Source organism: Malaclemys terrapin, chromosome 22 (genome assembly GCF_027887155.1).
Source record: "Malaclemys terrapin pileata isolate rMalTer1 chromosome 22, rMalTer1.hap1, whole genome shotgun sequence".
Classification (NCBI taxonomy): Eukaryota; Metazoa; Chordata; order Testudines; family Emydidae; genus Malaclemys; species Malaclemys terrapin.
This window is the reverse complement of record NC_071526.1, coordinates 7,638,446-7,743,677: the sequence shown is the minus strand read 5'-3', so window position 1 is coordinate 7,743,677 and position 105,232 is coordinate 7,638,446. Positions and strand designations below refer to the sequence as shown.

At 45.8% G+C, this 105,232-nt stretch overlaps 1 protein-coding gene across 3 annotated transcripts; it reads right to left on the bottom strand.

Moving 5' to 3' along the window:
- Positions 1 to 29,428: 29,428 nt before the first annotated feature.
- Positions 29,429 to 104,405, bottom strand: LOC128827819 (lethal(3)malignant brain tumor-like protein 4). Of its 3 annotated transcripts, XM_054011951.1 has the most exons (22): positions 104,354 to 104,405; positions 91,384 to 91,552; positions 86,356 to 86,518; positions 83,568 to 83,685; positions 82,300 to 82,471; positions 80,508 to 80,565; positions 78,773 to 78,861; positions 75,564 to 75,668; positions 73,556 to 73,691; positions 72,989 to 73,080; positions 71,647 to 71,798; positions 69,477 to 69,553; positions 68,061 to 68,146; positions 61,510 to 61,620; positions 57,926 to 58,040; positions 57,729 to 57,828; positions 56,098 to 56,262; positions 54,338 to 54,472; positions 53,857 to 53,918; positions 47,609 to 47,775; positions 38,906 to 38,968; positions 29,429 to 34,115 (listed from the first exon to the last, which is right to left on the bottom strand). In XM_054011951.1, the coding sequence occupies exons 2-22, from the start codon at positions 91,498 to 91,500 to the stop codon at positions 33,987 to 33,989; spliced, it is 2,412 nt and encodes an 803-aa protein (XP_053867926.1). In that variant the 5' UTR covers positions 91,501 to 91,552; positions 104,354 to 104,405; the 3' UTR covers positions 29,429 to 33,986. The 3 variants fall into 3 exon arrangements, with proteins under 3 accessions (XP_053867926.1, XP_053867929.1, XP_053867927.1); XM_054011952.1 differs by lacking the exons at positions 29,429 to 34,115; positions 38,906 to 38,968 and adding an exon at positions 46,637 to 46,730; XM_054011954.1 differs by lacking the exons at positions 86,356 to 86,518; positions 91,384 to 91,552 and having other exon boundaries at positions 104,354 to 104,398.
- Positions 104,406 to 105,232: the final 827 nt, after the last annotated feature.

Below are 105,232 nucleotides of genomic sequence, written 5' to 3'. Positions count from 1 at the left end.
AATGAGAAGAGAAGGGCATTTCGTGCTTGGCAGAATGACATAAATTGTAATATAAAGAGAGAAGCCCACGCAAGGGCGGAAGTACAACGTAAAACCAGAGAGCTTAAGAACAAATGGTGGACTGAGAAAGCGCAAGATCTCCAACATCTCGCGGACATCCACAATACATGAGGTTTCATTAGTGCCACCAAGGCTGTTTATGGGCCAATTTGTCATAGTATGAATCTTCTTCGCGCTAAGGATGGAACCACATGTCTGAAGGACAGCGAAGCCATCAATTCTCGCTGGAAAGAACATTTTGAAGATCTCCTTAACTGTAATTCTATGGTTGCAGATGAAGTCCTTGAGCAAGTCCCTCAAAGACCATTTAGAGACAAGCTTGGAGACCCTCCCAATTTGTATTAGGTACACGATGCCACCAGGCAGATGAAGAACAACAAGGCAGCAGGTCTAGATGGGATCTCTGCTGAAATCTTTAAAAACGGTGGACCAGAGCTAATTCGGCAGCTTTACCTGCTTATCCTTAAAATCTGGATAAAGGGGGAGATACCCAGTGAAATGAGGGATGCCCTGATTGTCACCCTCTTCAAGAAAGGGGATAAAGTGGATTGCAGAAATTATCATGGTATCTCCCTCCTAGCCATCACAGGCAAAGTTCTGGTGCAGATCCTTGCAACCCGCCTTCTGCCTCATTAGAAGAAATTTTACCGGAGTGGTTTCTGACCATGTCGTGGAACTGTGGATATGATCTTCACAGCATGGCAGCTGCAAGAAAAGCATCGGGAGCAAAGCCGACCACTGTACATGGCTTTTATTGATCTAACTAAAGCCTTTAACTCAGAGAATCGCCATGCCCTCTGGACTGGACTAAGATTGGATGTCCTGATAAATACATCTATGTCCTAAAATTGCTTCATGATAACATGAAAGCGACTGTTCTGAGCAGCACCGGCTCTCAGAGTGAACCTTTCGAAGTACAAACAGGAGTCAAACAGGGCTGTATCATCTCTCCAACCATGTTTGTGGTTTTTATTGCCGCCATTCTTTACCTAATTGCTGGGAAGTTTACAGCTGGCATTGAAATCACTTATAGAATGGATGGGAAGCTGTTCAGGTTTAGCAGGCTGAAAGCCAAGCGTAAGATCTCCACAATATCTATTGTGGAACTTCAGTATGCTGATGACAACGCAATCTTTGCCCACTCTGAGAAAGATCTTCAAACTATCTTGAATGTGTTTGCTGATGCTTACGCATGTCTTGGTCTCACTCCTAATATCAAGAAGACTAAAGTGCTCTATCAGCCCTCTCCAAATGACGTATTACATGTCCCATCTATCAAAATCAATGGAGTGGCACTGGAGAATGTCGATCATTTCCTCTACCTTGGAAGGAAGTCATCTTTCATCCAAGGCAGATATTGATGCAGAAATTCAACATCGCCTGAGCTGTGCCAGTGTAGCTTTTTTTCGTTTACGGCACAGGGTCTTTGAAGATTATGACATTCAAACAGACACAAAGCTTCTTGTTTATCAAGCCATTATTCTCCCAACACTGTTGTATGGGTCCAAAACCTGAGAGGCACCATCAACGCTGCCTTCGTAAGATTCTGAAGATCAAATGGGAAGACAGGCACACCAATATTAATGTTCTGGAAGAGGCAAAGACCACCAGTATCGAGGCAATGATCATCTGTCAGCAATTCCGCTGGACTGGTCATGTTGTCTGGTTGTCAGACCATCGCCTCCCAAAACGGGTCCTGTTCTTTGGGTACCGTAACGTGGGTGGACAACGAAAGCGTTATAAGGACTTGCTGAAGGACAACCTAAAAAAATGTCATATTGACATTGATACTTGGGAGACACGTGCCCAGGATCGCTTAAAATGGAGTGAAGTCCTACGTGATGGTCCCCTGCATTTTGAACTTGCTCACCAACCAGCCGAAGAGGACAAGAGGCGCAAGAGGAAGGAAAAACTGGTCTCCAGTCATGGCCAACAGCCTCCTGCTGAACCTGAAAACATCTGCCCTCATTGTAATAGAACTTGTGGTTCAAGGATTGGCCTTATCGGCCACCTGAGGACCCATAACTCCCATGGAAGATGATCACACTTGGTAACCAGTGATCGCCCATCATCATTATACAGACTGGGAACTGCGGCACAGAGAGATTAGCTGATTTGCCTAAGGTCGCACAGGGAAGAAGGAGAGAATAAACTCAAACACAAGAGACCAATGGCAGTCAGGAGCCTACATTCCTTTGAGGATCTGGGCTGGAGCCTATAGGAGTCTATAGAAGTTCCCCTTTCTGTAGCCATGTGGAACCATCGTACAGTTCGGGTATAGCATAACCCAGAAAGCTGGCTCCCAGCTCAATGCACTAGATCAAGTTTCCAATAAAACAAAGGTTCTTTGGGCCAGACCATCCTCCGCTTTCCTGGGCAGCAGGGGATGACAGTCTGGTGGGGCAGACACAGGGGTGGAAAGGAGGGCATGCTTCCTCCAGGGCATCGCACCCGCCTCCCAAGGACACCATAGAATCCCCCTTCCTCAGAGTTCTGGCTGTGGGGTCAAATGTGGAGCCAGGGTTGGGTAGAGCAGGGTAGCAGACACCGCATGCAGCATCATCCCCTGATACTGGCCCATCAGCTATCCAAGTAGTGTGAACTTCTGCTCCTGGGGCAGGGTAGCACAGCTCCCATGTGACACTGCCAGGCTGGGGGAGGGTATGAATCGACACCACCACTCAGAGAAGAGCATAGAACCCAGGAGTCCCAGCTCCCAGCCCCCTGGTCTAACGGCTATCCCCCCACTTCCCTCCCAGAGCCAGAGATAGAACCCAGGGGTCCCACCCGACTCCCAGCCACCTGCTCTGACCACAAGATGGGATTGTCTTATATCTTAGACCATCCTAAACACGCCCCAGTTCACGGAGCAGACCACAGGCCATTTTCTGCTCTCATGTACGTCAGCGTAACGCTGGAGCTACTCCCCGAGTTCGGCGGCCTCATTGCAGCTTTGCTGCAAGAGCAAAGTTTGGCCTCCCAGGAGTAAGCTGCACATTAGCGACAGCTAGGTTTGGCGGAGTTCAATTGATATTTCCTAGAGCAGCAATGTTTATTTTAGATTTGTCTCTTTCAATGTCCACAGCTGCACAAAATGATGCTGGGTCAGACAATAAGTAGCTCACAACAGCATTCCAACATTTTATACGCATTAAGGTGGGACTCTAATGTGTCCTCAAGCCACATTTCTTACTCCGCCTGTCTGTCAAGTTCACTTCTCATGGATGGAAATCTATTTTTGTCAGTTTGCGTGTACGGTGAAATCGACGTTTACCAATAAAATCTGCAACCACATGACGGGGCCAACCTTCCACGCCGGCTGAGGCCTTGTGTCTGCAGGGCACATTGGCCCGGAGCAGACAGACACCACTTGGAGCAGGAATACATCCTCGTTAGTACAAGAGCGGTGGAAGCGCCCTAAATGTGGGGGGATCCCCAGTGCCTGAACCAGTGCGGCCCCACTTCCACACGCAGCGCCACCGCTTCTCCCTGAGCCCCCCCCACGAGCCGCCTCTTCCCCCAAGGCCACACCCCCCACTCACTCCTCTCCGTCCCTTCTCGCCCCTACGGCTGGTAAAAGGAGATGGGGCCATGGTCCCCGCCCCCCGTTCCGGCGCCCGTGTTAGTACACTTAATAAGTGAAGTGGAGGGAGCTCGTTCAGTGGAGCTACGCAACAGGCTGCTGTTTTCTCAGGAGCAGAGATTAAATCTCTGTGGCCCCTCCAGCGAGCACCAGAGGGCAGCCAGCCCCAGCGATGAGCCTGCCCTGCAATGGGATTAGCGTGACTCTGTGCTGACCAGGATGCCACTCCTGCCTGTTGGAACTGCTCTTTCTTCTAGCCCAAACAGACCTGCTGCTCCCCCCCACCCTGATTAGTACAAGGACATTTAGTCCTATTGCAACACCACAGCTCTGGCAATCAGAGCCCTCTCTCTGCAGCACAGGCAGCAACAGAACAAATTTTGCCAACACGCTACCCTGCCAGCCTGCCACAGTCCTGACCTGCAGAGGGGAGAGGGGAGTTCAGATGCCATGACCAGCTTAGTCTTTAAAGGCAGTCCGGTCTAGTCCCCAGAGCGCTGGACCGAGGCTCAGGAGACCCTAGTTTTATTCCCAGCTCTCACACTGGCCTGTTGAATGACCTCACTGCCTCTCTGTGCCTCAGTTTTTCCATCTGTAAAGTGGGGATAACAATACTGACCTGCTTTGCGAAGTGCTTTGAGACCTACTGATGAAAAGTGCTGTTATTGGCTGTCTCTGCTGAGACAGCCAACAAGGGACAAGGTAAGACCTCCAGCAATAGGGATTTTGTGCCATGGGCACCCAGCCTGCTGGGAACAGAGCTGGAACCAGTGGGCACACACATCGTCTGGTAATGGCTGTCACTCCCTGCTGATGCGGGCTAGATTGGCACAGGGGTGCTAGAGGTGAAGCACTCTGCATCTCCTAACCTATCCTGCCCCCCTCCCCAGTTCCTCTTCTTACTATCAGTTGACATTGGAGTGACCAAATCAAGAAACAGCCTTCTGTACAAACCAGTTACTTTTCTAGAATGCATCTATTGTCACGTGATTTACACGTGATGTCCAGTGGGAGCTGCGATCGGCCAAACCTGCAGACGCTGCAGGTAAACAAACCGGCCCGCTTCCTTTCCAGATTGTGATTTCTCTGAAAGGCGGAGCTATCTAACTCACAGCACCCCTCGCCACGCAGGATTCCCTTCACACCTAGCACTCACTCCACTCCGGACCGAGCATTCCACAGAGCGTGCCGAGGATTCGGCGTGAACAGGCACGTCGGCTCCACGCGCAGTCGGCTCCCGAGCATTCCCAGTGTAGCTATAGTTATTTCAAAGAGAGGGGAAAGGAAGAGGGGGGAAAAGCATCTGCCTAAAGAGGGGGTAGGGCAGGGGCGTGTGCAGAACTGAGCCGCACAGCCAGAGGAGGGGGAAGTGGTACACAGGGATCCTTCTGTTCATTTCTCAGCCTGCCTCTGGCACAAGCAATGGTGGAGCCGCTGGTTGATGGAAACCTGCCAGTGGCCTCTGCTGGAAGCCTGTTAACATTTTTCCATGATGCAGGCAGAGGGCGGGAGGGGGGCTGATCTGGTCCCAAACTGAGTCAAGGGCTGTTTTTTGCCTTCAGAGCCCTGGTAAGTGGCTGAGGAAGGAGAGCTGTGAAAATGCAGCAGGCAGGCGGGAAAGTGGAGACACAGGCTGGGTGCAGCCGCCCAGTGTCAAGGCTGCCCCTGCGCTCCCATTGGGCAGGCGGGAGCAGAGAGTTGCTCACTGACCCCGCCTGACTGTGGTGCAGGGTTACTGGACTCTGGTCCCAAGTCAGCCTCGGGCCCAGGAGAATGGCACAGGGAGCCTCTGCTAGCTCAGGTCAGCAATGCAATGGGAGCTCAAGGCCCGGGCCTTGCAGGGGACAGCGAGAAACAACAGTGAAGAGCCATGGGGAGGAGAGGCCAGGCGGTGCTCATGGAGCCTGTCCACAGCCCAGTCCCATTCACATCTTCTTACAGGGCCATGACCCCACCTGCTTCTGTCTCCCTCTGCCCGCTGCCTCGGACACATTCTCACCCACCTTTCCCTGGGTGCCTCGTCCTTCTCCCAGACACTTTCTCCCCCAGCCTTTGTCTACAGAGCCCATTGGCACACACCCATTTAAGCGGCCCAGGGAGATGCCCCCAAGCTGTCAGGGACAGGGTCCAACTAAGAACGTGGCCCATTTGGTCCATGGTTCCTAGCCTCACTTAACCAGTCTAGTGCTGGCCAGTATTGTGGTGGCCCTGAGTGCAGCGTGGCCTGATACCTCGCATACTCTGTGTCATCCTAACCCTCGGAGAGCAAAGAGAAAACAGCCAGCCATAGGAACCCACTTCACTGAACATGAGCAAGAGGTGCTGCCTGTCCTTACTGGTATGGATATGGGGTGGGGTGGGGGGAAAGGGTTTGTGCTAAATAAAGGAGGGACATTCAGCACCAGCTGCAGACTGGAAAGGAGCATGGTCCTCGCACCCGGCTCATCCCCAGCCCATCATTGCCAACTCTGGCCCTTTCCAGTCGTTTCAGGGAATTTTGGTGTTTTTCTCAAAGCCCCAGCTCCTGGATTCAAGTGATTACATGAAAATCTCAGTTTCCATTTAAATGAACAAACAACAAAAAGTGATGATCTGCCTCTTGTGGTTGCAGAGACACCTAAAGCTGTGATCCAAGTGGCCCCTAATGGCTCAAAAACTGAAAGGCAAATAAAGAAACACTGCCCCCCCCCAGCATTTTTTAAAGTCAGTCTCACGATTTTTGAATGCGTGGGGCTGGCAGTGCTGTAGTCCTAGCCTGCAGCCCCTCTGCTAGTCCAATCCTGGGCCCCACACACTTGGGTGGTGGAGAAGAGAAGAGCTATCCACTGTGCCACTTGGCCATTCAAAGTCCTCGGCTTCTGTGCCTGCAGCTTCCCATGATCCTGGCTCCCAGCCAGCCATTTGGATGTCCCCCCCATTGCAATGATTAGCTTTCCCCTATTAATCTCTAATGTACAGGGGGCTTTAATTCTTCACTTTCAGCCCAAGACACGAGCCCCCTGACATGGACCATCACCTATTTAACCACCAAGCCAGCTACAGCGAGGGGTTCTGGATTTGTTTAACTCTCCTATGGACTCAGGGATTGGGATAGTCTCAAAGTAGAGAGGTTCTGGCTAATGCACCACTTTATTTACTAGCAATGGAGGCAATGGCTTTTCATGGGATTCCCCCCGAGACAATGAGATGATGTACTTTGGTCTCAGTTGAAACACCCTTTAGTAGATGGTATGTAGCATCTTCATTGTATCCTCTTAGAAAAATAGTCAAGATGGCCAGATTCACAGCAGGCATGGTGCGGAAAAATCACACGATCTGTCTGAATTAGGTGGTGCATTGAAGAAAGTACCTTTGAAACAGGTTTCCACACAGCTTGAATTCCAGCTGCTTCTCCTTTGTTTACCAGGAAGAACACCCAGCCTGGAACTCTATACAGCACATAGCAACATCTAGTGGCTGAATAATTTACTGCAAGTAAACATTTTACAGCAGCCTACAGCAAGATTCATGTTCCATATGTGCATCCTCTAGCCAGTTTCACCCAGCCAGCAGGTAGACACACAGGTCCTGGATGGAGAGGGGAGCCTTGCTTTGTTCCACGGAGACACCTTGTCATGCTGTCTGGAGTGGCACACAACTGAGTGCCTACCTCAGGGCAGGCTGTCAAAAACAGGGCAGACACCCCAGAGCAGGGCCAGCTCTAACTTTTTTGCTGCCCCAAGCAGCAAAAAAAAGGGCCGCCCCCCGCCGAGTGCCGTGCCCCCCCCGCCGAGCGCCGTGCCGCCGGAGCCCGCCCCCCCCACCGCCAAGCGCCGCCGGAACCCCCCCCCGAGCGCCGCCGGAACACCCCCCCCATGAGCGCCGCGCCCCCCGCTGCCCCCCCGCCGAGCGCCGCCGGAACCCCCCCCCGAGCCCCAAGCCGCCCCCCCCGCCAAGCGCCGCGCCGCCGGAGCCCGCGCCCCCTCCCGCCGCCGAGCACCGTGCCGCCGGAGCGCCCCCCCCGCGGAATGCCACGCCGCGCTCCCCCCGCCGCCCCTTACCAGGTGCCGCCCCAAGCATGTGCTTGGTTGCCTGGTGCCTGGAGCCGGCCCTGCCCCAGAGGGTGGCACGTTCTATAATGAGATTTCACCAAGCCAGTAACAAATGTGAGTTCCTGGATCACTATAACTGTCTTACCACGGAGTCAAACAGTCCTCTTAGACTCTCCAGTCTATGCTTTCACCCAAACTGGACTTAGTGATAAATGGTCTTTTATCCCGAAAAAATCATACCATACTAAGGTTGCTTCCAGTCCCAAGAGTCCAGTCACTTACCCAGATCAATTGGTACTGGAGATTCTACACCAACGACAACTCCTGGAGCCAATCCTATAATAAACAACCTAAAGGTTTATTAACTAGGAAAAAGAAATAAGAGTGATTTACTGGTTAAAGCAAGCAAACAGACACACCAATGAATTACCAGCTAAATCCTAAGAGTGACAGAGTTGTAGGGAGCTGTCTATTCAAAGTGTCTTTCAGGGCAGCCCCTGGGGATCTCTGGCCTCAGTTTACAGTCTCTGACCCTTCAGAGTTCAAACAGCCAAAAAGAAGCAGTTTCTTCTTGCCAGGGATTTTTATTCTCTTCCCCCAGAGTTCAAGATGATGGGACGTCTCCTCTTCATAAGAGTGTGTGTGTGTGTGTGTGTGTGTGTGTGTGAGCAATCAACAAAGTCTGTCTTCTGATGTTCCACAATGATTTATCTGGTACAGTCTAGGGACCTTCTTTTGTTGGGCAAGAGATCACAAATATTTCACACACATAATGCAGCGCTCCTGACTGCGGGGCTTCCCAATTGCAGAGCAAACACTTCACTATTACCCTAGAACATGGGACATAGATAGGATATGTGAGATTAGCGCAGGCAGTAACATACAAGCATTTCATAGAGTCTAAACACTAACCACATGCTTATAAGGCTAATACCTTCTTCAGCTAGGAGACGGTCAGTTCTCAGCTAATGCCTGCAGTCTGAGCAAGGGCTGGCACCTGGCCTGCCAGTGTCACACAAGATGGTCAACAAGAAACCGCAGCAACTAAGCATAAAGGAGCTTGGGGAAGCCCTGGCCAACTGGAGTTGTGGACGCAAAGAATAAAAATCAGATGCTTTTGTGTGCTGAGGAGGCGGGGGCGAGGGTGTCTGGTAGATCTACAAGCCCTGGGTGGGGTGAGCTCCAAGGAGGAAGAGGAATTGCTCAAAGTGGCTCAGACAGGTCTAATTAAACGGAATGGGAAGAAACTGAGCTAAAGTCAGACTAGCATCAGGAAAAGCCACCCTGACAAGTGAGACTGTTGGACTGAGCTGTCCCTTAGCCTCCAAAGGAAAACTGTGGAAACTCCAGCCCTGAAGGCATTAAAACCAGCTGGACAAAGCACAGCAGTGCGCACCTCCGTACAGGCAGATGCAGGGATGGTCTTTTCCTTCTAACTTCTCTGCAGCAGACAACAGAAAGATGAGCAGGGGAGAGGCAAAACCAGAGAACCTTCCCTCACAAGCATTTAGACCCACAAGGAAGGACTCATCCCATTTCCACACATTTATGCTACCATCCTGCTCTCCCTTCTTTAGCGATAGCCCGTTCTGCTCTCCGCCCAGACCGCTCCCACCCTGCTAATGTCCCCAGGCAAAGATGATGAGGCTCGTCATGACTATGTGGCCATCGTTTTTCCCTACAGCCTGAGCTGATTATCTGGCACTCCCCCACCAAAATGTAAGGGAATTGTTGATTGCCAAGACCGCCTCGTCTGTTACTTGTTGCTCTCGTTGTCTGCTTTTCTGGCCAACCAGGACATTATGGGCTCACTCCATTATGTCTCATTAAGAAGATGGAATTTTTGAATAACCACACGCGCATTTACAAAAGTGCAATCCTCGCCCCTCCTAGCAAAGCCCCGATAATAAAACAGACAGGCTGGAGCCTGCCCAGGTAAAACTGCCAATGCGATGGGACTCCAGGGCCTGGGGAACAGCTTGGGATAGGGCCTGAGATTCTACCAGCCCTGTCGTAAATAGTCCATATTCAGCGTTACTCATGTGCCCGAGATTTGCTAGGATCAGGCCTTGGATTTCCCTTCGTGAGCTTTCTCCCTGGCAGCAGCCCCAGAAAGACAATGCAACAGGAGAACGCTGAGCGCAGTTGGCCCTCTGTTGCGTATCGCACTGTACGTTTCAACCTTAATCATCGGCAGCCCTCTCCGAGTGCATTAGCGTGACTTACTTCTCCCACTGCCTGGGTTTGCTCTCACACTCCAGGGACCAACTGACTCTTATTCTCCACGGTTGCTGTGAATAGGATGGCCACGTACTCACAGAGACGGTCTGTGAGAAGCAGATGATTAATGGCCCAAAGAAGACCAACGCTATGGCACCAAGATGGTAAATCACTCCACCAGCCAATGAGCTACTCACCCTCTGGGACGTGTAGAAGTTGGTTTTAAAACGGTTCTAGTTTAAGGTGTATTTAAAAAAACAAGACAAAACAAAAAGAGTCTCTTTAAAACTTGACGAGTGCCCCAGACTAGGCCTTTTGGATAGTTACACCCCACTCCCTCTACAACTCTCCTCTCATTTAGCACTCTAGAAAGGAAGACAGAGTGGCCCCGATCTCCACATGTGTTCCGCACCCCCTGGGGTCCCATCCATGTTGGGACTGGTGCAAGAGGCAGCACGAACACTTATTTCTGTTTAGATCAGGCTTATTTCAGTCTAGCTTAATTAGGAACAGGGTTAAACTGAGACAAACTGCTCTCAAGTGAAACAAGAGTGTCCAGTCCACACAGGGGTTCCCAGCAGCTTAACTAAACCAGTGCAAGTCTGGGGGTAGACAAGGCCTCAGAGGTTTCTTTTAGAGTGAGATAGCTGCATAGCTTTATGGCGTCTATATTAAACTTCCCCCTGCTTAGCATCTTCACGCAGAGCAGTTCCAATAATGCTGGCAATGGCTGGTTTACAGTCATGCTCCCACCAATGCCGTCTGAACCACGCAGAGCTGGGCCCCGCGGTGAGGAGACGGCTGGCAGAACACAGTCTCGCTAGCACTTCGTTGCTATCGCCAATGCTGCGTCTCAGAAGGGCGGGGGAAGAGAGCGGTCAGTGCGGATAAGGCAGAAAGAGATCCGCTGGAATCTGCCGATCGGCGTCCACTGTAAAATAGACACATCTTGTGTGTTTCACACTCCCTACATCTCCAGCTGATCCTGAACGTTACATTTCAGAGAGAGGTTTCAAGCAGGTTGCACAGGTATGTCAGATGTTAGGGAGTAAGGGGTAATTTATTTGTATGTTTCACCGTGAATGGGAAACACTGAATGAATATCACCGAGGGTCTGTGTATTCACACACATGCAAACACTTTGTGGTGTAACCCCCTGTTGTTACAGCCCCGCCCCTTGTTTTCCTTCTCCTGGCAGAGAACTGTCGCAGCCACACTGGGGGGAGGAGGGGGGGGACTGAAGCAGTTTCCAGCTGGCTCTGGGGCTTATATGGCTCAGCCCTCCAGCCAGGCCATTGCAGTAGCCCATCCCCTTTCTGAGGTAGCCGAGTCCAAAGTCACAGGTGAAAATCCAGCACCGAATAAAGGAGTCTTTGTCCCAGCTGTGCCTCCACCCTTTGGGTTAAGCTCTCAGTCCCGCTCAGGTGAGGCACCCATTGCCACAGCCTCATCTAACCAGCATTAACAGGCCCCAGGTATCTCCAGCTAGTCCCATGTCAGGCCTACTTCCCCCCCGGGTGGGGAGGCTCGGAGAGGCTGCAATCTCACTCAGGCCCTGGCTCTCTCTCAGCCACTGGACTGTCATCCTTCCCAGTCAGCTGAGCAGGTGCCAGGCTCTCCCCCAGATCTTTCTTCAGGCCTGACCCACTACAGATGTAGGGGGTGAGGGGTGGGGGGGCTAACTGAGCTTTCAGCAGTTCGTTAACCCTAGGTCCGTGTCACGTATGTAAACCCCATCTCGCTCGCCCCTGGAGAAGTACCGTACCCATTGCGTGCAAATCAAAGCTTTCATGGACTCAGCCATCTCATCCCATGTGGCAATAATTACTCTGCTGTTTGCAAAGACTGGAATAGTCTGTACCAATGGCCCTAGTTTGTGCCTAATGAAGCACATATGCAGAACCCAATGAGCAGGCGTGCCAGTCAAACCTGCAGAGAACACCAGCGTGGACACAAACCCAGCCTCAAAATTTGCCTTGAAGGGACCATAAAACACAGGAACAGATGATACAAGAATTCCAGAGGTGGGGGAATTTTCCGAACTGCTATTGATTATAAATAGCTCCTGCCAGTAGGGATCAGGACAGAGGTAGACGTGCCAGCTGCATACGAGGCCAGGTTCTGCCATTCTTACCTGTGCACGGCTCCTTGCAGCCTCACCCAACCTGACCCAAAGTCTGCTCCATGCAGGAGTCAGCACCCAGCACCTCGAAAGTGGAGCAATCCAGAGGAACAGGGAGGGGGAGAGGATGGATTTGCAGTATTTGCCACCGCAAAGCTCCCATTACTGAACAAGCCATTTAATTCATAGTCGCTTGCCTGGGAGATTTCAGATTTTTAGGATCTGAATGTGCTGGATATTTTGTTCCTTAACAGTCAAAAACACTAAAATCCAAACCTCCCCCACTAGTTCCAAAGAACATTAGCTATAAATCCATAATCCCTTGAAGGGACTGAGATGCTGTGGTAATGGGGCCACACACACACACACACACACACACACACACACACACACACACACACAACCACACACGTATTTTTGAGTCTTCATCAGAAGTGCAATTGTAGGCAGATCCAGCAGCATCATCTAAAATTAAGGTGAGCTGACACTTTCCATTATAAGACCCTGTTTTCAATTGCTTATAAAACTTTCCCATACTTTAAGTCTTAAGGCTGAAATGTCTCATGCCGGGTGTCTGCCTTGGGCTGATTTTTAAACTTTCAGCAAAAGCTGTCCAGCCATTTAGGAGAATGAGATTACATTAGGGGAAGATGTGTTTTGCCCGTGTTAAAAAAATGCATAGAGCTGTTTTGTTGAGAAGCTTTAGCTCCTCCATGCTTTGGCGCAAGGACTTGACATTTGGCAGAGGGTGAGGTTCGCTCTGGCATCATGGATGGGCTTTTGACATCTCCATGAAAATCTGCCCAAATTTGGCTAAGTTATGAGCTTCTGAGAAAAAAAAATAGATCTCAGTGCAGCTCAGAATTTGGCAGCTAAATTCTTCAGAGATTCCATCTTCACTGAGCACTCTCCAGCCCCTCACAGCTCCTGTATGTGACCAGACTGAATGTGCACCATCCCCACAGAGCAAATGAGCATGCTTCGTCCTGGGGTTGGCACCTGAGCAGGACTTCCCCTGCAATTCCTCTTCACGGCAGCCAGGGGCCACTGCGGTGCTAGGCAAAGAAGCAGAGAGACTGTTGCCCCAGGCACTCAACGCCACCCCCTGCTGGTGCCCAGGTAGAGAAGGAGGATGCTGCGTGACCACCAAGGGGACAAAAACTAAACCTGGTGGGTGGGGGATGAAGGGATGAAATTGACTCCAGGAACCTGGAGTGCTGCCTGAGAGTTGGAGGCAGGGGTCCTGTGGAAAAAGAAATAGTATGTGATCATGTCGTTAAAGACTGCATCATAAGGCATAGCCTCAAGGGGGCTGATTAAAGTTATGCAGGAAACCTTAACTCTGACATTTCCTACTTCTGAGTGCCTGACTTCGCCACGTCAAAAAAACATCGAGGTAGTTTCCGGGTGTCATTTGCATTTACACACACACCTCCAGGTAAGCTTCTTATGAAAATTCAGAGGCCAAATTTTGTGCTGGTGTAAAGAGGCCCTTCTGACTTCAGAGGAGCCCTCCCCCAGTGCCAGTAACGGATCTGCCCTCCCTCAGTACGCTGGCCCAAGAGAATGACTAGTGAGACATCGTACCAGGCTAGATCATGGAAAGCAGGTAATTCACCGGAAGTGGCAAATGATTCAGAGGACCAAGCTTTGTCTGGCACATAGGCAGCACATGGGGAGTTCCTATGGTTGGCATCAGATTACGCTAGGAGCTTGAACTCCATCAAGCTGGGGGCATCATGTCCCCCCCACATTAATGAATTGATCCTGAGCACATCCCTGTTAAGTAGGGAATTATCATCCCAAGTTTTCAGATGAGAAACTGTAAGCAAATCTCTTCATCTCACTGTGCCTCCATCACAGAAAGAGTCTGCAGCAGAGACGGGAACAGAGCCAAGATCTCTCAAGTTCTAGTCCAATGCTTGAGCCAGCCTTCCACAAGAGAAGGAAGCAAGCAACTCAGCTGGAGAAGAAAACCCCAGCCGGACTGGGACATCTACTGCAGAGGAAGCCCCAAGTTCCCCTCCATGGAGTTGACCAGATTGGCTCCCACAGCAGAACGGATCTCCAGGAACACCAAGGGAGGCGGCAGGTCTACTCGTTCGAGCAGGGGTCTCGGATAGAACTCCTGGGTTCTATCCCCCAGCTCTGCAAGGGCTTAATCTTGGGCAAGTCACTTGACTCCACAGTTGCTCACTCTGTGAGACTAGGGGACAGAACACCCAGCTTCATCAAGCCCTCCAGATTGTTTGGTAGAAGGCGCTGTATAAACGCAAAGGCTCATTCACCCACTGCAAACCATGCTGGAGGGGATCACAGCAAGCATCCTTCAGCCTCCTGGGTGCAAAGGCAACAGCCACCATGAATAACGTTAGTAATTATCAGTATGGAGAAGACTAAGCCGGGCTCAGTTCAGAAACCAAGGAGTTTTATGGAGCCCTGGAGACCGAGCAGGAGGGGGGAAATGGCAAGGAAGAACCTGCCCATTAGAAACTGGTATTTCAAACGCAAAAGGCGATTATGTTTACGAGGCAGGGGGACGAGCCTATAGGATGGTGTCAGGCCTTGATAAAACAGTTAATAAGCCAGATTTATGCCTGGTATGACTGTAGCTTCCACACAGCTAGACCAGGGATCAGTGTGGTCGACTGTGTATAATGCAGTTCCAACAAGCAGGGAAGCGGAGGGTGACCTGATTCTAGCCAGTAGGGAGCAGATCTGCTCAACTGTGTCTCACAGACGCTAGTAGCTAGTGAACATCCTCCTTAGAACAAGTGGTAGAGACTTGCGGTGAGATCCACAAAGGTATTTGGGCACCTAACTCCCATTGAAATCAATCGGGGACAGGTACCTAAATACCTTTGTGAATCCCATACCTGGAGGGCCTGAGTCCTGTCCTCTTTGGCCACTGCTGGGAAGTTCCTAGGGGCCATGATGCACGAGGAGGTCCCAGATTTGTTACAACAGATCGATGACTGGGTGGCGCAGGGGACTAATAATGGAATAGGAAGGCAAACACCTCTAGGCCATTGGTTTGAATCCACCCCAGCTCAGCTGAAGTCAGAGTCCACTTTACTGTCTGAGGGTGTGTCTGAAGGGTGTTGATGGGTCACAGTCCAGTTCCTAGTGAACAGGATCTCACAAGCCAAAAGCCACGCTTTGCCCTGACTTCCTCCTAGGAGACAATCTCAGCTGAGAAGCCATGGACATGGGGAGCTGCTACCCTCTCACCTCTGCAGACAGGGCTGAGGCACATGGTGGGGCAGCGAATAGGGAAGCTTGCTCTGCCACCGTCATGCTGTGACCGGGTGGAGAGCTTCATTCACCAGGGCGGCCACTATGATCCGGAGCACCAAAGTGAGAGGAAGTGAATCTCACCCACGCGCCCACACCCTGCAGGGAGAGTAGCAGCAGCAGTAACTCTCTGAGGCTGGTCTACACTTCCAGTGTTGCACTGGTTGAGCTGTGCCACCGTAGTGCTTTCAGGAAGACGCTATGACACAGAGCGTCTCCTGTCAGTGTGGTTAACCCACCTCCGGGAGAGGCGGGAGCTATGTTGGCGGGAGATGCTCTCCTGTCGACGTAGCGCTGTCTACACCAGGGGTAGGTCAGTATAACTGCATCACTCGGGGGGAGTGGATATTTCCAACTCAAATCATTTGGGGGTGGGGGTGGGGGTGGAGGGAGGGGAAAATCTAGGCCCACAAGGAAAACAGTGTGCTGCTCCCAGTTAAACAGACTGTCAGAGACCAGAAACAAGAGATGGAATCTAGCCCGAGGTGGGAAGAACATGGACTTGTGGGAAGAGGCTGGCAGAGGAAATGCAATGGACACCTGATGGGAGCAATCAATGGGACACAGTCCAAGGCACCACCTCTTAAGGGATGGGGAGGGAATTGTTAGCCAATGGGAGTGGCCTGGTTGAAATCCAAGAGAGGGATTGGCGGGACAGTGATGGATTGTGTTCAAAGAGCAGCTGATGTTACACCCCATGGAAGACAATAGCAGGGAGAGAGGCTAGTCCAGCTGAGGGTCTCAACCAACTTTAGAAGCGTTAATTATGCCTCACAATGCACCTGTACAGTGTAGCTGTATCATTTCCCCCTTTAACAGAGAGGGGAAACTGAGGCACAGCGCGGCAGTGACTTGGCCAAGGCCCGCAGAGTGAATCAGTGGCGGAGCAGGGAATAGCAATTAAAGACCCCATAGTGATGGCAGTGGTAATTTATTCCTGAAGGGTCGGCAGAGGTAGAGGGTGGGTTATTCAGAAAGGCCTAAGCAGGCAAGGTGACTAACCCCCATAGAAACCAATGGGAGTTAGGCACCTAGACACCTTGGAGGATCTGGGCTTATGTGGTTGGCGGTGGTGGCACTGGCTCAACAAGAGTGAAAACAGAGGGGCAATTAGGAGTTGGAATGGGCAGGTTATAAAACAATACGAACAACAAGGCCTCAGACGATCGCTGGGGAACGGAACAAAGTTGGGATCCCCCAGCGTATCCTCCCCATCCTCGCTTCAACCCTGCAATCCGATCCGAGTGAGTGGATACTTACAGCCACTGGGATCTGTGCCAGCATCTGCCTGAGGTACGTCACCACTTAACATGCTACGGCAGCGCAGCTGCACCACTTCAGTGTCGACGCGCCCGCCGCCAACGGGAGAGGTTCCCCCACCTCGATGAGAGGCAGGAGCGAGGTCGATGGGAGAATTCTTCTGTCGACGTAGCGCTGTCCACAGCAGGGCTTAGGGTGGTGGATCTACGTCTCTCGGGAGCCCGGAGTTCGCATCCCTGAGACATGTCGTTATATCGATGTCAAATCCTAGAGTAGACCAGGCCTGAGTGGATCCGATGGCAGGATTAGAGCCCATAAGAGTAATGAAAAAAATAACAATTATAACAATAATAAAAAGAAGGGTTAAAAAGCAGCAGTCAGTAATAATACACCCGCTTGGCTTGGATGCTTTCATTTAAGGAAACCGATGCTGCTTTCCACGGGCAGTTTTCAATTATATAATGGCTTACGGAAAATACTGTAATATAATTATGTCAGCATTGTAATTCTATGGAAAAAGCTGTAATGCGATTATGTATGCAGGGCATTCTTATAGAAAAGAGTGTAACAAAAGCGCGCACACCACCTCAGCTAGCCGGCCCTCCAGCCTGTCTGGCTGGCTGTTGGCAGATGTTCCGGTATTTTGGGGGGTTTTTTTGTTCTGGCTTTTTGTTTTCCATTTTTTTCATGTTTCGGGGTAAACGTTATGAGAGGGGAGGAAGGAGAGGCCCTGGCCAAGGAACAGCACTGGAAGTCAGGACGCTGGCTGGGTTCCAGTCCCAGCTCCCTGACGGTCCTGGGTGAGCTTTGGCAAGTCACGTCTCGTCTCTGTGCCTCAGTTTCCTCATCTGTAAAATGGGGACAGTGATCCTTATCCACCTCGCCGGGGGTAGATAATGAAGCTAAGTTAACTAAGGGTTGCACAGTGCCCTGAGACCAAGGAAAGGCACATACTATAGGATGGTAAATGAAGGGTCAGACTCTAGCTAGTGCCCGGGCTCTAGGACCCTGAGAGGTGGGAGGGTCCCAGTCCAGAGCTTGGACTGCAGCCCGAGCCCAGATGTCTACACAGCAATGAAACAGTCCCATGAGTGAGTCAGGCCAGTGGCAAGTGTCTGCTGTGTGATACCCCCAGAGTCCAGGCCCTTAAGGGTAGTCTCCAGTGGAGCTGGGAGCAAGCAGCCCAGCCCAGGTAGACAGACTTGCACTAGCTTGAAAAACAGCAGTGTGGACGTGGCTTCTCCAGTGGTGACTGGGACTAACCCCTGGGCTAATGCCCACCCGACCCCCTAGGCTTGAGCTCTGCCGAGCCGCACCGTCCCCGGTGCTATTGTTAGCACCCTGGTGCGAGCCCTGCTAGCGCACCTCTGCCCACCCGGGCTGGGAAACCGACCCGCAGGGTGAATTTCGCAGAACGGGGAAGTTCTTGTTTTTCAAAAAGTAGGAGCTGCTCTCGTCCAGCCGGACGGGGAGACTTGGTGCGGCCAGGGCAGGACTCTGCATCCGCTGCCTGAGGTGTGCAAGGACCATGGCGAGGGCAGGGCTGCCATGCACATAACCACGAGGCCTGTGTCCTTTGGCCATACCATTGATGCTCTGGAAGAGCAGTGTTACCAGGACGTCCCTGGGGATTTAGGATGGGGGAACTGACGCTGTCTGCCCTGCCCTGCAGTCACACAGGAATTGCCAGGCCAGATCAGTCCAGTGGTCCATCTAGGTTAGCCTCCCAAAGTGGGAAGTTCCTACCCCACAGGGGAACTTCTTAACCCCTTATCCCTGGAAACAGGAACATTTATAGTTCCTCCACATTTTTTTTGTTCACTTGCCTTTTTAACCTCTCGAATGTAGCTGTGGGCATTCTAATTAACCCTCCAAATGCCCAGTCCTTTTTTTTTTTTTGAAATCCTGCTAAGCTCTTGGCCTCATGCTTCCTTGTGGCAGTGAGTTCCACAGGCTAGCTCTGCACTGTGTAAAACAGCATTTCCTTTTCTCCATTTTAAAGTTTGCAGCCTTTCAATGTCACTGACTAAACAGAAGCCCCCCAAACTACCTTTCTATCCCCTTAGCGAGACAAGGGGGCTGAGGGAATATTTTTTATTGGACCAACTACTGTTGGTGAGAGAGACCAGCTTTCGAGCCACACAGAGCTCTTTCTTAGGTCTGGGAAATGCACTCAGGGTATCACAGCTAAACACAAGGTGGAACAGAATTGTTTAGCATAATTAGTTAACACATATTTCAAGGGACCATTCAAGGGTGAAGTCATCTTTTAATGTCTCTCCAGTTACAGGGGAGAAAGGAAAAGAAAAAACGGAGGAGAGATTTTTAGGCTATGTCTACGCTGTGCCACTACAGCCATGCCACTAAAAGGCGTGTCGTGTAGCCGCTGTTTGTCGTCAGGCGAGAGCTCTCCCGCCGACCAAAACTTCCACCCCCAACGAGCGGCAGTAGTGTTGTCGGCAGGAGAGTGCTTCTGCCAACAAAGCGCTGTTCACACTGGCACTTGTCGACAAAACTTTTGTCTTTTGGAAGTGTGTGAGAGAGTGTTTTTAACACCTCGAAACGACAAAAGTTTGGTCTTTCACTTGCTAGTGTAGTGGGTTATAGATTGTTGTAATAAGCCATATCCCAGTCACTCTTTCACATACTTTCATCATGTTGCCTCTTATCCGTCTGCTCTCTAAACAGTTCCAACTTTTCCATCTCTGCCCACATGGAAATCTCTTTACGCCTCTGATCATTTTCAGATTCATAATCTCCTTTAATAGTTTCCCCATAGCTACTTATGCCTCGTTCCTTGTTGATTTCCATGTCCCTCTGAATATTGCATGTGCTACCCTTCCCTAAGGACCCATGCTTAACAGAAAGCAGATTCTTCGCAAACCTTTCTGGAGCTGCTAAATGGTACCTTTTCTCTTCACTGGCATTATTATATCTGTGCAATCACCATGGATAAGATTTTCAAGCACACTTAAGTGTTATTAACGAAGTTATTATCTGAAAACTGCCAATGATTAAATCTTGGCTGTACGCGCCTCTCCAGGGCTTGCGATTAGAAAACAAAAGTGGACTCTCTTCTTTTGAATGTGGCCCATTGTCAGAGACTTGACGGATTTCCGGCGTCGCAGCTCTGAGGCCGTCTGATGCCATGAGCTGGGATTCATTCCCATCTCCTCCCTATCAGGCAGAGGCATAATTTAGCCAGTGGGGAGCTACGGAGCAAAAAAACTGGCTTCAGCCCCAGGTTCGCTATGGAGAGGCTGGACGAGATTATTATGCCACAAAGACGTATGGGGCTTCAAAGTGAAGCACAGGGCCAGATTGTGACCCCAGGTACACTGGTGTCGATCCAGAGTGACTCCGCTGGTGTCAGTGGAGTCACTCTGGATTTACCAGCTGTGTCAGTGAGGTCAGAATTTGGCCTGTGATCCCTGCCCCAAAGACTTTACAATCCAAGGGCCAGATTCTCACCCCAGTTACACCGCTGTAAATCCAGAGTGACTCCGCTGGCGTCAGTGGAGTAACCTTAGTGCAAATGAGATCAGAATCTGATTCTAGTCAGAGACGGTGACCAGATGAGTTATTATTACAGACCCCAAGGGGTAGGGGAGATGATCCAAGAGGTCCCTCCCAATCCCATCAGGAGTGACCCTAATGCCTAAATGGTAGTTCTCACGTGTGAGTGCGAGGAACAATAGACACCCTGACAAGAAAGAAATCCAGGCAAAAAGGGGTTCCCTCCCCTCCAATGTATTCTGGGGGTGTCTTTTGTCTCCTTCCTCTGCCACAGCTAAAGATGGAACAGGGAGGGCCAGGACTCTCAAGGGGCACTGAGCATTCTCTCTCTCAGGTGCTTGGCAGCTGGTTCTTGTTCATGTGCTCAGGGTCTGACTGATCGCTGTATGTGGGGTCGGGCAGGAATTTCCCCCAGCTCAGACTGGCACGAACCTTGGGGGGGTTCCACCTTTCTCTACAGCAGGGGTCTCAAACACACGGCCTGCAGGCCACATGCCACCTGCAGAGTTATTTCCTGCAGCCCACCATAGGCGCCAACTCCACTGGCAGCCATGCTCCCCTCACCGCCAGCCCCTCCTCCTCCCTGCCCCCCCGGGCGAGCCGCGTCCCCGCTCCTCCGCCTACCTCCCAGCGCTTCCCGCTGCCAAACAGCTGTTTGGCGGCATTTAGGACTTTCCTAGAGGGAGGGGAGAGGAGGAGGGACGCGGCACGCTCAGGGGAGGCGGCGGGGCTGGGGCCCGGATTCGGGGAAGGGGTTGGAATAGGGGCAGGGAGGGGGTGGAGTTGGAGCAGGGATTTGGGGAAGGGGTTGGAATGGGGGCTGGGAAGGGGTGGGGAGACGGGGCAGGGCTTCATGGAAGCGGTGGAGTGGGGGTGGGGTGGGGGCTTTAACCGAAGTAATTCTAAAAGTAAATGCGTGTTTTGTCATTTGAGTGAGGTGCATTAGTGAGTGTTTATATTTTATTAAAACCCCTCTGTAGTGGGGGCAAAAGACATATCTGGCTTCAAGACTAAGCATGATAAGTTTATGGAGGGGATGGTATGACGGGATAGTCTAATTTTGGCAATTAATTGATCTTTGATTATTAGCAGGTAAATATGTCCAATGGCCTGTGATGAGATGTTAGATGGGGTGGGATCTGAGTTACAACAGAGAATTCACTCCTGGGTGCTGGCTGGTGAGTCTTGCCCACATGCTCAGGGTTTAGCTGATCGCCATATTTGGGGTTGGGAAGGAATTTTCCTCCAGGGCAGATTGGCAGAGGCCCAGGAGGTTTTTCGCCTTCCTCTGCAGCGTGGGGCACGGGTCACTTGCTGGAGGATTCTCTGCACCTTGAGGTCTTTAAACCACGATTTGAGGACTTCAATAACTCAGACATAAGTTAGGGGGTTGTTACAGGAGTGGGTGGGTGAGATTCTGTGGCCTGCGTTGTGCAGGAGGTCAGACTAGATGATCATAATGGTCCCTTCTGACCTTAAAGTCTATGAGTCTATAAGTCTTCGCATTACAGTTTTAAAAAAGTTACTACATTGACTTCTAATAGCATATACTATAATACTCTTCATTTTTGACTATACTTTTGTATCGTTGTATGAAAAGGTTTCAGTGATGCGGCCCTCGGGCCAATATACTAGTCCTCATGTAGCCCTCATGGTGATTTGAGTTTGAGATCCCTGCTCTACAGAGTGGGGGTGTGGGTCACTTGCCAGGATTATCTGGGTATAGTTCACATCATCTTTTCCCTGCCACTGCGGGGGCCTCAGGCCCTGGTGCACCTCAGTGCCCTTGTTCTCTGCCTGAGGCACTGCAGTGGTCCCTCACTCTCTGCCTCACTACTTATAGGGGAAAAGCTCCACCCCCCTGGGTGGGGGAAAGCACAACTTTCTTTAGCCCACAGCCACAGAGTGGGGTAGACAACAACAAACAAACAGTCTCTAGAGAGGCTCTGGCCCCTGGGCAGAACAGAGCCACAGTCTTTAGCTGCCGCCGCCTGGCTGGGGCAGACTACAAGCGGCACACAAGCTTTCTGGCCTAGGGGTTAATAGGCCACCATCCCAAGGGTGGGGTCGATGGCAGGAGGTAGGGGGACCCAGGCCCACCCTACGCCAACGGGTCCCAGCCCAGGGAATCCAGCTGCAACCCACTGACTCACATTCCAGCATCGGAACCAGACTACAGCCATCTGCTCCCTGGAAGAGACGTCCGCTCTCTCCCGTGGCTCAGCAGCAACTGAGCTCCAGGGCTCTCCTTTTCTACTTCCTGTCCCACCCTGGTACTTCTGGTGAGGGGGGCGGGAAATATTTGGCCCCGCCCACCCAGGGGAGTGTAGTGGACCCCTCACACTCCAGTTCGGAGGGAGGCCACTCCGCCTCACTACAGGCACAAAATAGTCTCATCCCCTGTGGGCTGTAATACTTTGGTCTAATTTCGGTTGTTGGGTTTAGTGTGCGGGTGGGCTGTGATACACAGGTCAGACTGGATGATCTGGTGGGCTCTTCCGCCATCAACTTTATCACTCTAGGGCTGTAAAAGCAGATCACAGCCAGGGCTGGATTAAAGCAGTCCAGGCCCCAATCACACCATGACACAGGGCCCCCCCACTTTGTGGTGGCAGGAGGCTCCGTGCCCTTCCTGAAAAGCAGGAGCAGCAGTGTGGGGTCAGCATGGGCCCCATCTTCCCACCTTAGGAGCAGGGCTGGCTGCAGGGTCACCGCAGCCGCTGGGGTGGACCTGGGATGAGCGATCTGTGTCCACTGCACTACACACAGCGCCCTCTGCTGGAGTGGTGTTGGCAGGGCCCCCGAGCACTGGGTGTTGAAGCGATCACCGTAATGAGATGCATGGGTCAATCACACTCCTCAAAGCTCGTTATAGGCTCTCTGAAGACTCAGGCAGCTACCGCTACTTTGGTTACAGTTGGGCCACAGTTTCAAGCTTTTCTATGCAACTATCAGGGCAAGAAACTGACTTTTGTTAAGAAAAAATGAAATCCTACAGTCTGATATAATCACAACGACTTCAGGAGCTGGTGCCCTAGGCCTGGGATTATGATGTCTATGCTTTAATCCGCCCTTAGTCGTGCCGTCTTATTTAGAGTTTAGTTCAATGTAACTTGAATTTAAATAAACATGAACAAGAACAGGCTTCAGGGCTCTAGAATAGCTTCAGTAGGACCTTGGTCGGAGATGATCACTTTCTGCAATATTGATAGATCACGTCTGCTTTCCGCTCCCTGTCCTGGTTACATAATGTTCTCATGCAAATTTTATAAGAGAAAATATAAAATTGCCTATGCATAAAAAATGACTCACTGGAAAACTGATCACATTGAACTTAACTATGTTTTGATCCACATCCAAACTGCTTCATTTATTTGAAGTGTAAATTATTCCTTTATCTAACGCCCAGTTCACGGGGAGTTCAAGGCCATTTGCTTTTAATGGGTCCCTAATCAGAAAGTTTTACAAAGTATTGGGGGGCAAGGTAAAGAAAGCATTTGGGAGGAAACTTGAAATCCTCTTTTGTCAATTTATAGATGCAAGGTTTCTAATCCCCACACCCCCACCTCGGTTCAACCACCAACTCCTCTGCATTGCTGGAGGGCACTTCTCAGAGCTGTTTTCTCTGGTGAATTCGCTTTCAAATGGCACAATTTCAGACAAAGAATGGGTACTGTTTAGAAACTCTCAAACCTCACATCCAGGCCGCGTTTGTCCGTATGATCCAGCCTGAAATCTTTAATGCAACGGGCAGGTCTATATTACAGTAGCACAAGACTCCCTAGGCCCCAGTGTGATGCTTCTTGGGGTATCCTGGATGGGGACTTACCTGGCTAGCCCCTGCCTCTAGACAGAGGGAGTTTTGCTTGTGGTAACGGGATGTCATCTCCCTAACACCACCAGCCACTCAAGCACTCCTCTCCGGACTATGCCAACCCTTGCGCTTTGCCTTGCAGGTTAACAAGAGGAGCACCCAGGCCCTGACACTGGCTCCTTGGCTTCTCTTTAAAGAAAACAAAACCCAGATCCAAACTTCACAGGGGTTTGAAATCCAAACTCCCATCCAAAGCAGGGAGTTGAGCCCAAACCCTAGGCTAGACCCCTAATCGCTGGGCAATCCTTCCTCTCTAATGGGGGAGATCAAATGCAGAAAAGAGCACCTGTTTCTACATTGGCTTATGGAAGTGTGGGAAGATACTGAAGGTTAGGAAGATACTGGTAACTTTCATATCAAAGCACAAGCGTAAATTCTGGGCCCAAGTACTTCTGGGAAAACAAACACCTAAACAATGGAGAACACCCAACCCGTACTCAGAAAGCAATGCTTGAACTTAGTCTGAGTACAGGTCATGTGAAAGATACAAATGAGACACTTTTACATAGGATATAGTCAAATAATGAATCATAAACAAATGCAGGCATTTCTAAGGTGCTAATCACTGTGATTTCTAAGTGCTGTGGAATTTGACTCGTTGACTCTAAGGCCTGGTCCACACTAACCCCCCACTTTGAACTAAGATACGCAACTTCAGCTACGTGAATAACGTAGCTGAAGTCGAAGTATCTTAGTTTGAACTTACCGCGGGTCCACACGCGGCAGGCAGGCTCCCCCGTGGAGCAGGAGTACCGGCGTCGACGGCGAGCACTTCCGGGATCGATTTATCGTGTCTAGACAAGACGCGATAAATCAATCCCAGAAGATCGATTGCTTACCGCCGGACCCGGAGATAAGTATAGACGTACTCTAAGTGTATTTCTCTAGGAAACAGCTGGAGATATTCCAGTAATAAATGTACCTATCTCCAAAGGGAGGGAAAAAATCTCATTTACATTAACAGTACCTGGATGGAGATCAAATGAATACATCCGAGAACAGAATGTATCCTCTAAAAAGTTTAAGTCAGACTTAGACTGGAGCCTTACCCTGTCCCCAGTACTAAGTATATAAGAATCAAACTATTAGAGGATGCTACCCATGAGTATACAAGGTTGTAGAAAAATTGCATATGCAATTTCCCAAGTAACACAATGAAGTCACGCTATTATACTCTTCACTCTCACCCCGTCGAGGCATTAAAAAGTCCAAAGATAAAAGGAAACTAAGAACTCAAAATGGAGTCATCCATTAAGTGTAGGAGCCCATCCTACTCTTCAAACTACCCATCCTTTGGTTGGTCGCCAAGGGTCCGGTCATCCCACCCGTTGAGTGGCTCATCCAACCCGCAAGCTGTCTCAGTCTCTCCCAGGAGAAGCAGAGCTCTGCCCTCCCTCTTCGCTAGCCCCCAACTCAGGTGAGCCTTCTCCGCACCTGATATCTGCTGCAGGTGTAGTGGGGCGGGGCTAACGGGGTCCACAGGCCCTCACTAACCCCCTCCCGTCACAGTCCCAGGGGTCACCCAGGAACCAGAGAGTCCAAACTCCACTTTCAAGAATGAGCCCCTCCACATCAGGCTTAACTCACCTTGGCAAAGGAGCGCGGGGACACTTGCACCACAGCTACCTGTTTGTGGAGAGGCAGAAGAATTCACGCTCTAGGGCTGAGCGTGCAGCAATTGCCGCCAGCAGTGAATTCCCTATTAAGAGAAAAAGAGAGGGGCAGATTCTTGGCTGGTGTAAACTGACTTCAATAGAGTGATGCTGGCCCAGAGTCTTAAAACCTAGACCTCCTTCCAGAGCTGAAATAAGGACTTTTGTGTAACTGAGTGCAAATAACAACTGGGTTGTCCAAGGGCAGTTTTGAGAGTTTTAAAATGATGTGCCTGCTTTCTTTTTGATCTTGCAGCAACAGATGGATTTTTGCAGGATCCCCTCCCTCAGCAATGACTAGAAAAATCAAAATGAAAGAGACCAGGACAGTAGTTCCACCAGCCCCGAGAGCTCATTTTGGAAACTTTAAAGAAGAGGAGCATGGTGAGAGGATTGGATTCCATGTCATGCCCTGAATTTGCTAACTGGCGGAATGTGTGTACACATTCCCAACTAAGCCAATGTTAGCTAGACACAGCTCTTCCACTCTTGGACTGGTCTTAAGCAACTGTAGCCACGTCAGGCCTTTAGGGCAGAATTCTGACAGATTCCATCTCTCTGCTGCTTCAGCTCTCAAAGGCTCAGTAAAACCATTCCCAAGGGGGAGGGATAGCTCAGTGGTTTGAGCATTGGCCTGCTAAACCCAGGGTTGTGAGTTCAATCCTTGAGGGGGGCCACTTAGGGATCTAGGGCAAAATCAGTACTTGGTCCTGAAGGCAGAGGGCTGGACTTGATGACCTTACAAGGTCCCTTCCAGTTCTAGGAGATAGGATATCTCCATTTAAAAAAAAAAAGGGTAAAGTAGTGACCACAGGCTGCTGGTGCCTTAATACAATACTTTGCATAGTCTATAGTGTCTTTCCTAGGAGGATCTCAAAGCACTTTACAAACTAGTCTCCCAATGCCCTTGTGAGATAGGTAGGTATCCTCCCTTGTACTGATGAGGAAAGTGACACACCGAGAGGTGAAGGGAGTTAACGGCAGGGCTCAGAGCAGAACCAAGGAAATGTTTCCCTGTTCTAACCACTAGAGAACACTGCCCTCCTAGAAGTTGCAATACAGAAGTACCAAATATGTAGATTTATTTTTATCACTTTATTTAAGAAGCTTTAACAGGTTTACAAATCACTGTTTTAAACACCCAGGTGAGTACATAAACAGGAACCATGCAGGGAAAAAAAAAAAAAAACAGCAGGGAAAAGAGAAGATTGTGCTTCCACCAACCGTGGCCTGAAACTGTCCAAGAATATCCAGATGTCTAACACCTCAGGCTTTGTCTACACTGGACTTTCGTCGGCAAAATTTTGTCGTTCAGAGGTGTGGAAAAAAAACACGCATACCCCTGAATGACAAAAGTTTTAGCGACGTAAAGCACCGATGTGAACAGCGCTTTGTTGGCGGGAGAGCTCTCCTGCCGACAAAGAGCAGCTACACTGCGCATCTTTTAGCAGCATGGCTGTAGCAGCACAGCTGTGTTGCTAAAAGGTGCGTAATGTAGACATAGCCTAAGTGAGGTTAGAAAAAGGAGGATTCAACCAGCAAAGCGGGCAATTCAAAGGCTGGCGCAGAGGAGGCACACAGTAACAGCTATGTATTGCTGCTACCAAGATGTGAGGCTCAGCCAGCATCATGCATCTGGGATACCAGCACATTACTCACCAATTCAGCAGGGTCCATCAAAGTCAGGCGAGGCTCCACAAAATGGCACATTCCAAGAGCGCATGTTTCCAGTTAAGAGCAGCACCAAAGCCGGCTCTTTCTACACATAACTCCCAGCCGGAATTCTGAGTCAACGAGTCATCAACTCGTGTCCCCACTCCCGGCTGTTTCAGTGAATAGAGTGCATTTCATTTGGTCTCTGGATAGGATTCCTTTAAAGAAGGGTGTTCTCTCCAGGCCCCCAGAGATGGAGGCTAGTGGGTAGTAATCTGGGTATTATTTTCTCTCATAACCAGCTGTATCCCTCCTTTCATGCAATCTACTATTTCACAGCAGGGTCAGCTCAGGGCTGCCAAAACGAAGCATAAATACTGCACTGCTTGGCAGAAGTCTGGGGACAGGCAGAATGTCTAAATTTTTTTAGTCAGAGACAGAAGGTTTGTCTACCACTTCACTAGCTGTGATCTGTAAAGCAGTGAGGAAGTATGGTGCTGGACATGAAGTTCAAAAGAGCAGTAATATTATATACGAAAGGATAACTAGATGACGTCGCATAGGGCCAGATCACCCACATTGCTGTTTTATCTTCAGCTTAAAACAAGAGGACTCCTCATGCACTGGGGCTGCAATTCAAAACACTGCCAGAGGCACACAGAATCCTTACTGTAGATTGATTAGTGATCAACCAATCCAACACAAGCTTGTTAAAATCCAAACACAAAGCTTGTTTCATTTAGTAGGCACAAACTAAGCTATGTGCATACATCTGTATAAGAAGAGATACTCAGAGTTTGAATGGGACAAAAAATTCCATGTGCGCTTGAATTGAACAGTCTGCATTTGGGTGAATGGGAGTAAAGCTTGTCTACAGCACCGGAGGAAAAGGTATTCGCAAAGATTTTGATGAAGGTGTTTGATGGAATGAGATACATTAAGGTTATAGCACAACATATTGATACCAAGCTCATTGTGCTGACAAAAATACATGCAGCATGTAAAATTCCAAGAGCATAAAAGAGCATAGAAATACAAGAGAACTGCGAAATAACGCAAAAGCTCAATTTGACCCGGGGGTCAAAATGAGATGTTACTGGACAGACACCAGACACTGACTGACTGATCTAGATGCTCTAATAAAAAAAAAAGCCAAGTTACTGCAGATCAAAATATCTGAATAAAGTCATTGAATGCGAACACTATGACTCCTTACCCCAATAGGAACAGTTCTGGAAGTTACGTCTAGACTTCAAAATGCCAGTGTTTTTAGTTTTGGGTGCATGACAAGGGTTTTGGCAGGTCCAGCTTCAGCTGAGAAAGTCAAAAGTCTGCACTTTCAACTCTCCCCTTTTAGTAGGTATAAGTTTAAATGACTTCCCTTTGGGCTTGTCTCCGCACCTGAGCTACATTAAAGCATCTTCTACAAGAATTGACTATCTGGATGGGTGGAACTAATTGTTGATCTGCTAATTTGGGAAGACAGTGAACACCACCACGCTGCATAATGTTTGCAACATATCAAAAGAAGAGAACTTCAAACTCAACAGGAACGAATGCCAGGCTGGGCTGACTGAAACCAGTTATGTGAGACACATAAGTGACCAGAGTCCAGCCAGACCCCAAGGAAGCAGAAACAACTGTACAAATAGAAAGATCCTCAAATGAAGAGGCCTTGCACAGATTCATGCTGATGTTAACATGTCATCTCTAATTTGTTACGAATTAGGTACTTCAATCACAGCGCTTTTTGAGGATAGTACAGAATGGCATTGGGATGGGTGGCAAGAAAAGAAACTTTAGGGGTTGAAGTTCTCACAAGAACAAAAATTCCGAAATATTCTGAGATTAAGAGCCTAAAATCTCAGCTGATACAAGTTCCCATTTGTATGGAGCTGACCTGTGTGACGATCACCTGGAGCACTAATACACAACTGAACTACACTCAGATTGGAAGCGAAAATACTGGAACTTGTCTTTGGCTCTAAGCAGTTTCATGGGTATGGTTATGGACACAAAACATTCCTCAAGTCAGCAGATTCTCACCTGTGTCCCCCTCACCCAGTTCATATGACTGGAGGCAAGAAATGAAGCCCACTTCCTTACCAACACCCATGTGTGTCAGATCCTTATTACAGCAAACTCAGGAAGAATCAGACACACTGAAACAAGAATTATATTAATTTTATTCACATTTCCAGAAGAAAGCATCAGTGGTAGCTCAATGTCAAACATGGGGCAACTAGCATAAAAGGTTCAAGTATTAAATAGCAAACAACTTTCAAACACTGAAATGAAAACCTCACTGTGAATTCCCCCATTTTGCTCATATTTCCAGTTCAAGTCATAGAAGTTTGAAAATAAACTAGCTCATCACATGATGGAGAGAATGTCAAAAAATTTAAAGCTTTCTGTGGTATCATTCCCTTAACAGGGCATAAAAGTAGCAGGCAGGAAATCTTCTACAGCGGAACTGGCTTATCCCCTGGGCTGAATTCTTTTTCTTTGGTTGTATGATTTTGCTGTTAGTGGCGCCGACTGATTCTGTCCAACTCTAATGCGATTAATTACCCAGAGCAGAAATTTGCTACCATCAGTTTACAAGGATGTTCATTTGTGATGACACAGAAATGTGAAAACAAGACTCCCTGCTAAGAGGGATTAAAAAGAAAAGACCTGAACATTTTGGATTTCTAAAAAGGGGATGGGACTGCAACATACTGTACAAATATAACAAAAATAATTTAGAACTGCTACTTTCCAATTGCCTTGCTGATCCATGTCTAATAGTTGTCATGCTTTCTATTGCTGTGTTGATAAATAATAGATTTATCCTTTGATTGTTTTTTTTAAATGGCTGTTGTCTTTTAAGACTGAAATTCAGCCAGGCAGACTGCTGTTTTCTTGCTTATGTTACTGGTCCATTCATGAAAACCCTCAAACCAAGTGACAAGAGCCAAATTTTTTTGCTTTCTACTTTTAAGGAAATTAAAGAGCAGGTTTCAAACTAACAAAAGAAATATAATTCAAACATGTGCTTTCAGACCTCTTGCTTAAAGACACAAATATTGACTAGCATTTACAAAAGATATGTTTGCATTGCAGCTGGAAGCGTGCGTCCCAGCTTGGGCAGACAGACACGCACTAACGCCACCTGAGCTAGTGAGCTAAAAACAGCAGGGGAGCAGGGGGCTAACCACCCAAGTTTGTACCCTGAGGTCTGGGCGGGTTTGTATTTAGGGGGCCTACGCCAAGCTGCTGCTTGTACTACCCCGGGCTACGCTGCTATTTGAAGCGTGCTAGATTGAGCAGAGCTAGTGTGTGTCCATCTACCCGGGCTGGGAAGCACGCCGAAGTAAAACTTCAGTGTTTTATTTTTTTAGCTTTCCAATGAAATTATTGGAAATGTGATGGGAAAAAGATTTGAAATCGTGAATCGTTATTGTAAAGTTGTTTGTTTTTATTAAAAATAGATATATCTGTGGAAGGAAGAGAGCTAATAACAGATGCACATGTTCTTGCTTATTCTGTGAAGAAAGTTACCAGATTAGAAAAATAGGCACAAGAAGCATATTCCTCCTCCTTCTATCCCTAAACGGTTCCCTTCCTTCTTCCTGTCTGGAAGCTACCGCTACTGTTCTGCTTGAATAAACTCCAGGCAAGTACAAATTCTCTTCTTTGATGCAGCTGGCTGGGAAGCCCCTAAATTAAAGATCTCACTTCTCTCTGAATAATTCCAGTGACTGCAATCCTCATGGCTTGTTTCACCAATGTTCATTCTTTCTCTCTTTTTTGCCAGGAGCCAATCTGCTGTTCCCACTGAGGGTCCCAATTTAGGGAAGGAAGGAAAACAGGAAACTCAGTAGGACCTGCTTATTGGGAACAGAGATATAGTAAAACACTGCACTCCCATAGCACAATTCATCAGACAATGTCAAAGCACTTTACACAGATGGGTAAGTTGCATCCTGGTTTTACAGATCCTGGTGAGGCACGGTGATGAAGTGACTCGCTGAAGATCACACAAGCAAGTCCGTGGAATAACTAGGACCTGAACCCAAGATGCCTTCTACTCCTCTGCTCTAATCACTAAGTAATTGTGCCTCAGTTAGAATGGGAAGTGTATCAGTGCATGAGATGTGCTACTTGTGATTCCTATGATAGGGACCCTTTGCTTAGGGTGAAGTTTACCATAAAATGAAAAGCTTCACCATAAAAAAGGAGCCCACCGTATTCTAAGTCACCCCACAGCATTTCTTTATATAGTACCAGTATGCTTAGACTATGATAATGAAATCGTGCTCTTTGGTGATTATCCCGTTATCACATTGGAAATGTACTTATTTTATAAAGTGCATATCTGACCCAGCACCATAAAGCTGCATTAAATTACTAAACTTTACTGCAGTGGTATATGCAGCACATCATCTGTTATTTAATATTTCAGATTAATCACAGCGACTCCCTCCCACCACTCACTTTCAGTAACTCTTCGGTGTGGAAGGCTTAAACTCCTTAACTCCTTATACAAAAATAGAAAGCTGGGAGACGTATTGCTCCTCAAATTAATCCTACACTGACTGATTCAGCAGCCTGGATTCTGCTCTATTTACAATTTTAAAGGACTTTTTACTTGACAAAGATGATGGAGACCTTGCGATCAGAAGCTGAAAGGTAAAGTTGGAACGTGGATGTGGCTGGAAGACCAACAGTTGCCCTTATAACTGTGTCACACAGTTGTGTACGAAGCCTTTAAATAGAGGTTGGTAGTTCATAACTTAGCTGTTGCGGTAGGTGTGGGACTAGGACAAAGGCAGCGACACTGGTGATATAGACTCCAAGTACAACAGCTGGAGGTTTTTGGCGGTGTCTGAGGGTGGTTCATCTCGTCCCACCGTACAGTCCCCTGGGAAATTCATCCAGCATTGGTCTTGACTGTCCAACCTCCTGAGGATCCCTCTGACCACCCCCTTCTCCCACATGCACACAAAATCCCCAAGCGGATTTCCGATATACAACTACCCAGTGAACAGGTTGGCCAGGGATGAAGCCACAATGGTCCAAGGCATGGGAGGACACAGAAGAGAGCTCTTGGGGATGGAAGAAGTGATCACTTCCCCCAGGTGTTGTTATATTGAAAGGAGTTTTCAGTGTATTAATAATTGTGTGTAATTGTCACATATTGGGCATCACACAAGGGGCCTTCTCCCTGTAAAAATGACACTGTGACTTTTGGAAGAGCAGGAAATATTGCCAGTACTTTATTGGTACCAAAGTGTGTGGATTGTTATGTATTGCACAAGGACATAGCTACACACTTTGTCCCCCCCCCGATACGATTGCTACCTGTCTCATTTTGGACAAACTAGTTCCCTTATTTGAACCTCTGCCTTCCCCAAATATGCTCAGAATGTCTGGTGCCATTGGCAAGTTGGGGGTAGGGAATTTTAAGCAGAGGTGGCTGCCTCGCTCTGTTCCCATTCTCTCTCGGCAGAAGCCTCTTCTCACCCCTGCATGCAAAAGGCACTTTTCCCTTTCCATTCAAATCCTCAGCCTCATCCAAGGAGCCCTCTCTGCCAATTCTGCCTGCAGCGATGCTGGAACGCTCCGAGGAACTCTGACATGACAGTGTCATGACAAGCTTTAGTCATTCAACACAGTGCCTGCTGTTTAAAAACTAAAGCAAATGTTTTTAGGGGGTCCTGTTCACAATGGGAGGAGAACCATGCTAGCTACAACTGGGTTTAAATATGATTGTTTAAACATGGTGCTGCTCTTAAGGTGGTGAGGGTCTTAATGAGACCACCAAATTCATGAATGCTCTTTACCATGTCATTTCTCAGTAAGTTCTCCATGGTATAGAGATGACAATAGTCCAAACTATCCCTCGTGGGAATGCATGAGTTAGGATCATTCTTCTAAATACCTTTAGTGTGTCCACTCCTTCAGTGGAGATCTCTGCCCAACCACTGCCTGTCTTAAAAGAGAACTTCTTCCAATCACTGGCCTATCTTAGAGCTCTCTCCAAAAATAACGTAAACCATCTCTGGGATGGAGCCGTTTTGACCCCCAATGCTGCGGTTCTGTTGATCTGCAGGCATCTCATTAGCTGAGAGTACTTAACAGCCAAGACCAAAAAGACGGACTGTGGGATTTTAAAACCAGTCTAGAAAAGGCCAGCAGTTGATTCCTAGTGGTGAGGAATTCAAGTGCATTGCTTTGAAGTGCAACCCGCCCCCCTTTGTTCTCCTACTGTCCCCCTCAAGTTTTAAACACCCAGAACATATTGAACACGCTGGTGATCATTCAGACTCTTTCAGGCACTATCGTTAGGCAGAACAGTCATTTTGCTCAGAGGGATTTGCTTGAGATAGCAGCTCCTCTAATAATATCACCCTGGATTCCCCTTATAATGGGAGGTTTCTTGTAGATCTTAAAAAGAGATCAATATACCAAAACCAAATTCAATTAGAAAATAGAATCATCTCCTCTTCCTGGAAGTGACAGCACCCCCATCCCAGGCTGGGGCAGGATTTTTACATCTTCGATATCCTTTCAACGGGTTTCACTTTAAGTCAGTCTGAAACGTGATCAGGCCCTGCTTACAAATGTTCCGGTCAGTCTATCCAGCACTGTGTAAAGCAGGCACTAAGCACTTGGTTGCTAATGCGTTCCCCCTGTTCCTCTTTGTCCCCTCTCGGCCTGCATCAGAGGGATCTCCTCAGTCTTCTTCTGCGGATTTGAACATGAGGATGGCATTGTAGATTTTCAGTGCAGGGCCCAGCTTAATGCTCAGTATTTTAACTATATCCGCCTGGTTCAGGAGGAGGAAGGCTTCACCGTCTATCTGCTGTAGGATGGAGAAACAGTACGAAATGAAGATTACTGCCAGGAAACTTCCATGATTCCCTCCCCAGCTCCCGGCTTTCAACTAGCATAAAAATAATGTATTAGGTGCTGAAGAAGGAAAGCAGAGTGACAGGCCTTGAGCCTTGAACTCCTGTATTTATCCACAGATAGACATGCATAAGGTAAGCTTCCCGCACATGCTGCCCTTTTCAACATGACTCAATCCTAATGTAGAGGGACCATCTCTGGAAGTGAAAGCGCCTATGCTGAGACTACTGACAAGGGTGCAGTTAGTGGCTGTTAAGATGGTGGGTTATGTCCGTTAGGAACTATATTGTGGCCTAAGGATTACTTCTATTTTAAAATTCAGATGCAATCAAGGATCCTATAAACTAGTCAGAAAGTAAAATCATACACCCGACTCTCTAAAAAATCCGGAAAAATCATGGAAAGCAAATCTCCAGTAGGATGTTATTCAGAAACCACACAAATCATGGGCTGGAGTAATACAACACTCTGCTACTTGATACAGAGCCTCTTGGAGTCCCATTAAAACTGCTCAGGACAAAACTTAAAGGCGAGGGATCTTTGACCTGCAGATTTGCATGAATGCTTTGGTCACAGATGCTGAAATCTCATAGCTGAGAAACAGTTTCCTGTGATTTAAAAGTTTGATTATTTTCAGAACTACAATTCTGCCCACGTAAGCAGAAAACAAAATAGGTTCATGAAAAATCAGTTTCAAAGGCACAAAATGAGATTGTTTTGTTTAGGAAGGAGAAACGAGAGAGGTATATAAAACAGTGCATGGTACTGTGAAGATAAAAGTGTCTGCTCCTATTTACCCTCCTTCGTAATACAAGTGCAAGGGAACATCCAGTTAAACTGAAAGGAAGCACATTTAAAACTGATTACGGTAACCCTCTTCTTATGTTTTTACAAAATACATATTTAAGCTGTGGAACTCACTGCCACCAGGTATCTCTGAGTCTCAGACCTTAGCAATTTTTTTTTTAAAAAGGGAGTAGACATTTACATGGATTAACAAGAACATTCACAGTTACCCTAGAAAGGATAAAGTTATAATTCCTATAGACCCCTAGTGCTTCAAGGCATAAGCCAACTATTAACTGATAGAGGCTAGAAAGGCATTTCCGTTATAGGCAAGTGTGACAAGGTGTGCTGAGTCTAACAACATCCTGTCACTCTGATACCCACCGGTATTATATTATTTGGTATTAACTGGGACCTAATTGGACGACAAGTAGTTGACAGAGGGTGTCAATTAACTGAGTAGAGCTACAGCTGAAGGGCTAATGGAAAGGGAAGCAGCCCTAGCAGGTGGGACTGTACACACTGATAGGAAGGAAGTGCAAGAGAGAAGGGAGTCTGAAGGAAGGCAGGACTGTCTGCAAGGAAGCTGGCTATGGAATGCAAATAGACCTCTACTCTGATATAAGGCGACCCGATATAACACAAATTCGGATATAACGCGGTAAAGCAGCCCTCCGGTGGATCAAAGCAAGTTCCATATAACGCAGTTTCACCTATAATGCAGTAAGATTTTTTGGCTCCCGAGGACACGTTCTATCGGGGTAGAGGTGTACATGTAAATAAAACACTCTAGGCTGTAGCCTGCTGACAGAACATGATAAAGCACAGTGGTGAAGGAAACCTGGAGTGGTTGTGCTCTGTGATTAAGGCCTGAAAGGACTCTCTGGGGGACCACCCCGCGACAGCAAACTACTCCACAGATGTCCATTACAGGGTTCTGCAGCATCTGGCATTGGCCAATGTCAGAAATAGGGTCCTGGACTAGGGATGGCACGTTTCTGATCCAGGATGACAATTCTTACATCCCTGGGATTTTTTTCTAACTGGAAATCTATTGATTTTAACAATTGGCTGAATAGTGTGGGTCTGTCTAATTACACTGAACAGTCATGTGGGCAAGGCAAAGAACTGGGGATTTTAAGTTCAGGCTTGACAAAGCCCTGCCTGGGATGATTTAGTTGGGGATTGGTCCTGCTTTGAGCAGGGGGTTGGACTAGATGACCTCCTGAGGTCCCTTCCAACCCTGAGATTCTAGGACTCTATGAACTGGGAGCCAGATCTTATTTCTATTCCTCTATTCATAAAAACACTGCGCGATCTTATGCGAGTCACTTAACCTCTCTGTGCCTCAGTATCTGCAACTGTAACATGGGAATGTCAGCAATGCTCCCTAACTCCTAGGGGGTCGCACAACTTAATTCATGAATGTTTGTAAGATGCTCAGGTACAGGACTGCTGTGATGAGATTCCTAGAAATAAACAGAGAGCTGCTTAAATAAAACCAAATGGATCTAAAAAGTGTGCTGCAAAGCGGTCGTATATTTCAGCATGATATTTTGGGTCTGATACAATTATTACAGCTTCACACTGATCCTGTTACTTTCTAAGTCATTTTATTTTAGAGAGACCACTGCTGAAATAGTCCCAGACGCAAATGTAATAACAATGCCTATGATATACTATGTGTCACTTTGTTCCATCCTGCTTGGCTTCTTTCTAAAATTCTTTGCACGATTCGTTCTCTTTCGTGCTAAGATAGCTCAATAAGAAAATAAAGCATCAACTTCCTCTCCTCCCCAAAGCCTGCACGGGGTTTATTTACCTAAACAGAATGCAGTTACAGGCCTGATTACAGCTAACGGACTATTCTAGTGGAGTTCAGAGGTTCTGTCAGTCACACCTGAATACTTGCCAGATTCTGGCTTAAGCTCAGCCCTTTATTAAAAGGGTTTTAATTTCGACCTGACAATTTAGTTTGAATACAAGTCTGAAAATACATGAACCCCTTCATGCCAAGGTTAGGGACTGGTGCTTAGCAGGGCTCTGGACTGCTGGAGGCAAGAGGTGAAATAGGAAGTGGCTATGCTGGGAATGAAATTAGCTCTAACTACACGATATCAAAAGTTTGAATGGTGGATTTATTAGTAGATTTACCAGGAGAATCTCATTTATCTACATACTTTGTCAGGAATCGGGTTATTTCCCTGTGCTCAGTTACATTGGAAAGTCCCCCATTTCTCTCCATGTCCCCCACTCTATTTAGTTAAACAGTGTTCCACTGTAATATTACCTTCGGTACAGTACTTTCTGAAAGCCTCAAACTGTTTTACAGAATGAAAATATGGACCAATATACAGAACTATGAGCATGACTTCCATTTGCCTGCCACTGAAATGCAGCCATCTCAGGGGTGCAATCATTTATGTATTTCTGGATTTATTAAAAATATGCCCATTACAATGAGCGCTATGTACTATTATTTATTCGGAACCCAAGAACATGCTAAGTGCCTTGCAGAACATAGAGAAGATATAGTCCCTATCCTCAAGAAGGTACAATTGAAATAGACAACACACTGATGGCACAAAAGGGAAGCACGAATAAGCAAGCTGATCAAAGGAGTGTTAAGTACACCCTGAGTTGCACCTGGAAATGTAATTGGAAGCCAGTAGAGTCCAGAGAGCAAAGATATGATTCATTAGAGAAAATGTGCTAAGTAAGCAGACAGCCAGGGTCTGCAGTAGCTGAGGTTTCTGAGTGGTGTTCAAAGGCCAGGTAGAGTGCAGTGCAGTAATCCAACTTGGGAGTGACAAAGGCAGGGAAAATTGTGGCCAGATTTGCATCCAAGAGGAAAGCCTACAACTTCCTAAACAGCTGCAGATTCAAAAAAGTCTCATCCGTTGTTGCTGCCTAGGAATCCAGGAAGAGCCTGCGATCCCTAAGAGAATCCCCAGGTTGCCAACCTCACTAACAAAAGCAGACATACCTAAGGCTGCATGTCTATCATGGAGGTCACGGACGCCACAGATTCCGTGACTTTCCGTGACTTCTGCAGTGGCTGGTATAGCTGGCCCAGGGTCTGCCTGAGCCGGGCAGCCCCTGGATTAGCAGCAGCAGCAGTTTGGATGGGGGAGGGGGCTCAGGACTGAGATAGGGGAAGCACTTACCTCGGGGAGCCTGGGGGAGGAGGATCTCCCGGGAGCAGCCAGCATGTCCCTGCAGCTCCTAAGCAAAGGGGCCAGGGGGCTCTGCGCACTGCCCCTGCCTGCAGGCACCACCCCCGCAGCTCCCATTGGCTGTGCTTCCCGGCCAATGGGAGCTGTGGAGATGGCGCATGTGGCGGGGGTGGCGTGCGGAGTCCCCCTGGCCTTCCCTCCCCCTAGGAGCTGCAGGGACATGCCGGCTGCTTCCAGGGAGCTGTGTGGAGCCAGGTAGGGAGTCTGCCAGCCCCGGGGTCCCGGGCTGTGCACCACCCACCTCCCCCTCAGTATCAGAGATCCTGGGACACCCCCCAGCACTCACGGTGCCTCTGGACCAGCCCCCCAGAGAGCAACCCTGGCCCAAGTCTTAGGTCACAGGCTGTAAATTTTTGTTTATTGCCCATGACTTGTCCATGACTTTTACTAAAAATATCCATAACTAAAATGTAGCCGTAGGCATATCCCATCACTTGAAGGAGCAGATGAGATCTCCATTGCATTGCAGTGCACTACACTACATAACAGTCCAAGACAAGACCTGAAAAATAAACTTTGCAAGTTTAAATTCACCCTCCAGTTTTAAAGTTTTACTCATGCTGGAATTTGACTAGGATGCTGCAGCTCCCCAGAAGTGCCACATTCTCTTTCATAAGCAGAAATCATAGCTTAGCTAGGCACCATGACTCCAAATCACTAGAAATGCAAGAGCACACAGCTGGCAGTGCTACAGAATAACACTTAATCAGGCTTTTCTTACCTCTTCCCTGAATACTGAAGCTTGTTCCTTACAGCCAGGTAAACGCTGGACAAAGCTAGCCACCTAAAATAAACAGTGGAAATAATGCAGTTAACACAGAGAGATTAATGGGACACCATTGACTCAGAAACCATATTTCCATCTTAATATGTTCTACCTATTCTAGTTACAAAAGATATCTGAAATGTCTATAGCTGAAAGTGAGGAGAACAAAAGTCTCTTTTTCAGTTTGTCTCCTCTGTGCATCTGACAGCATGGTGCTCATAGTAATTCCACGCTCTCCCATGGAGAGTCAGCCAGTTTCTCCCCTGCTGAAAAAGCCCTTACAAACATTGACATTATTTTTAAGGATTTACAAATTAATCAATCAATGAACCAGGAGGTACGATTTAAAGGGAGCGCTGTCAGAAAATGGAACTTTTGGAAATTAAGCTAATTTAAATGAGTTGACAGCGTCCCTTTAAGAGGCAAGATTTAGACTACTAAATATGTCTGGCTTGCCTGAGGAAGGGGAACAATAGTTGACACACACGTGAAAAGTGGAAGCACTAGCGAGAGAAAGGAACTACCATTTGGTTATGGTGAAGCAAGGGAGTATAACTAGGACCAATGGGATTAAATGAGGAAAAGTGTATTGTGCGTTGAGTAGCAGGCAGGGCCGGCTCCAGGTCTTTTGCCGCCCCAAGCAGCAGGAAAAAAAAAAAAAAGAAAAAAGCCGCGATCGTGATCGGCGGCAGCTCCACCGTGCCGCTTTCTTCTTCAGCGGCAATTCGGCAGCAGGTCCTTCCCTCTGAGAGGGATCGAGGGACCCACCGCCGAATTGCCCGAGGTGCCGCCCCTTCCCCTTGGCCGCCCCAAGCACTTGCTTGCTGGGCTGGTGCCTGGAGCCGGCCCTGGTAGCAGGAAAAACTTTCTAATGGTGAGATGTGTTCGACTGTGGAATAGTCTCCCCAGGGATGTGGTGAAAGCCCCGTGAGTTAGGTTATTTAAAACTGGACTACACAGTGCACTATATCGGGGATGACAGAGAAGAAGAAATAGACTAGATGACTTTATGTGTGTTGTTTCAGTCTCTAACTTCCATGGTTCATGGAAGATTTGTATATCAAAGCATAATCTGTTCAAACAGCTCTTCCTAATTGGATGTTTCCTGCAGGGAATAGCTCTATTTCAGAAGGCATGTTCACTTGAGTTGGTATAGATGTGATATTTCTCCCACCAATACAAATGGACAAGCCTTAAAAGGGACACTGTCAAATCCTATTTCCTCTCTCCTTTTTAACTCCTGATTGTCCAACCTCATCCTCTCCTAAAAAAAAAAAAAAAAAAAGAGATACAAAATGCCTTCTCCTACTGATTCTACTGTTTCTGAATTTAGCAAACATTAATTCTTCTCTCTCACTCCCATGAAACTATAAAGAAACGAAGCAAACAGGGTTCCTTCTGTTTACAGAAAACTCCCATTGATTTCATTGGAACTGTAGGGGCCCAGCCCCATTTAGGATCAGGCCCAGGGTTTAACTACTATTGCCGGGCCAGCAGGGAGAGCTCTGTTTCAGAGGATCCACACAAAAAATGGTAACTTTATACAAATCGGAAATCTGGGGTTTCTGAATGGTGAGATGTGAATCCAGCAGCCTAGGTTGTTTGCAGAGGTAATTTCTCCTTGGTTTCCCCCATGGAAAAGTCCTGTAGAATTTAAACAAAAATGAAGACCTTTCTATAGGTTTCTGAATTGTGCTACAGAATTTAATAGAAAAATGTCTCTTACATGTTCTAGTACACGTAACAGGGTGGTCTGTCTCCTGCTTTAAAGGGCAGTGGGGGCCAGAGCCAGCCAACCCTGTTCCATGACATGGGCCCTTTAAGAAAACAGATGTTTAAGGGGCTAGCAGACAAACTGGGAACAGGAGCTAGGGTTAATCAAGTGGCTACTCCTGAACATAATAAAAGTCAGCTGTTAGGTGACTGTCAGGGGGCAGAGAAGAACTGCAAGAGAGCAGCTCCCTGGAACGGGAACCAGATCCTGGATACTGGTGGGGTAGGGAAACCAGCCTGAATCACATGCTGTGAGATCTGTTAGAATACAGTAATAGGAGGTTCAAAGGCTCTCATTGTCTAAGATCCTACGCCTGGTCATGCATTAGCACTCCAGCCACATATGGATGGGGATCCTCCTCAGTAGATCTCTCCACCTCCAAGAGGAAGAAGGGCCCAGGTGCTTCCTGCCAACATCGTTCCCCAACCTCTGGCCCATCAGAGGGTGCTCTGCACTGTCCGCGGCTGCATGGGAGTAGGGAGCAAGGGAAGCAATGATGTATGGCCAAGAATGAGACTGGGGGGAAGCTACGGTGCCAGGGACCCAGTGGGGGCTGCCAGTGACCAGAGTTGATTTGGAGATAGAGGATACCTCTGGCCTCCTGCAGATCTCCAGGGATCATCAGATTTGTGGGTGGGCTTTAGGGCTTTTCCTGTGGGATGGTAAACCACAACCTGCCCTTCCCACAGGGAAAGCCACAGAGCCCCCCATATGCTGTGTGGTGATCTCTGCGAGGACATGACAGAGATGCCCAGGGGAAAAGTCCCCACCTGTGGCTCTGCATGCTGGGGAGGGAAACAGGAGATCTGATCCATAGGTTTTAGAGTAATTTCTAGAGAACATCCTGTGATGCTCTGTACCTCGGGGGAACACCCTGCACCCCCATGTTCATCCTTATAATATGATTGTGTGGTGTCCAGTGCAAAGTTTGTCATGTTGGGTGTCTTCGGAAGGCTCTTGATGCACTGAGCTCTGGTCAAGTGAAAAAATTCTCTATGTTATAGGTTGTAATTTCATGTATATAGTTATGAGGCTGAAAAATGTGTCCTCATGGCTTAAAACAAGCCCAGGCAAAAACTCTTCAGGAGCAGAGGGGCAGTTCACACCTCATCAGGGCATGGATGGGAGAAACCCAGCCCAGCCTCACAGGAACAAAGGACACTGGCCTAGGCAGCAACAAAGGATCTGCTGGACTCTCGAGTGAGTCACCCCCCTTCCCTTGGGGCTTGTCTACACTACCAAGTTTTGTTGACAAAACTTATGTCGCCCCCCCAAAAGTCGACAAAACAAAAATCACCAAAGGGAGTTCACACTTGCTCCCTCTGTCGACAGATCATGTCCACACTGGGGACACCATCGTCGACAGGGTGAGCAATGCACCGTGGGGACGTATCCCACAGTGCAGCGTTGTGGGAAGGACGAGCTGATCGCTGCATGAGTTCTCCCAGAGCCCCCTCAGCTGCCGAAAGCAGCTCTGTGAGCTCTCCGTGCTGAGGAATGGCAAAGCAGCCTGTCCCCCTCCCCCATGACAGCAGTCTGCCTGCTGCTGTGTTCCTAGTGCCGGGCAGAACAGGAGCATTCCAATGATTTGCTCTGTTTGTTCCCCAAAGGGAGCTGCGCACAGATCCTTCCCGGAGCTTTGAAAGGGGAGGGGCGCATGCCTGCAGGGCAGCAGAAATCAAAACACTGAGCAAGGCAATCAGGGCAGGCATTGTGGGATACTGGTGGAAGCCAGTTCTGTGGACGAAACCATCAGCAGTGTTTACACTGGCTCTGTGTCGACAATAAAGGGAGGGGAAAAAACAAAAGGCTCTCGTGGGGTGGAAGTTTTTTGTCGCCAAAACTGGGCATTTTTCGAGACAAAAGTCCCATCATAGTGTGTACGCTTTTGCTGTTTTGTCGCCAAAAGGCAGTTTTTACCTCCCGCTCGCGGCTGCGGCTCCTTCCCAGTGGGACGCGCCTCCTGCCGCCCCGGCCACATGCGGTGCGTGTCCCCCCCGCATAGTCTCCCTCCTGCCGGGAAGGAGCCGCTGGACGCGCGCCGCATGTGCCTGGGGGGCGCGTCCCGCCGGAAAGGAGCCGCAGCCGCCAGCGGGATGGAGAGGCGCAGGGCTCCCCGGCAGCAGCGGGGATTCGGCCCATGCCCCCGCGCCGCCCACCCAGCCCCTGCCCGCTCCGCACTGCCCCCGCCCGGACCCACCACGCTGCCCCATTGTCTGCAGGGCTGGAGCAGCCTCTAGGCTGCGCTCCCGGCCCCGGTGTGCAGCAGCCCGGGCAGGAGCCCTCTGGCACGGCGGGGAGCTCAAAGCTGAGCCCCCGTCTCTCTCCCTTGCCAGCCCCCCTTTGCCTGCCTGGTGCCTGGGTGCCGGAGCTGACTCACCAGCTCCAGGATCCAGGCGCCGCTACCCCCTCCCTCCAGGCTTGCGCCGCCATGCAGCTGCAAGCCTGGGAGGGAGGAGGAAAGGTGCGTGCTTGGGGAAGAGGCGGGGCCAGGGTGGGGATTTGGGGAGGGAGCCAAGGGGGAAGGAGGGGGCGGAGGGCCGCGAGTGCCAGAGCGGAGGGCAAAATTTCTTGTTTGTCCAGTGTGGTGGGGACACGGGACAAAGAAGCAAATATCGAGAGAGTCCCGATAAAATCGGGATGTCTGGTCACCCTACAAGTGACTGAAGCATTGATCAAAGGGGAGAGCCTGGCTGAAGGGTAACCAGCCTGCCTGTGGTCGGAAACATGTAAGTTTGTAAGGGCAATGAAAGTGTTAAGGTCAGCTTAGAATGCGTTTTGCTTTTATTTCATTTGACCAAATCTGACTTGTTGTGCTTTGACTTATCACTTAAAATCTATCGTTTGTAGTTAATAAATTTGTTTGTTTATTCTACCTGAAGCAGTGCGTTTTGTTTGAAGTGTGTCAGAGACTCCCCTTGGGATAACAAGCCTGGTACAAATTTCTTTGTTAAATTGATGAACTCATATAGGCTTGTAGCGTCCAGTGGGCATAACTGGACACTGCAAGATGGAGATTCCTAAGGTTGTGTCTGGGACGGGAGATATTGGCTGGTGTCGTTCGGTTGCACAATCCAAGCAGCTGCTTGCCAAAAGTGCCCACTCACGTAGCTGGGAGCAGCTTACATGCCAGAGGCTGTGCGTGAACAGCCCGGGAGTGGGGGTTCTCACAGCAGAGCAGGGTAAGGCTGGCTCCCAGAGTTGAGGACTGGAGTGGCCTACCAGATCACTGGTCCAGAGAACACCAGGGGAATGTCACACATCCTCAATATCATGAAATTCTATAGGGCTTCTTCCATAAGGGTTGCAATGAGGTCTTAGATTTGAGGTAGGATATTGAAGTCTCCATAATTCTGGCATCTTAAGTACCCCTTTCCTTTGATTGATACTCCCTCTTGCATAGATTCTATTCTTACACCTGGTAACAATTTTGAAGGTAGTGGGATGCTGGAGTCTAAGCCAGCATGCGGCCTCCCTGTAATAACGTATCAAAGTAGGAGTGACAAGACCATGTGAAAATATGCAAATAGGAGCTAGTATTAACAAGAGCTGTATAATCCACATACAGCTTGCACAAGGACAATCTCCCACAGCCTTCTGTATTAACATCTCATATGGGATTAATTAATGAGCAATTCAAGCTCTGTTATATATTAATATATCCCTGGGACTCGACCCTCCCAACCCTACCATCTAACTACTCTTTGAAAACATGACAGGAAGCTTTCAATAAATAACAAGCCCTCATTCAAATGACAGCTCTTTTTGACTGGTCAGTATTATTGACAGCAAGCCTTTACTTGGGTGTCTCAGATTACTGCTGGTCATTCATTTCAGCTGCTCTCAGACCTTAGAGATTAAAATAAATTATTTTTCTTTAACGTGGGTTTTGTAAATTAAACAGATCTTTAGTTTCAGACTAAAGGAGAATTTTCAGAGTTCAGAGGCACCTAGCACCAACCACTGACCAACGACTGCCTGGCAGGAAGGTGTTACAAGTCCAGGTTTCAAGAGACCAGCTCTAGTTCGTGCCCACTAAAACCCAGGAAGTCCTGCTGTCTTTACCTTCTTCACAGGCCTATATTACATTGTCCATCCTGGTTCTCCAAGTGCTTCTTTCATGGGCATCTCATTGACTCCAGGGGAATTCTGGAAGATTGGATCCTTTTACTGATACTTAGGACAAAAGCTGATATGCCCTGGTGTAACAATTAAGGCCAAGTAGGCCTATTGTAATTGTTAGCCCTACTGGTGAAAAGTGGGTCAACGTTCATGAAGTGTCACAATGAGCTGTTATATAAAACTGTTTAGGAAAAGCTGTGAGAAGGAGGCAGACAGACGGCATTCATTTAAACAGAAAGGATCCACTGACACCACTCCAAGGATTGTGTTAAGAGGAGCAGAGGAGCAGAAATCAATTAACCAAAATTGGAGTGTCAGAAACAAGGCCTAATTGGTGGACAAAATAATGAGAGGATGGATTACTACACCCGCTATCTTTTTGGAGCTGTTAAAAGAGACTTTTTAGGGGGGTAGGGTGTGTGTGTGTGGGGGAAACAAAAGCAAATTTTTTTTTTTTTTTTTTTTTTTTTTTTTTTTACTATCAGTGCAGTTGCAGCAGCAGGATTGTTGCCGGGACTCTCGACCTAGATACTCCAGTGGGGAGGCCTGTTTATCATTACTGCACCAGCGAGGATCCCAACCTGATACAGGTGACATCCTGATCGGTCTTTCCCTCCCTTACGTGCTCCCTTTCTGCCCCCATCTCTCTCCCTCTAAGCTTTTCACCTGATCCTGAAATGAACCGTACTGCACAGCACCCGCACAGGGAGATGAGCCAGCCATTGCAGCTCTGCTCAGCCGGAGAAGGGCCAGTGAAGGAGAGGGACCAGACCAGACCAACCAGACTTTGGTCCTGACTGGCGTGCTGAGCCAGGTCCAGAACAACGGCTGTTATGACCAACCTTCCAGCCCAAAATATCTGTCTGTGACTGACCAGGCGCCCGTACCCTGAGAACAGCAACAGCAGCTGCATTTCCCCCATCCCCACTATCCTCTCCCTTCTGTGTCTGCCTCTTTTGTCTGAAGAAGGAAAGCAACTATCATTCCCAATTCAGAATTAAATAGCAGAACTAACTTCATTTCCTCACCCAGAAGGACTGGTTAACTGAATACGAGACTAACCAATATTCACTATCTCCAAAAACGGACTTTGATAGGTTTTGATTAAGTTTGTTTTGCATAAATAATCAATTTCTGTTTCAGGGCTCTTTACCTCGTTTTGATTCTTTTCCTTTTGTGTGGTTCAATCAATACATTTCTAACACCATTTAATGTTGGATAGTGACTGGTTTATGTTAACACCTTTAACTCTCTGGGCCCATATATTCTATCAAAATGAATACAATAGCCCTTAGAAAGTCTCTGGTGTTGCTGTAACTGACCTCCTCCTCCAAATCCCTGGTGGTCCCTGTCATAACATGTAGCAAAGACTGTAGCACAGACAAGCATAGTTTAGTGTATTCTGATGTTCAGTGCTCAGCATCTATACTGCCCCTGCCTCACCCCTGTCCTCACAAAGGACACAGTTTTTGGCTTGTGCCCCACTCTGCTCTTTTATGAAACAGCCTCAACATTTTGTCCAACAGAAAAATCACATTCCACTTGTTCTATTCACATTAGCAGTATCAGGTATTAGAATTTTTGTCCTCCCTGGTTTTGCCGGATGATCTACTGGAAAACTGAAGTGGAAGCTTTCTCAGCTCTGAAAAGCAGGACACAGGGATGGTGAATCTTCTACAGAGAGATTTGTCTCTTGAAAGTTAGTTGTGAATTGAATTCAAACAAGTTTTCACAAAACCAAAAGAGAACCCCTCAGTTTTAAACAATCGGACTAAGGAACCCACCCTGTCACAACTGCTCAGGTTACAGACTCTTGTGATGTCCTAATCCCTCTAGTCTCCAGTCTTCTGACGAATCCACCAGCATAAAGAGACAAGTTGAGATCTGATTTTCACAGTGTAAAAGGCAGGAGGGAAAAAACACTTGTTTGAAAATCTGTGAAGCCTCTCTATGAATCATAAAGAAGCAAAAAAGGTCACCAACTTTATTTTTTCTTTGCAAGACTTTTTCACCTCACAACCCACATTACCACAGGTTTCCTCCTGCATGAGCAGGCCAGCCATCACGCTCCAGGAGTCAAGCCTCTGACACTTCAGAGCTGGTGGTGCAATTCTAACCAATGCCCCAGGCGTCCAAGCAAGGAGAGCGACTCAGTACACAGCAGCAGACATGCTTTATCAGAGACCACCTAACTGCAGGGGACACATCTTATTTACAAGCACTGCATCTCGTAAGCTAGGACTGCAAAAATGCATCTCTGACAGCACGACTGCTGCCTCTCAGAAATCAGGTCTTACTGTGGCCGGTTTGGTTCTGCATGTGAGACAGGCAGGGAGAGGAAGGAAGGAGGCCTCCAAGCATGCACAGCACAATTTTACTCTTATCTGCAATGTAAAGTGAGTCAACAGCAGAGTCAGGGGAGGAACAGAGCAGAGGAAGCCAGCGTCCACTGTCAGCATTTTGTTTCAGGCCTGAGAACGAAAAGGGTCAGGACTAAGCGGCGGGAAACATCCATAATCAGGGAAATACACATGGTTGGACAGTAGGGGGTTAATACAGAATTTTTTCAGGGGCTCAAGGTAAAAACTTTTGACTGAGTCAGGAATTTCCCTGCATGAGCCATCACTGCAAAGTAAACAGTTAAACCACTGCCTACAGAGGGGAGGAAAAAAGATGTCTTCCAATCAGCACTAGAGAAAAAAGGAGTGACCCGAGATTCCATCAAGCAGAACAAGCAGAAAAGGCAGATGCACGGCACTCACCTCTTCCACGGTCCATTTGGCCACGCTCCTGGCAGTGAGGCCCGAAACCTCCGGCAGCAGCCTGCAGTGCTGCTCCCAGCAGAGATGGAGGCGGTGGGTCGGGCTGGAGGACAGGGAGGGCATGAAGACAGACTGATGGAGGGCCTGCTGCAGAGTGAATTCTGTGTCTGGAAACAGAAACAAGAGGAGTCAGAGTCAGTAGTCAGTCCTCAATTTGAAGCAATACCAAAAAAAAAGAAAAAAGTGTGTGTGTGTGTGTGTGTGTGTGTGTGTGTGTGTGGTAACACTTTGAAAGGGGAGAAAGGTGGGGCAGGAGCACAGACTGCTATTCCATGGCACACTGCACTCTGAGCATGCCCCCAAAGAAGGGAAGGAAAAAACCAAAAGCAAGGCTGCCAGGCTGGCGACGTGATCGTTAGCTGTTTCTAGGCAAAATGACGTCCTGCTGCTAACACAGACGATGTTTGCAGCGTTTTATTGACAAGGTGGAGGAGTTCTGGTAACAGCATCTTTGGCTGGAAATAAATGGCACCATTCCAGTTCACAGCCCGTAACAGTGCGACGCATGCCAGATGATGGCCTGGACCAACTCCCTCCCCCACAAGAGACTCCAAAGCCAGTAATGCTCTAGGTTACCTCCAGACACCAATATTGCGCTCCATTTGTCAAATGAGAGTGAGGCTTAAAAAAAAAAAAAAAAAATCACTCCCCCGCCTTCCCCCCCCCCATGAGCTCACTTGATAAGTGCAGAGTCATGGTCCTAAAGGGATTTGTCTGGTTATACAATGGGAACTGATGCAAAGGATGGAACAACATAGAACACGTTCCTCTGGGTTATGATGGTTAATGTTTACTGTCCCCTCTCCTCCCCCCACCGATACAAAAGGGAAGCATTTCTAAACCTTGGAATACTTCATGTAAGATTATGGTCAAGGTTAATGGTGCCACCATGTGGCAACAAAGAATTATGCTTTGCTACTTTACTGGCAAAAAATAAACGCATGTAGCAAAGATACAGTTTCTTCCCTTGTCACCCCTCTAGGGCCACTGAAAAGTGCTGGGATGGCTCTTGGGATTAAAGTCCTGCAGACTTTATCCAGAGAAGAGGTGCAGCTTGCCCCACATTGCCCTGGTAATGTACTTCACCCTTATTCTGGAGGGCCACCCATAGGGGTGAGAAAGAACTGCAGACTCCATGGGCCATTTAGGTACAGTATTGGCCTTTCTACTGAGACTACGGATTGGTGCTCGTTGTGGTGGCGGTTGGTGATGTTCCCGTAGAAAACGGACGGAGGGTACGTCTACACTGCAGTCAGAGGGAAGCGTACCCAAGCTAGCTTTGATCTAGCTAGCTCCAATAACAATAGCAGTGAAGCTGGGTAGCACCAGCACAGCTAGCGGCTCAAGTACGTCCCAGAGCAGGGCTGTACAAGTGCAGGTTACCTAGGGAGTTTGCGGAATCCCCATCCTTGGAGGATTATAAGAACAAGTCAGACCAGGGGTGCGCAAACTTTTTGGCCCAAGGGCCACATCTGGGTTTGGAAATTGTATGGCAGGCCATGAATGCTCATGAAATTGGGGGTTGGGGTGTGGGAGGGGCTGAGGGCTCTGGGGTGGGGCAAGAAATTAGGAGTTCAGGGTGTGGGAAGGGGCTCCGGACTGGGCCAGGAGGTTGGGGGAGGAGGCGAGGGCTCCAGCTGGGGGTGTGGGCTCTGGGGTGAGGCTGAGGGGCTCAGAGGGCAGGAGGGAGATCAGGGCTAGGGCAGGGGGTTGGGACTGAGGAGGTGGTCAGGGGTGCAGGCTCCGGGCGGTGCTTACCTCAGGCAGCTCCCGGAAGCAGCGGCATGTCCCCTCTCTGGCTCCTACGCGTAGGGGCAGCCAGGGGGCTCCGCACGCTGCCCTGTCCAAATGCGCCGCGGTTCCTGGCCAATGGGAGCTGCGGGGGCGGCACTTGGGGCGGGGGCAGCATGTGGAGCCCCCTGGCTGCCCCTACGTAGGAGCCAGCGGGGAAGACATGCTGCTGCTTCTGGAAGCCACAGCACGGAGCCAGGCAAGCCCTGGCCCCCACTCCCTGGTGGAAGCTCGAGGACTGGATTAAAACATCTGAATGGCCAGATGTGGCCCCCGGGCCGTAGTTTGCCCACCCCTGGGTTTGACAAACACCAACTAAAGTTGGTCTAGGTATGTTTAATCTGGCCTCACTGGGGGGGGGGGGGGGGGGAGGTGGAGTAGATCAGGGGTTCTCAATCCCCCCCCCCCCCCCGAGCCCTCTACAACATGCTATAAAAATTCCACAGCCCACAACAACTGTTTTTCGGCATCTAAAAGCCAGGGCTGGCAATCGGGGGTAGCAAGCAGGGCCACAGGAAGCCCCACAAAGCTAAGTTGCTCAGGCTTCGGCTTCAGCCCTGGGTGGCGGGGCTCGGGGCACCAAGCTTCAGCACCGCACAGAGCAGCTTCGACTTTCTGTCCTGGGCTCCAGCAAGTCTAATGCCAGCCCTGCTTGGAGGACCCCCTGAAACCTACTTGGGGCTCCACAGGGGGTCCAACACCCCTGGTTGAGAATCGCTGGACTAGATGACCTCTTGAGGACCCTTTCAGCCCTACATTTCCACGATTCTATGAAATCCACTGGGGGGGACGGGGGCAAGAAAATAAAACCACTAAAAGATGCACCGGAAGAAAAGCTTCAATGGAAAAAAACAAAGTTGCAAAGAAGAAAAGGCAAGTTTCCAAGACCGGCAGTATCCTCATCAGACCATGGGAAAGCGGCACAGGAAGTAGACCTTAGTCCAGCAGAGCGTCAATGCACTCTTCATTATTAGATACAGAAATCAAAAGGGGAAAGAGACAAAAATAAAGTCAGGTCAGGCAGTGCTTAGAATCTCTCTCCATATATGAGAAAATAATAAAAGTAAAAAAACCACCCCACAAGACAGAATATGCTACAGGAAGCAACCATCCCAAAATATAAAACAGGAGCTGGTTTATGTCCTTTTTGGGGTGTGGAGGGAGGAAACTATAAATAGTCACAACTATTCCTCCCTCAAGGGACTGTGGGATAACATCCTAAAAGGGAGACATAGTGAAAGCACTATATTTTGGATTATTTTAAAACTAGACAGGGCAAAGCAGAGGCTATATTTAGGGAGAAATCCTGTATTGGCCACCAGGGGGTTTACCCCTTCTGCCCGCACCATCTCTGACTTCCATGACTGTAAGATACATGTCATGTGTCAAGCTATATATATTTTAAAAGGCAGAAAATTACCTATTCAGAGTTTAAAAACCCCTCCTCACTCAAATGCTCATAAAAGATTTGGAAGTTCCTCAGATTTATTCACAATACTCGATTTTACTGACATTTTTTCTTGTTTGGTCTTCTTTCAGTGTTGTTCATCACTGTTATTTCATGTGGCCCATTTGGTTCCCTTCTTGTCCCTTTTCTCCTTCAGTCCCCTCCATTCCTCTAATTTGGGTGGTTTTGCCCCAGTGTTCACCAGTGTTTATCCTTCATACAATACCTTTTGTTTATCTTTGGAGCAGGGGAGGGTAAGGTAAATGTGTGTGTGTGTCTGCTAAAATGTCTGCATGTGTATGTGAGGTGTTATAAATACCACTGAGGGATGGGCTAATAACTAGGAATAATCAGAATGAAGATTTCTGTGTTTTAAGTGAACATTGTGGGGAAAATTCCTAACTGTGGTGGAGGGAGGTTATTTCACATTTGAAGAGGAAGTGGCAGAAGCCCCTCTGCTGGATGAGAAGCTGTCAATCTAGGAATCCTGATACACAATAATAGGATGAACATTGTAAGTGACGTGGTCAATGAGATATAACTGACATGTGATCAGACTGTCCTGTGTGAATGTAGTGATCTAACTAAGGCTTTGTCTACGTTACCGCTTTTGTTGGTAAAACTTCTGTCAGTCAGGGGTGTGAAAAAACACCCTCCCGCCCCCAAATGACATAAGTTTCACTGGCAAAAGTGCTGGTGAGGCCAGCACTGTGTCAGTGGGAGAGGCTCCCCTGCCGACATATTGGGGGTGGTTTAATTATGCCAGCAGGGAGAGCTCTCTCCTGCCTCTGTAAGTCAGTAGTGTAGACACAGCCTAAAATAGGAGGCTGTAGAAAGAGCAAACAGGAAAGCCACAACACAGATGTTGGTAAGCAGCCTCAAGCACACACTTGGAAGACAATAGGGCGAGCTATTAGCGTCAAGGACCTTGTAATCTGTCTCTAACACACTGCAAGTCTTGTTTTGGCCAAAGCTAGGAGGGTGGAGATCAAAAGAACACTAAACAGTTAAAAACAAAATTTCAGGAGGAGAAGAGGGAGGGGCTACGTGTCAGCAGCTCAGACAGGGAGACAAGCTGAGGAGGGGGGGGCGGGGAGGGGGGACTCTGTGGAAGAGCCACAATGGGAGCTGGTCCTACCTGGGTCCCCATGCCATGAGGAAGATGGTTAGACAAGGTGTCAGTTAGACATGCGTACAGTCTGAAAGGCTTTTGTTCTAAATAAACAGTACTTTGCTTTAAGGAGGCCAGGAGGTCACTGTATTAACCAGGGTTATTGCTCCCTGAGGGAACAGAATGGCAGGGTCGGAGCTTAAGTCGGACATAATGAGATAATCATGGTTAATACACAGGGCCTTGCAACCCAGGATCTGGTCTGAGAGCGAGAGAATTGTATGAGTCCACCTGGAGCCAAGTGATGGTTGAAGGCCCGAGAAAAGATGCACAAGACCAGACCGGGGGGGGGGGGGGGGTTTGCAGGTGCAGTTTGCCTAGTGACTGTGACAGACAGCTCCATTGTTTTAAAGTCAGACAGAACAAAGCCCTGAATAAGACACTATCAGGCACCGGTAGGTCAATGCATGACAGTAAATAACTTAATAGCGCTGTCCATCTCTGTCTATGATTCTGTCTAAGCAGGAGCGGCGCCAGGGTTTTTGCCGCCTTAGGCGGCAGCCCTCCTCCTCTGAGGATTCGGCGGCGGGTCCCGGAGCGAGTGAAGGACCCGCCGCCGAATTTCCGCCAAAGACCCGGAACAGAAGAACCCCCGCCGCTGAATTTCTGCCGAGGGTGGCAAAATGCCGCCCCCCAAATCCTGCCGCCCTAGGCAACCGCCTAGGGTCGCCTAGTGGAAGTGCCGGTCCTGTGTCTAAGCTGAACTTAACTGGAAGTTCAGTTCAGATGGCTGTTCCCTAGACAGCCAGAGTCACTTCTGGCTGGCAGGGGCATATACGACTGATCATAGTGACGAGCACCAGGTAAAAATAAGAAATAGTAAGGCATCTGCCTGTTTAGTGATTTTTTACTGGGACCTTACTACAGTGTTAAATCCTGCTGAACGCTAGGTCTGCGTGGCTATCTGAACTGGCTTTTTATAGGAGATATCCCATCTCCTAGAACTGGAAGGGACCTTGAAAGGTCATAGAGTCCAGCCCCCTGCCTTCACTAGCAGGACCAAGTACTGATTTTGCCCCAGACCCCTAAGTAGCCCCCTCAAGGATTGAACTCACAACCCTGGGTTTAGCAGGCCAATGCTCAAACCAGCTCAGTGGCTTTTTATAGGAAATCTGTAAGTTAAACATGCCGTTTGTGGAAGTACAACCAGTAAGAACCTTTTCTTTAAAAACTGATCCACAACTTGCCAGAGGAAAAACTCCATATTCCCTCCCTTGCTCTGTTGTGGCCTCTCTCTTATTTTCTGAAAACTAGAAAAATTTTAAAAGCCTAAAGAAAAAAAAAATCAGGATTCAAAACTGCTACCATGTGATGCCTGTCTGATGGGATCCATGGGAAAGCAGACAGTGACTCTTAGTCCAGCTTCTAGTGGACACGTGTTTACCATAAAGCCATCTCCGCAGAGAGGTCCAGGAGTGAATGGAGAATGAAACCCCCCTCACCCTTAGAAACTAGTTTCTCCATAAGAGGGGTGAGGGTCCATCAGTGGGACAGTGTCAGAGGTCCGGCTAACTTGCCTTCCTGCTTCTTGGGCAGCAGCTGTGAAGAAGGGTGTAACTCTAGGGCATTGAATCTGATACCTCTAAGAGCCCTTAACATTTGCTTTAATACATTTGTGTGAGGAGGGGAGTGATTTGGACTGTAGCACACACATGAGATAAGTGCTTGCAGCTAAAATGCAGCAGTCACCAGGGTGAAGTACTAAAGATTCAAAAGCTGTGAAGTACCAAATAGTTTGATGGTTTCTTTACCTAAAACACACACACAAAATCAACCAACCTTTCCCTTCGTATTCCTGTTTCACTAGCTGGAGCTTTCTATAGGCATGCGAGCACCCAACCCTGAAAGCATAAATCAGTTATGTAAAAGTAACAAAACAAACAATAGAGACAAATTGTTTTTCTGCAATGAGTGTTAATGGGATTTTTACAAAAACCAAGAACTTTCCTCCTTAGAACTGGCAATCACATCCCCTATTCTCCCTCCACCCATCACCAGACATCTCTTGGGTAGTGCCAGGCTGCTAAATTCACAGGAGGAGATGCAGATTTGGATCCATTGCAGACAAAGGAAAGAAATCCTCCCCCAAATGTGGAGAAATTTAAATGGGACCTCACCATCTCACTATACAAACTGCAAACCTCTGGACAAACTGGCTGCTCCACAGAGCAACTGCTTCCCTTCCCCATTTCAGGTATAGCTGCTGTTGTGGGAAACTTACCCACTAGTGCACTGAAACATGCTGCGAAGTCTCACTTACTTTTTTGGTTTGGTGAGGGTATCTGCAGATGATTCCTCTTCAATCCAATGCTTCTCTTGACTGTTTTCAGACTGCTCTGACAGACTGTGGACGCTGCTTCGACCCGATCTTTCGCTATCTTGCGTGGAAGATTTTCTAGCGAGACAATAATTGAAGCTAATTAACTCATACATTCCACTCCTCCGGGAATGCTGGATGTTGTTTGACTTGTACGTGAAAATAACTTCTAAGCACCATTTCGTGGTTTAAACCTTACACTCCCACCTCCTGGTTAGTGATGCACAGCACTTTTCTTCTTAGCACTGATGCAAGGAGATGATGTGAGAGAAATCATCCCTCGCTAGCCCAGGCTCTGATCTCAACAGCAGGAAGGGACCATGGAAGCATCAGTTCTGGTGCATCAAGAGCTTTAAACCTTGATACCTTTGGATAATATTTAAATAAGTTTTCACGGCTAAGTTTGGTGCATAAACGGAGCTGCAGCAGAAATGCAAGGCAAGGGAGAAGCAGAAGCAAGGGAGAAGATTTGCACTAGGAAACTCAAACAGAAGGAGGGCTGTGTGGACAGGAAAAACAGCAATAATTACTGCGGGGGCTGTAAGTCGACCTATGTTAGCATTCTGTAGCATAGACATGGCCTAGGCAATTAATCCCTTAGTTCCCAGCTCTAACCAGTAATATGTTTCGGTTGACTCTTGCAGCCACGGGGTTGATACACAGATTTTCCTGAATGATACTCAACTCCCACAGCAACTGCATTCATAAAGCACCGTCATAAAGGCTCCCAAAGCACTTCATGATGATGAGAAATCATTTCTCCTGCCCCTGAAATGCAGCCACCTCCAGGGTGGAATGCTGCAGTGGTTTAACAGCACACAGCAACCCTGCTTGAGCGTTTCAGGACAAGTAGTAAAGAAAAAGCCTATATCCAGTTGAAAAGGCAAGGGAAATATTTATGGCACTAGCATAGAATGTAATTTCCTTACTGGAATTTGACCAGGGCAACAGTGGTCAAAGGAGGAAAGAAACCTATTTAGAGCATGTAAAGAGTGTACAAGTGCAGTGTCCCATATTGGGACTGTGCAGGGTGAGGGTTAATGGTACTGTGGCAAGACACCTGCTTCACCTCACAGAGCTCAGCATTCCCCTCTCTGGTGGTGGGAGGCCTGGAGTAAATCAGTCCCGCTCCAGAGAGCTTTTACTCTTCAGTATTTACAAGGTGAGCCTCAGGATAGGCCCCAGGAGTGCTTTTCAGCCAAACAAAAAGGAACAACTTCATAACACAAAAAGGGAATCTCTCCCCCTGCCTCCTCTTGGGGGTGTTGCCTTGTTATGTTAGGTGCCAGCCCTTCCCCAAACAGTCCATTGGGGGGTTGCTTCCCCTGCAGGGAGGAGAGGAGCCTTCCATCCAGGAGAAGCCTTTTCTCATTGCTGCAGCTTGTCTCCCATCTCTCCTCACCCTCTCACCAGAAAAGAGGTTTTTTAAAGGTCATCAGCAGCCTTTACTCGAGCCTAGTTGACCTGAGGTAACCTCATTTCAGCTCATGGGGAAAAGGGCCTTTACCATTCTAGGGCTGATACATCTGCCTTCCACACTGCTGTCTGGTGGCTCCTGCTCTTTGTCACAGGTATAAAGAGGAGAGATGAATCCAGTGCTTTAACTGCTATCCTGTTAACGCCCGTCTTTCAGTCTTGTGAGATAATGAAGACACTGGGTATCAGCAGAGCAGAGCTCTGGTCAACAATACAGCCAGCCTCACCTGGGCTGTGGAGAGTCCTCCTGTGGGTCTATGAATGGAGCAGGAGTCTCTGGTCTCTTGGGCTTCTGGACACTGTTGCTGGGTGAAGGCCTCTCCCCACTGAGGCGATCCTGTAATGAGCTTTCTCTGTTGAGGTTAACTTCGGAATACGGGCAGCCAACTAACCTGTGTTGAAAACAAAGACATTCTACTACAGCCTCATCTAGCCCTTCCATGCCCACCCTGCCCAAATCAGGGATGCATGCACCAACAAGCCCAGGAGAGTGCAGCCGTTTGGGGGAATAGAGCAAGGGAAAGCATGTGGGCAGAAGACCCCTGAGGAGCAGACAGTCTGTTTAGCAGCTGCTTGCCAGACATGTGCAATTGGCAGTAGGGGCGTGCAGGGGGGCATGGAAGAGGGAAGGTAGACCAGAGGAGGACCTGCCAAGGGGGTTCTGCTCTGAGTTGCACAGGTGACTTCAACGGGCTGACACCAATGTAAATGAGAGCAGAATCTGGCCCAGAGCAGAGGTCAGTGATGGACAACTAGACAAAAGGAGAGTTTTGAGGAAGGATTTGAAAGAGGAGAGTAAGGCTGCATGGCGCACAGGGTCAAGAGAGGGTGTTTCAGGCACAGAGCAGCACAAACCCAGGCACCAGATCTCTTGTGGGAGGAGGAGACAAAGGGAGCATCAAGGTGAGCTGATCTGACAAGCAAAGTGAAACTGCAATGTCAAAAGTACAAAAGAGTGAGTTTCCTCACAAGAAAAGTTAAAGTGAAAGTACAGGGTAAGCCCTCCATTGGCACTCCCTCTCCACTATGGCGTATGCCCACTCTACTGCTCTGTCGGGAACAGCTTTACAAATAATAATAAATGAAGGCTCAAAACTTCTCTGGGATCTAGGTATTATTAGCCCAATTTTAGACATATAGAAACTAAGTTACAGAGTGCCCGTGACAGAGCCAAGATTAGAAACCAAGATCACATGATTCACAGTGCTGGGCTCTATCTACTAGACAGCGCCGACTGCTTAACAATAGCTGTTCTCCATTAGCCTCCTGGCTTGTGCAGAAATTCACGCAATGTTTTGCACCTCTATTGCCCATTCTATCTGAGAATTTTAGAGCACTTTACTCCACATAAAAATGAGGTATTATTATTATAGACAATAAGTATCTAAACTTTGCAACCCTTATGTGAGGTAGGCAAGTATGATCCCATTTTACAGAGGAAGAAAATTAAGACAACAGAGAGTTTGATTCCTCCAAGGTCCCCCAAGAAAGCAGTAGCCGAGCAAAACACTAACAACTCCACCATGCTCCCTCTCCCTTAAATCTTGGGTGTTGCTTTCAGGCATGTTATTTTATAAAAAGGAACAACGTTAATGGCAGTGGGTGGTAGAAATCATCGTCCCACTGAAATACAATCTAGTTTCCGATACCAATAGTGCAAGCTGAACGGATAGTCAAGCAGTCCATTTAGACACAAGAGGGAGCTGCAACCAAAGACATGACAGTATCTACAGAATAACAAGACCCATGCAGTGCAAGGGGATAGAGTTGTACTGTTCCCATGGACAATAAGAGTCAGGTAGCTAAAACGCTTGTGTCAAGCTTTGAAAATTATCCCTTACAGCCCAGGTGCACGTACGTATAATGTGTTCCATATCGGGGTCCCCTGACATGACCAATACCCTGGCAGCCGGGGGTAGGACACCCCTGCCCTGCTACTCCCATCATATCAGCAGCACCTAGTAATGAAAATAGTTAAACAATATATTTTTTGCACTTGAAGATTAGGCAAGAGAAGAAAAATGTAACGCAATGGCATGACATCATCCCCCTCACCTAGCGGGAGCTGCAGGGTGTGTCCGGTTTTTGCACACCAGCCCACAGGGTGAATGTCAGGGCTGCCTGCGTCGACCCAGAAATCATAGCTGTGGTCCCAACCATCAAAATGTATCTAAAAGGGAAGCCAAACAAGTACAGACCACACCAGCAGTGAGGGACAGAGTTAAGGTTAGGACTCAGTTTACATTTTAGCCCCTCCCCTGGCTGTTTTAACTTGCTCAATTTTTCATAAAAATTTCCTTGGGGGTGGCAACTTTCCATGCTGTATGTCACACAATCCTCCCTCTGACCTGGTCAGTGTAACTACTGTTTTCCGGAGCCCTGCATCTGTAGTTACAAAGAACAAAGATTCTGGTGACACAGTCAAACCTTCGGGCCCTCAACAACGCACAGGACACGTGGCTATTTAGTCCCATCTTATCTTCGGGCTTAATATTTGCAAGCTCAATTGCTTATTTAATTGGTTTGCATTCTAGGAATCCAAAAATGCTGTTATGGAAAATGAGTTAGTACAGTTTTTGCACTGAATAACTAGAACTTTCTGTTTGCAGCGTTGGTGTAGCCATGTTGGTCTCAGGATATTAGAAAGACCAGATGGGTTAGGTAATATCTTTTACTGGGCCAACTTCTGTTGGTGAAAGAGACGAGCTTTTAAGCTACACAGAGCTCTTCTCCAGATCTGGGCAAGGTACTCAGAGAGCCTGTCTACACTTATAGCGTTGCAGCGGCACAGCTGTACCAGTGGAGCTGTGCTGCAATAGGGCTTAGTGAAGACAGGAGGCATAGATACTCTACCTCCCCGAGAGGCAGTAGCTATATCAATAGGAGAAGTCCTCCCATCAACATAGTGTTGTCTACACTGCAGATTAGTCGGTATGGTTACATTGCTCAGGGTGTGGAAAATCTACACCCTTGAGTGATGTAGTTATACCGACATAAATTGATAGTGTAAGCTAAGCCAGAGCATCACAGCTAAATACAAAGTGGAACAGATTGTTTAGCATAAGTAGTTAACACATATTATAAGAGACCATTCAAGGTGAAGAGGCCCATTAAAACCTCTTCAGTCATAGGACCAAAAAAAAAAAAAAAGGGTTAGTGGGTCACAGATCATTGGGATCTAGGGATCCTAGTTTTCTGTGATGCTCCCCACCATATTCTCCAATAAGAAACCATAAAAATCCATGTTTTTCCATGATTAAAGTGAAATGCTGAACTGTAGTTTCCCTAGACACAATACGTGTAGGCTGAACACAATATTTTATTGATATATTTACAATTTTTAAGCTGACAGCTCAAGCCCCGCCCATTCTCCGATTATCTGAATTTTTGATTATGCAATCTGGCTCCAGTCCCAATTTGATCAGATAACAGGGGTTCCACTGTGTATGTTTTTATTTTTTTCACAAAATGTAAAAACTCAAGTTTCTCTGAAAAAACACAAATTCCAACATTCTTCTGTGGCAAACAGATTTCTAGCATCCCTGGTAACAAGACATAAATCTAGTGTCTTTATAAGATTGTGATTTTTAGTTTCTAGCAACATTTCAAATTTAAGTTCCTAGGCTTGTCTTCTGAAGACATTGTGCAAGTTTCCTTTGGGGACTGATCATCACAGCAGTGGAGCAATGTCTGCAGGTTTTGCATCTATTGTTATGGCAGGATCTGGTGCCACTCGGAGCTGGTGTGTGCTGGTCTTTGGGGAGCTTCCTTCTGACGAGCTTGGCGTGGTTGGGGAGTTGTTTGAAGGCCAGAAGAGGGGATTCAGGAAAGATTTCTTTCAGCATGTCGTCCCCATCAAGTATGGGTTGTAATCTACTTCTCATAGAATGCGCCACCCAAATACCCCACAAGAACTGCTTCAAGACCAAAAAAAAAAAAAAAACCCTAACCCAAAAAGCCCTCTGACTGCACACTCCTAGTTGTTACCTACCAACCCACATGGGAACCCATACACTGTATCACCAAACAATTACAACCCATACTTGATGAGGACAACACTGAAAGAAATCTTTCCTGAACCCCCTTTTCTGACCTTCAAACAACTGCCTGCCAAGCTCATCAGAAGCAGGCTCCCCACAGATCAGCACGCACCAAGTCAAAGCAGCCCCAGACCGTGCCACAACAACAAATGCAAAACCTGCAGCCATAGCTCCACTTCTACAATGATTAGCACCCCCACACAACACACCTTTCGAGATCCATGGGTCCTACACATGCCTATCACAACATGTGGGGTACCTCATCCAGTGCACTAAATGTCCCAATAACAACTATGTGGATGAAACCAGACAATGAACTCAATTGCTCTCAAATGAACTCACACAGGAAAAGGATAAAAGACAGAAACCCCACATCACCTGTGGGTGAACACTTTTCACAAAGCGATCATTCTATATCTGACCTATCAGTCCTCTGCACAACACTTTCAAAGGATGCGCCCGGGAGCTTAAATGCATAACTTTGCTAGATACTAAAAAACAAGGATTGAAGAGAGACACTGGATTAATGGTTTACTACAACAATCCCAGTAACAAACCCACTAACAACCCCCATCCAGCTGCCTCCAGCCCCTTACATTCCCTCTGACTGCAGGGGTGTTAACAGGCCACTTCACCTTGAGTTGTCCCTTGAAATGTGTGTTAATATAGGCTAAACAATCTATTCCACCTTGTATTTAACTGTGACACTCTGGGTACCTTTCCCAGACCTGAAGAAGAGCTCTGAGTAAGCTCGAAAGCTTGTCTCTCTCACCAACAGCAGCTGGTCCAATAAAAGAGGTTTCCATCTAATGGTTGTTTGGTGGTTTAGATTATATGAGTTGATGTTCTTGATCGTTTCCAATGAACATGTGGCCACAATGCTAATTACAGCACCATAACTGGTAAAACTTGACTCTCATTAGTGATCTCAGGAGAGAGACCAAGAATTGAATGGGCCATGGATAGAACTCCACTCTCATCCGAATGGTGGTCCCCTCCATGTCAATACAGAGCATATTGCTGAGGGAGCTCACCTGGTTACTCCCCCCCGTTTTGTGGATTGACATTCGGTCTCTGTGACTGGCAAACCAGCACCTTTCACCAGCAGTATATTTACATGAAATCAAAAGGCAAATAAAAATGCATTTATGTGCCGATTACACGACAGGGAGTGGAGCCGCTCACCACATAAACCTGGGCTCATCTTGACTATGGGTTTCCTTTTTCAGTTCGCTGTTAAGGGGAGCTCAGAAGTTGCCGATGAACTTCTCGTCAGTAGTATATCAACGTTCCATTCATTCACATAGATCATGCAGACATTGCTCACGGGAAGGCAAAACCATTTCAGCAAAGGTCATTCCAAAATAAGTTAAATTAAACTAGTATCTGACAATAGTGAGCAGGAACAGGACGACTCACACGGGACAAACAAGCGAAACATCATTTTTAGACTGGAGTGCTTTGCTTTCCAGATCTGTTATTTGTAAGGTGTTCCTGCTTGTCGTCATAACAAGGAGGAGCCAATCTACGCACATTCTGTACCTCAAATCATCCGTATTCCTGGACAGAAGGGCACAGTGCTTTTCTTGAAAGGCATACCTTGATACGATGGTCCTCCTTCTCAGCTATTGTTGCCACTCTTATTAACATGGGATTTCTCCTGTCCACAGCCTCTAGCTTTGTGTTAACCTGGAACCCATGGGCTGGACGCTGTAAGAGAAGATTGCAAGTGGACCTGTGAAAAGGCCATCATTTCAAGCTGTATAGTACTAGTTATCTTTTCTGGATAAATAGGTAAGTTCCTCCACATACCACAAACAATCCTTTGTAACTTTGAGCCCCACTCCTGCAAGCCACTGACTGCTTTTGAGACCAAATTCAGGATTTCCTGATGGGTTACGTTGGCAATTTGCCAACAGCCAAAGACCACAAATGGGACAATCTGAGCAACAGAGAGGAACTTTTCGTACTTCTTACTGGTGACAGATTTTATTTCCTTCTTAAAGGTTACATTTTTTTTTTAATTCTCAGGATGACCTTGACACCATAGATTTAAAGACACAGGGCTATTAACCACCCTATGTCTGCATGCAGAACTCCTACTGGGGTCCAGGGTATGATCCATTCACTCCTCAGGTATTTTAGAAGGACACTTGACAGCTAACTACCATGTAACTGAGTTAAATGCAGCCTAGGAGGGTAGTGACTGAAAGACACCATCATCTGACAGCTCTCTTCCATAATTTAGGTGATGTGATTTGGCAGATCTCATTTCAGTCATTTGTGGACATGTGTTCACATCACATAAACCCCTGTCAAAATTGGCAACAAACGGTCCTACTGCAGGTAGTCTCAGCATAGGCCATTAATTTAATGGGCATGGAGACCCTGCTACCATTTCATCCTAGATATAGTCCCTCCGTCTCAGGGTTGATGTACACTGCATGCGGAAGATGGCCTTGCTGTTACCAGTGCTGTTCCTTTTCTGCAGATAAGCAGAGAGAGCAAGTATCCCAGGCTGTCAATCTGGCACATTTTACCAGCAAGAAAATCACTGAACGTTTTGAAGATTTCCTGGTAATGTAGCCTCCTTGGCTTTAGGATGCAGCAATCTCTAGTTAACCCTTTGGATACTACACAAAGTCACATCCTCTCTCCATGGCAACTGGATGCAGGGCAGATCGCTGCTCTGACCCTGGGCTTAGAACAATTTCCAAAGCTGAAAAGTACTACCTGTAAGAAACATTTACAAGTGCTACTCAATTCAAACCATTTGCAGCAGAGCTGGGACATGACATCCTGGAAGAACACCCTATTCCTTTTCAAACTATTTAACAAGTAAACAACAGTCAGAAAAAAACCCTGCGCATAATACAATCCTCTGAGGGAGGGTCAGACTGACTGACACGGAGGGTCCTCGAATGAAAATTCATAGGTAAGACAAAATTTTCCCTTTCTCTGTCCCCTCCATATCAGACAGCCTTCACAGTAGGATGTAGAAAACAGTAAATCATCCCTATGGTGGGAGGAAGGATTCAGCTTATCCATGTAGAACTGAAAAGGAACTTAAGGGCTACAGGGGCATCCTGTCCTGTAACATCCTTCTACCAAACACTGCACCAGCAGAGGTGAGGATGTTGACTCTATAGTATCTGAGAAAGTGTTTGAGAATGACGGACCTCCTCAGAACAGGTGTGTGATCTCTCCACCCACAAAAACCGCTGCTCTTTTCACAGACTGGATAGTAACAAGAGGAGTTGTACCTAAGGCTTTGACTACCTTTGCTATATTTATTGTGTTCACATCGAACCTGCATTTCTACTTCCTTAGGATGTTTGGATTCAACCAGAAGAGCAATGTACCACTTCCTATTGTGCGAGGCAGACTTTAGTAACTTTGGGGATGCGGAGCTGGTTAGTTCTCTGATATACCATGTTTGATAGTGTGTGTAACCGCGCTTTCATTGACAGCAAGCTCCAAAACCCCCTTGGACCAGGAGGCAGCGAACAGGCAAGATACTTTCAGTGAGAAAAGGAAGAGACCTACCAGCTATGAAATTGAGAGGTGGCTTTATTAGGACTTGTAGCCCACAGACTAAGATCACAGCAGGGGACTGCACATTGCAAGAGGACTGATAAGAGTAGTGGTCCTCTGACGTGTGTTATGGGACTGTGATGAGATTATCATGGGTTTCTTACAGTGCAATATGCCTGCAGTCATTGACTTATCTTTCCAAAAAGTGCTGGTCTTCAGCCCCCTGGTAAGGTCATCTTGTAAAACCAAGAGTGTTCTTTGTTTCAGCTGACTTTGCCTTGATGTGTCCGTTGTAACCCCAACATCTAAACCTCAAGTGACACAGACATAATTAGTGCATTTCTTCCAAGACAGGAGGGTGTTTATCACTTTCTTAGAATGAGTGACTATAAGTACATCTTCTCACCTTCCCAGTTGATGGGTTAGGCAGCATTGGATTTTGATTCAGGATAAGTCCCTGTTGAAGAGAGTGTGTGTGTGTTTATATATATCATTTGAGAGGAGGTTCCAGTTACGTCTAACTCAGGTTTGAGAACCAAGACCTAAAGGTGGTTATAATCACAATCTTTACCATCTTTACTTTCAGTGGCTGAAGGGGGAGGCATAAGGGAGAGTCTTTCAGCACACGTCTGAGATAATAGGACCACGGCCTCTACTTTTGAGTCTCTCTTCCTCATATAGCACCTCTTTTGGTTTTCCCACTGAACTTGGATGCAAACAGGTTCCTCAACAGGCTGCCCACCTGGCCTGTGATGCACTGCAAGGCGAGCTGATCGAGACAGCATTCCCTCAGTTCTGAGAGTGTCTTGCTGAGCTGACCGACCCTGACTTTCCTTCTTGGCATTGAACCCTGAGGAAAAGAGCTTCTGTCCAGGACAAAGACAAGGTTACTTCTCTAAGCAGAGCTGAAGGTTTTCTGCATTCTGAGCAGTTATATATACACTGGATTTCTGAAGAATCATCCGTTGTAAATGGAGGAGTGTCTGATGGCCCAAAGCATGAGACCGGTTATACTCCATGACTCCTCCTTGGACCACTCCCTTCTCCCTCAAGTCATATAGGAGTCCAGATGTGTTCCCGCTACATGGGATCTGGTATCTATACCGAGGATCAGCTTCTCCGGACCCAACAGGAGGTAGCTGTTAAATATAAAGAATTACTTTCTGGGTAAATTCCATTAATTTGAAGAAATTTGGACCAAATCTCTAGATATATTTGGATAAAAAAATATTGAGATGGCTTGAAGAAAGCCAGTCCTCCATTCTTCCTAACTCCTCATCTTTTTCCTTCCCCCACCCCTTCTCCCTATTCACATACGTTTTCTCCTGTTTTCTTACCATTATTCTCCTCCTAACATGTTACGTCTGTGTAGTATTGCCTGGTTTTGTATTGTCAAGGCTGCAAGACCAGACAAGTTGTAACTTTGCATAATTCTACTGGAGATCCCATAAAGCATGTGGTATTTGAAACATAAACACGCTGCAGGTCATTTACCTTTTTGTACTTTCCATTGTCTGGTTCTTTATGGAAATCAATACAGAATTAATCACGCACACAAAAAGGAATTCATCAAGAGATGCTAGTACTGGATCTGGACCAAGATCTTTATATACTCATTTGCTGCAATTACTGGCTGGAAGCAAAGCAAGAATTATGCCAGGTCTCCACACATGAACCCTACTAGCCCAGGAGTTGAGTCAGAGATTTTAATCTCAGCTGATGTGTGCTAACGTTGGACAAATCAGACACTATCTTTTTCCATCTCTCTTCTGAAATAAAGAATGCCTTGGACAATAACTTATATGCTAGAGTTTTATGAGGGCGGCAATTGGCCCTTCCACTTGTTTGCTCAAAGCCATGCTGCTGAAGAGTTTTGGCAATGGCTGCTGGACCCTGCAGAACATGACGAGAAGGTCATTGGACAAGGGTAGACACATATTCCTTTCACTTGAAGGGAGGGATGACATTGGCATTTGTGCCTTCCTGTGTAGAAGTCACAACTCTACACTGAGATGCTTCTATTGCAGCAGGAAGCTAAAGTATCTCTGGGCGACTCGCCCCGATTGTATCTCCAGGAGGATTATTTTCATATTTCTAATACTTTGGGTTGACAATGACGTAATGATGGATTTCAGTATTTCTACCTGGAATATTGATCTCCTTATGGACTTGTTGAGAGAACTGAGATGTAAAAGAGGCTGCAGGCCATTGTTTCTCTTTGAATCACAAAGAATCTTGCCCTCTTTCCAAAATATCTGTCTCTCCATGGAACTCGTTCTATAGTTCCAACATGGAGGAGATGGACTATTGCACCATTAGTCTTCTGATGCTGTGAAGGGTCTTTAGATAGTGTTTTATTTTAATAAACTCTGTGGAAAGCATGAACTTGTCCCTGGGATAACGAGTGACTTCTATTGAGCATCCTTCCCTGATTGCCTCAAGTATCCATTTTCTGAGAGCCCATCTTGAAGCAAGCCTCATAAAAGGGGGGAGTGGTTCAGACTTGAGAAACCCAAAACCAAGAGAAGCTTTTGGGACTGGATGGTTTGGAATCCCAAACATGGTCTTCCAACAGCAATGGCCTCTTCCTCATGTGTAATCTCTATGCTAGGACCTGAAGGAGCAGTGACTTCAAAGGGAGCACTTGTTGGGATAAGATAGTTTGAAGTTTCTCTCACTGGAAAGAGGGAGGGATTTATTCTCTTGTCTAAAGCCGCAGGGGCTACTTTGTCTCCACACTCCCCAAAGAGTTTACCAATAAAATATTTCAAGTGAAGCCACGGTTACCTCTGGGACACACCTCCGGAAGTTTTGAATTACTACAAATGTAACCAGCTGAAGCACCAATGCCGAAAAAGCCACTAGGGAAATCTAGTTTTAAGTAGATTTTATTCAGTGGTTTTTCCGGGACTTTTTTGCCCACTCACAATGACTCCCCAGTTGCGCACAGACCTCCATGATAAAAAACTTCAGCCAATAACCTCAGCGCTGAGGCTGCTGTATCCAAGTTTAGTCTGAGTGATGATCTTATTCTCTTGTCCGTGTGTTTGGCAGAAATACTCCCTCAGCTGGTATGATTATGCCCATTAATAAGGAGGCTGCAGCAGGCTTAACTTTAGGCAGAGTAATGAAGACCCTTTTAATCGTTAGGTACAAGTAAGCCTTGAAAGTGAATTCCCACTCCACCTTCATCAGACCCTCTTAAACCAGGTGAGGAAGAATTACACAGCTCCTGGTCAACTCTGCCAGTTTTTCTAAGGATTTTTTTTTTTTTTTTGCTGTTTCATTTTCTAACAACACAAGCACCTGTGAAGTTAGTCCTCTATTCAATCTTAATTCTGAAAAGCTAGCTGAAAGTCTGGGGTATCTCGCTCATAGCCCTAGCTTTACAAATTTCTCCTCTTAGGAGGCTCTAGTGGGGAGATTCTCTTGTTGGAGGTGCTAAGACTTTGTGCTGATTGTGAGCTGATTGTGAACAATGTCCTTCAGGTCCTGGGCCAAATCCCTTTGCCAAAGTGAGGGAGGGGCAAAGGCAGGGGGAGAGTGCATTACCAAGGAGATCGAAAGGACAGTCTGTAGGCATGTATCCTGCATGTCTCCTGAAGGAAAATTACTAGTAGTCACTCCCTCTTGTGGGACTCCTGGAGACTTGAAGGGGAGAGGAGGTAGGTCCATCTCCCACAGAAGGGGATCACTTCATCGGCTGCTGGCTCCAGGCTCAGTGAGCCCTGACCACACAGCATGAGGAGTAAGCTGGAATCAGTGGAGACTGGCTCTGGTATCAGAAAGGTTGCAGCCACTGACACCTTTTATGGCAACTGAGCTCCTGCAAGGAGGGTGGAATCTTTGCGGTCTTCTCAACCATCTGAGCATGGACCTTGCTTACAGGCTGGCTGGGAGCAGGGCTTTGCTCCTCTGGGTTGTTGCTGTGGGACTTCAACTTCCCTGATATTCAGGAGACTCCAACAAACATTTCCTCCTTGGCAAGCTGTGGGAATAGGGGTCGCATGCCTAAGAGGTATGAGGGGAGAGGGCTTTGGAAACAAAAACAAAAACAAAGCTACCTTCTGATTCCATGCAAATGATTCTAGCCTGTTCTCAGTGAAGGAAGCTGTCATGTGGCCTCTTGACAGTCTCAGCATGGACCTCTCACTCACTGGCTGAGAGCTTCCCCTTGGTCCCAGGAGCCGCCTGATGAGTGTGCCAGGAGATTGCTGTCTGTATCTGCTATTTCTATGGGTTAGGGGAGGTGCGGCTCTTCATACCCTCCTCACAAAGCCAAAAGATTTTTTTTTTTTTTTTTAGTTTAGCAGTTTTGAGGAGAAAAACTTCAAAGCCAATGAAGAAACAGAGACATTCAGTTAAAAATCTTTTACGAATTGCGCAAAAGCTTCTCTCCAAAGGGAGCCCTGGAGTCTGGGGCTTGGATACAGGATTCCGGAGAGTCCTCCTGAGGGGCCAGGTTAAACCCAGGCTCAGAGCAAAGATCCGGGGTGCCTCAGTGTTGTGGAGATGGGGAACACCCCACTCTGAAGCCTGCCTGACATGGATGGGACTGAGAATGGCACAATCTATAGTAATATGCTGACCCAGTCAGACAAAAGAACTTCACCAACCAGTTTAAATGCTCTTGCTGGGGCTGCCTGGGAACTGGTTTCTTCCAAATATTTCTCCCATGAGAAGCTTTTGGAATCCTTGTATTCTGGAAAAGATGAAGGACTATCTTAAGCGTTAAATTATAAAAAACCCCAATCAACTACAAAACCACCACCACCACCACAGGAGCACAGCTATGGAATACGTGGCTATTCTGTGAACTGAGCTCTCACAAAAGATGGCAGATTGACATCCTTGCAGAATTAAGCCACTTCTTTATTCACACAGAAAATGTACAGTACAGGCAGTAGCAGTGCAAACTTCCAGCACACCGACCATGAGCCTCAACCCACATTTAAAGAAACGAGGGTAGTTCATTTCTTTATTGCTCCATCAATTCTTGGTCTCTTGAGTAAGTTGCCAAATAGAGCCAGTCATGGGTTTTTGTGATATGAACGGAGATCACCAAATTAATTTCCTATATTGCAGGCTTCTGAACAGCTGTCAGATGGTAGAGACTTTCCATCACTTCCTACTTATCCATAGGCTGGATGCAAATTAGGAGCCTGGAGGGGAAAGGCTCCATCTCTCCCATTAACTTCCTGAGATTATGGTAAACTAATTTCCTGTATTTCAACAGCAGTGGGATATGCTCTCCTTAGCAGCACACTGCAAACTACATTTTAAAAAACTGTTCACGTCTTTTTTTCTATCCCTGCTATTTATCACCATCTTAGTAGCCTGAAGTTGTGAGTCTTGGTGTTGTTCCCATTGGACAGCCGTGCACATCACAAAACTACACAACTGGCAAATTGGGGACTCCCAGAGAAGTCAAGAACTGAACAGAGACTAGCTTTCCATTGTGAAGGAAGCTCACACTCCCACCGATGCTGCTAAACCTAGTAAGCAAATAAAGAACTTCATGCTACAAGGCTGTCAATCCAGCACCAAGTGGACATGATTTCTTTTGAGAAAACAAAAACAAAACAAAAAAACCTGCTAAAGCCTGAAAACAACACGATTTTCTTGCAGATTTTATCCTTTCCATTTGCTAATATCTCAATTTCAATTCAGAAGAAACATACAGGACTCCAATCTTTCCTCCTCTTTTTCCAGGAATTCCATACCCCCATCTTCGTTGGCATGAGACTGATCCTCTTTTTTCCAACTTGCCTTCAAGGAAATACTGCATCTACCTCCAAAGGCCTCCCCCCAAAAAATTCAATTCCAAATGACCAAGCCCTAACTCAGTGGCTTGAAAGAGCTATCGAAATCAAATATAGTTGCACTTCAGTGTGCATTAATAATAACCCTGTTCGGGCAATAAAAGAAGGGTATTGAATAGAGCTCATAACTTGCAAATTTATAATTATGCAGGAGATAGAGCTTGCAGGTCTTCTGACTGAAGAAGAAACACAATCCTTCTTTTAACATACCAGGTGGTGTTGTCAGTGGGGTGCCAGTTTCTTGGCAGTAACCAACAGGACGAATATACGGGCTGCTAGCATCGCACCTGGATCAAAAGGAAAGAATTGGCTCCAGTCAACTTTAATGTGAGAAGAAACACAGCAGATCAAATCCCATCTGATGTTTCTTTGCTGGGGCAGCAGATGCTTTTAGCGTGTGTGATCATGATGTACAGCACAAGTGCTTCCTGGTTGGAATTCACAAAAGCTACATTTTTAAGAACTGACATTCAAGTTGCCCCAGCAAGACAGGTGAATACTAAAGAGCCAAAGTATGTGTTTGTGTAGCTAACGCATATTTTCTAAGCGCTGTTCTTTGAAAACTGAGCCCACTGAATTAGTCTGGGCACGGATTTTCAAAACTAACACACAAAACAAGCAAACAAAAAAATGTCAAAACGCATACCATAAAAAGCCTATGCAAGAAATAAAAGCTATGGTGGGGGAGGGGGATGATTTGAAGACTTGAGCTTAGAACTGTGTACGTATTTCATTCATTGAACCTGAAGCCAAGTGGAACTTGCCTGGCTTCGGATTTTGTTACAAATCCAAAACTTGGTCCAAGTACTTGAACTCCTGAGAGAACATGGCCCAAGTTCTGAGAAAGCCCCTTCCTTCCCATGGGTTCTGGGGAAGGGACTGATGATTTCATGCCAAACCAGGCAAACCAATGCAGCGTTAGCCAAATTTTGCTTTGAAGGTTTTTTTGTTTGTATTTAAGTTTGCCTTCCTGGAGTAAGAAACAACTGGGGAAAGAGTGTAATAATAAAGAAACCACCACCACACACGGAGCTAAGGGGCGCAAATCTAAATGCTTTGTATTGCTTTCACAGATCAACAGCTAAGGTTTTTTAGAAATTAAACTAAAGACTAAAGTGTAGACTGGGACACGTGAAATGGAGAGGAAAGGTGTTTCCTTTACAGATATTCAATATGGTCTCTTGGTTAGCTGGGACCAGGACTCAGGAGACCCTCACATGGAATGCGGCATGAACATAAGAACATCAGAACATCAAAATGCCCAGACTGGGTCAGATCAAAGATCCAGTATCCTGTCTTCCGACAGTGGCCAATGCCAGGTGGAATGAACAGAACAGGTAATCATCAAATGAGCCATTCCTTGTTGCCCATTCCCAGCTTCTGGCAAACAGAGGCTAGGGACACCTTCCCTGCCCGTCCTGGCTAATAGCCATTGATGGACCTTTCCTCCATGAATTTATCTAGTTCTTTTTTGAACCCTGTTATAGTCTTGGCCTTCACAACATCTTCTGACAAGGAATTCCACAGGTTAACTGTGCATTGTGTGGAAAAAATACTTCCCTTTGTTTTAAACCTGCTGCCTATTAATTTCATTTGGTGACCCCTGGTTCTTGTGTTATAAGAAGGAGTAAATGTCACTTCCTTATTTACTTTCTCCGCACCAGTCATGATTTTATAGACCTCAATCATATCCCCCCTTACTCGTCTCTTTTCCAAGCCAAAAAGTCCCAGTCTTTTTAATCTCTCCTCATACGGAAGCCGTTCCATACCTCTAATAATTTTTGTTGCCCTTTTCTGAATCTTTTCCAATTCCAATATCTTTTTTTTAAGATGGGGTGACCACATCTGCAAGCACTATTCAAGATGTGGATGTACCATGGATTTATATAGAGGCAATATGATGTTTTCTGTCTTAAATTATTAAAATTAAGTATTCACCATCTAAAAAAAAAAAAAAAGCACCCTGAGATTCTCAGATGAAAAGTGCAATAGAAGAACAGGACATAATTTTCAAAAAATGAGTAAGTTCCTGTTCTAAATCCATTGAATTGAAGGGAAAGACTTCCATTGACTTCAATATATTCACAGAAGGCAGTGAGACACGGGTCTCCACCCAAGAGAGGTGACAGCTGGAAGCCAGAAACCTTTAAGAGGATGGCCCTTGAAGGACCATGAAGAGAAAAATACAGGTGCAGTTACCTCAAAACTGTGACAAGGCCACTTATTTAGAAGCCTGAAAATGGATTCAGGAGCCCCAATGCACTCACACTTAACAATCTTAGCAGCTAAGTATTAGAGATCATCTACTTTATGGCAAAATGTTACAAGGGGAAAAATACCACAGTATTTGCGGATACAGTTTGAAAACAGTTTTCTTTACCAATAGTCATAACTCTCGTCCCAGTTGTCAAAATGAATTAGCAGCCGGTTATCCAACATATCAGCGATGGTTGCCACGCACATCAAAGATGGATTCTTTTTGTCCACTGCCTCTAGTTTCATTCCCACCCGAAAACCAGATGGTGTGACAGGCTAAGGAATAGCATAGAGGGAAAAGGTCTGTCAAGCTCTATGCCAGGTCATTTAAATTACTGTTCCAAACCTATTTGGTTCAGGTTATTTAAACAAAATACTGTAGTAGTAGAAAACAATATCATACTGTAACTACTTGCTTGCCAGAACATCTGTCAGGAGGGTCAAAGCCCAGATTTCCATGTGTTCTGGCAACAATCCCTATGATTTCTAACAATAGCTTGGTGCAATCTGAATAATGCTTATGTTCAATTACACCAGAGCCAGGCAGTTCAGAGACAGCGGTACAGAGGGCCCTTCTGATGAGGAGTACTGACTGAGGATGGATACTAGCACTGCAAGCCCTACCATATTAATGGAGGAGGAGAAGTCAGATGTGGCTTGTGAGAGTCTCCAGGGTATACAGGTGGGTCAGTCCAAAAAGCAGAGACAGAATTACGTGCTAAGGCCCCGATCCCTCTACGGCAAATCCTCCACCCTTTTGCAATATCAGGGTAAGAATACTTTGATTAGGCTGAATGGGGAATGGTGCTGAGCAAAGAAACCAGGAGACCACTTGACTAACTCAGGAGGGGGAAAAAAACAATGGTGGTGAAGACAGAAAAACAACAGAGATCTAGATAAGCTTGAAAGCTCGTCTCTTTCACCAACAGAAGTTGGTCCAATAAAAGATATTACCTCACCCATCTGGTCTTTCTAATATCCTGGGATCAACCCAGCTATAAGGACACTACAAACAGAGATATGTACAGGGCTGAACACCTTTGTGTATGGTGCTGGATAAACAGGACTTGTGAGATTCTTAGAGTCCAGGGAAGTATCACAAACATCTAGAAGCGGAGGCCGCAAGCAAAACCAGAGTGTTACAATTTATTTAACTAATGTTAATGTAAATCAGCAGAAAAGAGATCAAGGCAGAGGACGGCAAATATACAGTCTCTGACTGGGAAGTCAGTGAACGTTGGGAGGGCTTGGGGTGGAGAAGTAAGAAAATTACTCTGGTTTCTCATCCTACAAATAAACTGCTGTGGGAAACTGCTCCCATATGACTCCACCAAGTTCTTTAGTGTTACAGCTTCTGTCCTGAGCATATAAAAAGGACACGTTTATATTCTGGCCAACGTTCTAGGCAGTGCTTACTTAATACCAGTCGTATTTTAAAAGACATTATACCCGATGCCACCACTTACTGTGCTGAGGGTCTTGAAAAGGTTTTTTGGGGCTGCTTGAGCTTTGCAGTTCTTCAAATACAAAACCCAATTAAATTCCCCTTCCTTGTAACCTAGAAAAAGAGATCAGAGATTGTTTTACATTGTTCCTGCTATATTCAGATTGGTTTTTCAAAAATGGAAATAACCTAGAGAAGGATTTGAACTTTGCATGATACCTGCCCTTGTACAAGCTTCAAGGGTTAGGCATTCAGTTAACACATTACTCCCTCTTTTACTGCACTGTCTAATCATTAATCTGAAACTGCAAATGTTTCTAGGAAATGGAACGCAAGAAAGAAAGCGTAAGTTGTGAACAAAGATATTCATTGATTTTCATGCTCACTTAATAAAGAGTTACTAATTACTTTGACTAACAATGCCAAATACTGGGAATATCAGTAAGAAATTGGTTTGCTCTTCTGGCAATTATCTTCACACTTCAAATCATTCAAAGTGGGTTTGACATGAAACAAAACATGGACACTAAGGGCAGCCAGTTCACAGCAAAATGTGTTGCTTCTTGTACAGGTTTATTTCTCCACGTACCTTTCGGAGAGAGCAGCTTGTGACCTGTCTTTTCACACCAGCCAACAGGGTGGATATCTGGAGAGTCAGCATTAACCCAGAAGTCATAGTACTCAGAATAACCATCAAAATGTAACCGCATCCTGTATCCCTGCACCTACAAGCACAAGAGATTGTATTATCTTAAAGGGACATTGACAAGCGACATAAAAATACTATTTTTAAAAGCCAATAACTCTCTTCCCTTTGGGTTTGTAAAACTGAAAGGACCTTTAAAAAACGAATTTCCTTTAGAAAATTCAGTTTTAACTTTTTCCATTTACGCTGTTTGCTTATTTTTCCCATCACACTCAAGGCTGGTCTACGCTACCATTTAAGTCAATCTAACGTACGTCACTCAGAGGTGTGAAGAAGCCTCGCCCCCGTGAAGCGACTTAAGTTTCACACTGTCCACACCAGCACTGTGTCAGTGCGAGACACTCTCCCGCCAACATAGCTTCCACTTCTTGTCAAGGTGGAGTAATTATGCTGACGGCAGAGCGCTCTCCCGTCGGCATAGTGTGTCTTCACCAGACACACTACAATGGCACAGCTGCTGCGCCGATGTAGTGCTGTAGCGTAGACTTGCCCGCAGTTTGGAAAATGTAAAATAAGACTTGTCAGTTTCATTTTCTTGTTCTCATATTGTAGCCCTACATTGCAATGTTTTGGGTTGCACATACTGCAGGGAACTGCAGAGGGTCCAACCCAACCCAGTTTTTCAATGATTTAAAAAGACACTATGAAAACAATTCTATTCGTATAGGTTTTACGAAGCCTTAAGGCCTGGTTTTGAAATCCTTGCCCATTTCAATCCACTGGGATTGACTGGGGAACTGTGGTGGGGGAAGCCCTCTTGGACCACAGTCTGGGGCTACATCTCTTCTCTGGCTCTCACAGAGTTCTTCCCCTGCTTGTGGTATACAAGAGTTCCTTCAAACAAATAAAGGAAAAGGGGCCTTTCCCTCTCCCTCCCTGGGGACCAGGAGAATTAAAGTTTAAAAAAAAAAAAAAAAAAAAAAGGTGTTCAATCTCTTAGGCAGTTTCTCCATCACCTTTTTATGGGTCTGCTTATCTGCTGGCTTTAGCATTCTTGATCAGGGCTAGGGGCCATCTTTAGGCCCTCAGGGAGGGATAGCTCAGTGGTTTGAGCATTGGCCTGCTAAACCCAGGGTTGTGAGTTCAATCCTTGAGGAAGGCCATTTAGGGATCTGGGACAAAAATCTGTCTGGGGATTGGTCCTGCTTTGAGCAGGGGGTTGGACTAGATGAGGTCCCTTCCAACCCTGATATTCTATGATTCAGTAACCCTACTCAGCACCTGGTCTATACAGTTTCAGGAGCGGCAGGGTCCCCGACTATCTTCCTCTTCACTGATCTATTCCTGTAGTCAGTCCTCTCTGAGGCATAGCCTAACTGCCACCCCTTGCTGTGGCAGGATTTCCCCTTTTCAGCTTCCTCCCCTGCCAGGCAGAGCAAACCTTGTAGGTGTGTCTGCGTTGGCTTATTTTACCCATTGTCATTGTGTCCATTGTAAATGGTTCCCTGGTTGTTCCCCTTAATTTGGGCTAGTATAGACATTCTGTTTCCAGCCTGCTGATCCATTTACCTCCCTGATCCTGTTTCCCACAAAATGAGGCCTCACCCATGTTCAATTACTCTTGTCAAACCAGGTCTACAGACCGGTTAGTGCTGGCTGAGTCCAGAGAAGCTCATTCGCTTCCCCTCTATTCAGGTGAGGGTGTGCCCCTTACAGGTACGCACTTGAGTTAGAATTATTTACGTAACAGCTGAAGGATATGATCCCAAATTTAAATCCTCAACTACGTTCCTTTAGCTTTCAGCTCAAACTTCTCCCAACCCTTACATTACTTGACTTATTTTATTTTTTTAAAAAACAATCTAAAAGATTATTTCTTTAACAAGTCCTCCTTAGACTTCTGATGTTGTTTTCTAATGAAAAGGAAATCAAATCCAGGAAAAACAATTACCTCAGCAATGGTGAGGACACAAAATAAAGATGGGTGTCCAGGATCCAGTCCCTCTAACTTCATTCCAACTTTAAATCCATTCTTAGTTTGTGGGAAGGATTGATACTGTGGGGAAATTAACGTTGGAGGGGAAAAAATTGTATTTCACTTTTAGAGAGACAAGCTATTTCAGAATAGTCACCAGAAACACTAAAGACTTCTGGTTTTCTAGTTTAGCAAAAACTATCATCACTAGAAATCACTTCAGTGTTAACCTTGCATAATTTTGAATGGTTTCCCATGCCTGGATGCAGGTGCCCTCAGTTGTTTCCTGTTCTGGATCCCTTTTAAAATGAGAAGTGATGTCCAATGGTCAAGCACAGTTATATGGATCAAAAATAGCATCATCACGTGTCCCTAATATATCTGCAGATGACATTCTGAACACTCACTGTCAAAGTATCAGATTTTTTTTTAAGAACGAACTTGGAAGTCTGTTTTAATTAACTACAGGTACCAGCACATCTTTTAAAATGTTCCAAGGCAAGTTTAATTTGTACATAAAGGACCTCTTTTATAGGGCCCAATCAGGAAGGCCTGCCACAGGCAAAACCATTGGGGACTTTTGGCTGTTTCAGGATTGGGTCCGTACTACAGTCATTATCCCAACAGAGCCAGGACTGGCTCCAGGTTTTCTGCTGCCCCAAGCAGTGGGGAGAAAAAAAAAAAAAAAAAAAAGCCGATCGGCGGCAGCTCAATCGCGCTGCTCCATTCTTCGGGGGCAGTTCAGCGGCGGGTCCTTCACTCCCTCTCTTCCTCTTCAGCGGCACTTCGGCGGCAGCTCAAAGAGGAAGAGAGGTACTGAGGGACCCGCCGCTGAATTCCCACCGCAGGCCCGGACGTGCCTGCCACCCCAATAGCAGACGGAGTGCCGCCCCTTTGTATTGGCTGCCCCAAGCACCTGCTTCCTTAGCTGATCTCTGGAGCCGGCCCTGAACAGAGCACATTCATTCTTCAGGGCTTGTCTACACATGGAATTATTCAGGACTAGCTGCTCTGGAATAACTCCATGTGTGGATGTTCCTATTCTGGAATAAGAGTGCCTTGTTCTGGTTTTGCTTAATCCACTTTGAAAAAAAAAGTGTCCACACATGCAGTTATTTGGGAATAGTTTTTGCACTCTCAGAGCAGGTCTTCACTACGGGGGGGGTCGATTTAAGATACGCAAATTCAGCTATGCGAATAGCGTAGCTGAATTGGACGTATCGGAGCCGACTTACCCCGCTGTGAGGACGGCGGCAAAATCGACCTCCGCGGCTCCCCGTCGACGGCGCTTACTCCCACCTCCGCTGGTGGAGTAAGCGCGTCGATTCGGGGATCGACTGTCGCGTCCCGACGAGACGCGATAATTGGATCCCCGAGAGATGGATTTCTACCCGCCGATTCAGGCGGGTAGTGTAGACCTAGCTTAACTTCACATCCAACCTCAATCTGAATTAACTTTCAATTATAGATAAGCCTAAAGAATAAGTTCTCTACAACTGGAACTGCAAACAGCTTACTGCAATACAGTGAAACCTTAAAATATTTTCCTTTCACTTTATGGTGGTCTCAGTCCTACAAGTTGCTGAATACCCTCTACTGCCAACAAAGTCGTGGGATTTGTGGGAGCTCAGCACCCTATGGGGTCGGGGCCTATAAAGTTTCACCATATCCAAGTTCGCTGTACTCTGATTTAGACACATCAACTGGATGCTACTTCTACTCTCACTTGTAATGATTGCCTCTTAATAAGATAATCTATAACAGTCCAAGATTCAAGGATCCTATTAATTTTAACAGTGTTTTAATTAGTAAGGCTAAAATCAGCATCACACAACCACCAGTCATTAGCAGGACACTAAACTGCCCCTCTGCAATGCGATTGAGTGATCTGCTCATAGCTGATTTACTCATAACTAGTTGAAGCAGACTAGAACATTATTTGTGGCCAAGATTAAGTGCAAGGACTATAAAGGGTGTGTAAATGTCACCTGATCCCACTGTTGCCTTAAAAGAAAAATAAGAGATTTAAAACAAATCAAATATTAGCCAATCATATCGGAAATCTAGAGAATTAACTCTTCCTCCCTTGAATTAACTTCAGTCGTAATATTTTGCCCCTTTATACTACTTTTCAGAGAATCAAAAATTGTTTTACAAGCATTAACTAATTGAGCCGCACACCCCTTCCAGGAGGGAAGGTAGATTATTATATTTGTTTTTAGTATGGGAAACAATTTTCCTGTCCCACAAAATTTTTTGAGATTTCAAAAATTTTCCCTGTCCTGAATTGGGACAAAAAGTCAAAATTCTCAAAAATTTTCACAAACCAAAAATCCAAAAGTATTTTTTGTTCAGGTCAAGCAAAACATTTCGTTCTGATTTTGACTGCTTTTTATTAATTTATTTACTTACTCAAACTGAATTAACTAACTTTTAAAATATGTCTGTCTGAACCAAAAATCTGCAATTTTGTACTTGTTAAGTATCAAAATGGAATGCTTCAACAACTTCCAAACTTTTTATCCCTCCAAATTTTTTTGAACGGTAAATTTGTTGAAATCAACTCTTTCCCACAAAAAGTTTGTTATGATTAACTGGTATTTTTCAATTAAAAAATGTGGAGTAAAAAAACTGCTGACCAGCTTTATTCATTTTACAGGTAGGGAAACTGAGGCAGGGAGGTTGCATGACTTGCTCAATCTGCAGCTGCGGGGTTCTATTCTTGACTCGCTGCGTGTCCTTGGGAAAGCCACTTAACACCTCTCTGTATCTCAGTTTTCCCATTTGTAAAGTGAAAGTGGGGATAACAATGCTTGCTCCCTTTTGCAAAGGTCTGTGAGATCTACAAATGAAGAGTGCTTTTAAGTGCAAAATATTATTATTGCAATGCAGCAAAAGTCAGCATTACAGCTGGAAATAGAACACAGGAGTCCTGACAAGTCCCTTCCCTCTAACCACCAGAACACAGCCTCCGTAGAAGATGCATAGCGGGTTTTGTTTTTTTTTTTACATCACTTATGGTGCTGGAAGTCAACATTTGTATGCTACTTGCTTATAGCAACCCAAGCACTACTTGCAACTAGTGGTGTCAGGGAAGTCTCCAATTCTGGCACCAAGGGGTTAATAATTCGGTGATGCTGCATGAGAATCATCAAAGCAGAAAAAGCATCCAAGGGGCTGCCAACCTCTTTGAACAGTTTTAGGGGAGCAGCTGGCATCCGTTCCTCTTCCAAGTAAGAAACCCAGTTCCACACCGTCTTCTTTCCAGGAACAACTGAATAATCAAAACCAGAAAGAGATAACAACATTTATCTCATGGAGGACAGAATGCTGAATGGAGAGCAGCCATCTCCTCCCTTTCCTTCCCACTCACTAAACGGCCACTACCACCATTTGGAGCAGATCCAGATGCCAGCCCAGCCCTCCTTGAATGCTTAAAGAGCAGGTAACAAGAGCCTTGGAGGAGCTCAAAGCTCGGTCAGGGGGCCAAACACATCTGGTGACTGCTATCCCCACCATAGAATCACAGGGTTGGAAGGGACCTCAGGAGGTCATCTAGTCCAACCCCCTGCTCAAAGCAGGACTAATCCCCAGACAGATTTTTACCCCCGTTCCCTAAATGGCCCCCTCACAGATTGAACTCAAAACCATGAGTTTAGCAGGCCAATGCTCAAACCACTGAGCTATCCCTCCCCCCCAACACTTTTAATTGCTGGTGAGCTACACTAAGAAGCTACCCATCTTGAGGAAAATACAACCCCAGGCAATAGTTTGACTGTATCTATTTTTCATTAGAAAAAATTATGTTAAATTATATGCCAATTAGTTGTGGCACACAGACAGTTGGCAAGTTGCCATTGGAGTGTTGGTGCTGCAAAGTTGGGACAACCCTAGAACGGGAACTTCAAAAGGAGGAAAGGAATTTCTCCATCCAATATCTCGGAGCATGAATAAGGGTGGGGCTCAAACTAACATTAGCACAGGAAAGGTACACAACAGCAGCTGAAAACAAACTCAAAATGAATCAAATGAAAAACCAAACAAACTTCTGTTTAGCAAATATATTAGTACATGGATAGTGAATACGATCCCAAAGCAGGTGTCTGGATTCAGGCTAGTAGAACCACACTAACAAAGAAGAAAAAGTTACATTTTAAATGGATATTAAAAATTACCCCAAATTATCTCCCTTCAAGTGTGTAATAAATCTCAAACCCATTACCTTCAAAGTCTGTAAACAATTCCCTCTTTATTTACATTACATCTTCTATTCAGAATTTGCTGCGTACAGGTGTGATCCAAAACTCGTTGAAATCAATGGGAAAAGACTCTTACTGACTTCAGTGGGCATTGGATCAGGCCCACTCTTTCTAGGTTCTTATATTGTGCCAAACATGGAGGCAAGACCCTGTCCTATTCCACCCGATACACTGCAGAAGGCTGATGTACGAGACATGGAATAGGTGCCTAACAAAGGTAACTATTACTCTGAATGTGGAATGAGCTCCATAGATTCATAGATTCTAGGACTGGAAGGGACCTCGAGAGGTCATCGAGTCCAGTTCCCTGCCCGCATGGCAGGACCAAATACTGTCTGGACCATCCCTGATAGACATTTATCTAACCTACTCTTAAATATCTCCAGAGATGGAGATTCCACAACCTCCCTAGGCAATTTATTCCAGTGTTTAACCACCCTGACAGTTAGGAACTTTTTCCTAATGTCCAACCTAGACCTCCCTTGCTGCAGTTTAAACCCATTGCTTCTTGTTCTATCCTTAGAGGCTAAGGTGAACAAGTTTTCTCCCTCCTCCTTATGACACCCTCCACTGACCTTGTTTTTTCTGTTTACTATGATCCATTTTGTAACAGCTGGTAAAGTTTGAAACAATAAGAAAAGGAACCATGAGCTCAGCTCACCTTGTTTTAGAGGTTTAGTATTTCTGCGGCTTTTCATATTATTTGATTTATTCTTCTCCTAGACAAAGACATGATTTAAAAAAAAAAAAAAAGTTTAGCCATATTGTTGTCTCCCCCCGAGTGGTCATTTCACAACGTAGGTATGATAAAGATGTAACATGTTACTAACAGAAATATTCTTCTTAACTCAAACCTGTGAGTGCATTACAGTAATAGCAGGATCTTACATATAGAGCTACATTTACCCTAAAGAATCGCAAAGTGCTTTACAAATTGTTTCCACCAAAGATCATTTAAGTAAGTCGCCTGGTATAATAAAGACTGAACTCTCTATTGTAGTGGATTGGATTCATTGTCTGCACTGCAGGATTTGCAGCAATAAGCAACACGTTATATTCACACAAATGTGTGTCCATCTATGCTAGTGCGTGGATACACAGAAAGGATATTTCACCAGCCACTGAAGGAAATAGAGGTTCCGAGTAACTGCTGTCACAAAGACACCTCAAGAAACTGTATTTTGTCTTTAAACGTCACAGATTATGTCCGATAACGTGTAAACTACAAAGAAGAAATTTTTCACTACTAACATCACGTTAGTTCACCCAGGGTTGTCACTTCTTGAAGCAAAGCAAGAAAGGCAAAAATTGAAAATCAGAGCCAAAATATGCCCCACGCCCTTTAAATGTTTTTTTTTTAAATGGGGGCAGGGGAAGAGAAAGGGAGAGATGGAAGAAGGAAAGTAGTTCTGACGTTTTGCATACAATCCCTCAGATAACAGCTGAACTATGGGATAAGTTAAACTGTACGCAACATTAAAAACTTCAGCCTGTGTCACCAGTAACTGCTCCAGCTGAGCTCAGTGTTACAAAACAAGCAAAACACATGAATACAAATAAAAATACTCTGACTTGGCAGCCTGCATATCAAGTAGCAGAGTATGGACCTTTCAAACAGAGGAGTTCTAGTTTTATGAACCCTAATCATGTGAACGGCTTCTTTCCCTTGATCAACAAGATACAGGAGTATATACTTGACCAGCAAGCAGAGGTCACAAGCACTCAGAGGATGGGGGTATCGACCTTCCCATGCTTGGGTGAAAGTGCCTTCGTAAGGGACAAGTCATGCCGCAGAAACTGTTTTGCAGTGTTTTGAAGGACAAGAAGAAAACCATGCAGTGCAACTCCTAAGTTTGAAAAGACTGAGGGATTTGGTGGTAAAGAGATGCAATTTTCTCAGACAAAAAATATCAGCGATTTATTTCACCTGTGACTTCAGGCACACTACTGTTTTTTCAACACTGCCGGGATATTTTTGTTTTCCCACTATTAGTCTCTAGATATTTTAATGTACAGAAAGGTCTGCAGGTAGCACATCTAATGCACGTGTAACACTGACCTGAAGTTCCACTGTCTGTTTCAAATGCTGATAGTATAGTTTTCTGTAATGTGGCTTTAGGTTGTATTCTTAGGTACAGGGACCTCGCCATGTATTTATTTTTACTACTGTAAAGGACTCCGTACCCCTCTGGCACTATAGATGTGGACAAATTATAGTCTAAAAACTCAATTGCGACCTCTTGTCAGTTTTTCACTAACATAACTCCACTGATTTCAGTGGAGATATTCCCGATTTACACCAGCGTAATGAGATCAGACTCAAGTCTGAAAGATTCACGGAGCCCACCGGTGTACATAGAATCACCCTTTGATTTGATTTTCTTTGTATATTGACAAGGAACCTTGTTTGTTACAATTCCATTCAAACAAAAGTGCACGTCAATCTCGTTTACCTCATCATCATCTATATTTTCGTCCTCATCCTCAGAATCCAGAAGAAGTTTCCTCTTCCTTCGGAGTCGCTTGAGGGGTCTGTCAGCCTCATTAACCTGGCAGCCAATGCTGACGTTAAGGTTTCTGCTGCTTATTCTGTTTCTGCAATCAGCTGGGATGTCTTTAGAGTCACTGCAAACAGCCACAACTTAAAATAAAAAACCTGTTCTATAACCAGTGTATAGATTGTGTGTAGGGCTTGGCTGGCAAATAAGAAGTGAATTTAATATTTGTAGGAAGAGCCAGATTTTCTATCTATCTTAGATACTTATATAGGTGTGGAAAGATTAGATTTTTATCAGTACATGTGTGCAAATAGTGATTTCACTGTACACATACAAATCAACTAAAAGATTTTTCATCGATAATAATCTAAATTTACAGCTAGGCAAAGTAACAAAAATGCTGCCTGAAACCTTATTAGTGTTTGCTTGAAGGATATTTACTATATTTATTTTCATATGTGATGTTGACTGTGTTTTAACAGTTACAAAGCTTTAACTTTTTGAGTCTCAGCATCTACTGTCATAAAATTATTATCCGACACCCCTCTATAATTTTGCGGAACTGTGAAAATTTAAATAGAAAAAAAAATCTAAGAAAATACTTAAAAATAAACATTGATATTACCTGTTGAAATTACAAAAATCAAATTCTGCCAATTCTACTTATATGGCCTTGTTACCCCAGTATCTGAGCGCCTCACAATCTGTAATGTATTTACCCTCACGATACCTCGGTAACATAGGAAAGTGCTGTTAGCTCGGTCTTACAGCTGGACCACTGAGGCATAGAAAGACTAAATGACTTGCTCGAGGTCACATAGGAGATCTGTGGCATAGCAGGGAGATGACCTGGGTCTCCCAAGTCCCAGCCTAATGCCCTAACCAACAAACCATCCTTCTTCATGGGAAATGTCAGATTGACAGGCCGGGAGGCTTAAATCCTGCATTTATCTCCTGACCAGGTGCAGCACACACAGTGGCAATGCAGCCAGACTTGAGCAGTTGGCACTAATTGACCTCTTTGCTGAAGTCCCGGAGAGCGAACTCTCTTCTCTTCTTTATAGATGGTACCTTTAGGACAGGACTAGGCTGATCAGTAGGCTTTGCACTGCTGCTGCCCGTGCTGTGCTGAAACCTGCTCTGTTGATTTATTGCTGTCACTGCAACACCTTCCACCGATGCTAAATTCTCATTAAAAGGAAAAATGATGTGAAGTTTCTTACTGGTCTTTATGCTGCTGAGAGCAGGTTCGAGTACAAAACTTCCCATTCTCCAAGCAGTCCATTTGCCCACAGTTTTCACAGGCTGAGATGTCAGAACTAGGCGCGTTGTCTTTGGGCTCTGCAGAAGAGGAATGAGGACAATGATTAAAGAAAAAGTTGTAAAGTTTTTAAATGTATCGCCTCTCAGTCTCATTCAAGGAGCTCTCCTAACGCCCTTTATAAACTTTCACTAACTAAGCCTCACACAGGGAGGTAATTATTATCTCTGATCTGGTATTTAAAGAGAGTGTTTTCTGTCATTAAAGCCCAAACCACTCAGATCTACAGAAGTTGTGATATTTTAATATCAGGGAAACTCATGCTCCTCTGTAAAGGTGTCAAAGAAGAATTAAATCTCAAGGCTCTAACCTTACCAGGGTCCACTTAGAAGACTTTTTTTTAAATGCCCCTATATCTTCGAGACAAGTGCAAATTTTGTTTGAAATGTTGTCAAAAGTGACTAAATTTTTTGGGGGTGCTTGTAACATGCAAATGTGTTTTAAAAGTCAGTCTTTACATATATTTTTCATATTTCTTGAAAACCTTTATTAAGAGGCCCTGGAAAAGCCTCGTTATAGGTATCCTATTAAAAGTGTCTGAAAATCTCTCTCTATAAATGGCTGTACGCTAGCAAGGAAAATGCATGAGTTGAATACAACAAAACTGACTTAAATGATGAGCATGTTGATCCCAGTATAACACTTTTACAGCCTGCCCTGATTTAGGTTCTTCCTAATGTAAATTAAATCCTGATCTAATATCACATTAGAAAACACAAAGTCCTTATTTCCAAAACTTAGCATCAAAGTAATGCACATTTTGTTCATCTATAACAAAGTAATTTTGTTCACAAATTATGCACTTGGGCATACATGTGGGCTGGGTGCAATCTACTATACCTAACATAAGCGTAGCTGCATATTTTGGGCTCACAATTGACTGTTTTGACACAGTTTGCTAAAACGTGGCCTCAGATGCTAAAAAAAACAAATTGTCAAGTAATCTGTACTATTTCAATTCTTCCCTGCCCCCCATTCACCAAGGCTTGTAATATCCTGCTGGAAGACCGAAAAATATGGTTTATATTTGATGCCTCAGATAGGCCAATACAGACGTCAGATGGATTGGGTTGGAGTTCGGCAGAGAGAGTCCATTTGTACTACATCCTGAGCCCTTTCCATCTACCCTTGAGGACTTGCTGATTCAAGACATGGGGAAGGCAGGTAAGGAAGAACACATATAACAGGCTATGCCTGCAGAGCTCTGCTCTGTAGAAAGACACACCATCGGGGGAGCGTTCTTGGGTTAAAGTGGAGCAAGGCTGTCTTAGTGCTGAGTCATCATCCAAGACCAGATTCTTAGCCTAATGGAAAAACACCTTCTAGTCTCTCTGTGACAGGGAAGAGATGCACCCCCAATAAAGCCAGGATGGGTATATCTGAATGTATGGTCTTCCATCTCTCTTGATCTTACTAGGCATTTTGCTACCAGAAGTGCTGGTAGAAGAACATGTCAGAGTTTCCCTGCAGTGCTGGAGACAGTATGTCTTGCGAACATGGGGACTGGCTCTGAGGTGTGCTTATGCACCATGCTGTTCCTACGTGCTCCAAGGCAGTGACAGGCCTTGAACTGCTCCAAGGTGCTAGTGCAAAAGCCGCTCCCTAGCACCAAGGGAAGCTGATACACCAGGGGCTCCATAGCACCAAGCTGGGACACATTTTACACACGATCCTGTGATGCAGGGCCTGCCACAGGACTTTGTGCCAGGAGCCCTAACCCCAGCCTTCAGCCACCCATCACCACTTTCAGGATCCCAAGGCATGACCAGGAAGCGACTCGATGTGGTGACCAAGTCTCAAACTGCCTCTAAACAATAAGAGCCGAAGGAAGATATGCTACTGGACTTAGCAAGCTCAATGCACACCACCTGGGGCTGAGGACAAGACACAAGCCTAGACCCAAAAGGGCTACAGCAGCTGCATTGGTTGGAACTGCTGGGCAGCAGCTCCTGGGGGAGGAACAGGTCTGAAAGAAACTACCTGAAATGTTCCCGGTGCCTGAGGTACCTTTTGCTCACTAGGGCAGTTCCCTTGAGTTGGATTATTGTAGCCTCAGGGATCCAAAATTCTTAGAGCTAAGGGTTGTTTCCACATGATTCATGCTAGAGGCACAAGTTTCCAGAGTGAGTCTCCTGCATGGATAATGGGCGAGATCCTGGCCCTGCTTTCCAAGACAGAATTAGCCCAAGCAAACTCAAAACCAGCTCAGCTGGCTACCGGAGGATTCCAACGGCACAGGGAATCCCTGGCTGGCACAGTGGTAGGATATCCACTCCTGCTCCACCCCAACATGAGGTGTGTGTCCAAGGCAAAGGAATCACCAGGCACTCCAGTGATCCCCGTCTGCAAGAACGAACTCTTGGTGGCTGTTGCAACTGAGACATGCTTTGAGTGGGTGCTTGACAAAGATCTCGCCCAGTGTCTTACCCACCTTTATAAAGTGCTTTGAGATCTTCAGATGAAGGATGCTAGATAAGCACTAAATATTATTATGATTATATGGGAACTAAATTCATTCAAAATACTTTAAAATAGGTATATATATTTAAAAACATACAGTGATTCACTACAATCACCACCACCACACAGCTCATGCCAGCAAGCACTGTATTGCTACAGGAAGCGCTTCATGGGGTTCCAGCGTCCTATCAAGCTGTGTATTTGGTCCCTCGGCAGTGCACAAAGCTCACCTTCAGAATCAGCGCCAGAGGCAGCCGTGGTGTTGGTAGCAGCCGGAGTGGAAGCACCAAGGTTAAGGCCGGCTATACTGGCATTTATTGCTGGAGCCAAGAGAGTTTTTATGGCTTCTGCTTCAGTAATGATTTCTAATGTTCCAAACTCACTTAAACGGAACTGCAGGTAACAAAAGAAAGAAAGCGGCTAAAGAAGACAAGCAAACTAAACAGCAGCAGACAGGCTTCAAAGGGGGAATGATCGTGCATGAGATTCAATAGGTAAGCAGAGCTAGGACAAAAAGCGCCATTGGCAAGAGAAATTGCTTTCCATACAACACGGTGTCACAAAAAAATCCTATTTCCCCAGGAAATGCCTGTTCAGTGGTGGTCTCATAAAAAAAAGCTATTGATCTGCTTCAGTGTTAATACAGAAAAACGACGTTTATTCTTGTGTGCTTCAGATTTTTTCCTTTTATGTAATTCAAACCGACAGCATTTCTAGGAAACAAATGGAGCCACTTATCTGCCCTCTGAAAGAGATCGGTAACTTGGCCAGAATCCCTGTTCTCAGTTCAGGATTAGCCTATGATGAATAAATAGACAACAGTAGCAACCCACCTAAAAATCTTCTAGCAAGTAGGAACTGTTAAGAAAGAGGTTACTTACCAGTAACTGCAGTTCTTTGGAGAATACCATACACACCTGTAGGATGAGCTGCCTCTGCCCCCCATACAACCAACCCCCCCCCACACACACACACACTCCCTACCATGTCTTTGAGCTTTGGGAACCTTCCACAAATGCAGCATCAGCGGGGATTGCACACATGGTCCTTCACAGCACTAAGTACATCTCTACCCCGCTATAACGCTGTCCTCGGGAGCCAAAAAATCTTACCGCATTATAGGTGAAACCAGAGCACTACTTTACCGCATTATATCCGAATTCGTGTTATATTGGGTTGCGCTATATCAGGGTAGAGGTGTATTTGGAGTTAGAGTTATAAGGGACCATGCAGGTCACAATCCCATCAGTTCCTTCTACTAAACTCAAGAGTCCTATGGCAAATGAACTTCACAGGAAGATGGGAGGAATATGGGAATATACAGAGGCAACATTACTGAAGAACTACAGCTACTGGGTGGTAACTTACTTCTTCTTTCTTCAGGGTGGCCTCTGCAAAATCCTACTTGTAGAAGTCTAACAAATAGGAGAGATCCCTTCACTGGAATGGGGTACAGACCCAAAGGTGGATCAGACAGTCTAGCTCACAGGGCCGCCTCCTCAGGACAGACTGGAGACTGTCTTTTCAAGCTCAAGGTATAAAGATCCAGCATGCAGAACAACAGTCCCGGGATCAGCTCCCCCTGAGGAACAGATAACAGCAGGTATGGGCTTATAACTCTCGGAAGCTGGAAGAAAACAACGTATACTACGGTACTTAAACACAATCTCTCTGGGCCTTTAAACTCTGGATTGGATACAAACCCAGAACCAAAACTGAGTCATTCTGGAAATCCAAACTGTATCACTGGTTAAGAATGATCTAAAATCCATCTAAACTATCTACACTATCAATAACTATACCAAGCTATCAGATTTGGGCAAAAAGTGAACAAACAAGAAAATCCTTCCAGACGCAGAGCAAAGGTGTCTATACTCACAGCTAGCCATGGAAAAGGAAAGAGCTGAAGCAGCTGGGAACCGCATGGATTCTTACAACCTTCGCTTCAAATATCTGGGGTCCTAGCAGGGTGCTTGCTTGGTCCAAGCAGATACTGCATTTCTAGCAAGTCCCTGCACAGCGCCACTAAGCGCAGTCTACAAGTGGGTGTATGCAAAGGTTGCCACAAGGAAGAATGACTTTCTTATGATCTTGGAATTAATTATACAACAAAAACTAACTGCCATTCCCTCGATCTCAGTATCCTCTGCAATATGGAGATGGCTACCCAACAACAAGAGAAATAAACTACTAGAGGTCACTCACGCTAGCAGACTCTGTGGCAGAGTTTTCATTCACACTAGCACAGGGATCGGCAACCTTTGTCCTGCGGCCCGCCAGGGTAAGCCTCCTGGTGGGCCGGGCCGGTTTGTTTACCTGCCGTGTCCGCAGGTTCGGATGATCGCGGCTCCCCACTCCAGGCCAATGGGGGCTGCGGGAAGCGGCGGCCAGCACATCCCTTGTCCCACGCTGCTTCCCGTAGCCCCCATTGGCCTGGAGCAGGGAACCGCGGCCAGTGGGAGCCGCGATCGGCCGAACCTGCGGACGCGGCAGGTAAACAAATGGGCCCGGCCCGACAGGGTGCTTACCCTGGCGGGCCACGTGCCAAAGGTTGCCGATCCCTGCACTAGCATATAGGTTGTATATAACTCCTTAAAAATCATAACCAATCTCCACCGCACCAAACCAGGTTCACAAAAGCACTAGCCCTGACCTCTTAGGCCCACTGACAGAAGCATCGTCTTCCTTCTCTCCTTCACCCTTATTGTTCACCATGTCGCTAACTCAATTCCACCCAAGCTCTCCCCAAAACCCTCTCCCCACTCATTTGAGCTGCAGCCTGTATTCCTCACAGCTTCAAAGATGCTGCACCAGAAGAAACATATTTCTGCCCCTGAATCCCAAAGTAACCATGAGTATTATTTTTATTTAATTGAGAGCAAAGATAACCCACCCCAAACAAATGGTAATGATATAGATGGGATTCGGAGGTCCTTTTCTATAGGAGTCTTTACATCGGTTTAATGAGGGCACTACCTCTTTCTTGAAATGGTGGAAGAACAGAGTGGAAAATGGATGGAAGATATTGCAGGTTGAGGGCTCCTCAGAAACGCATATAATAGTAACAGACCGGTACTGTGAACAAAAGGTCACAATGGGGAGCCTCATCAGAGCTCTGATGTCCCATTAAACAGCAGAGCTAACTACTGAAGGAAGCAAGGATATTAAAGCAGTCTTGTATTAAGGGACTAGATTCTTGAGATATCTAGAGCCTTTTAGATATAAAATCATCAACTTGAATCCAGCCCAAGCCGGTAGTGACAGAAGGTGGTTACCACCTGATGGCTCACCTGAGAGCACATGCATTGATGGGGATCAGTTCACTTTCCAGCGGACGAGCACTCGTATCAGAAAAACCACCACAACAACTGGTGTCTTTGTTAGAAGTCTATGAAGAATGAATGGAGTTGAACTCTACTCTCACTCTTACTGATCAAGGACAAGGCACATTAGTATATGGGGTGACTGATTCTGCTACTCCCTGCACTGTACCTGCTCTCTAGTTAAACAGAGGATTTCAATCGGCAGACCTGCCAGTACAGCATATTCACTAACTCTAAAGTCACATGAACATTTTTTAAAACATTCTCCTTAATAAGAGACAAAAGTAGACATTACAAAAAACATAACTGTGCTGTTTTCCCCTCCACATGCAAGAATTCTGACATACAGAGGGAGAAAAAAAAAAAAGAGGCAAAAAATAAAAGGGAACTGGACAGTGAAAACAAAACAAAACCCTGTTATTGGATCATACTACTGAGACGCACACCTGCAAGGCCAGTTAATAATGAACAACCTGGACATTTGTACCACGCTCAGTCACTGTGGTACCTGAGGCCTCACCTTTGTGTTTGATAATCCTGTATTTATATTGTTCTGAATAGATCCCATCATGCTTTGTAGACACTACATACACTGTTATTCCAGAATCAGTTAAATGCAGCCATCTCTGGAGAGGAATATAACTGCTATTTAAGAGAACACAGCAATGTTTCTCAAGAGGTTTTCTTTTAGGAAGTGAAGAATAATGTCTCCAAATAAAAGTACAGGGGAATACAGGAGACAAGTTAGCCATTAGAAAGTAATTATCCAAACTGCAATTTGAACAAAACCCCAGGACTCCTAGGAACTCCATGAACTTGATTCTGTATTACTCAGGTTTTATGTCAGTATAATTCCCATTGATTTCAGGTCCCATATGTTGATCAAAACACTTCAGACACACAGGGTCATTCATGCATGCACTTATTCTTTTCGCTTCTGTGGAGATACAGCATGGAAGAATTTGCTTCATAGACTGAAGTAAGCTTTGAATGAATGGGTTGCAGATTTTTCAAAGAAAAGGGGAGGGGGGGGAAGTGAAAGAAAAAGACCAATGTTTTCCAGTGAGGCCACTGATTTTGGAATGGATACCTAATTTGAGACGTGTTGAGCCTGATTTTCAGAGGCTCTGAGTACCCACCGCTCCAATTCCCTTCAGTTGGAGCTGTAAATGTTCAGCACCTTTTAACAAAAAACAAAACAAAACCAGGCTCAGGGTATCATGTTAGACATCCAAAAAAAAATCAATGAAACTGTGGCCTGAATATTTAATTTTAAAAGTACAACTGAAATAAGTCTGTCGGGTAACTTGGAAAACACAATCAACTGATGGGGTCATTTTCTGTCTACCATATTTGTGACTCATATATTGTGAGCAACCTCCCCTCTAAAATCTCAGCTGTGATTTACGGAGGTTACATTATAGCCGCTACCAAGAAGAAAGGTGTAGCTAGACAATAGCTGAGAAAATAATCACAGACACACTAAAGCAACCAATGGGCGCAGTTCTACAAATATTAACTCGTGAGAATAGCCTTTGCTCATTATGGGCTGAATTTAAACAGGATTTCTTGTCTGAATAAGGTGTACCCACACAGCTGAGAAATGGTAAGTTCAGGCCTTAAATGTCTGAGCAGCAATGAATGAAGGCTCTTAAATACCTCCTTGCAGCTATATTTACACACTCTAACTTAACTGAACAAGAGTCAAGAGGGGAAAAAGAAAAAAAAGTAAAAAAATCAACAGGCTGCCAGAAATCTCACTAGGAATTCACTACTTGTTTGGTGACTCCAACTCTGTTTTGTCAAAGTAGCAGCTGACAGGGGATAATCATTTTAAAGCAAGTCTTTTTTTTAACCAAAGAAAAGAACATGTGCTAACTTCAGTGCATTACTAAAGGCCCGGTCATTTCTTTACCCTGTTCCTTGGTTTCTTACTTGTATGTTGCTACCTGGCAAGGTAGCAATGCCGTCTTTCCAGTCTAAGGCACCCATTACATCGAAGTCTGCAGTCGGGGTGATGGTGGGTTTTCTCTCCGAGACACTCTGTTCCATCTTTCAGCTTAGCCTTTGGGTTTGTTTGTTTTTTAATTTTTAAGAAAGAAAACTAGGGGTTGAAAACAAAACAAAAGAGAGGCACAGAATCAACAGGCCTGTCACTTACATTTCATGAAGGATTTTAAGAGTGACGCTGCTTATGCTTCATATAGTTAATGGCTTTCAAAAGATGGAAAAAAATGTCAACTTGCAATTTGCCCAAGGCACTTATTTAAAAAAAAAAGGGGGGGGGGGCGGGCAGGGGTGAGACAAATATGCAGTTTCACGACAAAATTACAAAACAGACACTCAATTGGGTTTGCATAATTATTGTCCATTTTACAGGTTATGGGCAAAACCATGGTCTCGCTCAAGTCCATGGGAGCTTTGCCATTGATTTTAAATGGGACCAGGATTTGGGCCTCTCTCAACACCAACACACACATGCGCAGATACCCCAACATTGCTGTGGCACTGAGGTGCCTTAAACAATTTTGAAGAGCAATATTCTCTTAGCAGCACTGGCAGATTGTACTATTATCGGTACTCACCTCCTACAGTGTTTACACTCTTAAGACTGCTTTGCAGCCATATAAAAGTTAAGTAGAAGTATCCAGCAGGAGAATCAACTAAAAACTATATTGCTATGTGGACTAAGTGTATCTGATGACAGCAACAATAATACAAATATAGCATTTTACATGCAATAATCAATTATCAATAAATTGTACTTCATTGCCTGGCATATATAATTTGAATAATATGAATACTGAAAAAACCTGGCTGCTTTTAAAAAAAAAAAAAAAAAAAAAAAGGAAATTTACTTCTCATTCTTGAACTGGAAGTTTTATTATTTTTCCTTTCTGACCACATAACCTACGTTACCTTAGTAAAAACAGGCCATACCAGTGACAAATTCAATTTAATCCTTGTCCTGCAGAAACTGGCTTCAACTGCCGTGGGGAAATCATACCACCATTTGATGTCAAAGTCTCTTACACATCAGATCATCAGCATGTTCCAAGGCAGAACTTCATTTTATTGGAGGTCAAAAGCTCACCTCTGAGGTAGGACAAGTCTCACTGTCCAAGCAATCATGTATCTCCAATTCAAGCAGTTTAGGGAGTGCTGTATGTTTAACTTGATTAACTCATTTGTGGGATGGACATTTGCAAACAGTACTTCTAGGCACTTCTGGACAAAACTAAGTCCACTGCTGATATAGGCATCACAATCTGATTATTTCCCTTGGGGCAGGTTTATGTTCTCTACGTTTTTAAATTTAAAAATCAAACAAGGACAATTGCTTTTGCACCCCAAGAGACTGGCAGAGATACAAGCACCATATACTGTGATCATGATGAGTCAGGCTGATGAAATTGGGAATCTGTTAGTTACATTTATGGCCCAATTCTTGAAGGTGCTCAAGAACTTCAACTCCCACTGACTTCAACAGGAGATACAGAATCTTACCATCAGGCACTAGCTAATGGAGAGCAAACAAAGATTCCACTAAGTTAATACAGAGATCACATGATAGCATTACACTCTTTTATCAAGCTACTTTGGTACAGTTACTCAGGATCATCCTTCATCTAAGTCTTCTTCATCCAGTTCCAACCCAATACATTAATATTTGGATACAGACTTGTAAAGCTATAAAAGCCTATTTGTAGGCTACAGTTTGGTGCCATGTCCTGCAAAGGTGCAATGTATCACAGGATTTGTCATTCCTCCAATTCACCCTTTATTTTAAAGGATCTTTAACTTCAGCAAAATACCCTCAAGCCCACACCAAGTCAGAGTTTACATTGAATGCGTTCTTACTGATGGCACCCGAGTATTATTATTGCAGTACTGGAAAGAGTGGTTCCTAATAAATAGGTGGAGTAAGAGATGGGGGACTGAATCCCTGGGTTCTATTCTCTGTCACTGACTCACCGTGTCACCTTCACCCTTTCGTGCCGGAGCTTGTCCCCTGGTAAAACGAGGGTTAATGATACAGACCTACCTCATCAGAGGATTAAGGAACATTTGTACAGATCTTTGGGCTAGGCAAATGCTCAGCACCGTTTCCCACCACACTCGCAAGAGGCCCAATGCTGCAAGGTGTGGCGCGCTCTCAATTCCCACTGCACTCAATGGGACATGGGGGAATTAGCAGAAAGCCCTGGGCACTGAGCAGGATTGGGTCCCCGGTCAGTAAGAACATTTGCAGAGGTCTCACTGGAGCCGGAGGCTTTGAGGCCACTCGGATAGAACAGCTTGGAAGACAACAGTTTAAACCAGTGGTTCTCAACATTTCCAGACTACTGTACCCCTTTCAGGAGTCTGATTTGTCTTGTATACCCCAAGTTTCACCTCACTTAAAATCTCTCCAGCCGCCCAGCTCTGATGGCAGAGCCGCCACCAACAGTAGCACAGAAGTAAAGGTGGCAAGCCACTCTTTGTGGCTTGGGAGCACTATTTTTAAAATCCCACTCCCGCCCCACCTGCAATATCCGCTCCCCCGTTGTTTGTTGAATTTTTATCCCTCTGCCGCTGTTATGGCAGTGGGTCCTGTGGGACCCACAAGATCCCAGACCTGCCACAGGGCGCTAGAGTCTGTTGTACTCGGCCAATAGGATGAGTCGACATAGAGGTCTTCCAGGGGGTCTGTACTTCCGGGATATGCATACCCCGGTTGAGAACCTCTGGTTTAAACTATGTGAGTTATTTAAAACCAGACCAAGCAAAGCATTAGAAAACACAGTGTATGGAATAAGCTTGTACTGGCCAGAGCAGGACTAGCTAAAATAGGCCTTTTTCACCTGTATCTTTCATAAATCTAATTAAAAAACTAGAAAAATATTATAAGAAAGAAATTACTTTTCTTATAATGCTCATTTTATAATCCACTACCAGTAAAACCAATATAGCCCAATAAAGAGAAACAAAATGTTCAACTAAAAGAGATGGCAGAAACCAGCTTGAAACATTAGAAAAAGCTTTAGTCATGCAAGAACTTTTCCCTTTGGCCCCAGTATCTGATTGTTTTTCTTGTAACTTTCAAAAAGACCCAGAAAACATTACTGTGCCAGAAGACTGGATGTCCTGTAACTGTGTAATTTAAAACGTGGCAAAACTAGAATGGAAATTTCAGCTCTAAACAGCCAATTCTGATTCATAAAATAAATGATGTAAACATCCTGGGAGAGAGAATAATTTACAATGAATACATCATAGATCAGGTTTGGACATAGTTCATAGCGCACTTTGCTTTTCAAAGGCAGTGGATAGGTGCACAGAAGGTGGGAGCCAGGAATGCCACAGTTTTAATCTTGTCTCTGCCACCAAATCACCTTGTGGCTTGGGGCAAATCACACTTAGGTCAGACAGCTTGGATCTTCAGAGGTGCTGAGTTCCCACAGCTTCCATTGTCTTCAGTAATGGCAGTTGTGGGTGCTTATCACCCATGAAAATCTGTCACCTTTTATTTAGGTGACTAACTTTACGCACCCATATTTGAAAATGTGGCCATTAACATCGGTCTCGCCCTATCTGTCAAGGGCAGATAAATAATACAGACATCTCCAGCAAAAGTGTTAGGGTTAGTTATATTGGTAAATAGCTTTCAAAATATAAAACATTACGAAAGATCTAAATATTATTAGACTTTCAGGGAAAGGACCTACTTTCAAGAAGAGTTCTACTTCACATGCAATCAGCCGGCATCCCTACTACGCAGCGAGTTCAATGTAGCTACAGCAATGTAAAACTGGAGCAACACAGGGCTGAATTAAGACCAAAGACTTTTAAAAATCAAGTAACAACAATTTCAAGTTTTCAACCCTTCTGACTATGCCTTTACACAAGGAGAAGCAGAATCCCAACTGAAAAATACTTGGGAGTCAAGAAAACCACCTGATTTTCTGCTGTTCTGAGAATGACTGGAATTATAAATTTCCTTTTTGCCCAGAAACAGAACTGGGAACCTATTAGAGCTGGACATTTCATTCAGTAGAATAAATCTACTAAGAAACAAACAAAAGTTCTGTAAGTGTCTTTGCCTTGCATGAGTGATTGTTTCAAAGCTCCATATTGCCTCACTTTCTTATATGACTTATTTAAAGTATTTAACAAATATCTAGCACATAATGCCTGTAAATGACTCTCGATTTCTCAGCTGTTTATAACCAGAAGTGAAGAGATTCAGGCCTTTTCCTAGGATACAACTAATCTAACCTCAAAAAACTGCCCTGAAAACGTATCAGCCAGACACACAATTGTTTGCCTGCCCTTTACTACAATGATGATGATTGACAATACTTTACTTGCCCATCAAAAACAATTACTCACTCTGGGCAAGTAATATTTTGCAAGGCTCAACTAGTGCTCTTAACAAGAAAGCCAGCTTACCACTGGCATCCAGTCAGTCTAGCCAGAAACACAACGGATGATCAAAACCAGCAGTGGAACTAGAGTGGCGCCATAATTTCAATATAAATTACGAGCAGCCACCGAAGGCACTTAGTACATCAATAAGATACAGTTGCTCATACTGTCCTCTGTCTCAACCTAGAAACCACATAATGGAACATACTCAAACAAAATGCTAACCGCCTTCATTCATTATGCTTTCTATTTGCTTCTCCCATTCTTAGTACATGTGTTCGCAGTTGGCAAGAGAAAAGAGTTCAGTTATGACTACAAAAGCCACCCAAATGCAATTAGACTGAAAGACTAGAGAAGGATGGTGTAGGAAAGGGAGGATGACCTTTTGGTTCAAACACTGAGCTGAGATTCAGGAGATCCAAGGAGGTCTTTTCCCAGCTCTGCCACAGACTCCCGATGGGCAAGCCACTTTACTTTTTGGTGCTTCAGTTGTTCATGTGTAAAATGCTTATCTCCCAAAGATGTTGTGAGGATAAATGCATTACATCTGTGTGGTATTCTATCATGATGTTGGGAGATAGATAAAAATAGTACTAGAGGCTATCCAACTCTTATTAATGTATAAGGCCAGGCAGCAATATTATACGGGTACACTTCTAAACCCAATCCTTGCTTTTGCAATAAATCCAGACTAGCACCATAGTCTACGGAACGGCTTTCTCTTAAAAGCCACTGGTCAAATATTCACATATGCCAGCTGACAGAAGCAAAGATCCAATATAACACAATTACTAGACCAGCATTTATGTAGTTTAAGAATTTCTGTCCCTCTCTCATACTCACCCCCCCCCCCACCCCATCCTCCAACCACCAGCCACTGTCCGTTACAGCAAAGTTTCAGTAGGAAACGGAGTGAAAAGAAATCATACGTCAAGTCAGGTGCAGCAAATGCAATTCCAAGGGTCAGTGCTTCAATTCACACATTTTCCACCCGATTCACAGGTTTTCCATTCAGTTTTTCCATTCAGTTCTTCAAGTCTCCTCCAGTTAAGTTTCCCTCAGCGTGCGATCATACTTGCTTTGCTACCCTTCTCTTCACATTGTATAACATCTTGAAGTTAACTAGAAAGCAGTCTTTTTTCCTTTTTTTCATTACAGAAACCCAATGAGGCATTCAGTGCTATGCTGGAAAAAAATATTTCAGTCTATTCCCAGAAGAGGAGAATGGAAGCAGAAGGAGGTACAAAACATACTTGTGCGTCCACAAAGTTAACAGTTTGTGTTCAATTATTCTAGGTGACAAATAGCACCACACAATACATTAACTTGTTTTTGTGGCTTGCATTAAACTGTTATCCTGCTGGGGCTTTTTCCTCCCCTCTAATCCCCTATTTTGAAGATTTTGGTGATTTTTTTAATGCTTGCTGACAGTTCTCCTCTAGATAGCCAATGAACAAGTACAGTACAAGCAGTGGCAATACAACCTTGACCCACCAATGTGCATGAAGAGGGGAAAGTGGGGAATTCAGGTTACTTCGCTCATCCAGTCCCAGCCCCTCTACTGTCAGCGACCAAAGGGGCCACTTGTACACAAACGAAGTACACACATTTTACGAGTTTAAGCCAACACAGCATGGACCTGACAAGAGACACACCTGGAAACAGGTTTTTCAGAATTTCCTGTAAAAACACTTTACCTGAAACATCCATCATCTGGATGCTTTAATCTGTATTGTTCCCAAGTGAATAAATTTACCATGGGAAGGTACAGCCATTTCTCTACCAGTTTTGATTGGAATGTTTTTTATTCGAGACCTAATGACCCAAAGATAAACAATACAATTTTGGGTTCTGAATTACATCAATCTGGTGACATCATTGAAAGAGTCACAATTCTGAAAAAAACATCATAATGGTTCTTCCAAGGGGAAACTAAAATGTAAAGTAATGTGTTGAAGTTTACCTGAGACACAAACCAGGAATGTCTCTATGAAATACTTCCATTACATGTTCAGAAAATTGAAGTGAATAATGGAAAATAATTAGTGGACCCTTCCTACCAAAGGAAAATGCCATTCTTCATACTATTTTGTTGTCCTTAAAAATTTCTCTTGAAGTTTAAGACAATAGCTGGATATGGGTTCCCAAATAGAAAGGTTAGAGGAATTGTAAAGCTGCATTGGTTCTCCTCAAATAACCTTTTGGCAATGTGAGCAAAAAGAGGTCAGAATGCACCTATTTGATTGATCACCTACAAGGTGAGGTTAAGGAGAATAATACAGCTTCTCACTGTTCAGTTTTGGAAGAATTGTTTTTTAATGTATACTAAGCGGACATTAATAATTGCTCTTTTCAAGGCTAGAATAATTCACCTTCAGGTCAAATATATACAAGAACCTTAAAAATACAAAAGTGTTTAAAGAATTGGCCAAAATAAGCATAAACCAATACAAACATTTTAATATAGACACATACGCAGACTGGTGATTAAAATTCACCTGACCTTTCAGTCACTAGCAAAACTAGTCTGAGCACCCCTATTCTATCTACCAGTAGCTAAAAAAAATGGCAAAATGCAATTAAAAAAATCTGGTAGCTATTTACTAAACTACTTGATGATAGAATATAGTAAAACTGTCTAGGATTTTGCTCAACAATACTAAAATCTGAAGCAGTTAAAGTAAAATCTGGTGATGGTATAACAAAATTCCAAGCTCCAGGAAAGGAGCCCTACATAGCAAAAACAATACAACATCAAAATGTCTTCTCCATATGAAATATACTAGAAAGCTGCAAAAGCTCAAGTGTTACTATATCAGGAAAAAGTTACAACAAAAATGACATCCTCCTACAGAATGATTCTGCTTCTTGGCTGATCACTTCACTTTACTGATTCAAGTAAGTAACAAGCTAGGAAAGCACTTTTTCAGAGAATATGAGCATTCTTATACATTACACAGCACAGTTCTTGCCATCCACCTTCATCCATTAGAAGTTTAAAAAAACCCCACAATATTAGTTTTCCAATTTGGGAACTGCACATTTAGTTGATAATATACTATTATGCAAGGCCCCAATCCAGCAAAGTGTTTAAGCACATAAACAACTTTAAGAATATGAATAGTCCTATTGACGTCTCACAGATGTCTCACATGCTTAAAAGTTTTGCTAGATCAGGACCTTGTATAACAATAGAATATTATTGATTAAATGTGTAAATGCATCCCCTATACCCAGTCTCCAACCCTGCAAAACTAATATCAGGTCTTTATTTTAAGCTTGTAAGAGTTATCACTATTCAGATCTGAATGATTATATTATACAATACAATTTACTTTTCTACCTAAAGAGATACAGCCCAACTTAATACACCAAGTACTAATGTTTTCTAATCTGGACCTCATATCAAGCACAATTTATAAAACAAAAATCAAACACACACGTATCTGGGGACTTGGACACAACCACAAGGGTGTATCAATAATTTTAGTATTTTAAGAGCTATGAACCAGTCTTCAAATGGTATTGATCTGTGATAAACCAAACAGCCCAAGGACTTTTGTATTTAAGATTTGGATAACATTCCGTCCCTGAACCTGCCATCTTTACTCAATGGTAGTTTTGACCGAGTAAGGTCAGTGGCATCAGGCCCTCTCCAGGCATTGTAGAAGCTGCTCTTATTGACAGGCTCTCTCATAGCCAAAGGCAACATACTGAAAAGATGGAAGTCTTCACCTCGTTTAAATATAACGGCGTGATACAATGAAATGAATGTGCTGGCAAATTCAGAGAGGGCCTCGTGCTGTTTGAAAGATAAGGAAATGCAGTTTGATGGGATTTGGTCTGTGTTTCTGGTTTGATAGGATTAGTTTTTAATCTGTGAAGTGTACAGTCCTCCTTTATTATTCCCAGATTAAAAAAAAAACTTATATTATGCTGGAGTTAAGGCTAGAAGTACATATCAGAAGCCCCCACATCTTTCCTTCCACGGCCCAACTCGCTCCCCAGCTCCTACCACACCAGAAAGCAGCACCATGGGAAGCAAGGATGGGGAAAAGGACCAAAAGCAACTGTGTAAGGAGGACATGGAGGTGTGAATGGAAATGTGAGGAGGCAAGTTCAGAGAACAGGGATATAGGGGTGGCTGTCATATAATCTTTTAAAGTGAGATACTGTATAAGTTTAGAAAGACACAATAACTCCCACTACTTCCCACTGAAAAGGGGGGTACCCAACTTGCACAACTCCTGTTCAACTATTCTGAACAAACCTTATTACAGGAATCATGTGGCGCACACCTTTTAAAAGCGGTGACAGTTAGGGTCAACTGCTTGTGTAAGGTTGAGCCAGTAATTACCAATGAGAAATCCTAACACCTGGATACAGTCCATCCCCAGCCTCCCTCCACTCCCTCACTTCAACTAAGAGAACTGCAACATACAAATTAAGGGGAGAAAAAGGGTGGCTGGTTGAATTACCTCTTAAGAATGACCTCAGCTATTGCCAAAGTCTTCACTTCTTGCTGTAAAATAAATTATGATTACAGATGTTTAAAAACTATATTTTAAATAGTTTTGGAGGGAAATTACCCTACGCATTATAAGCATATATTATACTTTGAAAGGTCTGTTGTACTCCATTATTCAGACTACACAAGCAAAAAAAAAAAAAAAGCCTTACAAAACTTTTCAAAAATCATTTGAAAATATTTATTCTAGGAAAGAAAGTATTTTATCTGTAAATGAGCTGAAGAGTTCAGCTGTCCTCAGAGAAGTAATTGTGTCAAATTTACAAATTAAATACATTGTACTGTGAAACACACGGATTTTAAATTCAAGTGAAAATCCTCAACCTGAACTAGGGAAGCACTACTGTTCCCTCCAAAACAGCACACCTTACTCCGATATGTAAATACTTCATGCACGTATATATCACAGTTGCTATTTCCCTTGAGTTTAAAATAGAAATATCAAAATATTTTAAATAGGGGGTTCAAAAATGACCCAATATATGGGTCTTGGAATATTCCAATCTCTCCATCAAAAATCATCCTAACATCTGTCAACCATACAAAAGAAAAGAAAAGCTTGTTTGCACAGATACAGAGCACAGTTAGTAAAATAACATGAAATTCTATCAATCTACTTTCAAAATATTTAAATAACTATATCTGAACGCTGAAATTAACACCATGTGCATTCCAGAGTCCGTTGTCACCAAACTTTTCTTCCCAACATAATCAGATCTTTCAGCCCCGGCTCATCTCTCATTATTCAACAGCAGAATTATGAAGATTTCAAATAATTATGTTTTTTTCTTTGACTGAACTTCAAAATCTTCCATGTTATTTGGGCACTGAGAATCACATCTTGCACCCTATTCTTAGACTTGCAAGTCCCCGAAGGCTAGGGTGATCAGATGTCCCAATTTTATAGGGACAGTCCCAATATTTGGGGCTTTTACTTATATAGGCGCCTATTACTCCCCACCGCCATCCCAATTTTACATACTTGCTATCTGGTCACCCTACCAAAGGCAGAGAGAACCCTGCATATCCACAATGAGCTGGTGGAGATTATGGGTGGGGCAGTCAAAGGCAAGATGCACTGGAACTTGGTGGTGGTGGAGATAAAGGTGGGTTGAGTGAATCTGTATTTATTTCAGAGTAGCAGCCGTGTTAGTCTGTATCCGCAAAAAGAACAGGAGTACTTGTGGCACCTTAGAGACTAACAAATTTATTAGAGCTCTAATAAATTTGTTAGTCTCTAAGGTGCCACAAGTACTCTTGTTCTTTTTTCTGTATTTATTGCAGATCCACTAGTGTAAACCCATCCCCCACAAGGGATGTGCAGCAAGTTGCAGGTCCTCCTCCTCCTCCTCCCAAAACTGTGTCTGCATGCACGCACACACACACACCAGGGACAAACAAACAGATTCCATCTCTCAGTCAAGCAATCTGTTTACATGGGCTCTGCTTTACTGCTCAGAATTTGACCCTAAATTCATTAGTCATTCCCCAAAGATCACCACCTCATCAAGCCTCAGGATGTTCAGATTAAAAGCTTTGTTGTGTGACAGAAGGGAGAAAACAGGGGAACCTAGACCACAACAACAAACAACAAAATTTAGCAAGCATTAGAAATCTAGACTCTTGATACAAAATGTCTATTGCAATAATATGCCTACAGACTAAGAGTCCCATCTCCTCAAGAAGCAAGTAAACCAAAAAATGTGTTACAGTTTACATATTAGTATAGACCATTAAATACCACGCTTGAGGCAAAAAAAGATATAGCCCGAGGTCATGAGAAGTTTGGTCGAGACAGTAACAGACTGCAAAGTACACCTCTGTTACATTCATCATTGCCATTTACTTGTGATGGCAATAAAAATAATAGAAGAAAGCAAAATAAATTCATTCTGACCAAAACAAATGGGAATCAATTTGCACAGTCTGAGTTCTATTAAGCAACTCTAAACATAGACTAGAGCTCAGTTCTGACATCCATACTCATGCTGAATTATATCTTATTCCACAATTATTCAATTTTAATGGGTATACCTGCAGAGAAAGGTACGGTCAATGTTATGTCAAAATTGGACCCACAGAGTTATAGTGCGCACAAGTTCCCATTAAGGAGGTTATTCACAGGAGCAAACACCATGCACAGTAGTAAGTGTTTGCAGTATCAGACACAAGTTTTGTCCCCCTTTATACTTCTGTCTTACTACATATTAAGACACTCAAGAAGCTGGTTGTAGAGGAGAGATCTTGTGCAATTGAGCACAAAAGCTCAGAGCTCTTTATCCCTTAATCCTAACTACCTATCAACATTTACATTTTTTTTTGCTAGTCCAGTCAGTGGTTGAATAAATTACACTAAACATTTTCAGATTAAAAATTTAATCCCATTCCTCCCAGTACCAAACATCACTACGATTGTCCTATATTAATACTTATCCCTATACTAGGATGAGCATCAAGATCTATAATCAATATTTCTGCAGTATTAAATATATCCCTCCACTCATCTGCCACTAGCATCCATTCCTTTAATAAAATCATGATATTGCTGGTTCAAAAATACCTTTTCCTCTGAAGATTCTGCTTCTAGAAAAACCTTATAACATTTCTCCCACACATCAAATCTCCATCTCAAGTGAAAACTTTTTTTTGTCTTACCTAAATCTCTAAAAATCTCTGTCTGTTATTACTTAACTTTGTAAAGTTTTTTGAGATTGTTTTATATACTGGGTTCTGTACAAAGTTATCTTAAAAAAATACATAACGTTTGTGGCAACAGTAGCAATGACAACTATAGCCTCATAATAAATAATGAACTGTGCTCGCAACAATGCAGTCTATAGAATAACTAAGTTCCACTTTTCTCTATAAGTATTCCTGTCCAGGGATTTCAGGAGTATAAAAAGAGACAGATTGTATAGTAAATGCTTCACTATATTTTAAAATATGCTTTCAACCATCCAATTGACAGTGTTAAAATAACATCAAAGTGAATTTTTATCTCACACACATGACTTCCAGCTCAGAGATTAGAAGACTTTCCCCCAGAGTATAGAGGGGACTCCCATCAGAAGATCTCTGACACTATGGTATATCAGTCCCGCTCTCTCCATCAATCAGCGATGGGATATTCACGAGGAAAAATTGTGTGGGTCAGCCAGAAATGGCATCGTCTCACTAGATCCCCCGGTATCAGGTAAATAGGGTCCTCTGTCAGCCAGACACCAAGTGAGGGTAGGGACAGAGTGAATGGAGAGGGAAGGGAACTGAGGCAGAGCATTGGCGCACGCTGGGGAGGCATAGGCAGGTACTGAATAGAGGGGGCTTTGCTGTGTGGACGCTAAGGGAGCACACCTCCTGCTCCTGCCTCGCATCCGCCCTGTAATGTGGCAGGATCAGGAAACACACAAGTTACATATGAGAGGAAGGAGGCCCCCCACCCAGCAAGAGGATATTCTCTACGCACCCACCCCCCCCAGGCTGTTATTCCCTTGTACCCCTCTCCAAAGAGCTGATGGCAAACTTTCCAATCGAGCCTAAGCCCCCCCCCAGCCAGGGGGAGACTTGGGGGGTGGAGAACTATCTGAATTGGGAATCCCCTAAACTCCTTCACACCAACCTGGGGAGAGGTAAATGGGGCAGCCCCACCCTTCGACAGTCCTCTATGGGGAGGGTCGGCCCCATACCCCAGCCAAACAAGGGAATAAGGCAGCCCCCCCACACACACGCTAACCGGGGGTGGGGAAGAGACCAGGACATTTCTGAGTCACTAGGGGGGGGATATAGGGCAGCCCCGTGTCCCCTCCGTTCCCCAACTTGGGGGGCATGGCGCAGCCCCTCCCCCAGGGCCGGGGGCCCAGGGCGGGGCACCCCCACTCACGGGGGGGCGGGGGGCAGGAACCGCTTCAGGCCAGAGGGGAATGGGGCAGGCTCCCCCGCTGGGACCCCTCCCGCACAGGGCGCCCCACTCACCGCCCCCCGCCTTTCCGGCTCTTTAACTCTCCTCGGGACAGTTTGTTATTGGAGTGGCCCGGGAGCAGCCAACGCGCATGCGCGACCGCTGCTCTGGCTGGGGCGGGGAGAGCTGGGGGGGGGGCACAGCGAGGGGGCAGGTGGGGGGGGTCAGAGGGCGGGATCTGGGGGTGTTTCAGAGGGGACAGGATGGGGGAGACCCAGGAGCAGGGCGGGTGTTTCAGAGGGGACAGGGTGGGGGGAACCCAGGAGCAGGGTGGGGGGTGTTTCAGAGGGAACAGGTGGGGGGGAACCCAGGAGCAGGGTGGGGGGGTGTTTCAGAGGGGACAGGGTGGGGGGGCAGAGTGAGGAGGGGCAGAGGGCGGGATCTAGGGGGTGTTTCAGAGGGGGCAGGTGGGGGGGACCCAGGAGCAGGGTGGGGGGTGTTTCAGAGGGGACAGGATGGGGGGGGACCCAGGAGCAGGGTGGGGGGTGTTTCAGAGGGGACAGGGTGGGGGGAACCCAGGAGCAGGGTGGGGGGTGTTTCAGAGGGGACAGGATGGGGGGGGACCCAGGAGCAGGGTGGGGGGTGTTTCAGAGGGGACAGGGTGGGGGGAACCCAGGAGCAGGGTGGGGGGGTGTTTCAGAGGAGACAGGGTGGGGGGGACCCAGGAGCGGGGGGGTGTTTCAGAGGGGGCAGGTGGGGGGGAACCCAGGAGCAGGGTGGAGGGGTGTTTCAGAGGGGACAGGGTGGGGGGGACCCAGGAGCAGGGTGGGGGGTGTTTCAGAGGGGACAGGGTGGGAGGGACCCAGGAGCAGGGTGGGGGGTGTTTCAGAGGGGATAGGGTGCAGGGGACCCAGGAGCGGGATGGGGGGATGTTTCAGAGGGGGCAGGGTGTG

Excerpts from the sequence above, each read along its gene's own strand:
- LOC128827819 (XM_054011951.1), bottom strand. The coding sequence starts at position 91,500 with ATGGAACAGAGTGTCTCGGAGAGAAAACCCACCATCACCCCGACTGCA. Across the intron at positions 73,692-75,563 it reads GTGTCCTCACCATTGCTGAG|GTGCAGGGATACAGGATGCG; the intron begins GTAATTGTTTTT and ends TTGTGCTTGTAG. Across the intron at positions 47,776-53,856 it reads ACAGGAATACGAAGGGAAAG|ACACAGAATTCACTCTGCAG; the intron begins GTTGGTTGATTT and ends TTCTGTTTCCAG.